Source organism: Hemicordylus capensis, chromosome 4, assembly GCF_027244095.1.
Source record: "Hemicordylus capensis ecotype Gifberg chromosome 4, rHemCap1.1.pri, whole genome shotgun sequence".
NCBI lineage: Eukaryota > Metazoa > Chordata > Lepidosauria > Squamata > Cordylidae > Hemicordylus > Hemicordylus capensis.
Window position 1 is genome coordinate 292,585,087 of NC_069660.1, and position 144,179 is coordinate 292,729,265.

The 144,179-nt window shown below is 44.7% G+C and overlaps 2 protein-coding genes across 8 annotated transcripts; both read right to left on the bottom strand.

The window, feature by feature from the left end:
• Positions 1 to 34,942: 34,942 nt before the first annotated feature.
• Positions 34,943 to 87,706, bottom strand: LOC128323897 (protein lifeguard 1-like). 7 transcript variants are annotated; one of them, XM_053247810.1, is made up of 8 exons: positions 57,777 to 57,902; positions 57,034 to 57,155; positions 48,089 to 48,213; positions 47,493 to 47,605; positions 45,514 to 45,714; positions 42,396 to 42,524; positions 36,663 to 36,806; positions 34,943 to 35,950 (listed from the first exon to the last, which is right to left on the bottom strand). In XM_053247810.1, the coding sequence occupies exons 3-8, from the start codon at positions 48,162 to 48,164 to the stop codon at positions 35,801 to 35,803; spliced, it is 813 nt and encodes a 270-aa protein (XP_053103785.1). In that variant the 5' UTR covers positions 48,165 to 48,213; positions 57,034 to 57,155; positions 57,777 to 57,902; the 3' UTR covers positions 34,943 to 35,800. The 7 variants fall into 7 exon arrangements, with proteins under 7 accessions (XP_053103785.1, XP_053103784.1, XP_053103788.1 ...); XM_053247809.1 differs by having other exon boundaries at positions 57,764 to 57,902; XM_053247813.1 differs by lacking the exons at positions 57,034 to 57,155; positions 57,777 to 57,902 and adding an exon at positions 87,669 to 87,706.
• On the bottom strand, positions 79,248 to 89,750 carry TMEM74 (transmembrane protein 74). The gene is made up of 2 exons (XM_053247807.1): positions 89,614 to 89,750; positions 79,248 to 88,556 (listed from the first exon to the last, which is right to left on the bottom strand). The coding sequence occupies exon 2, from the start codon at positions 88,364 to 88,366 to the stop codon at positions 87,443 to 87,445; it is 924 nt and encodes a 307-aa protein (XP_053103782.1). The 5' UTR covers positions 88,367 to 88,556; positions 89,614 to 89,750; the 3' UTR covers positions 79,248 to 87,442.
• Between the last annotated feature and the right edge of the window lie 54,429 nt (positions 89,751 to 144,179).

A 144,179-nucleotide genomic window follows, 5' to 3' on the forward strand; every position in this document is an offset into this window, starting at 1 on the left:
CTTAGGGATGTGCACGAACAGGTTCATGCACTCCCGGGAGGCTGGGGGGGGGGTTCCTTTAAGGGGCAGGGAGTGTGCCCTTACTTCTCCTGCCACCACCACCCCGCCAGCACTCTCCCCAAAACTGTTGCTGCGGGGCTGCAGTGTAGCTCCTGGCAGCCCCGTTCAGAGTCTTACCAGAAGTCGCCGATGTGCATGCACATGTGTACCATGTGCACATTCGTCAGCCACTTCTGGTACGATGCTGAATGGGGCCACAAGGAGGTACTCTGCAGCCTTGCAGCAACAGTTTTGGGGAGAGTGCTGGTGGGGGGTGGGGGAGTGGCAGGAGAAGTAAGGGCACCCTCCCTGCCCCTTAAAGGACCCCCCGCTCCGAACCGGCTGAAATGCCAGACTTGCAAACCGGTTCGGCATTCCGCAAATGGAGCTCCGAACTGGTTCATGCACATCCCTACTGCACTTTGCACTAGCTCCTTCCTGGTGGCAGGAAGAAAAGAGAAGAACAGAGAGTGCAAAGAAGAAGGGAGTGTCCTTCTTCTAGGAGTCCACAAATAAGAGGAGACTCAGAGCAGAGATTAAAGAGTAAACAGAACACAAGGGGGACGCCCTAGTCGCTCCACTACTATTGCTAATGTCTCTAGTGGCTGATAGGAATTATTGTGGTGCTGAGAGTCAATGTTTATGGAATCATATCTCCAGCAGTATGGACAGCAGTGTCATGGAAGAGGGAGGAGGAGCCAGGCATACCCCCTTGGGTGATGGGGCCGCTCTGGGAAGAGCTCCTGCATGCCGGCTTCCAAGTTCCCTCCCTGGCTTCTCCAGATAGGGCTGAGAGAGATTCCTGCCTGCAACCTTGGAGAAGCCACTGCCAGTCTGTGAAGACAATACTGAGCGAGATGAACCGATGATTTGACTCGATAGAAGGCAGCTTCCTGTGTTCCTAAGGAGGAAACACAACAGGGTCCAGTCCAGTGTTAACTGTGGGCTCCTTGCTGGATCTTGGCCGTGCCAAGCCCAGCACCGGCCCTCCCAATTCATGCCCTCTGGTGACAAGTTAGCACCGTGAGCAAGAAAATATAACACCTAATGTGTGACAATTATTTTCTGTTTAACAATTGCGTACTTTTCTTCTATACTGGGAGTTTCCAACCATGGGTCTCCAGATGTTATTGAACTACAACCTGCATCATCTCCAGCTACAATAGCCAAACTGGGGATGATGGGAATTGTTGTCCAATAAGATCTGGGAACCCCTGCTCTAGATCAATTTCTTTATTCTCACCAGTTTAGGAGAGACTTTGGGCACCTAATTAAGTGAACTCTCCATCTTGCAAAAGCCTATGCCAAATCAAACGTGTTAGTTCAAAATGTGTTTAAACTAAGGTCCACAGAACACAGTTGTGCTTGCGGTAACTTTGTCTTGGAATTTAAATCAACTGTTTAAATGCTGAACTTTCACTACAAGTCCACAAGAGGGAGCTTTTGCATTACAGTGCACATCTGATGCTTGTGGTTGAAAAGGAGTCTGTCACGTGCCTCTTTAACTGAGCCCTTTTTATCCCTTGTAAATCTCTAACAAGAATGAATCCAGAATGAAATTTAATTAAAGTTTGTGGGGAGGTGTATTCTGATGACGTTTGAAAGAAAGGAAATTACATTTTCAACTACAATATTTTTTCCAAAATGATATTGTTGATGACACTTTTATTATCCAAAAATGTTTCTATAATACTTGGAGGGCAGGGGAAATTGGAGCAACATTTGACAGGAACTCTACCGTGTTGCAGAGATTTTGTGAGGAAGTGCAACACAGGCTGAACTGAAACAAGTCCTGGTGCAGGAGTGCCAACCTTTGATGGGGGAAAATTATGATTTCCTCACTGAATTCACAGGGACGCTATCTTTTTTTGGTGTCTGTCAATGGAAGGTCTGTACTTTTAGCCACTGAATGAAAGCTAAACAAGTTGTTCTAGTAAGAACTAATCTGCCTACTTTCCTTTCATTATCCCTACAGCAGGACCAAATTTGGTCCAGATTGGTTAAGCAGTTCACAAGTTAGCCCACTTGTGCCTCAAACGTTTTTGTGTTTGCCATCTTGAATTAAGGTGGGTGACATCATCACAAACTACGTCCTTGGGGTGTCCCTATGTATCCCTACACCTGTACCAAATTTGGTCCAAATTGGATAGTTCACAAGTTAGCGCACTTGTGCCTCAAATGTTTATGCACCCATCATCTTTAAACGCGGTGGATGATATCATCACAAACTATGTCATGGTGTCCCTATGTGCCTCTACAACTGTGCCCAATTTGGTTTATATTGGTCCAGGCATTATGAAGTTGATCACACACACACACACACACACACACACACACACACACACACACCTGAGTGATCTCATACGCCTACTAGAAAGTAGGCTAAAAATCTGCTTCTCTCATCACTGCATCTTTGGGCCAGGAAAAATCACTACCAGTTGATTTATTGTGTTCTTAAAGATGTGTATTTATTGCAGAACACCTTTCAGCAAAAATATTCATAGGATGGCTGCCTGTTAGGTAGTTGTTAGTGCAATGGGCCCTCTTTATACCCATGGGAAGGGAGGCAAAGTGGTGTTTGTGTGATACCTCATCTGTTAACCAGGTACAGTACCAAGTACAATGCCTTCTCCCACTTCTACTGCGGTGACAAGTGGAATGGAATGGAATCTTTATTACAGTCATCGGCCAGACAAAAATCCCCAACACAATAAGTAATAACCTTCAGTCATCATGATTTAGTGGGGAAATGGCAATAGCCCGAGATGCAGACAAGTCCCTAGATTTTTTTTTGGGGGGGGCTATTTTATTGGACTTTCTTCTGTCAAAGGATGCAAGCTTTTAAGCAGCACAAAGTGCAGCTTCTTTCTTCTTACAAATGGTTTATGACGCTCCAGTGCCAAGAGTCCTGCCCACCCCACATAAGACCCTAAAAGGTCTCACATTGCCTACTTTCACATTTCTACCTTCCCCACTTCAGACACAGGCTTAATGCCTTCAGCAGCTGAGGGAAGAAATTCAGTAACTGAAGCTCATACTGCCAGGGAAATGCAGTAGAGGTGAAAACTGAACCTGCTGAATTTCTGTCTGTTTGAAGCCTTCCTGTTCAGTATGGCAACAGCCTACACATCTGATTCAGGAAGCCTGAGTGCAATGAACATTCCTAGTGATCTTGATTGAGGAAGAGAAAGCTATGCAGGGATGGGAATTTAGTTCTTTTCCCCTAAAGATGGTCTTGCTAGCTGTGTGTGTGTGTGTGTGTGTGTGTAATTTGAAGACCACCCCAAACTTCCATTTTGGGGCAGTTTACAACAACATAAAACAAATTAAAAATGAAAACCTTAAAACCATTTAAAACCACAGTCAATTTAAAAAGCTTGGGTGAACCCCCCCCCCGAGTCTTTAGGGACTTTTTAAAAGTTGTCAAAATTTTACTGGCAAACATTTAACCTCTCATGCTAATTATTGTGATGATGTGTGGCAAAATATTTTACCTATTTATTCACAGATTTAATTCTGCCTTTGCTGCCAACTACAGCCCAGGGCAGCGAAAACCATTTCCCAAAGCCTGGCTGGCAAAGCATCATGGTCTGTAAACTAAAATTAATCAGGTTGTAGGAAGCACCATTTTTATGAGCACGGGATTAAATAGCTCGTGAAAAGTAAGAGACGGCGTCTAACAGCCTGCAGGTGCTGCTTTGTAAATAACTGGGAGTGAGAGGAAATATTTGGCGTGATTCAGAGGGGTAAGCTAGGAATAATGAGGAGTAATGAGAGGAAGATAAATATGGATACAGAGCAAACTCAGTGTTAGGAGAGGTCCCTGAGGCTGCCTGGTTGCTAGGCGCTTCTCTGCAGAAACGGTTATAAGAGGATGGTTGGGTGTGGATGTGTCAAAACTTATAAAAATACTAAGACTATCTTGCAGTTGCAATAGCATCTGACGTCTGATCTGGTAAGGTTTGCTCTCTGTTTAAATCTCTCTGATTCCTTTATTAAGACTTCAGAGAACAACCAAAAGGCAGATTTTAGAAAGGTGTGAGGACATTTCTGTACCCTGCGTCAATAAATTAGGAAATGCTGCATCCTGCCCATTAAAGCATACTTCAGGGAAAATCACACACAGAGTTGTGAAAATTGACCAGGGGGAAAGTGCGGGGGGGGGGGGGGGTGGACGACAAGTTTATAAGTTACTTTGCACTGCTTTTCTGCTGTCCCTTCTGTTTTTCTCTCTGCTGCCTGAATCATGAACAAGGAAGAGATTCCCTCTTATTTTGAGAAGAAGGTCTCCCAACTTTGCTTTGGTTTTGGATTTCCCCCCCAAGCCACTTTGAGTGTTCAAAGTGTCAGACAGAAATTCGTTAGGAAGTTGGCTACTCGCTGCATGAGAAATAAGAAGAAAAGGCAAGTTGGTTGAGCATAGCGGTTAAAACAGGGTTCTCAAACTTGGCTCTGCAGATGTTGTTGGACTACAACTCCCATCATCCCCAGACTTTGTGGCTGAGGGTGATGGGGGTTGTAGTCCAACAGCATCTGCAGAGCCAAGTTTGAGAAGCCTCCAGTTAAAAGATGGAGCTATGAACTTCCAGTCACTGGTTCAAAACTCAGTGCATCCACTAGCTTAGGCCTTAGTAGAAATGTGCAAATCACAGAGAACTTGTGTTTTGGGCGGTATTAAAATATGCCACATAAATAAATAAATAAATAAATAAATATTTAAAATATTTGAAGTTGAACTGATTTGAGCTCAAAATGGGCCGTTTCGAGTGATTCGAACTTGAAACAAAACACTCCTAAAATAAAGGTACTGTTTCAAGTTCACATTTTAAAAAACAAAAAAACAAACCCCACTTCCCGCTTGAATCGATGCAAGTGTTTCAAGCTCAATTAGCTTCTGATTGGCTTGAGATGTCCTTGCTTCTTGGTTGACTTGTGGCTTGTTATCATACAGATCAAGTGTGGGGGGAGGGAGAGGGACCAAAAAAGGAGGGAATTTCAAGATGTTTTCAAAGGGCCTGGAAGGGGAGCAGAGAGAGCCCTTGATGTGCCATTGAAGAGGATACATGAGGAGAGAAGGAAGGAAGGAATCAAAGGAGGTTTGATTTTTTGGTTTTCTTTCCTCAGCTCTGAGTATAGTAAGCTGTGCTCTTGCTGCTATATTATTAACTATCTGGTTTTGTTGGATCTCATATTGACAAAAGCCGAACTTGAGTTCCTGCCTGCCTTCTTTGAGTTGTGGTTTGGTCTGTATGTGAGATGGTGTTGTGCCAAGAAATGGGCAGCATGGCAGCTCAGCTTTACGTGTATGTGTGTAATAGTGTATTGGTGATTGCTGTAAGATGAACTCCATGTCTGACCTCGAGACTGTCAGGGAACAGTGGTTGAGGGGCTGGAGAATGCGGAGGGACTTACCCCACCATCCCAACTTGGAAGGGATGGTGAGCTTGTTGTGGGTGATATCGGCCCAGGGTGGCCTCGACAGGGAAGAACACCCAGATCAGGGAATGGGGCTGTGTTCTTGTGCAGTCTGTGGGGACTCTTGCGTGATCTTGGGTGAGATCTTGATCTGGTCTGAGATCTCACAAGATTTGCCGAGATTGCAGAGACCTGTTTAAAGGAGGACTGGCCGAGGATAAGGGGCAGTTCCCGATGAAGGCATGTGCTGGCAAGTGCCCTATGAGACAGTTCAGGAGCACCACCAAGCACCACCAGTCCTGCTAAAGCTGGTGCACTATAAACCCTCTAAGGCTTGTCCAGACCTTGCTAAGGCTTTCCCTGCTACCTCAGCCTGGGTGCTCAAAGAACCGACAGAACTAACTTGTGCTTCACTCACTGTTCTGCAATCTGCGTTGAAAGGTGTATTCAGTCAAAATGAGGCGGAGGTTGCTCTAGTTAAGTTTTTCTTAATGTGGGGTCTGCCAGATGTTGCTGAACTACAACTGAGCTGTAGTTCAGTAACATCTGGCAGACCCCATGTTAAGAACCACTGCTCTTGTTTGTTTGTTTCATTGATTGATTGATTGATTGATTGATTGATTGATTCATTCAATTTATATACCACCCTTCTTAAAGTGGCTCAGGGCAGTTTACACAAAAATCAAAAACACATAATAAAACAATTAAAATTAAAAATAAATAAATAAAACCAGATTAAAATTAAAACTAGATATCATTAAAAGCCAGGCTAAAAAGATGGGCCTTTAAGGCTCCCCTGAAGGACTCCAAAGAAGATAGTTCTCTTATATCCATGGGGAACAGGTTCCATAACCCAGGGACTTCAATTGAGAAGGCCCCATCTCAGGTCAACATCAGATGAACCAATAGCACGGACTCCTCCTGATGATCTTAATGAACGGTGGGGATCTTGCAGAGAAAGGTGCTCTCTCAGGTAAGCCATTCAGGGCTTTAAAGGTAATAACCAGCACTTTGTACCTTGCTGGAAATATATCTGCAGCCAATGCAACTATTTAAGAACAGGAATAATGTGGTCTGTCCGGGATACCCCAGAGACCAATCTGGCTACCATGTATTAGACTAACTGAAGTTTCTGAACTACATACAAAGACAGCCCTTCACAGAGTGCATTGCAGTAGTCAAACCTGGAGGTTACCAGCTGGTGTACCACTGTTTTCAGGTCATTCTCCTCAAGGAATGGGCAGAATTGTTTACTCAATCACAGCTGATAAAAAGCACTCCTGGCCACAGCCTCAACTTGAGGCACCTGGGTGAGACCCAGGTCCAAGATCACTCCCAAGCTGTGAACCTGTTCTTTCTGGGGGGAGTGTAACCTCATCCAGAACAGGAAATTCTATCCCATCTTGCAGATTACTACCCTCAGCAATGAGCACCTTGGTCTTGCTTGGATTCAGCTTCAGTTACAAGCAGTAATGGGATGGATGAGGGATAATAGGCAGGCATTTAAGGCTCTAATGCCATTTCCTGATATTGATGACAAGGTGAAATAGATTTGGGGGTTATCAGCATATTGATAACATTCAGCATGAAATCCTCTGATGTCTTCACCCAGCAATTTCATGTAGATATTAAACAGCATTTGTGACAGAATGGAGCTCTGAGGGGCACCATATAGTAGCTCCCGTTTTGGTGGCCATAACTTGGGCCACCGCTCAGACTAGTAGCCATTAGAGCTGTCCTCCATGAATCTGTCTTGTCTAAGCCCCTTGTAAAGTCATCCAAGCTGGTGGCTATCACCACATCCCATGACAAAGAATTCCATAGATTAATTGTGCACTGTGTGAAAAAGTACCTCCTTTTGTTGGTCCTACATCTCCTGGCCTTCAATGCCACAGGATGACCCCGGGTTATAGTGTTGTGAGAGAGGGAGAAAAATTTATCTCCATCTACTCTCTCCACTCCATGCATAATTTTATACACTTTGATCATGTCTCCCCTTAGTCGCCTCTTTTTCAAGGTAAAGAGCTCCAGACGCTGTAGCCTAGCCTCATAAAGAAGGTGCTCCAGGCCCCTGATCATTTTGGTTGCCCTCTTCTGCACCTTTTCCAGTTCTATAATATCCTTCTTAAGATACGTTGACCAAAGCTGTACACAGTACTCCAGATGTGGCCGCACCATAGATTTGTATAAGGGCATTATAATATTAGCATTTTTATTTTCAATCCCCTTCCTAATGATTCCAAGCATGGAATTAGCTCTTTTTGCAGCTGCTGTGCACTGAGATGACACTTTCATTGAGCTGTCCACTAGACCCCAAGATCTCTCTCCTAGTCATAGGAACATAGGAACATAGGAAACTGCCATATACTGAGTCAGACCATTGGTCTATCAAGCTCAGTATTGTCTTCACAGACTGGCAGCTGCTTCTCCAAGGTTGCAGGCAGGAATCTGTCTCAGCCCTGTCTTGGAGATGCCAGGGAGGGAACTTGAAACTTTCTGCTCTTCCCAGAGTGGCTTCATCCCCTGAGGGGAATATCTTGCAGAGCTCACACATCAAGTCTCCCATTCATATGCAACCAGGGCAGACCCTGCTTAGCTATGGGGACAAGTCATGCTTGCTACCACAAGACCAGCTCTCCTCCCAGTCACCAACAGCTCAGATCCCATCAGTAAATATGTAAAGTTGGTGTTTTTTGCCCCAATGTGCATCACTTTACACTTTCTTACACTGAACATTTGCCATTTTGTCACCCAGTCCACCCATTTGAATAGATCTTTTTGGAGTTCCTAACAATCCATTGTGGCTTTCACTACCCGAAATTGTTTAGTGTCATCTGCAAATTTGGCCACTTTGCTGGTCACCCCACCTTCTAGATCGTTTATGAAAAAGTTAAAGAGCTCTGGTCCCAGTACCGATCTCTGGGGGACCCCACTTCCTACCTACCTCCATTGTGAAAACTGTTCATGTTATCCTACTCTCTGTTTCCTGACCTTCAACCAGTTACCGATCCACACATGAACCTGTTCCCTTATTCCATGACTACTAAGTTTACTCAAGAGCCTTTGGTAGGGAACTTTATCAAAAGCTTTTTGGAAGTCCAAGTATACTGTGTCAACCAGATCACCTTTATCCACATGCCTGTTGACACTCTCAAAGAACTCCAAAAGGTTAGTGAGGCAAGACTTTCCCTTGCAGAAGCCATGCTGGTTCTCCTTCAACAAGGCCTGTTCTTCTATATGCTTAACAATTTTGTCCTTAAGTATGCTTTCCTTCAACTTACCCGGCACCGAAGTTAAGCTGACAGGCCTGTAATTTCCCAGATCCCTCCTGGATCCCTTCTTGAAAATTGGAGTCACATTGGCTACTTTCCAGTCTTCTGGTACAGAGCCTGATTGTAGGGAGAAGTTATATATATTTGCTAGGAGATCGGCAATTTCACATTTGAGGTCCTTCAGAACTCTTGGGTGGGTGCCATCTGGTCCTGGCGATTTGTTAATTTTTAGCTTTTCAAGACAGTTTAGAACATCTTCCTTTGTCACCTCAAATTCACCCAGTTCCTCAGCCGCTAAACCTGAAAACTCAATTCTGGAGAGGGTATATGGTCAGTATCCTCCTCCGTGAAGACCGATGCAAAGAACTCATTCAGCTTCTCTGCAATCTCTTTATCCTCCTTAATAATCCCTTTCACACCCTCATCATCTAAGGGTCCAACTTCCTCCTTTGCAGGTTTTCTACTTCTGATATATTTAAAGAAGTTTTTGTTATTCTCCTTGACACTTCTAGCTATATGCTCCTCAAACCCTCTTTTTGCATCCCTTATTGTGTCCTTGCATTTCTTTTGCCAGAGTTTATGTTTCTTCCTGTTCTGCTCATTTGGGCAGGACTTCCATTTTCTGAAGGAAGTCTTCTTCCTTTTTATAGCTTCCCTGACTCTACTTGTTAGCCATGCTGGCATCCTCCTGAACTTGGTGGTTCCTTTCCTCCTTCTTGGTATACATTCCAACTGTGCTTCTAGTACTGTGGTTTTAAATAGGTTCCATGCTTTCTGGAGTGATTTTACCCTCTTGACTTTTCCTTTCAACTTCCTTCTTACCAGTCCCCTCATATTTGAGAAGTTTCCTCTTCTGAAGTCCAACACATCTGTGTTGGACTTCCTTGACAATTCTCCACTCACATATATGCTGAATTGGATCACACTATGGTCACTGCTACCCAATGGTTCTACAACTCTGACCTCTCGCACCAGGTCCTGGGCACCACACAGGATTAAATCCAAAATCACCATCTCTCTGGTTGGTTCCATGACTAACTGTTCTAAGGCACAGTCATTGAACACATCTAGAAATTTGGACTCTGTTATTACCTGAATGTGAATTTACCCAGTCCATGTGTGTTTAGTTGAAGTCACCCATTATTACTGCCCTGTCTCTCTTTGACGCCTCTCTTATTTGTTTCTCCAACTCCAGGTCACTTTCAGTGCTTTGATCCAGTGGGCAATAGCACGTCCCTAGTAACACATTTCCTTTCAGTCCTTGTAATGTTACCCATAATGATTCTGTGGAGGACTCTGGTCCACCTAGGTTTTCTAGCTTATTGGAATCTATCCCTGCTTTGATATACAGCGTCACTCCTCCCCAAACCCCCTCCCTTTCCCTTCTATAGAGTTTATATCCAGGAATAATTGTGTCCCACTGGTTCTCACCATTCCACCAGGTTTCTGTTACACCCACTATATTTATATTTTCATTAGTAACCAAGTGCTCCAGCTCACCCATCTTGGCTCAGAGGCTTCTGTCTTTGGTATACAGACACCTATATGCTGGGCCCCTCACCTGGTGTTGGTGTGTGCTATCCCCCGTACCATCATTTGACCTATTTGGCATGCTGTCCTGTGTTTCCTTCTGCTCAACTCCTGGCTCTACTCTGTCCCCTTCTGGTTTATCCAAAACATGTTCACCCTCACACCTTAGGGGATTTTGCCCGTTGAAATGGATACGACCCTGTTCCCGCTGGCCATCCCCCAGGCGTCATTTTAAAACTGCTCTGTGACCTGCTTGTTTTGTTCTTTATTTCGAGAAAACCTTTTATCACTTTGGCTAATGTACACACACACACACACACACACACACACACACCCACACACCCACACACCACTTTTCCATGGATAGGGAAGGCCTGGTGGCATGCAGCTGCATTCTTACTCTGGATTGGAATGTTCTTCCAAGGCCTGGCCAAGGTAGATATTCAAACGGTGTCCATGACAACCACCGAGTATTAAGCACTACTCCCCCTGCAAGCCAAAGATGTCTGATGGCTGTTATGTCTAATGCAACTTAGGACTGAGCACTGGATAATCCTTCCTATGCCTCAGGCTTTACATTTGCCATTTTCCACTCTAGAGACAGAAATATATAAGCCTGCCACAGTGTAGGGGCTCGTTCTCCACTCTGCTTGCTTTGGAAAATACCTCATTGCGGCAGGGGTTATTTTGGGAGCAGACAAAGCAGGCAAGTTTGTGCTGCAAGATGTGTGTGGGGGGGAAAGTGAGTGTGTGAGAGAGAGTGATCCAGCAGTTGGAGTTAGCAGAACAGGGCAATGAAGAGACATTCACTGCATGCAAGAACCTCTGTCCTCGCTGCTGTTGACCTACAACTGAGGTTGGTCTTATGGTAGCAAGCATTAATTGTCTCTTTTGCCAAGCAGAGTCCACCTTGGATTGCAGTTGGATGGGAGATTACATGTGAGCAGAGGTGCTCTAACCTCCGGACCTTGGGGTCCCGTTCCGAGGCCTCCAAATGTCTGCGGGGCCAACTACAGCCACCCTGCGCCTGCCCACTGAACTTACGTGTTTTGTTTATTTTTTAAATCAAAGCCATTGTGCGCCTGAGGGGTGGCTGCCGGGGTGGGTGGGTTAGCTGAGCAGTCGACCTTCTCCTCTCCCTCCCGCCCAGCGGTGACCGTGGTGGTAGGGATCAACCGCTGGGCATGCCCTCTTGGCCCAGTGGCTGTAGTGAACTGCGAGGTGCGCCTACACAGTTCAGAGGAAGATCGTCGCAAGCCTGTGACGCCACAGGCTTGATCGTTCAGACAATCTTCCTCTGAACTGTGCAGGTGAAACTTGCAGTCCACTATAGCTGCTGGGCTGAGAGAAAGAGCCCAGCCGTTGCTCCCCGCCCCACCGCTGAGGGGGGCGGGAAGAGGAGGAGGCAGCCAACCCTCAGCCGTGCGGCAGCTTTTATTTTTTTAAAAAACACTGTAGGTTTGCTGCAGGAGGCTCCCAAAAGGTTTTTGGGGTGGAGTGGTGGCAGGGGCCTTGTGGTGCTGGTGGGGCCTCAGAGAAGGGCTCGTGCAGGGGCAAAAATCACCGAGGGACACCCCTGCATGTGAGTGTTTTAAGTTATTCCACCCAGGAGATGGGGCCATAGCTCAGTGGAAGAGCATCCGAGGTCCCAGGTTCACTCCCTGGCATCGCCAGATAAGGCTGGGAGAGACTCCTGTCTGAAGCTTTGAAGAGTTGCTGCCAGCCAGATTAGACTATACTGAGCCAGATGGACCAATGGTCTAATTTGGCAGCTTCCTGTGTTCCTATATTTATGCCGGGAGGGTGAGGCAGCCTAGCAAGAAGGAAGAAGGCATCACTGGTGTGGAAGGTAGGACTGGCATCAGGGGTGAGCCAGTGCCAGCATCAGGGGTGGGGCAGGAAGTGAAAGACAATGAACTAGCACTGGATTAGACCCCATTCTCTCCTTGATGCTCTGTTCATTGCCGGCTGTATTAGCTTTTTGTTTTGTTTTTAGTGCACTTTGATTCATTTGTTGCGAGCACTCTGGATACCTCTGGGAGGGAGAAAGTGGGATATAAATGCTTAAAATAAAAATAAAAAATTCTAACTGAGTTCAATGGGATTTACTCCACAGTTAGTAAATTCAGAATTGCAGCCTTCGGACCAAACGAGATGTGGCATTAAACATGTCACCATCTATGTAAGAGCTTCAGCTTAGTGCAAAATAGCAGCTGCATGGAGGCCTGATTTGGATTGGGACCATGGTGCAGAAAGAAGGCAGTGTTTACCCTTTAACTCCAAGCCATTTTCCAACTGAAATTTTCCCCTTGAAATATCCCTTCCAGTCTGGAGTTGGCCCCTGAACTGCTGGTATTTTACAGTAAAATTAAGTCCCTTACTAGATATGAATATGACAAATATGTATATACCGCTTTTCAACAAAAAGTTCCTAAAGCGGTTTACATAGATATAAATAAATGAATGAATGGATAAAATGGCTCCCTGTCCCCAAAGGACTCACAATCTAAGCAAGAACAATAAGACAGACCCCAGCAACCACTGGAGGGATGCTGTGCTGGGGATGGATAGGGCCAGTTGCTCTCCCCCTGCTAAATAAAGAAAATCACCACTTTTAAAAGGTGCTTCTTTGCTCAGTTAGCAGGAGACAGTGATGATGATGCATAGCATTCGGTAATAGATGATGATGCATTAGACCTGTGATCAGGCATCTATTTCTTATAGAGGTGCATAGTCACAATAGCACAAAGCATGAATATGCCAGGGACTCCAGAGGCTGTTGGACTCCAACTCCCATCATCCCCAGCCACAATGGCCAGAAAAAGTTAGTATCTGCAGGGGTAATGCTGCAAATGATTTGTGCAATCGAGCCATTTTCTGCCAGTGTAACAGCTCGTGTGATCCCGCCATTTGTTCGAGAAAGTAGTTGATTGGATATGCAATATACAAAATAAATTTCTCATTGAAATCAGTGGCAAAATTCCCATTGCTTTGGATGAACTTAAACTGCACCCACAGTTGCTCAAGGATAATCGCCATGGAGACCTTGCTGTGTTTTGGCAAAGAGAGATTCGGCAATGCTAGATTGCGGCTACCTAAGTTTAGTTTATTGCCATGTGAGACTGTGCCAAGAAATAGAATTGCAGAGAGAATCAGGATTGTTACAGGGAAAGACAATATAAGGAGACGCAGTGACCTTCCTGCAAATCCCAATACTGTATATGCGGATGAAGGCAGGGGAGTCTGGGGGAGGGAACAGACATGGTTGGGCTACAGATCTGCTTACATCCCTACAGTGCATTATTCCTGAGTTTCTGAGCTGGAAAGTTGCTGACAACCATTGTCCCTAAGCAGAGATGTAAGCATTCAAAAGAGAAAAGAAAAATCTGCTCCACAGTAAGCTACATTCTATGATAGAATAGCTGAATTCTGCAACTGGTGTAAATTATGCAAATCAGTAACATTCTGTTAACATCAGTTAACACTGTTAGCATCAGTAACAGTGAACAGAAATAATTTTTGTTCTTTTTTGTTCCTTTTATAATTTTATTATGCTCTTTCTTGCTATGCAGGGAATAGATTGCTATACAGGGCACAGATGAGTCTCTCTCACCACCAGAAATTTCTTCCTTCCTTCTCCTCCTCTCTGAATTAGAGATCTATACATCACCGACTTGGCCTGTTTCATCCAAATTCGAACCAGCTTCGAACCAGGGTGGGTAAGTTCGGTTTTGGTTTTGCTCAACCCCCACCCCCCACCAGGTTCGGTTCAACTTTGAACCAGTTCTAAAAGGTTCTACATAGGGTATAATGGGGTATAGCGGATTACCAAGCCTTAGTCTTAGAGCAAGCCCACGGGAGGGGAAGCAATATGCTGAATCATCCCCTCCATGCTTTCCAGAACAAAGGCTGCTCCCCCAAAACTTTCCTGCACATCCAGTAGTTTATTTGATGCCACCTGACTGAAGTGTGTGTGTGTGTGTGTATGAAAAGTTCTTTGTAGGGATTCATTGAGAGATCTCATATAGCAACCAAGAATCCAATTTGTGTTTGGACTTGCTGCTGTATGAGTTCTCTCAATGAATCCCTGTGAACTTTACACCCCCCCCCCAAAAAAATCAACTAAACTGGATAGGGGAAAGAGCGGGGGGCCTAAATAAACACATGTAACAAATACATATATACACAAGTAAATACAAATCCATCTGTACAGCAGCTATACAGTATTATTTACACACTACTATCTACACAATCCAAAGCTTCCAAAAACACTATCTACACAAAAGAAACAAACCTCTACTACTGACACCCACACACAACAGAAACCTCCATGCACGCACACACTCACACACTTCTATTTACACAAGCACATATTAACACAGTTTGAAATATTTACAAATACACATTTTTACAGTCCCCGGCTCCACTGCCTCTGCCCCGCCCAAGTCAACTATGCACAACACATTCAAAAATTCACATACTTACAAATCTACATTTTCACAGATCCACATTTTTTTACAGTCCCTGGCCTGCTGCTGCCTCCCCGCCAAGTCACCTATGTACACATTCAAACATTTACATGCTTACAAATCTACATTTATACTTATCTACACATCATACACATCTACAGAGGCAGCACTGAAGGTCCCCTCACTCTGCAGACCCCACCAGTGAACAATCAGGGCCAGGAAAGCAGCATGCATTCCACTCATACTGTTCCAGAGATCAGTGGTGAAATGCATGCTGGTGCCAGCTGGTGCTGCACACAGCATGACTGACACAAGCTCCCTGCATCTTGCATACAAGGAGGGGACCACATTCCAGCTGAACATGGTCCTTGAGGGGATGGTGTAGTCAGGCGCTAGTGTCTGGAGTAGTTTGCGGAAGCTGGCATTCTCGACCAACTGAAACAGCTGGTCGTCAGTGGCCGTCATCTCCCCTATGAAGCAGGTGAGGAGATGTGGATCCACGTGACCGGGATGCTTCTTGCCCGATGACTGCATCCACCACTTGACTGGAAGTGTGCCCTGCTTAATGGAAGCCTTCACATGGCCTGTGTCAGTGCTAGTCGCAGGCACATTAGGTGCACTAGCGCTGCCAACAGAGTTAAAGAGATCTGGGTGATGCTGTCGCATGTGTCGCCACATGGAGATGGTCCCCAGATGCTTGGCATCCTTGCCTTAACTGACCTGTGCCCTGCAGTGGACACAGCGAGCTGCGGTTGGGGCATCTTGAGGGATCTCAAAATGCTGCCGCACATCACTGCTCTGGGTGGCCTCCGACATCCTGGTTGCCATCTTGGGCCTTTTGGGTGACAGTGGACTTAGGGGGTGCTCCCCAAAACTGGGCTAAATGATTGTGTGTCTGCTGTGGCTGCTTTCACTTGGAGAGGAGAGGGGCTCCCAGTAATGCACTGCACACAATCTCAGAGGATTTTGGGGGCTCCAGGGGCACTTCCCTGTGCCCAACCCCCAGAATGCCCAAGCAAGGTGCAGGAGCACCCGAACAAGGCATGGGAGTGCAGCAGAGAAGCCGTCACTTGTCTGGGCAGGCAATCCACCCGCACAGAGATCAATGGAGGATCATCTGCATGGAAGGTAAGGTTAATTCTCCTTCCCCGCAGTTAGCGCCAAAGCTCTTCTCACTGATTGTGAGAAGAGCTTCCCTGTTAGTGAAGTTGTCTTCTTCAAATGCTTAGGGACCTCCATATTTTTGGTTTTCTGTGGAGGGTATCAAACATTGCCACTTCTCTGCTGCTTTGGGGCAAGTAGTTGAGAAATTCTGTTAGATTGCTGTCTCGCTGCACTGGTGTATCCTTGCTCTGTATGCCAGCCCATGATCGGCAAGATCTTTAAAACCGTATCTGTTCACAATGACAGGACCACAGATGCCCATGGATAATTCAGACTTAAACGAGTTCACCTCTTTGGACTATCATTCAAACTAATTACGGCTGATTTTGTTTAATAATCCACATGAATTATATTGACACTTGAAAAAGAAAAAAGAAAACGTGCATTCAAGACAATGATGGCCATTAGGGGTGTGCAATTCGGGTTTTCGGGTGATTTGGCTCAGACCCGAGCCGAATCACCCCCGTTCTGTTTTGTGCCCGAATCTGGGTCACCCGAATCACCCTTGATTCGGTTCGGATTCGGATTTAATCCGAATCCGAATCCGAATCGATTCGGGGGGGTAAAAAGGGGCCCAGGGGCAAAATTTTGGGGTGGGGTGTGAGGTGTGAATTCTCATTCTATGAGATCGTTCTGTGCCCGAAATTTTTTGCACATCCCTAATGGCCATAGAATTATAGGGCAAAAAGTAGCAGAAAGATTATCTTGTCTTTTATTTGCCTAAGACAAATTTATTTGTCCGTGAGTGTCTGGTCCATGTTGGTTTTCTGACCTAAAGACAAGGAAGGAGTCAAATTAATTAAAAATACACATTCAAGAAAGCAATGCTAAGCACACTTAGAAAAAAATTAGAAACATAGGAAGCTGCCTTATACCCAGTCAGACCGATGGTCCCTCTAGTTCAGCATTGTCTACACAGACCGGCAGTGGCTTCTCCAAGGTTGCAGGCAGGAGTCTCTCTTAGCCATATCTTGGAGATGCCAGGGAGAGAACTTGGAACGTTCTGCATGCCAGATTTACTAGGGAGTAAATCCTGTTGAATTTAATGGCTTGCATCTGAGTACACAGAATTGTGTTGTAGGGCCTCGTGATGAAACTGCTGGAGTACTTCCAATAGAAGCAACTGACTTATTAAAATGAAAAACCATCAATTCAGAAAACAGCATGAACTGCAATGTGTGCATTAAGGGCCTTTCAAAACAAAAAAAGATGTTGCAATGTAACAAAACATCCTGTTCTCTACAGCCTGTGTTCTTCCTACCAGCTACAGGGTATGAAATTGTGCTTGTCTGTGGCTGCATTGGCATTTCAGACAAGGATATCGGCTTTCATGAGCAATCCCTAGCCATTGCTAGGATATACTGACAATCGGATAGATGGAGCTCCTGAGGACGCAGAAACTCAGTGTCCATTGCTTTGTGGTCTTTGTCAGATCCCTGAGGATCTTGCTGGAACTAAATTAAATATTCACAAGTTTGACTGATGTCTTACGAGAACTGGATTTCCTGGCAGTGATTGATGGGGTGGGCGGGCTTATAATACAAGTGCAAGGATAAGAATTATAGCAAGCATTAGAAAGAGCCGTCCATAAAAACAGAAGACTGGCCCTGATCATGAGCCAGCTGGGGTGATCGGTACCATCTGGAGGACAAATGTTCAGTGTGATTTTTGACAAGGTATACACCCCACTAGAGATGGAAAACAGGTGATAGCATTGGTGATAGTTTTCAGTGTTCTATGCTTTTGACATATTTTGGGGTCACACATAGGTTTGCCAGGTCCAGGTGGTGAAAATAGTCAAAATCTGTCACCAAAAAAATGTAAATAGTGCTGTTTACCAAAAAGTCTAAAAATATGCAATAAAATGTACATATTTCATTTAATTAATTAATTAATTAATTAATTAATTAATACATTTCTATACCGCCCAAAATGCAAGTTCTCTGGGCAGTTTACAAAACAATAAAAACAGCCAATAAAATATTAAAACATTTCAACAATTAAAATTACAAAGTTAAAACTATTAATTAAAACACAATTAAGACATGCTAATTTTTAAAACATGTAATATGGTAATTGGTATAGTATATGCATGTTTTGCTAAATACAGGATGATTTGAGAATAAATACAACTCACACACTCCTTTCCCCACATAGTTCAAACTCCAGCCTTCCTCTGGCTGGATCACAGAATCCTATGGGACAAATGGCGCATTATCTTTTCATTTTCAAGGCGGAGGGAGGCTACCACAGAACCCTTTCCAGACAGTTCAAACAGCAGTAACCTCTGGATCACAGACGCCCATGGGGCAAATGGGGCATTTTAATTTCATTGGTGGGGGGCGTACCCCTTCTCCACAGTTCAACACTAGCCTAGCCTCCCTCCACAGTGGTGCATCGAGGGGAAGCAGAAGTTTCCTGACCTGGAGGGAGGTTGCTGGCTGCACACTGCAGCTGTAGAGCAGCAGAGACACATGGCACAGTCAGAAGAAGAAGTCCTTCCTTGGGGCCACTGGGCCAGTCACAGTGAGTCACTGAGAGAACGAGGAGGCAGGCTGCTGCAAAAACTTGGCTGGGGAAATGGGATGGGAATTGCTAGCACAGCAACAGCATACAAATGAACTCCACCTGCCGCCGCACAGCAAACATTACACATGAGTAAGCCCATTGTTTCCAATGGGCCTATTCACGGGTAACAGTCACTGAGTGATTTAGGCCACTCAACACTTGCAGCAGGATTGCTGCAACTCTGGAAAGCCCCTCAGCACAGATATAGTCGCAGGGGGTTTAAAATACAGTAGTTGTAGATCTGGGATAAAAGTCCACACCTGGGAACCCTAGTTGTACAGAAGGTATCCTGGGCAAGGGAAGGCTGTCAAAATTTTCCACTTCCCACTGCACCAGTACAGGTAGCTGAGAAGTTCTGTTAGGCTGCCCTTTCACTGCCCCAGTGCATCCTTGCTCTGTATGCCAGCCGCTATTTTGAGCAGAGGATCCTGAAATAAAACTAGGGATGTGCAAATCGATTTGGGTACAAAATGATTTGTACCTGAATCTAGCTGATTTGGGGGATTTGTAGATAGAACAAATCGCCCCTGTGCGCAATTGCCCAGATTTGGGTACAGAACATATCGCCCAGATTTGGAACCCCCCAAATGAGGGGATTTGGAGCCCCATTTTGTGGCCAAAGTAGGTTGAGTGGAAGCTACCACCCAAATTTCAAGGCAACTGGGCAAAGGGGTGATTTAATTCTTTTTTTTGTGTGTGTGAAGTTCACGGGTCTTTTAGCTTTTTCCCATAGGAAATAATGGGGATTTCAGCAGACATATAACTTCACATGGGGCGCACCTGGGTGGCCCAGAGCGGGTTCTGGTGGGTGGTGGTGCCCAGTGGGTGGAAGGAAGTTACCACCCAGATTTCAAAGGAATTGGGCAAACAGGTGATTTTTTAACAATTTTTTGAATTTGGTGACTCTTTGTGGCAGATTTGTGGCAGAAAAGGGGATCTGGAGGGCAGAAGAGTGGGTAGGGTGATTTTTAAAATTTTTTGAAGTTGGTGCATCTTAAGCTTTCCCCCCATAGGGAATAATGGGGATTCCAGCAGCCCCATAACAGTGGGTTGTGGTATAGTGCACAGTGTGATGTAGGGTGCCATCCACCCACTCTTTTGCCCCCAGGAACCCCCCCTCCTTTTTTTTTTTTTTTTTTGCCCTGAATCTTTTTGGATTTGTATTTGGGAAATTGGGTACAAATCAAATCTGGGGTGCATTGGTGGGCAGATTTGGACCAAAAACAAATAGGGGGTGATTCGGTTTGGGTACAAATCAAATAAAAAAAATTGATTCGTGCATATCCCTAAATAAAACACCCTATCTGTCATTCTATGGGGGTTATGGCTGCTTCCACAGCAGAAGACAGTGAATGAGATGTCTACAGGAGCAAAATGATGTAGACTGGTGAGATGTTATCATGCAGCCCTGGGAAATCCATCAAAAATAAGTACATGTTTCTTAGGAAAGCAGCCTATGAGAGAAAAGACAGTACTAGAGTGCTGTCTGGCATCTCTGTAGACCTCTTTACCCACAGTTACCAGCAGCTTGGAGTCACAGCAGAGGCCTAAAAAGTTGTTAACAAAATGCAATCAGCATAATGAAATGTGTTTAATTAAATAAGATGCATCCATCAATCCAGTGCTTCATTCCCTGAAACGAAAGTGATAATCTGTAATGAGCTGTACTGTTAGGAAGAGTACTTTCTGGTGTGGCTTATAATGAACACATTTATCTTTAGATATGCAATGAGCCACACGGCCCAAATGCATGCAGGTTTCCTCAAAAACCAGTTACATCAAGTTCAGGAGGGCTTATTTGAAAGTAAGTGTGCATAGGATTGTAGACTGTATCACATTATAGTGCATCTCCTCTAATATTAATTGATGAAGTCAGTTGCCATCTTCAGCTGGTGAAGGCTTCGAAAATTTGGGGGAGTGGAAACTTATCCAGTAAGAATGAATATCTTGTTTGCTGATGCACAGCAGAGATGGGGAAATGGCAGCTCTTCCCATCAGAACATAAAGCTGGCAACCTGTCTCTGGGAGGTGTTTTCTCCCTTGCTGCCTTTACTTACTTACTCTTGGAACAGAAGCAATGTGCTTTTATGGGGCCACTCAAAGCACATAGAATCATCCTTTTGTAACCATGCTGAGTATTTCCCTATAAGCACGCTATACAGGCACATTTTGGTGCACATCTAACTAGACCAGATGGAACACTGCATCTCTCCCCCTGCCCCCCGCCCCGCTCTTACCTCTGACTAATCTCACACATGCCTACCAATGCGCTCAGGTCAACATCTGAGGCCCTGCATTCTGTTGTCTGCAGGACATGAGAGACAGGGCCTCTTTAATCTGCCCCCCCCCCAATTCTTTGCTTAGTCCCTGAGGACATTTGAGTGCCCCACCATTCTCAGAAGTAGAACTGACAATGATGTGTGACAAAGCCTTTTCTGTAGTAGTACCCAGCATGTGGAACTCCTTGCTTCATGAGGTCTGGCAAGCTCCATCTCTCCTTGTGTTTCAGCAGCCTGCTGAAGACTTTCCTCTTCCATCAGACTTTTAACTTAGTGGGTGGTTGATACTGATACTCCCATTCTGAGAGGTATTTTTATTTACAGCTCTGTCTTGCATATATCAGTGATCTTATACCTGAATTTACCTTTTTAATTATTGTTTATCATTAGCTGCTTTGGGCATCCTGCAAGGGGCAGGAAAGTGGGGTTAAATGTTTTAAATAATTACATAAATTACTTGTGTGCCAATTGAGAAACACCCTTCTGTGGAAATAACTGCACTGGTGCAGCAGGGAATTGCCCTCTCTTTCCCAGGAAACCCTCTGTGCCACCCAATAGTATGTCCCGGAGGACTGCACAACCCTCATGGGCATATTCTCAGGTGGCATAGAGGGCTTCCTGGGGAAGGGAGGGTGTCAAAAACTGCCACTTCTTCACCAGGAAATTGATTGCTAGGAAATTTAGGACCAAGAAACAGAGGTAATTTTTCACACAACGCATAATCAACATGTGGAATTCTCTGCCACAAGATGTGGTGACCAGCCAACAACCAGGATGGCTTTAAGAGGGGTTTGGAGGAGAGGTCTTCATGGAGGAGAGGTCTATCAGCGGCTACTAGTGGGAGGGCTATAGGCCACCACCAGCCTCAAAGGCAGGATGCCTCTGATTACCAGTTGCAGGGGAGTAACAGCAGGAGAGAGGGCGTGCCCTCAACTCCTGCCTGTGGCTTCCAGCAGCATCTGGTGGGCCACTGTGCAAAACAGGATGCTGGACTAGATGTGCCTGATCCAGCAGGGCTGTTCTTATGCATCAGTGCTGTTAGTTGAGAAGTTCTCTTGGACTGCTCGCTCACTGCACTGGTGCACCCTTGCTCAGCATGTCAGCCATGTAACAGCAGCCTGGCAAGTGTAATGTTCCTGCATTGAACAGGGGTTGGATTAGAAGATGTTCAGGGTCCTTCCAACTCCAAATCCTATGATTTTATTATAGATGTTTCTTTCTTGCAAAATGTTCTCTGGAAAGGGAGACGCTTACTTCCACTAGCTACTGCTTTCCCCCTGAAACTCTCACTTGCAGTTTCTTTCTCTCCTGCGGGATTCCAGATCTCCTTGCAGAATAGTCTGGGTTCCCGGAGGGAATAAAAGAAATTGGGAGAGATGTGAGTTATGGGTGGGTGGGTGGGGAGGCAGCAGGCAGACAAGATTTAAGCATCCTGGCCAACCCCCCCCCCCTTACTTGGTTGAAAATAACTCCTTCCCAATGACATTTTGCAGCAGATAAGCAAAAGTCAAGTTAACATTATATATGGCACATTGTAAGGATTGACCCTGAAATTGAGCCTAACCTGCAGAATTTCAAAACGTTGCAACTCATAAGGCTACAGAGTTAGATCCTCTGTAGTTCATTTTTTATATTTTATCTGGTTCATTTTTTATACCTTTGATGTGTTTTTGCAGACCAAGCAAAAGAATGAGAACATAGAGAACGTCACCTTACTTCTGCTACTGTAGCATTTGATCAAAGACACCTCTGGGTTAGAGCTAGTCTCATTTTATTTTAATTTGTACTTTCCTCTTGTCAGCAGTGAGGCGCACTTTATTGGGTAATTACTGTAGGCAATGTACGCCCTCATTTCTGTGCATGATTAATTAACAAGTCAAGTAACCTGCCAGAGGTGAGAAGAGCTTCCATGTGCAAATGACACCCACCCACCCCACTGTCATTGCATAACTGAGCATTAATGCAAAAATGACTTTCACATCGAAAGTTTACAGGGAACATGAAAAAAAGAGAGAGGAAAGTTTGAAAGAAAGCTGGAATAGCGCGAGGAATAAATTGCACGCACAGCCAAAATTTGTAAAAAGCAATATATTTTGATAATATTTGCAAAAAGCGTATAATAAGTACTGAACCAGAGGAAGGGTTCCCAAAGAAAGAGGTGGATCTCCCTACTTTAATACAGATAATACAGAGCATGATCATGGGGCCTGTTCAGATAATACCGTCCCCTGTACACAGGGCCGTCCCTAGTGGGGTGCGGGGCTGGGGGTTAATCAGCATATGCAGGGCCTCCTTAACATTGCATATCATTACAGAATCATACCGATTGATGACATGCAGTGTAAAGAGTGTGAGTGAGGTTTTTGGACATGTCCAACCAGCTTTTGGACATATCATACATTTCTAAAGCAATACAAATAAAAAACACAACACATGCTTCACAGTTCTCAGACCTTCTGGGTTGCAAATCAACTTGAGCATAGTGCATTAATAAATAAGTAAGTAAGTAAATAAGTAAGTAAATAAATATTATATATTGTTTGTTCTAGAACTTTCTGCCATGAAACAAACCACTTATAGGGCTTTTTGGATGGTTTAAAAAACACAAAACCAACCCAATAATTTGTCCAATCCACTTCAATTTAAATATACATATTCCTCCCACCCTGCCCTACATCTCTGCTCAATGCCAAAGCCCTATGCCAAGTCATTATTATTATTATTATTATTATTATTACATTTATATCCTACTCTTCAGAGCCCAACTACATACTTGAGTTTCTCTTTCACAACAACCCTGTGAAGTAGGTTAGGCTGAGAGAGAAGTGACTGGCCCAGAGTAACCCAGCTAGTTTCATGGCTGAATGGGGATTTGAACTCGGGTCTCCCCAGTCTTAGTCTAGCACTCTAACCACTACACCACATTCCAGGTGATCTAAAGGCTGGGGCTGAAAGGGGGGCGTTTTACCCTTTTTTATGAAGACAAAGGGCAGATTCTTCCATATGGGGGTGGAATGATGGTCTAAAGTGGGGAGTGCTTCAGTTCCAGACATTTTTGTAATTTTCTGCTATGAAACAAGCCACTTATAGGACTTTTTGGTTGGGGTTTTAAAAATTAAACATAATTAAAAACCTATGGCAAGCCAATCCCTAAATATTCAAGTGTGGGGGGGATAACCACAAAAAGGAAATCACATCATACCTCCATTACTAAGGCTGGGCAGGGCTGGGCAGAGAGTCTGCCGATTGCTCTGGTGCTGGACACTCTCTGCCTGCCTTGCCTGTGCTTCTTTCCTGAGCTTCAGGCTTCAGGAAGGCCTGCATAGAGGCCTCTCTGGAAGCCCCGCCCACCCACTGAACAGCTGAGAGGTGGGAGAGATGGAGCTCTAGCAGCTTGCCTGGGAGCCTTTCAAGCTGCACATCGAAGCAAAAGATCGGCTCTGGCTGGGCTGCAGGGAAAGGTAAGTGGCTGAGACTGGGGGAGAGAGGAGGACAGGCTGCACGGCACTGTGCCCAGAGCGGGGCCTGTGCCAGCGCAGGGCTCAGGGCAGTTGCCCCACTCGCCCTGCCCTAAGGACAGCCCTGCTGTACATGGAGGAGGGCGAGGAATGCAGAGAGTGTGCCCATCAGGACATCTTCCATGGGCATCCCGGCGGCCTCCGGGTGCTTCCCCTGATCACATATGGGGGCTGTTTGTCCGAATGGCCCCTACAACACATTCCAAATATTCTGTGTTTGAAGTGTATGTTTGAACAAACAGACCTCACATGCACTCAAGGGATGCACCCGGTGCATGGAGGACATCCTGGTGGACATCCAGTTTGCTTGGCCACAACCCCATACCTTCACAGGCCTGTCTCTATTCTCAATGGTGGCAAATTGGAAGGTATGTTAAAAATAAAATCTCGTGGAGCAGCTTATGGGCTAGTTCAGAACAATAGGTCCAGCTGGCTTCCACTATCTAATGTGGGATGTGCGTGCACATGTCCCGCTATCCCTCTGGGTGCATTGTTCTGCTCAGCATAATTGTGTGTGTACATGGGGGTTCAGATGAACCACCCAAATGCAATTATGTTTGGTGGAGCAGTGCGTGAGCGGGGGAGGGTTATGCACCCTCACGTCTCACTTCAGGTGGAAGCAGAGCTGGCAGAACATATATCACCTGAAGCAGCCCTATGCTTATTATCCTCCAAGCTGAAACCATGGATGCTAGAATTTTTGATCTGTAGAAGATCTCTTGCGTTGAAAACTCTCACCCATGGCCTTTATCATGAAGGAAAATTATATAAACTCCTCCATGTGTTTTAAATTCTAATTTATCCTCCCTTTCATGTACATTGGAAGCAATGTTACCTTCTGGGAATCCTCCCTCCCACTCCCCTCAGTGTTCTGTGAACTTCTAAGGGTCCAAATTATAATTATTGTTTTGATGATCAAGATTAATATAGCACCATCACAGTGCAGAGTGCTTTATGTAGTACAAAAGGGCAAGTCCCTGCCCCAAGGTGTTTACAGTGAGGAAGCAAAAGAGGGAAAGGTGTATTTATTCCAGTTACAGCTTTGTAACCAAAAAAGGAGAAAACAAAATGCTAAACTAAATAATTTTATGTGCATGTCTGTTATCTATAAAGAGTGTTTCTTTCTTTCACCGCAATGGCCAGTGAAGGCTACAGAAAAATGAAATGGATGATTGGAAGGTCACACCATGAAACTCATCATGTCATAAACTGCTCCTGTACCTTGGAAATGAGGTTAGGCTTGATTCATGAGCTCATTTATGAGCCAAGGAAGTGCATGACATCATTTATGAGCAACGCAAGCGTAGACTCAGTGGAATGCTGGAAAGTGCAAACTGGTTCTGTTAATCAGAAAGTGGGTTTCTCCACAGTCTGAAGGGAAGAGATAAGCGACACCCACCGTATCCCTAGGGCATATTGCATGCAGCATGGACCCTTGCTTTTGAGAGCTCATAATAAATCAGCCCCAAATAAAATGTCCAGATACGTGTCTGAAATAAGTTAGGGGTTCCGTCACATGAAGGTCACACTGAAGAAGTAATTAGAATGCTTTGTGGCCAAACAGGCAGAACATTTCCCCCCGGCATGCTTTACCGCCTCAAGTTTCCAAAGATCCTCTAGAAACTCCCATTTTCTATGTTCCGTATAAGGATTTGTTTCTAACTTACACCAGTTCCACTCATATATTAGCTGACATGGAAAGCAAGGATGCACTGGTGCAGTGAGATAACAGCCTAACAGGGGCTGCACAACCCTGAGGGACGCATTTTCAGGTGGCACAGGGGGCTTCCTGGGGAAGGGGAGGGCCTCAAAAATTGCCCCTTCCCTGGTGCACCAGTGCAGTTATTTGCAAAGTTCTGTTAGGCCGGGTTTTTTCTGCACTGGTGCATCCTTGTATGTCAGCCATTGTATATTTGCCACTACCTCTTACAATTTTTTTTTAAAAACCCATTTCCATTTCTCCAATTGACTTCTCTTTCATCCGCTGAAGAAGGTGCAATATACTAACAGCGGTTGGTATCAATATACATCACTTTGAATTTTAAATGTCGAGAGGGATCTCTTACATTTTAACTTTCTATACAAGTTAAGTGGTCACCAACTACACTTCTTCCATCCTGGTCTGGCTCATCCAATAGGCAAACTAGGCAGTGGCCTAAGGTGCCAACATGGCTCAAGTTACGTGTTGCCCATGCAGGTGGGAGTGAGCGAGCTGGCAGGGCGGCGGGCAACCAAGTAGGCACTCCCCATCCCAGTTGGCCATTGCTCCTGCGATGGCATGTTATAGTCACATTGCTGTGTCGCGGGGCAACGTCATTACAATGTGTCACAGCAGGAGAGCCGCAGGAGCAGCAAGGAGAGCAATTGGGCGAATGAGTCGGCAATAGGGCCCGCCTGCCCACCCACTCAATGGGAGGTGTGTGACCATGTGGGTGAAGGGGACAGAGAGGAGGGGGAGAGCTGGCTCTGTGGCAGCTGGTATGAATGGTCCCATTTGCTATGCAGGATTCACCCTGGTTTGTATTTGAAAGGGAGACTACATATGAGCACTGTAAGAAATTCCCCTTAGGGGATGGAGCCACTCTGGGAAGAGCATCTAGGTCTCAAGTTCCCTCCCTAGAATCTCCGAGATAGGGCTGAGAGAGACTCCTGCCTGAAACCTTGGAGAAGCCGCTGCCAGTCTGTGTAGACAATACTGAGCTAGATGGACCAATGGTCTGACTTGGTATATGGCAGCTTCCTATGTTCCCTTCTCCTGGGGCACTACCAACCCTTGGGCCAGCGCTGCTTCCATCATTTAGCCCTTTGACACCATCTTGATATTCCCCCTGCCCATGTGTATATATGGAGGGAGAAAATATATTGAAAAAATAATTATATTGTGAGCCGCCCAGGAACTTTTTTGTATGGGGCAGTATATAATGCATTTAAAAGTTATATATGGACCTTAGTCCAGGGTTGGCCAGCCAGAAGCTTTCCAGCTGGTTGTGGACTACAACTCCCATCATCCCCAGTTGTAATTTACTATGGCTGGGGATGATGAGAGTTGTAGTCTAACAACAGCTGGTGAGCCTCTGGTTGCCCTCCTCTGCTGTAGTCCATGAAAGTTTGAAAATGAAATCAATTTTAAGGTGCTAATCTTTGGGCAGAGCCACCAGTTCCTGCAGCGTATGCTTGAGCCCGACTTCTGGTGCTGGGAAGACTCTGCCAACATTGGGCATGTTCCTTGAACCTCCCAGTGTCAACATATCCTTACCCTATTTTCAGTCTGTCCCTTCGGAATGTTATATTTGCACCCAGCAAATCTATAGAAATAATTCAGATAGAGCCAGGATACAAAATAAGCTCTCTTTACGTAGTCGGTCAGTGGGCAGCTGGCTTTCATACACAGCTGCCTGCTTTTATACTGACTCAAGTGTTACAGCTGATGTACACATGAATACCATAGTCCTCAAACTTACACACGAGTAACAATCACTATGCCATGCTTCAAGATTGGAGATATCAGGTTCCAGACCATGAGTTGAATATGCCAACATTGGCAGGTTAGTACGACATGCCCAATATCAGCATCACCTTCCTGACACTGGAAGTCAGACCCACATGCACACTCCAAGAACCGGCAGCTCCGCCAAATCTCCAGTTTGTGTGATGTGTGGAGCCAACCACCCCCCAGCCCCCGCTTTTTTAAAGCTGAGTTAGCAGAGGCAAGGAAACCAAAGCTGTTAAAAACTCTTGATCTTTCGGACAAGTAAATGGGAACATAGGGAGCTGCCATATACTGAGTCAGACCCTTGGTCCAGCTAGCTCAGTATTGTCTTCACAGACTGGCAGAGTCTTCTCCAAGCCTTGAACTTGAAACCTTCTACATGCAAACATGCAGGTGCCTTGCCCAGAGCATCCCTATTCCTTAAGGGGAATATCTTACAGTGCTCACACATTTCTCCCACTCAAATGCAAACCAGGGCAGAACCTGCTTAGCAAAGAGCACAGTTCATGCTTGCTACCACAAGACCAGCTTTCCTCTCAAGACCACAAGACCAGCTCTTGTGGTCCATCTTATTATAGGACCATCTTGTGAGACTATCTTGTGGTCCACAAGACCAGTTACCACAAGACTGGCCCTCCTCCACAAGTCCACCTCTCCTGTCAAAGTAGCTTAGTCAAACAATATTTGGTTTGGCAAAAGCATAAGAAGTGCAAAAGTGTAAGAGGAAAACCATGACAAACAGCTGTAGGGTGAAGAAAGCATGGAGTCATTGTTCAAAAGCAAGGGTTTTGTGTGAGGATCAGAGCTGTCTCATTCCATACCCACAAAAGAGATTGCTGTCTTGACTGCCTCTTCTCATGTCTGTTTCCATCATCCAAAACCTACTTTTCAATGGAAACAGCCGCCTCTGACTAATGTTTGCCTCATCAATTCAGAGCAGTTGATGTCCTGCCTCTGTTTTGCACATTGCATGTCAAAGGGAATTTGAACAGAGAATGCATTCAGAGTGGGCAATTCTATTCTCATTCTTTGCTGGAAACTATCGAGGGCCCTGTTTAGAGAGTCATTTTTTGAGTATGTTCACATGTCCATGTGAACAGTAGGGCTTCTCATTGCTTTCTGCACCCTCTTTCCTTTGTTGCTCAAACAGGAGACCCACAATTCCACCCACACTGCATCACAAGAAATTAAAACACACACAAAACAACAACACCTCCTTCAGAAGGAAAAAGTGGACTCTGATGTCACATAGGAGTAAGGTCACCAACCCATCAGGGATGGTCTGGAGTCCCCAAGAACCTGCATCCATTTCTTGGTGACTCTCCAGATGACTATTAAAAGCAATCTGGAAGAGCTGAATGGCTTGATATTGTTTTTTTAAAAACAGTGTTGTCGAGGTGGGGGGAAATCTCCAGGGAGAGTTTCAGTCAGTTCCCAACTAGAGATGACCAAAGATGACCAAAGCATTTTGATGCCTAAGGTGAAAATCCAAATGTCTCCCTCCTCAGGTGGGAAATGCCCCCCCTCCACCAAATGGCCCCCATTTAAATACATAAGGTTTGCTGTCCAAGGGATTCACCGTGCAACTCTGAAAATTTTCGAAGCTTACTGGACTATTTCATTTTGGCTCAAGCGCCACAAAGCTGGGAAATTATGCTGTAACCTGCCTAGAGACTTTGGTAATGGGCGATATACACATTTCTTAAATAATGATAATAAATTGAAACCTAAGGCTTATGCCTTAAGAGACGTGCCATGTGATCCGTAATGAAGGTGTGTAATGTCATAAATTGTGCTCACGTACAATCTGCCCTCCTTACACTCACACTTCCTTGGTCTTTGAGACCCAAATCAAGATGGGGAGTGTCAGGCACCAGCAAAGATGCCCCAGAGGTAATCTCTGGGTCCATTGTGGTCCTGTACATTGTGGTCCTGTACAGAGGCGTATCTAGGGAAAATAGCGCCTAGGGCAAACACTGAAATTGCGCCCCCTGTCCAAGCATCTGACACCCATCTTTCAGATAACTTTACCATAATATCAGCTGAAAAATACAAGTCAAGCTCGTTAATCTTTTAATATTTCAAAAACTATTTAGCAGTGGACTTAGCCAGACCAAAAAATGCTGGAAAACTACAAATTTCAGTATGTGCGGGCTCATGAAATACCCAAATAATATGTGGAGGTGTACTTGGAAAACTAAACAGAAGTGCCTGTCTAATTCTCTACTATGCATTGTAGCATCACCATTACATAAGTTTTAAAAATAAATAGAGAATTTGACTTTTCCCAGATACTCTGTAAATAATTAAAGGATATGCAGAGTAAACTGTGTCACTGCTTGGGATATATTCTAGTCTTTCAGAAAGACAGTTAAAATGAGAGAAAGAGAGCAAGAAACTCCCAGTGGGCCTTAATATTAAGGGTTTCACACCGATTCAAAGACAAACTCACCATTAATAGCCATATTAGCAAGACATCACATTTAACTCACTTATCACAAGAAGCAAAGTAAGAGCAAATGAATACAATCCTAGCTCTTAAGCGTCAGCTTGGTATTCACAAGCCCTGATTCTCTGTACATAGTGCCAATCTGAATATGTGTACAGTGTCTTATATTATATTATTATTATTATTATTATTACCCGTAGCCCCTTTGGGGGGCTTCCTAAAGGCTGGGTGTTTTTTTTTTTGCAAAGATTCCCTCACCCCGCTGGCCTCTAGGGCCTCGCAGGGACCATTTGAGCATGTGCAGTGGCCGTTTTTAAAAATAATCTTTTTTTTTTAAAGGCCACTGAAAACAAAATGGCCACCGTGCATGCTCAAATGGCCTCTGCAAATTCTGACATGACCTAGAGCCTCACAGAGGCCATTTGAGCATGCACGGTGGCCATTTTGTTTTTGGCAGCCATTTTTTAAAATTAATTTTACAAAATGGTGCCCCCCTTCAAGTGGTGCCCGGGGCACGTGCCCTGCCTGCCCTACCCCTAGATATGTCCCTGGCCCTATACTACCTTATGAAGCATCTGAGCCTTACTATATTGCTACAGGAAAGTTCATTATGTTTTAGGCCCAGATCTAGAGTAAGAAATTTGGATTCTCACATCATTCAGAGGAGCTTCTAGGCCCAGGTGAAGTGGTCACCCCCCAGGGCACCAAGGCAAACCTCCCTGCTTGGAGGGAGGGTCACCGTGTGGCCCTTTTCACCCACATAGTGCCCTGCTTCTCCTCCTCTTACTGGTGCTCTGTGTGCTGACTGGAATTTAAAAAACAGAACCAGAAAGGACCATTTACCAGTGGTTCCCAACTTGGGGTGCCTCCAGATGTTTCTGAACTACAAATCTCATCACCTCCAGCTACAATTTATTGTGGCTGGGGATGATGGGAGTTGTAGTTCAGAAATGTCTGGAGGCCCTCGGCAGTGGTCCCTCTAATTTTTCTCGTCTCTGAGTGGATTGAGTTTTCTTCTGGGCAGTAGTATCAAGGCTGTGTGTGTGCACATGTGCATTGAGTGTGGGGCCTTCCTGATTCAACCTGAATGGGATCTCAAATTAACTGAGTGGATATAAAAAAAGTGTGTGTGTGTGTGTGTGTGTGTGTGTGTGTGTGCACGTGTGCATGCCTTAAAGAGAACACTGGCCCCCAGGTTGGGAATCACTACCATAGACTATAGAAGGCATTATTGACTCTAGCATCTTCTATAGTCTAGGGCAGAGTTTCTTAACCTTGGGTGCCCAGATGTTGTTGGACTACAACTCCCAGAATCCCCAGCCACAAAGGCCATGTCTGGAGATTCTGGGAGTTGTAGTCCAACAAAATCTGGGGGCCCAAGGTTAAGAAACCCTGGTCTAGGGCTGAGATTCTCAATGTTGGGTCCTCAGATGTTATTGGACTTCAATTCCCATAATCCCTAGCCCCAGTGACTTTTGGTTGGGGATTATGGGAGTTGAAGTACACAAATATCTGGGGACCCAACATTGAGAATCCCTGGTCTAGGGGACCATTGACTATAGAAAACACTACTTTTAGCATCTTCTGTGGTCTAATGGTGCAGCGGGAAATGACTTGCCAAGCATGCATCAGGTTGCCTGATCGAATCCCTGCTGGTACCTGTATTGAGCAGCAACGATATAGCAAGATGCTGAATAGCATAATCTCCTACTGTGAGGGAGGAGGTAATGGTAAACCCCTCCTGTATTCTACCAAAGACAACCACAGGGCTCTGTGGACGCCTGTTGTCGACACCGACTTGACGGCATACTTTACCTTTATGGTCCCCGGAGCCACCTAATGGTGCAATGGGGAAGTAATTTGCCTAGTGAGCAAGAGGTTGCCAGTTCGAATCCCTACTGGTATGTTTCCCAGATTATGGGAAACATCTATATTGGGCAGCAGCGATATAGGAAGATGCTGAAAGGCAGCATCTCACACTGCAGGGAGATGGCAATGGTAAACCCCTCCTGTATTCTGCCAAAGAAAACCATATGTGGTCACCAGGAGTAAATGTGGTCTGTGGTCACCAGGAGTAAATACCGACTCGACAGTGCAACTTTACTTTATGGTCCCTGACGGAAGAGAGGCAAGCCAGTTATAGGGAGGCATCAGAGAACCTTTTGCCCTGAGCTTGGGACACACCCAGAATCCTGGGTTGAGTCGGGATAAGGATGATGGATGATAGAAGAGGGCTCCCTCCCAGCTGTTGAACCTGTCTTGACGTAAGTTACAAACAACAGGCCCCTTTAAATAGGATGTGAGGATGCCCTCATGTCCAGAGCAATATCACTTGTAGAATTCAGATATAATTAATCACTGTCTGCAAAGATCAGGGCGGCACAACTTTGGCACATCGGCAGATGTTGGACTACAATTCCCATCATCCCAATTGACTGCTGTGGCTATGGATGATGGGATTTGTAGTTCAACAGCAGCTGGAGGGTCGAAGTTGTGCAGCCCTGGTATAGACCCTTGATTGGACACAAGACTACAGCTTTGGAAACTTCCCAGCAGCACTTCATGAGCAACTTGAGCTTTGGAGACTGAGAACAAAATCGGTCCTTCTCTCTCATTTCATTTGATTAAACTTAGGCCTAGAAAGTGATGACCTCATGTAACCTTTTTAGCTTTCATTCGTGCTTTTTAAAAAGAAGGCTTTAAGATAGAGTTAATTAATGTAGCTAATCTAAGTTCACTTTCTGCTTATAAGGATTCGTGAAGGAATTTATATATCATACTTTGGCAATGCTTTAAGTTCTACAGTGTGTGTGTGTGTGTGTGTGTGTGTCTGTGTGTGTGTGTGTGTGTGTATAGAGAGAGAGAGAAGCTATAGTATTAATAGAGTAGAGTATACTACTAAAAGTTAAACTAGAATTTTATAGCTTTCCCTCCCAAGTTCCTCTCTCTCTCTCTCTCTCTCTCTCTCTCTCTCTGATATGCTGCCTGATATGTGTATCTCTAGTTTACTATGAGATATTTAATATCCCATTTTTCTTAATTATTTATTTATTTGTTCGATTTCTAGACCGCCCTTACAGAATAGCTCAGGGTGGTTCACAAACATCACAAAACAGTTAAAATTGCCATATTTAATATTGATATAAATATGGATAATATTTATTGATAAATATAGATAATAATATTGATAATAAATATTGATAATATTTCTATCTCATACTTTGGCAATGTTTTAAGCTCTACAGTATAGATATTTTGCACTAGAAGCTATATAAGTAAACTAGTATTTTTTATAGCTTTTCCTCTCATTCATATTTATTTATTTATCATATTGATATACCACCTGATAAGTGTATCTCTAGTTTACTATGAGATATTTAATATCTCATTTTTCATATAGTCATATTTAATATTGATATCTGATACTATAGTGGCTGAAGGTGAACCCACATAGAGGTGTATTATGTAGATGGGGGATTTCATACTCCTTGGCTAGCTTGAAAAGCTCAAGGCTGGTCTAAATGCTAAGCATATGAAAAGCTCTTACTAAGGCAATAAATGACAACTCTCACTTGGCTCCTTAAATATTTCCCAGGGCCTGTCAGCACCAGTAGTGCAGGGTGCATGCACACTCAGGCACAAGCGAACAGAGAATTTCGCCACCTTGCTCCTGCTCCAGAAGTTTAGGAACCCAGACTCAAAATCTGAGAGCTTTTGCAGATTCAGCCTGCATGGAAGAGACAGACATTCTACGCCCACAGCCCTCTTTGCATCCCTCCTTACAATGGCTACATTCGCACGTAACATGGAACCTTGGGTCTGTCGGACGCACGATTCTGCTCCCCCTCCCCCTGTTCTCCTGTCCGCATTCGGATGACATGGAAAGCTCCCTCTCTGCAGTCAGCGAGACTGCCGAGAGGAGGGTGACCCGGCTGTGTGGACTTCCTTCTAGGGGTGTGCACAGAAACGCCACACTGCGGTCCGGCACTGGGGTGGGGGGTCGCTTTAAGAGCAGCGGGAGGGTTTATTTACCCCTTGCGCCGCTTTCCGCTGTGGCGCCGTAATTTGTAGAGTAATTGGGGCGGCAGGATACCTCCCTGCTGCCCCTTCCCCGCTGCGGCTCTGCAAAACTCCCAGTAATGCTTTGCGCGCACGTCATGCGCGCGCTTCACGTCACTGACATGCGCACGCGCAAAGCATTACTGGGAGCTTTGCAGAGCCGCAGCGGGGAAGGGGCGGCAGGGAGGTATCCTGCCGCCCCAATTACTCTACAAATTACGGCGCCACAGCAGAAAGCGGCGGGAGGGGTAAGTAAACCCTCCCACCACTCTTAAAGCGCCCCCACCCCCAATCCGAACCAACCAGGTCCGGACTGGTCCAGGCCCATCCCTACTTCCTTCTTCCATGAAGGACAGCCCACACAGCCAATCATGCCAGAGTGGAGGGAGGAACTTCCTCCCTCAGCTCTGGTTTCAGGGATGCAGCTTGAGGTTCCGAATTCGGATGACACACAGGCTGCAGCCAGACGGGTTGTGGCGACAAAACTCACTACAACCTGAGGGTTCAGATTGGAGTTCCAAATCTGAACCCTCGGTTTCTTTGCTGCGCCGAACTGTAATTCCCCGCATTCAGACTCGTGGGACTGCTGGCCCGTTCAACAAATATATTTGTTACATACAAATGTGGCCAATGTGTCTTGGGATACTAAGTAAGCACTCACGCAAAGAAAGGATCAATTTCCAGCTGGTTTTCAAGGCTTTATTTTACTTCCAAGGCATGCAGTTTCTCACATGGAAGCAAGAAATTCCAGACGGCTGTTCATTCAGAATGGAGATTGCAGAGTCATGGTAAATACATTATTAAAGGTCATAGATGCTGGCTGATACTTCCTCAGGTGAGAAATCTGTGCTTTCACTAGTGCCAGAAGCTGTTTGCAGAAAACGTCTATTTCCCCTCTTTTCCGTAAGGATAGGAATATAAACTAAACCAAGAAGCAGCACTGCCTACTCTGGACTGGCTGGGAGAGAAGCCGCCCTTGCTTCCGGGTAATCCTATAAAATATAGACTAAAAACTCCTGGCAGCTACACAGGCTTGTGGCTAGACCCACACAGCAATAAAGTGTGTCTTTCCTTCTTGCATGTATTCTAAACTCATGATGTTCTTGTGAGAGCACACAGTGTCCCTTCAGAGATTTGCTGGCCAGAGGATCCACCATGCAGCTCTGGAAAGCACCTTCTCTCTCTTTTCACAGAAAGACAAAATGAAGGCCTGCTGGTATCCCGTGCATTCTCACCTTTATTAGGAGGGGTGTGTGTGTGTGTGTGTGTGTGTGTACAGTTTGGGGTTGAGGCCAGCCCAGGAGCACAGTGGTCATAGCTTTGGATGCAGTAGTACAGAGCCCCACCGCAAAAGGAAGGGGAGAGAAAGGAAAACAGGAGGCAAGGCAGGGCGTGCAGAGGGTCCAGGGGCTCCAATGGCCAGGAATCCTTACGTTTCTGCACAAAAGACCTCTACAGAGGAGGAAAAACATAGCCAAAGCTGGGGCTTGTTAAGGAAGGCATTCAATGCTGGAGGGATGGGGGGCCAGGACAGAGAGGGAGTGCCTATTAATCCTTAAGGACGATGACAATATTTAGGATGTCAAAGTACATGAGAAGAGTGATGAAGAAAAAAGTGCCGGCTGCCAAGGTGTACTCAAAGTTGCTTAAAGTCTGCAACCTATTCTCCCAGATCAGCTGGGTGGTCAGGGCCAGGAGCTGCCAAAGAGAAAGGGAGGGAGAGTGTCAGCTGGGTTCACAGGACTGCTCCCTGCTTGAGGGGGAAGGGAGGAAGCCAGCTGGCCTGCCTAGCACACCTAGTACATGGGGGCAAACACAGGAGAAGCCAGCCCCTTGAAATGCTGGACGTTGCCTGAGTAACCGGTTCAGCAGGTAAAGTGGGCTGGGCCAGCCTGGCTGCTAACTGAGCAAAGAAGCACCTTTTCCAAGTGGCGATTCTCTTTACTGAGCAAGGGGAGAGCAACTGGCCCTATCCATCCCCAGCACAGCATCCCTCCAGCGGCTGTTGCTGGTATCGGCCTTTTTAAAGACGGTGAGCCCTTTGGGGACAGGGGGACGTCTTTATTTATTTTTTCTGTGTAAACCGCTTTGAGAACTTTGGTTGAAAAGCGGTATATTCATCACCGTCATCGTAATATTATCCCCCGTCCCTCGCTCTGCATCACCCAGCTATGACAGAGGGCACGCCTAGGCCTCTCCCAGCCCCCTTAGGATCCTGCATGCGGCAGTAAAGAAAATGAAGGGAAATACCATCGCCAGCACAGACAGGGGAGGGGACCCTGTACAAGGCGAAGAGCCCATCGGGAACGGCTAGGCAGGAGCTTTTCTGTTGGAAAGAGAGCAAGGCTCTCTTTACTCCTTTGGCAAAAGGTGGACCACGGCTTCCCACAGCCCGTGCAGTGACACTCACGCAGGTGAAGAGGAGGACTTCGAGGAAACTGAAGATAATATCCAGGATGTAGGTCTGAATGAAAGTGGAAAGGATCTCAGTGGTCAAGAGGGCCATCAGGAAAGCAAACAGCACCCAAAAGTATGAGGTGACGTTGCACTTGATCTGCAGGAGCAAGGCAGAGGTCAGTGTGCGTCCCAGAAACACCCAGGCCCTTTCCCCTTCCTGACCTGTTAGCCTAGTTCTCTTCAATCCCCTCCTCTCTTCAATCCACACCACCAGTGCCTCCTCACTATTGGGCTCGTCTCCTGCCTGGAGATGGAACGTTAGGACAGAGCGGCAACCTGGCTGGGAGCTGAAGGGCAAGCTGTGCATGGGTCACACTGGCGAGAAAGATGGCACAATCAAGTGTGCCCCGACCAGTGCAGCTTCTTTTCACTATCAGCTGACTGTGGTGGTGGGAGGAGGGAGAAGGAGGAGCATAGACACATAGGAAGCTGCCAGCTACTATCTAACTCAGTATTGTCCACACTGATTGGCACTCCAGGGTTTCAGGTAGGAGTCTCTCCCAACTCTAGCTGGAGATTCCAGGGAGTGAACTTGGGACCTTCTGCTTGCAAACATGCAGATGCTTTCCCGCTGAGCTATGGCCCCATCCCGTAAGGGGAATATCCTAGAGCAGGGTTTCTTAACCTTGGGCCCCCAGATGTTGTTGGACTACAACTCCCAGAATCCCCAGCCACAAAGGCCATGTCTGGGGATTCTGGGAGTTGTAGTCCAACAACATCTGGGGGCCCAAGGTTAAGAAACCCTGTCCTAGAGTGTTTACATGTGGTCACCCATCCAAATGCAAGCCTAGGCAGACCCTGCTTAGCAAAGAGGGCTGTTTGTGCTTGCTACCCCAAGGGCCAAGGAAAAAACCTGGGGTGCACGGAATAGGAGAGGGAAGAAAATGCAAGACCCATGAACAAAAAAACAAAGGTGAAAAATGGATGAAAAATAATAAATGATGAAAGAATGAATAACCAGCTCTCAACACATGTAAAAATAATCAAACACATCTGTATGAGACATATGAAAATACATGTAAAAATACATATAAAAGTACAACAACAAAATACCAAGTAGAATTACGGAATACAATAAGAAAATAAGAAAGCAGTATATGCAGGTGTCCACACACAGTCTGAGATGTCTTCAAAATGAGAAATTGAAGAGTACATACAGTAAGGAGTCCTCAAATCCAAAGAGAGGAAATGATGTACTCAGTGAGATGTGAAAATGCATGTGGATCAAATCATGAATCCTTCATGCGAAGAAAGCAAGCAACCTGCTCTGTATGGCTAATAATAATCGGTGCTGAGAGACAAGGTACACCAGGGAAAATCATGACAGCCACCCCGGGATATGGAGCTGTTTCTCCAGTAGCTTCATCAGGGGCTGGTTCCCATTAGAACAAGCTGGAACAATGAAATATAAAACATAAAACAATATCTATAACACTGTAAAGTAAGAAAAAACTGAACGCAAAACACTCACTAAATGTAAAGTAAAGATACAATGCAATTAAGCTTATCCAAGCTTGTTAAAAAGATTCAATATACACTTTACTAATGGAAAGTTCAACATGGGTATTGAACACAAGCAATAATCAAATAGGATATTGTTTGAGGTTTGCATTTATTATATATTATATATTTTAGGGAAGTTTGTTGTCCTGGGTACAGCTGAAAAATCTTTTGATTAATGATTGCTTTTATTGCTACCAATTATTATTAGCCATTACAGAGCAGGTTGCTTTCTTTCTTTGCATGAAGGATTCATAATTTGATCTACATGGATTTTCACATCTCACTGAGTACATCGTTTCCTGTCTTTGGATTTGAGGTCTCCTTACTTGTACTGTATGTACTCTTCAATTTCTCTCTTATTTATTTATTTATTTATTTATTTATTTATTTATTTATTTATTTAACATATTTTTATACCGCCCAAAACTTATGCCTCTGGGTGGTTTACAACCAGATAAAAACAAAGATAAAACATTAGTTAAAAACAACAACAACAACAAAAAATTTAAAACACAGCAATTTAAAAACAATTTTAAAAAATGATAATCTAAAAACATTAAAACAATTAAAACAATATCAGTTAAAAGCCTGGTTGAACAGATGTCTTTAAAGACTTTTTAAAAATTATCAGAGATGGGGGGGCTATTATTTCACTAGGGAGCGCATTCCAAAGCCTTGGGGCAGCAACAGAGAAGTCTTGTCCCTGAGTAGCCGCCAGACGAGCCGGTTGCAAAAGCAGACGGACTTCTCCTGATGATCTCAATGGGCGGTGGGGTTCATAACAAAGAAGACATTCTCTTAAACACACAGGGCCCAAGCTGTTTAGGGCTTTATAGATTATGACCAGCACCTTGTATTTTGCCCAGAAACATATCGGCAGCCAGTGTAACTCCTTCAATACGGGAGTAATATGGTCTCTCCTAGATGACCCAGAGACCAGCCTGGCTGCCATATTCTGAACCAACTGTAGTTTCCAGACTACATACAAGGGCAGCCCCACATAGAGTGCATTGCAGTAATCCAGTCTGGAGGTTACCAGCAGATGTACCAATGTTTTGAGGTCATTCACCTCAAGAAACAGACACAGCTGGCGTATCAGCCGAAACTGATAGAAGGCACTTCTGGCCACTGCCTCAACCAGGGACACCAGAGAGAGACTTGGATCCAGAAGCACCCCTAGACTGCGTACCTATTCCTTCTGGGGAAGTGTGACCCCATCTAGAACAGGCAGATCAAAATCGTCTCTCGGGTTTCGACCCCGCACAATGAGTACCTCGGTCTTATCTGGATTCAGTCTCAGTTTGTTATCCCTCATCCAGCCCATTACCGCCTCCAGGCAGGCATGTAGGGTGGTTATGTCTTCTCTCGATGATGCCGACATGGAGAAATAGATTTGGGTGTCATCAGCATACTGATAGCACTCAGCACCAAATCTCCTGATGATCTCTCCCAGTGGTTTCATGTAGATGTTAAACAATAACCGGAGACAATATGGAGCTCTGAGGGACACCATACAAAAGTTCAGATTTTGAAGAACCACAGTCTCCAAGGGACACCATCTGCAACCTGCCTGAGAGGTAGGAGCGGAACCACTGCAAAGCAGTGCCTCCCACCCCCAACCCCCTCAGACGCTCCAGAAGGATACTATGGTTGATAGTATTGAAAGCTGCTGAGAGGTCCAAAAGGACCAACAGAGTCACACTTCCTCTGTCAATTCCCAGTTGGAGATCATCCATCAGGCTGACCAAGGCAGTCTCCACCCCATAGCCAGTTTGGAATGGGTCTAGACAATCAGTTTCCTCCAAGACTGTCTGGAGCTGGGAGGCCACCAACCTCTCAATTACCTTGCCCAGCCACGGAAGGTTGGAGACAGGCCTGTAGTTACTCAGCTCTGCGGGATCCCAAGTAGGCTTCTTCAGAAGTAGTCTAATAATTGCCTCCTTAAGACTAGGAGGCATCCTACCTTCCCTCAGAGACGCATTTATGATCTCTACCAGGCCTTCTACAGCCTCCCTGCTAGATTGAACAGGCCATGTCGGGCAAGGGTCAAGAGAGAACAAGTTGTGGGCTGCACCATTCCAATCAGCTTGTCCACATCCTCAGGAGTCACAAACTGGAACTGATCGAACCTAACCACATAAGAGGAGTCGCTGGACACCTCCACATCAGACACTGAAGTAATTGTGGAGATGGAATCTAAGTTGGCCCGAATATGAGAGATTTTGTCCACAAAGAATGCATTACATCACAGCAGGTGGTAGATGGTTCTAGATTCTGATTCAAGGGAGAAGGGGCACATACTAGCCCTCTCACAACCCTGGACAACGCCGCTAGACATGAACTTGCAGATGCAATACAGGCAGAAAAGAATAGGTCTTCAATAAGCTCTATGTTGCAATCTGTCGGATTCAAGCCAAGTCTTTCTTCACCTGCGCTCCAGTCGTCTACCTCGCCGCTTCAGCCCCCGTAGTTCTTCTGTATACCAAGGGGCCAGTTTTGAAGCGGACTGGAGAGGACGCTTAGGAGCAATCATGTCTACCGCCCTGGTGAGTTTGCTGTTCCAATTTTCCACCAGGGCATCAACAGGATCGCCGACAAAGCCAACACTAAATCCCTCCAAGGCATCTTGAAATCCTTTAGGATCTAATAACCTTCTTGGGCGGACCATCCTAATAGGTCCCTCGCCCCTGCGAAGGTGTGGTGTACCTGTGAGTCCAACCTTAACCAGATGGTGGTCCATCCATGACAATGGGGAAATCACAGGATTCCCCAACCACGGAACACCACCCTGATCAGAGTGAAAGACCAAATCAAGCGTGTGACCTGCAATGTGTGTTGGTCCCGAGACCACTTGGGATAGGCCCATAGTCGTCATGGCCGCTATGAACTCCTGAGCTGCCCTGGACAAATTGGTCCTGAAATGAACATTGAAGTCCCCCAGCACAACAAGCCTAGGGGACTCCAGCACCAAACCCGAGACCAAGTCTGTCAGCTCAGTTAGGGACTCCGTTGAGCAGTGGGGCCATTGGTACACCAACAGAAGTCCCAGTCTGTCTCTGGTCCCCAAACTTAAGTACACACACTTGATATGGTCAGACACTCTAACAGGGATCCTGGTAAGGGAGATATTATTCTTCTAGACCATAGCCACTCCACCTCCCCGCCCGCGGTCCCTCACCTGCTCCTCTACAGAGTACCCTGGAGGGAGAAGCTGGGACCACACTGGGCCCCCAGCCTCTTGCAACCAGGTCTCTGTATTACATACCAGGTTGGCACCTTCATCCAGAATCAAATTATGGATAGTTTCTGATTTGTTCCGGACTGACCTGGCATTACAGAGGAGCAAGGTGAGGTTCCAAGGGTGGTTGGCACTGCTCCCCAAGGTCAAAGAGCTGGCAGGACAACCGGAAGGGGAAACAGCTATTAGATTTCTATGTCCCCTTCTATTGTAATGACCCATTGACTTGCCAACGTTACTTCTTCGGTTTCCCACCACCGCCGGGATGGCTGCCCTGCCATCAGTGGACACAACCCCTGTCTCCCCATCTCCAGGCAAGCCCAGACACATTCTAAAAAATCCTCAACCCGGACTAATTAAAACAGAAGTCCCATTATTAAATGCCCACCACATAAAAGATACCTGGGCCAAGATGCCTGGCCCTCGCTGTCCCCAAAAGGGGCAACCCCCTTTGGTGGTGACCCCGCCAGTGGCAGGCCCTCCACCACAGGCATTTTGAAGACATCTCAGACTGTGTGTGGACACCTGCATATACTGGTTTCTCATTTTCTTATCGTATTCCATAATTCTACTTGGTATTTCGTTATTGTATTTTTATATGTATTTTTACATGTATTTTCATATGTGTCATACAGATGTGTTTGATTATTTTTACATGTGTTGAGAGCTGGTTATTCAATCTTTCATTGTTTATTATTGTTCATCCATTTTTCACCTTTGCTTTTTTGTTCACGGGTCTTGCATTTTCTTCCCCTGCTACCCCAAGGGCAGCACCCCTCTCAGTCTACACTCCCAACTAAAGAGTGGCTTTCCATGTTTTGCAATGGGATACAGTGGCACAGCTTGCGGTCCGAAAGAGAACAAGCCCCGTTTCCATTGCTGCCCTTAAGGGGGTCCTATTAATCCATCTGGAGGAGGGAGAAGAGAGGAAGAGTACACACCCACCTTGATGGAGAAGATCAGAACAACAAGGAGTAAGGCAGCAGTGATGCCCAAAGGGATCAAGATATCCTCATTGCTGTAGGGGATCGGTATTATGTTGTGTATGTTCTTGAAGATGAGGATGAGAATGGGCTGTGGAGAGAGGCTGATGCAATCAGTGATGAGAACTCCAGGCTCTCCTTCCCAGTAGGACAGTGGTGGAGGAGAGGGTGTCCTTTTCTACCCTCCCCCTCCCCCTCCTTTCAGCTTTGTTTCCTGAAGGCCAGTGGTTCTTAACATGGGGTCCTCCAGATGTTGCTGAACTACAACTCCCAGCATCCCCAGCCACAATAAATTGTAGCTGGGGATGCTGGGAGTTGTAGTTCAGCAACATCTGGAGGACCTCAGGTTGGGAACTACTGCCCTAGATGCAAATGCTTTTCCTTGCCAGGTTGTAACAGTCTAGAGGCAAATCTCAGAAAAGACCTGAGAAATGAGGTCTTGGGAAACCTTTGTTACGATGTGGAAACTTTTTTTCTTTTAAGGAACCTTTACTTGACCAGAAAATCCATATTTCTATTGCAGGAAATAATGAGGAGCTGAATTACAGCAGTCTATCGCCCTGGACAGGCATTATTTTAAAGTTTGTGTACAGCTGTCAAAAGCAGTTGCAAAAGTCCCACCCCTCCCAGCACATCAATCACTCCTCTTCACTCTTCCTCCCATGCCATTCCCAGTTAGGGTGGTTGTCTGAAGATGCAACCACCGTAAGCATGATGGTGGGGCTTCCATGATTGGCTGCCTGGCGCGTCGCAGAATCACAGAAGCACCTGCCGAAACGCTTACAGTGGTTGCCACTTCAGTCCATGCATGGTGTGGGAGGGGCTGGGGCAGGACCTGTACACCTGCCTTCAACAGCTGTATGTGAGTGCAGTACAGATGTTCTTAAATATCGTCTGTTTAGGGCTTATGTATGGAGCCGATTTATAGCAGATTCCGACAGTAACAACGACTGTATGATGGCTAAACAATGTCACTAATGCAACATCTTTTATGTGAAATGACTGACATACCCTTAATAATGATCCGGAAGCCCTGAATTACATTTTCGCCTGGTGATTAGTCTCTCTCTCTCTCTCTCTCTCTCTCTCTCTCTCTCTCTCCCTCCCTCCCTGCACTGTAACAAGATTTTAATTTATGTTCTAACTTGCTTTTCATATTTGCAATGACAAAGATCATAATTCAATAAAAATTAATGATTAAAAAAAAGAATGTATTTATTTAAGAATCTCGCCCCCCGCCGCAATATACTCCATACAGAGATTGTGGTCTCCATATATAGACAGCTGTAATTCCACCCCATATTATTCCCTGCAATGGAAACAAGATTTTCTGGTCAAGCAAATGTTCTTTTAAAGTACAAGAATTTTCCATGTTGCAACAAAAAGCACAATTTTTACTTCTAACATTATAACAGAGCACAAACATCACTTTTGCACCCATGTCACTTTCCCAGTATTATTTATTATTATTATTATTATTTATTAGATTTCTATACCGCCCTTCCAAAAATGGCTCAGGGTGGTTTACACAGAGAAATAACAAACAGAATTTGCTTCAGATTATAATATAACTCAGTAACTAAAAACCCTCTTCAATCTACACTGAGATTAAATATGTTTTCAGTGTTCACTCATGCTCAAAAAAGCATGGCAATTGCATTGCAAGGTGCCCAGCTTAACTTTTACACCATGTAAGCTGTAAAGACTTTGCATACTAAACTACCGTGCCAATATAATACAGGAGACCCTTCACTTTTTGTGGTTTTGCCTTTTCACAGCCAACTTCCTTGTACACCAATCCAGTTATTGTGGAGGTAATTTCAGTCTCTCGTCAGAAATTCAGTGGAATTTAGGCAGCAGAAAACCCTTTAACTGTTAAATCCCTGACCAAAACTACCTGATTTTACAATGAGCAGCCTGCTCAACACTTCTCAGGTGATTTAAAAATACCTGAACCCCCTGCACCAGCTGAGAAGCAGCATGTGAGCTGCTCCAGTGTGTTTAAACTTCAAATTCCCAACCCTGCACACCAAATGAGAAGCAGCGCACTGGTGACTCCAGGTAGTTTAAAGTTGAAATCCCCAACTCCACATGCATGCTGAGAAAGAGCATGTGGGCTGCTGCAAGGCCTTTCAAGTCTACATTTCCACCAGCTGAGAAGTTTAAGCCCCCTGGAGCAGCCCACACTCCACTTCTCACTTGGCAGCACACAGAGTTGGATATTTAAACTTTCACACACACACACACGAACAGCCCTTCTCCGCTGGTGAGTGGAGCTGAGAAATTTAAATTTTAAACCACCTGGAGGAGCTTGCATGCCACTTCTCAGAAACATCAACTTTTTTTTCAGGTTAGGTTTAAGCTTTGAATACCACAGATCTAATATTTTCAGTCCTTTCCTGGAACGTCAGGCTCCACACCAGGAACATTGGCCTCTGCCTTATGGTGAGTCTGACCATTTATCCATCTAGGTCAGTGTTGTCTACACCAAGGATTCTCAACGTTGGGTCCCCAGATGTTATTGAACGTTAACTCCCATAATCCATAGCCCCAGTGCCTTTGGTTGGGGATTATGGAAGTTGAAGAGCTGGTCAGTGTAGACCAGGGATTCTCAACATTGGGTCCCCAGATGTCATTGGACTTCAACTCCCATAATCCCCAACCAAAGGCACTGGGGCTAGGGATTATGGGAGTTAACGTTCAATAACATCTGGGGACCCAACGTTGAGAATCCCTGGTCTACACTGACCAGCTCTTCAAGGTTCCAGGCAGGAATCTCTCCCAGCCCTACCTAGATATGCCAGAGGGTGAGCCTGGGACCTTCTGCATGCAAGCAGATGATCTGCCGCTGAGCTACGGGAATATTTTACAGCGTACAGTGCTGACAGGGTAGTCACCCATCCCAATGTGACCCAAGGTAACCCTGCTTAGCAAATGCATGCTCACTACCACAAGACTGGATCTCTACCAATATTCAAGGGTATCCTGCATCACATACAATTTAAGTTATATAATATACATTCCATGCAGCCCTTGTCAATTGCCTTCCCCTCCTCCCAGTGCCTGGACCTGGCACCTACCAGAGCAATGAGGTCCCACGGGTTCTTTATCCGGATCTTTCCAAACCAGATGAGGACCATGAGGGAGATGAAGAATACAGCAATAGGGGCACCGATGATCCAGGCATAAGTTGCCACATATGACTTAAATCGCCTCACAAAGCGAAGCATGTCCGTCATGATGAGAACCACAGGTAACTGGACAGTCAGCAGAACGAAAACCTGCAAGTGCAAAGGCAGCAGTGCAGCCTGGGTTACCAATCAAAGAGGCCACTCATCTGAGGCTGCCTGGATGTTCCAGAAGTGATCCATCAGGCAGAATTCAGCCAGCAGGGGCCTGGAGCAGAGCCTTTCGTTCTCTCAGAACCAGTGGTGTAGTTGCAAATTCAGAAGTGTATGCACTCTCCATTATAACCCCATAGCACCCACCATGACAGCCATGCCACATACTTGCATCCACGCCAATGGACACACTTCTAACTTAGGTTAGATGCCAGAATTTGGGAGGTTCTGCTCCAAGAACTCAAGGATAGTTTCCTAACCCTACAGAGCTAGGTTATTCACCTAGAGCAGGGATTCTCAATGTTGGGTCCCCAGATGTAATTGGACTTCAACTCCCATCATCCCCAACCAAAGGCCACTGCAGTTGGGGATTATGGGAGCTGAAGTCCAATAACATCGGGGGACCCCACATTGAGAATCCCTGACCTAGAGGAGCAGTATGGATTGTGCAGCATTCTCCACAAAGAGTGGAGGATACTCCTTGTAGCAGGACAGGAAGAATGGGAATAAAACCGATTACAGCCTGATACTCAATTAAGCAACAAATTGTTGGAATAGCAAGAACAGCATATTACTTTCATTTAGAAAGCAAAGGGCTCTGCATCCTAGCTGAGACCTGGCGGGCGGGGCGGGGGGATACCGGGCCTGAGTCCCCACCCATCCCTGCAGGAATACGCTCAGAATTGAGCCAAAGACATTAAGAGCTAGAAGGGTCTTTGGAGACCTTCTAGCCCAGAGCTGCTCAACTTCGGCCTTTCTGCAGATGTTGGCCTACAGCTACCATGATCTCTGACCATTGGCTACTGTGGTTGGGGATTATGGGAGCTGCAGTCCAAAAACAGCTGGAGGGCCAAAGTTGAGCAGCCCTGTAATCTAGCCCAACCCCATGCTAAAAGCAAGCATCTGCTACTGCATCCCTGACTGGTGGGTAGCCTCTCAGCCTCTGCTTGAAAACCTTCTGCGCAGGAGAGCTCACCACTGCACTCGGCAGTGTTCCACCATCCTCTAATGTCTAAGAAACTCCTCTGATGTCTCGCCGAGGGGCAGGGAACCTTAGCTCTCCAGCTGTTGTTGAGCTACAACTCCTATCATCCCCAACCCATCATCCCATCACCAATCAGCCCATCCCCAGCCATTTATTGTGGCTAGGGATGATGGGAGTTGTTGTTCAACAGCAGCTGGAGAGTCAAGTTTGACTACCCCCCGCACAAGCCTGAACCTGCTTCCTTGTAATTTCAGCCCATTCATTCTAGTCCTGTCCTTGGACTGAGCAACTGAGAACACTCCAACTTCAGAAAAGCGGGGAGAGCTGTTCCTTGAAATGCAGATTCCCGTTGCTCTTTCCTTTAGTGCTCAAGAGGTCCTACACAGTGCCAACATCTCATAACCTTCTTCTTAACCACTGAAACAATGGCAGCCTCATTCCACAGTCTCACCCAAGGCTTCCCCTTGCCTTGACATATCTTGATCTGGAGATGCCAGGAATCAGATCTGGGACCTTCAGCATGCAAGACAGATGCTCCTTCCCCCAGATATGGGGCACTGCTTCACCCAGCTCAGGGGAGGCTCAAATTTGAGCACTCAGCCCCAGAGTTGCAACTAGCCCTACTAAATCCTTGCACCACACCCGTAAGGTCCTTTCCACAGTGTACAGCCCCCCTCCCAATTAGTTCTTGTGGCAGACACACCACACTTCCCTCCAACACCAACACCATCACCTGGCGAATGAAGTCCTGCTTGATCTCCCTGTCACCGTATTTCATGATTCTGCAATAGCAGCATACATGCTCAGTGGGCAGCTGGTTCTCAGGGTTGTTGCTGTAAGGTGGTGCTGGGAAGAAGCAGCAGCAGGCATAGTCAAAACAGAGCTCCCCACCCCCAGCTATCCCTATGAACTCAAGAAGGAGCCATTTGGGCTCCCTGATGCCTTCATGCCAGGTGTTCACCAATCCTGGAGGTTGTAGGGCCTGCTCTACATATCACATGAATGGATGTCTCCACCTTGGGGACAGAATGTAGTGGGAGGGTAGGGGAGCATGAGTGGGGCCCCAGTGTAGTGGTTCGAGTGTTGGACTCAAGACTGGGGGAGACCCAAGTTTTAGAAAACCGAGAGATATTGTTGGAAGTGGATGGGAAATCCAAAATACTGAAACAACTCTTGATCCTGGGCTTAAGTTTTCTCTAATTCGTTTTACTGCCTTGGATGAAAAGGATCTGTCTGACCATTTCGAATACTAATCCATCCTTTGGAGTGCAGGTCCATGGGGTGGCCCACTTGCCCCCCTCCAAAAAAGGCCCTGGGGTGGCTACGTACCGCCTTGGTCCATGATGCCCAGTGGAGCACTGAGATCGTGAGAAGAGCCAGGCTGGACGAGCCCCAGGAAGGGCATCTTGAACGGACCTGGCTCTGGTGCTCACACATCTGCCACCTTCTCAGAGCTGCAGAGAGAACAAGAGAAAGGAGTTGGCTGGAAACGGCACCTCTGTGTACTCCAGGAAGGATGCTTTCACAGCAGGCCCTCCCATTTATGGAGGTTCCCAAATATGTCTTCCTTATTTATTATTTAACATATTTGTATACTGCCCAAAACCTATGTCTCTGGGCAGCTTACAATAAAGCAAAATAAATGACAACTGAAGAGGTGAAAACATTACAACAACTTAAAAGTTTAAAATAATATTTTAAAACAATGTTAAAACTATTAAAACAATTTTTAATTAAAAGCCTGGGTGAACAGATGCATCTTTAAAGACTTTTAAAAAGTTGTCAGAGATGGGGAGGCTCTTATTTCAGCAGGGAGTGTTGTGGCCCAGGTCACTCATCTTGGACCAGAATTCATTGCCCAGTGGGCCAGGCTGAGGCCTGTGTCTCTGCCAGTAACTCCATTGAAAGATTCCCTGTTGCAAGGAATCACTGAACTCCAAGTGAAATGATAACCTCCTAAGAGACCATCCAAATTGTCTGGGCTTTGTGCTCAAGTAACAGCTTTGGGAAAGCTGGAAGCTAATCCTGCATTTCCTCTGGCAGAATGTTTACAATGTTGATGTCACCTACATTGTTTTGCCTTAATCGGAAGCACTGATTACTAGTCTCACACATATATCCTTTTGCTGTTACTTTGGAATGTTTTTAGAACTACACACTAGGTAGATTTACACAGTCACCTTAAGTGGCCCAGCGGGGAAATGCTTCACTAACAAGCAGAAAGTTGCCGGTTTGAATCCCTGCTGGTACTATATTGGGCAGCAGTGATATAGGAAGATGCTGAAAGGCATCATCTCATACTGCATGGGAGGAGGCAATGGTAAACCCCTCCCGTATTCTACCAAAGACAACCACAGGGCTCTGTGGTTGCCAGGAGTCGAAATCGACTTGACGGGCACACTTTACATTTTTAGATTTACACAAGAAGTGATTTAATTGCTGTCTCACACACATAGTTTAGGCTCTTCCTTCTTAACACCTTTGACTTTTAGCACTCTTTGAGGCAGAGATGCCAGAAAGTCTGTGGACAGGAGAGAATGCCCATTTGCAAAGCTCAGAAGTGCAGATTATTTTGAGAGCACCAAGAAACAATTTCCTCAGACAAATAGACATTGCTATGACCCATTAACACTTTGAGATTCAGGAAGGATGCTGATATCTTGAGAAAACGATGTCTAGATCCAAGGATCCAACGACTATCAGAACCCAGCGCTCTGAGCATAGCTTCAGAAATCTTTGCCTAACAAGCAAGACTTGCTCATGTCTGTACCCCAAGTGCCTGCTGTCTAGCTGCAGAGCTAGCAGAGGCCTGGGACCTGCAAACAAGAGACTGCTCAGTGATTTCTTGCTGTGGGGCAAGGAGTTATTATTTATTGTTTACACAGTCAGACAGGTGTTATTGACTGGTTTGTTTTATACAGACATTGAGTCCTTCCCAAGGACCTGGGATGCCAGAATTTTATTGTCAATGTTGTTGCTGTTGTTATAGATATTGTTGCAGAATATAGGCTGTTCCCAGTAAAGTTGCTTTTTGTAATTGGCTGATGGTGATTTCTGTGGCCCCTATGGTGTTGAGGTGCTCTTCAAGGTCTTTTGGAATTGCACCCAGGGCGCCAATTACCACTGGGATTATTTTGGTCTTTTTCTGCCACAGCCTTTCAATTTCAATTTGTAGATCTTTGTATTTGGTGATTTTTTCTATTTCTTTTTCTTCTTATAATTCTTATTCTTATACTTATTCTTATATCAGGGGCTATCTCTGTCTGTGAACCCCAGCACCAGCTTTTCATCTGAAGCCTTGTCTGCAACGCTTCCTAGCAATGGACACTAGCCTCGCTCACATCCATTTGGCCATGATGAGATCTGGTAATATTCATCTCTCAAGAACCAAGCTTTGCCTCCAACTCCCCTCCCCTTTACTAAACCCTGGTGCTTTGCCATTCACCCTTCCAAGCAACTCCCTCCCCTTTCTCTTTTCCAGTTTCTCTATGTCATGCTGGTTAGATTAATTACTGAGAACACACACATGCAACACATGCAATAGTTAGGATTTTGTACACTACACTACGAATGGAAACATGATTGAATTGTTTTGATTGATTTGACCAGCATTCTTGCCTCTGTGAACAGTTTGTCTTAATAAAGCCCATTGAACTTTCTGAGATGGTGTCTTCTTTCTCCCTTCAAATCCAGATCATACATGGCTGCCTTAACAAAGAACTGAGCCAATGTTTGGCTGGAGTGAACAAGCCTTATTCTCATTTGCTAGCTCTGGAGCTGCATATGCAGGGTGTGAATCAGGCTTGCCTCACAATAAGAGCACATTCCAAAGCTTCAAGGCAGCAGCAGGGAAGGGCCGTCCCAAAGTAGCCAACAGATGAGCTGGTGGCAACTGCAGATGGACCTCTCCTAATTATCTCAATGGGAGGTGGGGTTCTTAAAGACCCAAGGCCCAACCTGGCTTCTGCATTCTGGACCAACTGTAGTTTCCAGACTACATACAAGGGCAGCCCGTTATAGAGTGCATTGCAATAATCCAGTCTGGAGGTTACCAGCATATGTACCACTGTTCTGAGGTCTATCTCAAGAAACGGAAGCAGCTGGCGTGTCAGCAGAAGCTGATATAAGGCACTTCTGGCCACTGCCTCAACCTGTGATGCCAGGGAAAGGCTTGGATCCAGAAGCACCCCTAGATTGCAGACTTGTTCCTTCTGGGGAAGTGTGACCCCACCCAGAACTGGCAGATCAAACTCATCTCCCGAGTTTTGACCCCACACAATGAGTACCTCTGTCTTATCTGGATTCAGTATCAGCTTGTTATCCCTCATCCAGCCCATCACCACCTCCAGGCAGGCATGTAGGGTGGTTATGTCTTCTCTCGATGATGTTGACATGGAGATACCATCTGGAACCTGCCTGAGAGGTAGGAGCAGAACCACTACAAAGCAGTGCTTCCCACTCCCAACCTCCTCAGATGCTCCAGAAGTTTAGGAAGGAGAAACTCTCCCTGGCCAGGCTGGTCACCAATACCACATCAGATTTGCAGTGGGGGAGAGAGAAAAGGCTAATCCTCGCCTCACTCAAGTTCTCGCTAACTTTCCCCCTTTCTGGCATGGGATGGGACGTGGCCTGCCATCAGTACTGGGCACCCTCAATCAAATACCAACCACCTGCCAGCATATAGGATGCCCTTCCCTCATCCAACCCACTCCCTGCCAGCATATAGGATGCCCCCCTCATGTTACAGGTGCGTAACAGCAGGGCATGCCTCAGCTCTTGACTGTGGGCTTCCCAGGAACATCTGCTGGGCCACTGTGTGAAGCAGGATGCTGGGCTGGATGGGCCTTGGGCCTGATCCAGCAGCGCTGTTCTTATGTCAAGAAAAACCTCCCGGCAAGAGATACCCTAATCAGATTTGCGGACACATGCACAGAACAAGAAAATAATGAGAGAAGATTAAGAGGCTCTCTTCCCTGTCATAATACCAGTATTCAGGTTTCACCAGACATTTCCCAAGAAACACTGAATAGAAGGAAACACAGAATGCTAGTCATGGACACATTTCAGTCAGATGGAGATTTTTGTCTAAACTGATTGTGAAACTCAAAGGAAACAGCCTTCCAGGATGGAATTCTGAAGAAGGCTGCACTTTGCTACAATCTATGGCAGGGCTGCTCATCTGCGGCCCTCCTGTAGATGTTGGCCTACAACTCCCATAATCCCTGGCTATTGGCCACTGTGACTGGGGTTTATGGGAGTTGTAGTCCAAAAACAGCCAGTGGGCCTAAGTTGAGCAGGCCTGCTCTATGGGGATAAGGTAAAGGTCAAGTGTGCCATCGAGTCGGTGTCGACTCCTGGCGCCCCCAGAGCCCTGTGGTTGTCTTTGGTAGAATACAGGAGGGGTTTACCATTGCCATCTCCTGTGCAGTATGAGATGCTGCCTTTCAGCACCTTCCTATATTGCTGCTGCCCGATATAGGTGTCCCCCATAGTCTGGGGATCATACCAGCAGGGATTCAAACTGGCAACTTTCTGCCTGATAGTCAAGCATTTCCCTGCTGTGCCACTTAAGGTGGCATAGACCCACTGAACCCGCACCTGAAAGGGAAACAGGAGCATAACACAAGAAAACAGAATAATTGGGAAATGAAAAATAAATCTATAATGAAGCATTTTAAAAAGAGGAAGACAATGACTAAGTCTCTCAGGCTGTTGGGAATAATACATATGGTGAGATCTTTAATAGAAAAAGATTTTTAAACGTAAATCTTATGCTTGTTCTTGGACAGCAATAGGTTTCCTCACACTTTAAAAGTTTCAGTAGTAACTGTTGGATATATTACTAGTTGGGTAAACAGGGTGGGTAGAATTGGGGAGTGGAGGGAGCGAAAAGATCCACTTTGAGAGTAAACATAATTGATGTTCAATGTACTATTTATTTCGTGGTTAAAGCTGAAATATGAAATTATTGACTACCTTACAATGTATGTTCTTACTATGGTCAACACTGTGTGTAATGCTTGACTTAATGTCTTGAAGTATCCATGAATAGTAAAAATAGGATTATGGTTTTAAATTGTAATGGGTTAGGCCAGGGTTTCTTAACCTTGGGCCCCCAGATGTTGTTGGACTACAACTCCCATCATCCTCAGCCACAAAGGCCATGTTTGGGGATGATGGGAGTTGTAGTCCAACCACATCTGAGGGCCAAAGGTTAAGAAACCCTGGATTAGGCAACCTGGTGAAAAGGTGCAGTTTTAGTATTATTTTTAAAAAAGCAAACAGATATTGTCTTTCTCAAGGAAAACCACCAAAAGGGTCATAATATTCTGCTTTTAAAGCACTCCTGGTGTGACAAATAATATGAAAGCAGTATGTACTTATAAAACCAGAGGGGTAGCTATCTTTGTAGAGAAAACATGTGTGACGAAATGTGAAATATTTCCCTTAGGACAGGGTTTCTTAACTTTGGGCCCCCAGATGTTGTTGGACTACAACTCCCATCATCCAAGATATGACCTTTGTGGCTGAGAATGATGGGAGTTGTAGTCCAAAAACATCTGGGGGCCCAAAGTTAAGAAACCCTGCCTTAGGGGATGGGTCCATAGCTCAGTGGCAGAGCATCTGCTTTCCATGCAAAAGGTCCCAGGTTCCATCCCTGGCATCTCCAGGTAGGGCTGGGAAAGACTGCTGCCTGAAACCTTGGAGAGCCACTGCCAGTCAACAAAGCTAGCTAATAGTCTGACTCGGTACAAGGCAGCTTCCTATGTACTTTTTCATTTGCGCTCTTGGAAACGAATTCAGAACCACATAGTAAACGTTTGATATTGAAAAGAAAGATTTACTGATCACCACTTATGCCTGCAGCATTATATGCTCCTAAGAAAGATCCATACCATATTATGCAGAAAGTACTCAGATCATGCAAGGGCTAGTATTTCCTAGGGTTTGATTTCTGGCTGGCTAGGGGTTTGTTTTTGACAGGGCCATTTCAGTTTCAGTTGTGCCTGACAGACAGTGGATGGGGATTAGCTGCAGGTGAGGGGGCTGCTTGAGGGAGTGGGTATATTCCTGAGGAGGCTCAGTTTGGAACCAGCTCTTGGGAAGACAAGAGTTTTCTTTCCTAAAGAAGGAGGCAAACAAGCAAATAAATAAATCAACAAGAAAGCAAGGGGGGAAAGGACAAGTAGATTAGCTGCAGGTGAGTCACACAGCATGAGTGGCCACATTCTTGAGAAGGTTCAGTTTGGAATCAACTCTTGAGAAGACAAGGCTGAATTCAGGAGGACTTTGCTACCTGAAGCTTTGCAAACAAGAGTTTGCTAACAGATATTGAAGTTGTTTTGCATGGAGATTAGCTGGGAAGTGGATGGGGAGGTACATAAGCAGTAGTGATGTGCAAACAGGTTTGACATAAAATGTGTTCGACATTGAACCAGTTCGATTCGACTGTTTGGGGTTGAACCGAACCACCCTCTTCGGTCCAACTTCAGACTGAAACCCACTAGGGGTTATCTATCTATCTATCTATCTATCTATCTATCTATCTATCTATCTATCTATCCACACACACATAAACCTACCCCCTCCAGGGGACTTCCTCTAGGTGGCAGGGTGGTTCGTAGGGGTTCCCCCTCCCCCCGCTGGCCTCCTTGCCACCCTCACTAGCCATTTTGGAGCCACCATGCTGGTGCAATGGGCCTCTGTGTGGCCTGGCAGAGACGCAGGCACGGCAACCTCCAAAATGGCGATTGCACTGGAGTGGGGAGGCCCAAATGGGCTGAAGAGCCAGCCGAATGGCTGCTTAGGATGGCAAGGAGGCTGGCAGGGAAGGGGGAACCTCTGTGGGAAACCCCCTCACACACACACACCTAGAAGAAGTCCCCTGGAGGGGGTAAGTGACAAAAAATATTTCTTTTTAAAAAAGAAATCTGCAACCGAACCAAACCAGAGGTGGGGGTGTTCGAGGGGGTGTCAGACTGAACTGGCCCAATCTAGTTTGGGTCCGGTTTGGAATTGAACTAAACCGGGCCAGCTGGTTCTGTGCACACCCCTAATAAGCAGTCCTTCTTTATCACAACAGTGATATCCAGCATGAGGAGGAGGTGAGTACTACCTCACTTTTGAAATTTTTCTTGGAACACAAAGCTTAAAACCTTTAATTAGCAACAACTGCAGCTAAGGCCTAGCTTTCAAGACAACAAACTCTATATATTCTAAATAGCCAATAAAACTAGTTATGAAGGTAGAATGCCTGTGTGTGTGTGTGTGTGTGTGTGTGTGTGTGTGTGTGTGTGTGCGCTTCCCAATGTGTTGCAGGGAGTGTTGCATGTATGACTATCTGCTCAATGGGCAGAAGTCATTAGAGAGCACTCCTTGCAAAGAGCTCCTGGCTCTCAGGGAACAAGTTCATTCTCTCAAAGCCAAGGCGGCTGACATGTAGAAGCTCAGAGAGGCAGAGAGGTATGTAGATGAGACCCTCAGGGATGTGTTAGAGGAATCCCACTCCCAGGCTGGCAGCTCCTCTGCTATCATGGGGAATGAAGGTCTCAGGGAAGGAGGACATCAGTCTGATGAAGAAGGAAATGCTCCCTTAGAAGAGACCCCCTCTTTGGGTTATGTGGCCATATCCTCTCACACAGAGGATACTCCTGGGGCTGGGGGCCTCCTAGTAGTGAGTGATTTGATTGTTAGGGATATAGAGAGATGGGTTTGTGACCCATGTTTAGACCGCACAGTGACTTCTCTGCTTGGTGTGAAGGTTACAGATGCCATACATTGTGTATTTGCATTTTAATTATACTGTAAACTGCCTTGGGATTATTTTAATGAAATGAGGTATATACATCAAACAATAAATAAATAAATCTATTTGACTCAAGACATGGTCTGATCATGCCTGGGTAGAAAGTACAATGATGCCTGGGCGGGGGGAAATGAGGGGGAAGGGATATGACTAGAAACTTCATCATAGACTCCTTCACAACCAAGTTATGGCAGAGAATATTGCCAAATTATAGGTGATTATTTTAACATCAATGAAAACTGTGGATTATCCTTAACCACAGCATGGAACGCTTTAAAATCTGTGTCAAGAGGGAAATGCATTACTGTGGCATCACATGTCAAGAAAATTAAGGCGGGGAACCAAATAAAGAACTCAGGAGGCATCACAAGAAAAATGTAGGTAAAAAACTGCATAGATGATTGATCAGAGAAATAAAGAAGATGGAACAGTTGGAAACATCCCAGATTCAAAAAAGCTTCTGATATACATATCAAAACAACTATGAAAAAGGAGATGGAGCCTGAAAACCCATTGCCAAGACCCTCTTGGACAAAATTGCATTAGGATCAATAAAGTCACCTAAATCATCCACTCATACACAAATAAGCAAGGTGGAACAAATTTCAGAAGAATTTGCAAAATATTACTCAAAACTGTATAACCCAGACTTGTCTGAAAAGGGCTATGTTTCTCAGCTTCTTGATAACATTATGCTCTGCTTGTTAGATGATCATGCTGCACTTTCAGTGGAAGAAACCACAGAACATGAAGTTTGTGATCCCATCAGTTGATAAAAATGGGAAAGTAACCTGGTAAAGATGGACTTCCCATAGAACTCTATAGGAAATTCCAGGTACAACTCAGCAGACAGCTACCAAAGGATGGAGAGATCCCAGAAATATGGAAAGAAACATGAATAGTAGTGATCCTAAAACCAGATAAAGACACTATGAAGGAAGAATTTTATAGACTGATTTCACTAATCAATTTCAGGATTATGAAAATATTTATGTCTCACCTAACAAGAAGGCGAAACAAAATCATAACTTCAGAATATACTTCTAGACCAGAATAGATTCATTCAAGAATGCTAGCTGTCAGACTTCAAATATTTGTCATAGAATATGGACCTTGAATATTATCAATTTGTGAAAAAGAATGGGTCATCACCCAATTGCTTTTAAAAAGACCCTCATCACGCACTTGTTTTCTCAAGTTTTTAGAAATTAATTTTAAACTGTTTAATGGTTTTTATTCCATGAAATTTTTACTCTGTTTTATATTTGTTGTGTTTTAAATTGTGTAAACCACCTAGAGATACACATATCAGATGGTATATAAATATGATAAATAAATAAATAAATAAATAAATATTCTGTCATTAGACGCTGAAAAAGCATTTGATCACTTGGAACATGTATGCCACTTTAGATAATTAGGGGAAAATGTGACCTGGTACAGCATCACAAACATCATATTTGCATACCTCAGCTCACATCAAAGCTATTAACTTCAGCTCAAAGATATTTCCAATTTTAAGAGGTACCAGAGAAAGGTGTCTGCTGTACCCACTACTATTTGCTCTGTCAATGGAGCCCTTGGCCAAATCTGTCAGAGAAAATATTAAGATAACAATGAAGTAAACATTGGACACATTTCACATAAAATAAGCCTATTTCCAGAACATATGGTGGTCTATATAACTAATCCTAAAGGAGGGATATGGTGGAAATTAAAGACCAATTGAAAGGCAGAGGAAAAAGATGAATATCAATGGAGGATTTTCCAGATTCCACCCCAAGGATTTGCAGATCACATCCTTTGCATTTTACAAGATAAGATGGGGGCGGCCGTGGCAACTACACAGCAGCTACAGTAAAATGCAGCCCCTGAAATACCTCTGGTGCAAAGACCCACCAAGGCCATCAATTCTTGCAATAGGATTCAGTTAGGGATTCTATGTAGGAGGATGGGAAGTGGGGTTGAAGGGAAATGCATCCCTTTGGGGGCACTGCATCAATGCATTTCTGTGGGAGTAGGACCCAACTAATACTTTTCCTCATTTCTAAATCTTCTGGGGACCAACAGTAAGAGCTCAGCAGAGCAAGCGGATCAAATAATGAACACTCCAGCCAAATCCCCTTGCTCTGCTTTGCTCTTCTGCTCTTCATCTCAAATGCCTCACACTTCACCCTGTAGAAATGTGAAGATTTTACCAGATTCCCGTACATCGGACCAGAGTGAGTGTTGTTGGGCAACCAGTTCCAGAAAAGAGGAGCCACTGCAAAGAAAGCAGGCAAGCTGTGCTTAGGGGACTCAGCTCATCTCCGTTCAAAACACACATCTGTATTCTGTGTGAAGGGTGAAGGAGAACAATTTTTTTAATTAAAAACCCAAATACCCTCATCTAAACACTGAAGCAGAAGCACTCATCTAAACACCAGAAGCAGAAAAACTGTATAGATAATGCAAGTAGAGCAGTTTTGATTTTTTTGCACAATTTGTTCAACTTCTCATGGAGCAGACTATGAAAAAGGTACAAAGGGCACTGAAGCCCCCCGCCCCTATAAATCATGACCAGCTTCAAGGGGAATTGCCCGCACTAGTTTTGCAGCTTTTTGAAGGCTAAATGTTGGATTTCCCCCTGAAGGATTACTGGGATGATGAATTCTGGACACTGCCCCAAATCTTGCACTTCAATAGTGAAACTGTGAAACTGCAGCAGGTGCACCATTCACCCACCTGTCTCATGTGCCTGGTTTACTATTTGGAGCCCTTCTGACTCATCATGTTGGGCACAGAATTGCTTTTTAATTTATTCATCAATGATCTAGAAATTGGGATAAGCAGTGAGCTCACCACTAAACTATTTAGGGTAGTGAAATCCAAACAGATTGCAAGGATCTCTCCAAACTGAGGGAGTGGGTGACAAAATGACAAATGCGGTTCAGTGTAAGCAAGTGTAAAGTGATGCATATTGGGGCAAAAAAACCCCAACTTCACATGTACACTGATGGGGTCTGAGCTGTCGGTGACTGACCAGGAGAGAGATTTTGGGGTTCTGGTGGACAGCATACTGAAAATGTCAACTCAGTGCACAGCAGCTGTGAAAAAGGCAAGTTCTGTGCTAGGGATCATTAGGAAGGGAATTGGAAAATATTTTAAAATCCATCCCTGCATGCTCAGGCGGTATAACAGCAGGAGAAGGGGAAGGTGGCATGAACAAGAGGTCGAGCTGGACTGGCTGACCCAGTCCCTTAATGTTGGTGTTTGCATCAAGGGTGTAGCCAGAATAAAGGCCAATGGCAGGATGGCCAATGACAGCATGGCCAGTGGCAGCATTGGCCATTGCCCATGCCAATGTTATCCTCAGGCACCAGTGCTTAAGCTGGTACTGCCAACTGCACTCTATGTGTCTGAATATACACATGGAAAGCACTTCACTGGTTAACATATCTTCACATAGCAAATGTCTTGATGTTGCCCATCAGCTTCAGCGCTATACAGCGGTGACTGAAATGTGCTCTTAAATATAACACCTCCATGCCGTGACTCAGCACAACTGACAGTAATTAGCCAAACCTGTTACAGTGTCAACCAATCCTGTTACAAAACTCCCAATATCTCATTAGCAGAGGGAGAGAGTAAAAATTCCCCACCCTCACATAATAGGAACGGAGAGTAATAATGGGAGGGAAAAGGAAAAAATTCACCCTCACTCCAAAGCCAATGCATTTCATAGCTTCCCTCAGTTCTTCTTTAAGGTTGCTGGAGAAGGAACAATGGGATCAGTGGGAGGACAGCATTGAGACGATTAAAATTTCCTAGGTAGGGGGGTGATTTTATAATCATGAGTCAACATATGGATTGGGATATTGATCAGTTGCACTTAGACAATAATACATATGGGGAGACATCTAAATCAAGGTTTCAGGCCAATTGTTGGGCAATTAAAACTGACTGAGAAAGTGGATGTAAAAGAAGGAATAGAAGTAAATGGTTGTTTCAGCAGTTAGACAATAATCATCCCAAATGCCCAGTATTATACTTATTGGTTAAAACACACAAGTTGGAAGGCAGCAAGATGGGAAATGTTCAGACATCTTCTCTTAAAGTGAGACCAATATATCTGGGTGAGAAGGTCCGGCTGACCATTTAAGCTGGTTAATTGTGACAATTTTGTCACATTTGTTGAAGTATGTTCCCTCTCATTTATGTAATACTAAACAGATGTTGGAAAAATATGGATAACAGTGATGGTGAATCATATATGGAAAGTTTTGATGTGGAAGCATTATACACTAATGTGGATAATGAGAGAGCGAGGAAAAGTATAATACAATTATTGCAGGAAAATAAGCAGGAAATTGAATGTTATGGCTTCACCATCAAGGATATTGAAGGTTTAATTGAAGTTTGTTTACAATACAGTGTGTTTAGGTTTAATGGCGAATATTATGAACAGAAATGTGGTTTGGCCATGCGAAATCACCTGCCCCCACCTTGTCTATAAGTTACATTTATTCTATTGAGAAGAAATGCATAAATAAAAATATTATCAAATATAAGAGATATATTGATGACATATTAATTATAACTAAATCTAAAAATAATATGGATCAGGTGTTTATGGATATGAATGAAATGGGAAGTAGAAAATTAACCAGGGGAAAAACCTGGTGCCCATGGGTGGTTACCTTTTCCGGACATGGAAACCAAATTAAAAGAGCAGACAAGGTGGTATAAAAACCAACTAAAAAGAAAATAATAATGAACAGCAGATCAGCATGCCCACAGGGGGTAAAAGTACAGACAGTGAAAAGTATGTTACAGAGAGCTGTGGGAGTATCATCAAAAGGATATGGAGAATCATCTAAGCGGAAAGCAGAGGAAATAGGGAAAATTAATGGCTATGAATTTCCAGTAAAAGAGCAGAGGAGTACCAAATTTAGAGAAGGGTAAGGTAAAGGTAAAGTGTGCCGTCAAGTCGGTGTTGACTCCTGGCAACCACAGAGCCCTGTGGTTGTCTTTGGTAGAAAACAGGAGGGGTTTATCATTGCCATCTCCCACACAGTATGAGATGATGCCTTTCAGCATCTTCCTATATTGCTGCTGCATGATATAGTCTGGGAAACATACCAGCAGGGAGTCAAACCGTCAACCTCTGGCTTGCTAGTCAAGTCATTTCCCCGCTGCGCCATTAGGGGGCTTACCAGAGAAGGGTACCCAGAACTTAAAATTTCATATGTGACAGAAAGTTTAATTGGGGGATACATAAACGCTAAAGAATCAAAATTTGGAAGTCAGTGTTATTTGTATGATAGCAAATGTGAAATGGAGGATTGCCAGATCTGTAAGAATAAGGAAAGGTTTCAGATAAAGGGAGTGGCATATAGAATGGTTTGCATGGAATGCATGTATTTTTATATTGGGGAGACAGGTAGACCCTTGATAAAAAAGATACAAGGAACATCTGGCAGGCATACAGCATAAAGATAGAATAAAACTGTGGGCAGTGCATGTTAAGGAATAACACCAAGGTAGAGCAGTTAATACAAAGATATTCATCTTGGCTGTGGAGGCAGATGTGAGGAAGCAGAAAATCAGGGAAGATATATATATATATATATATATATATATATATATATATATATATATATATATAAAAGACAGCTGCGCTCCACCATAAATATTAAAGAAGAAATGAGGGAAGCAATGAAATTCATTGGCTAATGAGTGAGGGTTAATTTTTACTCTTCCCCTCCCACTACTACTCTGCCTTCCTATTATGTGAGCATGGTAATTTTTACTCTCTCCTTCTGCTTATAAGATATTGGGAGTTTTGTAACAAGATTGGTTGATACTGTAACAGGATTAGCTAATTACTGTCAGTTTTGCTGAGTCATGACGTTGAGATATTGTATTTATAAGAGCACGTTTCAGTCACCACTGTATAATATTGAAGCTGATGGGTAACATCAAAACGGTTGCTATTTTAACATCTGTTTTGTGTTTTGTTTTATTTGCACATTAAAGAAGTCTTGGAAAAGTTTGCATTCTTTTGGAGAATGCATATTTCCTCGCGGTGATACCATCTTATGTTCACATTGGAAATAAGTGCATATTTGTCCTATTCCTCCTAATGCCAGTTCCCTCCCTTTCCTCCATATCTAAGTATAGATTGCACCCCCCTGCTCATATAAGTACTATATATAAGGTGATGGATTGACTCTGTTATCCATGGAGAAACCACCCTGCCAAGCCTAAGCCCTGCTCCCATCTCCAAAAAGCTCATAGCTGGGCAGAGCTCACTTTAGACCTGGGGGGATGGGTAGGGATGTGCAAGTTGGCTCAACCTCAAGCTGGCTTGGTTCAAGGGGCTCGACCTCGAACCAAACCTGGCCTGGTTCGACCCAAGGTCGAGCCAACCCCACTGGGCTGGTTTGGGCCTGGTTTGCGGGGACCAGACACATTAAAATTAGGTGTTTTTTTAAAAAAAAGGTGGACTTGCTGCTGAGGGCTTCAGGGGCCGGGGGGGTGCTGCTGCGGCTGCAGGGGGGTCTCTGGTCGTTCCTTTTCTCCCCCCACTGGCTTCCTAAGGTATCCTATGGGCTCCCCCACCCATGATTTGGCTCTCTGTGAGTGCTCAGTGGCCCTTTATGAGGCCACTGCGCATGTGCACAGGCCATTTGTGTGGCTGGGTCATGACTGGGCACACAAATGGCCCTCGTGCATGCAAGGCGGCCTCAAAAAGGGCTGCTGTGCACTCAGAACTGAAACAGCCCAGAAATGGGCCAGAATGTCCCATAGGAGACCGGAGGTGGCAGGGGAAGGAGAACCGCCAAAGACCCCAAGTCCCATGAAGTCCTCGGTGGTAGTAAGTTCACCTTTTAAAACACTATTTTTATGTGTGTTGTCCCTTAACCAGGCCCAAACTAGTTCAAATTCAAACCGAACTGGGCCCCAAGCTTGGAAGTGCCCAAACCGAACATGCCCAGTCTAGGTTGGACTTGAACTGAACTGGGCAAACTGGTTTTGTGCACATCCCTAGGCGGGGGAAACAACTTTGGGGTCATAGCCTGTGCTCTTAACCCCTATGCTGCAGTCTGGCAGAGAAGAAAATAAGAGTTCCTCCCAATCCCAGGGGCTCTACCATCATTTCTCCTCCACCCAGGTGTGTATCCCAGGCCAGCCTCCTTCCCTTGAGCCTTGCCTGTTGTGCTTTGGCAGCTGCAGCCAAGTCCACCTCCTGACCTGGCATGTACTGGGACGAAGGCCAGGCTACCTCCAGGAGACTTCCTGTTCCCCCTCCCGCCCCACCCTTCCCCAGCCCAGCCTTCCTGTGAGAGCATCTCTCAGCTGCTGCCCAGGAACACCAAGAGACAGGGTTCTATTGCAGCCTCTGTTTCTATAGTAACTCCCATTCTTCACTGGATGCAGGCTTCCTGGTGGTTCCAAGCTGACCCTGGGCCAGGGGCCACCACACAAATATTGGAAGTTCCTTGGTGTGGAAAGGTTGAGTGGAGGGCATAATGGAACCAATGGGGCTAGTAGTAAGATGAGTAAAATGTCATGACTTGGGATGGAGGGAAAAGGATCCCCCACCAGCACTGGCCAAAGTGCAGCACGGCATTATGGGAATTGTTGCCTCTGTGCAGTGCCGGGGGCATTATGCAAAGTATTCACCTTTAGCTGAAGCTTCTCATGTGCCTAATAAATAATTAAGGGAGCCACACTTAGGATTGCTGGGAGCTGCCAGTGGCTCATGGATCTTGCAGTGGCACAGAGGTGCATCGCACAGAGGTGAACCTAGGTAATTTTGGAGCCTGGACCTAAAGGCCTTTGGAGGCCCCCCTCCCCTGCAAATTAAGCACCATCATGTTCATACAGGTGACCACACCACCCAGGCCAGACTAAAAAGGATTTGGGGGGCCCCTGGGGCTGTGAAGCCACCTAATGGTGCACCGGGGAAATAACTTGCCTAGCGAGCAAGAGGCTGCAGGTTCAAATCAGTATGTCTCCCAGAGTATGTGAAACACCTATATCAGGCTGCAGGGATATAGGAAGGTGCTGAAAGGCATCATCTCACACTGCACGGGAGGAGGCAATGGTAAACCCCTCCTGCATTCTACCAAAGAAAACCACAGGGCTCTGTGGTTGCCAGGCAACGCCACTGACTCGAGGGCACATCTGTACTTTACTTTAGGGGGTGTGGAGGCCCTGGACTTTGGCCTGGAAGTCCAAGGGTAAGAGTGCCTCTGCCGTCCCAGTCCAAGGAAAGAGAGTGTGGGAAGTCTGGCGGCTGGACTGTTCTTAAAGGGACACTGCTGTTAATGCACTTCCTGTGCCTGAACAGCATACATCTCCATTTCTGTGCATGCAGGTCTATATTAAAGCGAGGCTGTCATTTAATAATGCATAGGACCAGAGATCATGTGAGTGCCTTTCAAACAAAGGAATTTCAGGACTATCCTGAGGATGTTAAAATGTGGTAGGGGAAATCTGAAGAGTTTGCTGGGATGAGCCCTGAGCTGCATACGAATGCTGTGCTAGAGAATGTACATATCATATCTTGATTAAATGAGGGCACTTTTGCTTACATGCTTTATTGGCTTAATTAAACTAATCAACAGTAGGTCTTCAAGTGACTCTTTACTTGCTTTCTTGTACAGCAGTATCCATTTGTTTTTGGTAGTAATGCCACTGAGATTAGGATTGGGTGTCTTGGAAATACAATTTTAAAAATAATTCATCTTTTTTTCATAATGCCTTTGTTCACCCCTGAACTGTTTGCACAATGCAATGCGAGGATGAGAAATACCAGCAGATATGATATAAACCTTTGCTCAATAGTTTATATTTGTATGAGGCTGGCCTATGTACTTCGTGACCTCACCCCAAGCTGAATTTATACACTTCTGTCCTACCTTTCTTCCATCCTGACCAGGGCCTTCCCTAATGGGGTGCAGGGCTGGGGGTTAATCAGCATGTGCAGGGCCTCTTTAACATTTCATATCATTACAGAATCATACTGATTGATGACATACAGTGTAAATAGTGTGAGTGAGGTTTTTGGACATGTCCAACCAGCTTGGACATATCATGCATGTCTAAAGAAATAAAAATAAAAAGCACAACACATGCTTCACAGTTCTCAGACCTTCTGGGTTGCAAATCAACATGACCATAGTGCAGTCATAAACAAACAAACAAACAAACAAACAAACAAACAAAAATGTTCCAGAAGTTTTTGTAATTTTCTGTCATGAAATAAACCACTTATAGGACTTTTTGGATGGGTTAAACAAACACAAACAAACAAACAAAAACCCACCAACAATTGGTTCATTAAAACTTCAATTTAAAGATACACATTCCTCCCACCCTGCCCTACATCTCTGCTCAATACCAAAGTCCTATGCCAAGTCATTCCGACAGGTGATCTAAAGGCTGGGGAAGAAAGGGGGGGGGCGTTTTACCCTTTCTTATAAAGGCAAAGGGCAGATTCTTCCATATGGGGGTGGAATGATGGTCTAAGGGGGGGCTTCAGTTGCAGACATTTTTGTAATCCTCTGCCATGGAGCAAGCCACTTATAGGACTTTTTGGATAGGTTTTTTTTTTAAATTAAAGAAAAATTTACAAACCAACTATTTGTCCAATCCACTTCCATTTAAAGATACATATTCCAAATCCCACCCTGTCCTACATCTCTGCTCAATACCAAAGCCCTATGGCAAGCCAATCCCTAAATATTCAAGGGGGGGGGTAATAACCACAACAAGGAAACCACATCATATCTCCATTACTAAGGCTGGGCTGGGCAGAGGTCTGCCGAGATCTCTGGTGCTGGATACTCTCTGCCTGCCTTGCCTGCCTGCCAGCTTGCTTCTTTCCTGAGCTTCAGGCTTCAGGGAGGCCTGCATGGCGGCTTCTCTGGAAGCCCTGCCCACCTGCCAAACAGCTGAGAGGTGGAGCTCTAGCAGTTTGCCTGGGAGTTTGCCTTTCAAGCTGCACACAAACACAAAAGATCAGCTCCAGCTGGGCTGCAGTGAAAGATAAGTGGCTGGGATTGGGGGAGAGAGGAGGGCAGGCTGCATGGCAGTGTGCCTTGAGCGGGACCTGTGCCAGCACAGAGCTCGGGGCAATTGCCCCGCTTGCCCCACCCGAAGGACGGCTCTGATCCTGATGCAATACCCTATCCATGAAGTGACCAAACCTAGACCTTCTTAGTTTCAGCCAGATGGCTATATCCTGCACTCTCAGCCATGCTCTGAGACCCTCCAGTTATGTGCATTGTAACCTGCCCTTTGGCTGAAAACTCTGTTTTGACCATACCAGTGTTCTGTGACCATATCACCAAAAAACAAAACAAAACAAAAACAGATCTATGGCTCAGCATTTACAGTATGGCTGATGAGTTTATTTATGTCAGTTTGGTGGGTCACAAGATTGGGAGGGTGGGAGGGTGACTTCCCACAATCATTAATTAGGTAGGACAAGTGTCCTACCCAAGTTCGGGAGTTGTGTGTGCTCCCATTTTGAGATCATGTGCAAGTAAAAAACAATGTAGGAGGCACAGTCAGTGATTGTCTGCTTAGCGTCAGCTGGATAGGTGGACTTTTCTTCCTACCCAGGTGGTGCTTAGCAGACGCTCACTGCCTGTGTCTCCTACTTCATTCAGTTCAGTTTAATTCAACTTGGTTTTTGATCAAATAGACACATTTCAATCCAGACACAGATAAAAATAACCTTAAGTGTATTAGTACAGATTTATGTGTATGTATGTGTGTGTGTGTTTATAAACATAAGCTGTTACATAAAAATAAAATTGAAATTAAATTAAATTAAATAAGAGTAAGATGAAACAAACAAAAAGACCCAAATTAACCATTTCTAGCACACCATGTGTGGATCTTAATTACAGCCGTACAAAACCTGGCTGCCAGATACAAGATATTGGTGTGTTCATCAGAGAGGAGTAAATTTATGTAAAACCCATCAGAATTGTTTGGGTAACTAGAAATAAGAGAAGTAATACACCTAAAGCATACATTCTGGTTAAAAGAAAAGAAAATCACATGGCCGATTGTCCATTCCCATTCCCATAAGGGCTCAGTCTCTCCGGATAGGGAACACTTTTGAACCTACCCTCCAACACCACGGGTACTTTGTTTTTTTACTCATAGAAATTCACAAAATGGGCCTGTTCACAGCTCCGGGACTTGGGTAGGACTCTTGTCCTACCCTATTAATGATTATGCGGAGTAGCTTTTTATGTTACTGCACTGAGCTGAAGGTGGCCCAGCTGAACACCAGTGCATTAGATTTCTGGCACTGATGTTCAATGGCCCAGGAAGTATTTTGAAGATCCTTGATGTCGTCTTCCATAGCTAACCAAATATTCTAGTACTCAGCACTACCTATGTTGAAAGATGCCTGGGGCATCCACAAGTCACTCATTTGCAAACAACCCATATCATTAAAATATACAGGCTCATTAACTGTTTCACTAAATTGCTTTCCTACTACAGATGGAAACAAGTCAGGTAGCAGCAAAAGTTCCATTAATTGCTTGCAGGCAGCTGGTTTTGGGTGTGCTAATTTTTCTCTCTGTTGGCACATCTCAACAGCCAAAAGCAAAACGGACTCAATTCAGTGCAGCACAAAATGTACACTTCTGCTCCCCAGTAAATTATTCATGGTTGCTATTTATACAATGTAATACCTATACTTACCTGGCAATATGCTGACAAATGTCTCATTTTAACCGATTTTTTTATTGGGCTCCTTCATAAAAGTGAACCAAGAAAACATTTTCTGCCTCTCTTTGTAAATGTAACTAGACTGAAGATCTACCCACCCACCCCATCCCCACCGCTTGCAAAGAATTAAAAAAAAGTATGGGCATAATTTACAATATAGTAGCATTTCCTTCTGTGTCCGTAGCAATTTTTTCTCAACAATTTTCTGAGGTGGAACAGACTGAGAACATAAATGAGCCCAGCTGTATCAGACAAAGATCCAGCATCTTGCTTCCAACAACCAACTGGATGTTTTTGAGAGTTCACAAGCAAAAACTATTAGTGGCATAATGCTTCATAGATGAGCTTTGAATCTGGGGTCACATGTAATGCAGAACTGTGGGTCCAATCAACCTGCAGTTCCGTACCTCCCCATGCTCTCCCACAGGGGCGTAGCAAGGTTGGAGTGGGCCCAGCAACAAGATTTTAAAATGCCCCCCCTTCACTGAAGCTAGCTATATATCTATATCTATATCTATATCTATATCTATATCTATATCTATATCTATATCTATATCTATATCTATATCTATCTATCTATCTATCTATCTATCTATCTATCTATCTATCTCCTATGTGTCCTCAATTATTTGGATGATGCACGTCATTTAATGGTACTAGAGAAAGACATGCTGTTCTGGTAGCTCCAGGTCTTAACACTCACATCAATTTCAGAGGATGAATACAACTGAAGGAAGCCCGGGCGGGTACACGGCTGGGGGAGTCAGTCATGTGACTTGCCTCTGCCCCCACCCCCAGGCAGTGGGCCCCCAGACAACTGTCTCCCCTTGTCCTATTATAGTTACGCCCTTGCTCTCCCATCCTAATTCGGACGTTCAGGAGAGCAGTCTTTCTGCAGTCAGTGACACTGCAGAAAGGCAGGGGAACTGGCTGTGCGGGCTTCCTTCTTCCATGAAGGACAGCTCACACAGCCAATCATGCTGGAGTTGAGGGAGGAGGCCTACAGGCCTATTCAACTGCAGTTCTATGTTACGTGCGAATGCGGCCTTTGTCTTCCATAGCCGAGCTTATATGGATCTTTCTATAGAATTAAAGGGTCCAATTCAGTGAGAATCAGCTTCATATAGACTCAGCTATGGCAGAGCCAGGTTCAGACCTAGTTCATGAAATATACTCATGAAACATGTCCATGAAAGACTCAGGTTCAGATCTCAACAATGAAACACGTCCAGTTAGCCCATTATTGTCTACATTTAGTGGTTCTTCTGGGTATCAGGCAGAAAACACTCCCAGCTCTTCTACCTGAGATTCTTTTAAAACTGGAGTGGCGAGGGATTCATGCTTATACCTAGAGCATCTCAACCAAAAATGTTATTATGCACCCTCCCCTGAGAGATGAGAAGCTCCAGGGGGAGCACTACTCAGTTTCTAGGGCTGTGCATCACATCAAACCGATAATTGGATCTGAAGCTATACAAATATACAGGTGGGAAATCAGGAGAAAGAAAGCAACATATAGACTACTGCAACTCAGCAAACATGATGAGAATCATTCAAGATTTTTTTACTGAGGCTGAAGGCAGGATGTAGAAAACTACTACTACTACTAATAGTAAAAGTTGGAGGAGGAGATCTATTTTGGGGGGTGCCTTAAAGACTTTTATTAGTCTGTAGACTAATGGATCCACCCCACCCCCTTGCCACTTTTGGGGGCTAGCACCCACTTCATCAGAAGCATCAGTTTGTGCATCTGACAAAGTTGATTGTAGACCACAAAAGCTGATGCCACAATAAATATGTTATAGCTCTTAAGACTCTTAAAAAAAAAAAATTCTCTACAGCAGGGATTCCCAGCCTTGGGTCCCCAAATGATGTTGGACTACAACTCCCATCATCCCTAATCACAATGGCTGTGGCTGGGGGTGATGGGAATTGTAGTCTAACAACTTCTGGGGGCCACAAATTGGTAAGCCCTTCTCTGCAGAGTCTCATGTCCTTCCTGGGGTGTTCTGGTTAGAGAGCTATTTTTAGTTATGCTCCCATTATGGGGGAAAGGAACCCCTTAATGTAACCCACAACCTCAACTCCTTGGTTCCTTCCTCACTAGTTTCAGCCAATTTGTTCCCCCTACCCGCCCCCTTGTCCTTCTAAAAATAGTAGCTAAGGAGATCACCATAAAAGGGCCTCTCTGAGTCCTGTATTTTGGCTGTTTCTAGAACAGCCTCATATAGCCACTTAATGGTGCAGCGGGGAAATGACTTGACTAGCAAGCCAGAGGTTGCTGGTTCGAATCCCCACTGGTATGTTTCTCAGACTATCGGAAACACTTATATCAGAAAGCAGTGATATACAGTAGGAAGATGCTGAAAGGCATCATCTCAAACTGCGTGGGAGATGGCAATGGTAAACCCCTCCTGTATTCTACCAAAGACAACCACAGGGCTCTGTGGTCGCCAGGAGTAGACACCAACTCAACAGCAAATTTTACTTTACTAGAACAACCTTGTGGTCTCAGCCTTGTCCTCATCCTTGAACAGAAACTTTTGTTGAAGATTTTCTGAGACTGCTCTTTTAGCTATGAAATCTCAGGTCAGCATTCTAGAAGTTGAGTCAGTTTATGCCATCTCTATCACTGCCCCCTCTGCTTTTTCAAAAGTCTCCTTATTTATTCTTGGATACTTAAACTTCCTTATCGACTCCAACCCTTTTCTGAAATGCACAGCTAAGCCCTGCTGAAACCAACACCGATATCCTAGGCAAGCTCTTTTATTTATATATCAGCACATTTACTTTCATCAGCTTGGCAGTCGTTTGTTTTTGCTGTCATTTGATTTGAACAGAACATATTTAGCAGCATAAAGAGAAAACCGCTCAATCTCTATTGTTAAATGGATAAGCTGCAAAGGGGGAATTGTAAATAAAGTACTTTATTTACATTCGAGCTGAACAGTACCTTTGTGAGAGACTTCAAAATAAGACAACTTGATTGCCTTCCTTACAGAGAAGACATCTCATTTTGCCTCTGGAAATATCTTATTCGACAATGGCAGAGTTTACTTGCATGTAAACCTGTCAGACCAAGAATGGTTAGCAAAAAGAGATGGGTCCCCAGCTGTATGAAGGCACAGCCTCTGATCCAGCAAAGGGATGGGTGGCTGGCATACTGAGCTACATTCTAGCCTCATTCTGAAATAATACAATCACCCATTGTAGCCATGTACAGCAGGGGAACATGGGGAGGAAGTCCCGCCCCCGCCACATCAATCAGCAGTGTGCCCCACTGCTCATGTTTACCGAGAGGCTTGTCTGAAGAAGACCAAAAAGTCTCTGACTGAGAGACTGTAACGATCCAGGCTTTCCCCCCTTCAGATGAGTCCCAGTGTAAGTGTGGATGGCGGGGAATGCTGCTGATTGATGAGGCAGGGGTGGGACTTCCTTCGCCTTCGGCCCTACAATGGGACGGCTTTATAACATCTGAATGAGGCTGCTGTCAGCCTTTTAATGGAAGATGTGTGCCTACAACATTTGGGACTGTTTAGTTTAGGAAAGGTGGCTGGGAATACATGATAGAAGGTCATAAAGTTACGCATGGTGTGGAGATAGGGAGAAGAGTATGTATGTATGTACGTATGTTTACATTTATATCGCACTCTTCCTCTAAGGAGATCAGAGCAGTGTACAGAGCAATGTTTAATCTCACAACAACCCTGTAAGGTAGGTTAGAAGAACTTCTTCTCTCTCTCTGAAAGCATTAGAACCAGGGGTCATCCCATGAAACTCATTGCCTGGAAATTTAGGACCAACAAAAATAAGTACTTTCCCCACACAACACATAATTAATCTATGAAATTCTCTGCCACGGGGTGTGGTGATGGTCACCATCTTGAATGGCTTTAAGTGGGACTTAGACAAATTCCTGAAGGACAGGCCTATCCATGGCTTCTAGTCCTGGTGGCTAGAGGCTATCTCAATGTTCAGAGGCAAGAGGCCTCCGAATACCAGTTGCAGAGAAACAGCAGCAGGAGAGGGGGCAGGCCTTCATCTCCTGGTTGTGTGGTTTCCCAAGGCATCTGGTGGAGCATTGTGTGAGACAGGATGCTGACTAGATGGGCTTTGGGCCTGATCCAGCAAAGTTCTTCATACGTTCTAAGAGTGCTCTTGAGCAAGATGCAAGAACTGCGCAAACACAGCTGTCCATCACACAATTGAATTTGTACAATTCTTGCATTCTGCCCAAGTGCAACTATCCACACATTTCATTAAAAGGCAGATGGAACATAGCACACGATGTCAGTCAGGATAAGTTCTGGCATCTGGGCTTGTGTGGTATTCCATCTCTGACACTGCTGGGCATCTTGTTGGTGGGTGGGATACAGGAGGTGGACCTGAAGTTCATACCTTCCAACATTTCATCAGTGAAAATGGGGACATGCCTGTGAATGTATAGAGGGTGTGGCCAAGCAACATGGGAGTCGTGGCATACAATCCTGACAACAAGCATGCCACAGATAGTAGCGAATAAATTGCACATGATTCCAGATTGCCAAAGCAGATGCACCAAGCCCATTCGCCCCAACATTTTGCCAATGAAAACCAGGATATGCATCTAACTATCACCATCTAGTCTGCAGGCTGCTTCAGCTGGGCTACTCTGCAAGTAATAATTACAAAATAAATTTTCTGGCAACTAATAAAAGGAGTTTGATTCCCGAATCTGCCTTAGGCATGGCTTTCCCAGTGCTTCTCTCCTCTGTCTTCCCTCCAACCCGCCACAGAATAGTGGAAGCTGATATAGCCACCAGTGAGCTACTTTGGCTTGTAGAACCTACGGAAAGAAGCAGACATCTTCAGTTTGACTGCTAATGCAATCAGAGAAGCTTCATCTCACTACATAATGCAGCATCCCTGACCTTGTAGACATCTGTGCACAGAAAAGAGGAGTTATATTTAACAGTGTATGTACATTGCCGAAGGAAGCCCTATAAATGGGGGCAGGGTTGTTGTTATTGAACACATGCAACATTTTTTTTTAACCTACCAAACTAATTACAACCCAGCAACCATATGTTGTAGTCTGCCAAGTGTTTAAGTCTCAGGCAAGTAGTAAACCCAGGAGATTTATCAAGCACCTGATGGGCTGATTCCATCTTGGCAAGCCACAAGTTATGCTTCCATAAATCCTGGAGTAGAGGAGGCTAAAATCAAAGGGGTTTGGGATTGGCCAGCGGGGGTATTATTCTCCCCCAGGGGATGATCAGGCAAATGTGCATATGTTATTGGCTAATTAAATAAATTGCTGGCCTCTGCCAGTGCTGGGCAAATTGTGCTGCCACCTGCAGATTGGAGGGAAGCAAGGTAGACCTAGAGCCTTATATACAATATACAACACAGCAGGGGCAGTGCTGGCATGGGGTGCAAGGTAGCATGTTGTGGGGCTTCTCTAAGCATGGAGGCAATCAACCCGATTTGCCATACTGTGCAGGGCCATCCCATTAGGGATGGCCCCGTACAGGACAATAGGAATCTGCATATTCTATTTCCAGCCGCATCCAAATGCAATCAAATCAAACCTCGCCCTTGATTGAGTGGCTCATCAAGCATCTCAGTTGCTTTTATTTCCTACTAAATAGACCTGTCTTGTCTATTCAGCCTCACACTCATTCATTTAGGAATCAGCAGCATATCCAACCCTTTCTTTTGTTGTCCAGGAAGGCCCTTTTCAGAAGCTTCTCCTGTCTTTCTTTTGATCACTACAATTGTTCCTTGCATCCTGAGTTCAGTAATTGCTGCTCACACACACATGTGGTTCCAGAGTCTCTCAAAGCTCCCAGAGGAGTGCTCCATCACTGTGCTCCAGCAGCAACTGCACAATCTGTGTCTTGTAACCTGGCTCTTTGGCACAAGCTTCACTCAAAAACATTGGCTTGGGTGCTCTGCAAGAAGCCTGGTTACCCTCGGAACCTGTTCGATTAGGTGTTAGCCATGCACCTCAGGATGCAAAAACAACTACGTGAAGGCTTGTGCTCCCTCTAATCTTTTTCATCAGTGTGTGTAATGACTTTTGTTCTGGGTGGCCATATCAAGGCTGTGTGTGCACATGTGCCTTCGGATTGGGGCCTTCCTGATTCAACCTGAGCGGGATCTAAAATTAACGGAGTGGACATAAAAAGAATGTGTGAGTGCATACACATGTGCATGCCTTAGAGGGAACACTAGAGCCAGCGTGGTGTAGTGACTAGAGTGCTGGACTAGGACCAGGGAGACCCGAGTTCAAATCCCTATTCAGCCATGAGACTTGCTGGGTGGCTCTGGGCCAGTCATTTCTCTCTCAGCCTAACCTACTTCACTGGGTTGTTGTGAGGAGAAACTTGAGTATGTAGTACACCGCTCTGGGCTCCTTGGAGGAAGAACGGGATATAAAATGTAAACTAATAATAACAACAACAGTAAAGGACTTACTGTGGTGTGAAATTCCTGAGCTCCTTCATTTTGTAATCACCTCTCCCTTTGTAGGCTTGCCTGGTCAGCAGAAATAGGAAAGGTAAAATCTCCCCCTCTTTGTCCCCTTTGTTTGGCTTTTCTTCATGCTTTACTCTCATTTTCTGCCCAGCTGCTTGGGTCCCAATATAGCCCCTTCACCCCTCTCTCCTTCCTCCTCCTAAACTTCCACCTCCTTCAAATGTGCTGTTCACTGCCTGATCATTGGAGTTGCTTTCCTTTAATAAAAACCCTCTTTCTTTGGATAAGTCCTACCCACTGACCCTGTTTTGTTTTGTTTTTAAAGATATCCTATTCTGACACTCCACTATCCAGATAATGTTCCTTAAGTGACATGCATTGCTCTTGGTAATTGGCTGTGGATGCTGGTAGTCTGAGCAGTCACCTAATGGTGCAGTGAGAAATGACTTGACTAGCAAGCCAGAGGTTGCCGGTTCGAATCCCCGCTGGTAAGTTTCCCAGGCTATGGGAAACACCTATATCGGGCAGCAGTGGTATAGGAAGATGCTGAAAGGCATCATCTCATACTGCATGGGAGATGGCAATGGTAAACCCCTCCTGTATTCTACCAAAGAAAAACCACATGGCTCTGTGATCACCAGGAGTCGACACTGACTCAATGGCACACTTTACCTAGTAGTCTGAGCAAGCCCTACTAGATGGACAGCAGCCTGTTTCACAGTTGGTAGCATCAGGCAGAGAGCAGTTCCAGGACCCAGGACAAAGGTGCCTATATGTGAATAATACATGGGTTTGAGCAAGCATAGTAACACAGATCTATGCTTACACTCTAATGACTACACTGTGCTGGCTCTCAGAACAGGAGAAGTTGAATGCTCTCTAGTGGAAAATCTTCACTTATTCTCATCTATGCACAAAGGGTCTGTGAAGGAACGATACCTAAACTACTTTTTTATATTTGGCATTTTGTTGCAATTGCCTTGCTATTCACTGTGTTAAGAAGGTTGTGCAGGGGTCAGAAGTTCATGGCTCCTGTTCAGCATTTTCATTTTTGAAGGTGATGAAATGCACTGGTTCTATTTGGGATGGAAGTGGAGGTTTGATTTCATTGGTTATGTTTTGAAAAATGGAGGAAACAAGTTATTATTGATTGGATGGTTTGGAAAAATGGGAGGGAAGTTTAAGGAGGTGCAGTACATGTTTGGTGCTGGAAAAAAGAGTCCATGTGCAGAACAAGTTGGAGTGCTGGAAAAAGAGTCCAAGAGAGTGAAGTTCAAGTTGGAAGAAGTGCAGCATTGAAGAGTTAAGTGAAGGAAGTGTTGGCACAGTACCAGAGAATCAGAGCTGGGCTAGAAAGAGCTGGGAAATCACAGGCAGAGAGTGGAAATTCTCCAGAGAGCTATATCACTCACCAGCAAGAAGAAACAGTCTGGGGCTGAAACCCCAGAACTGTGAAGCAGAGCAGGACCTGAGACAGAACAAGGGACAAGCTGGATTTGCTGGAAAAGCTGAGCTGACTCCAGATGACTCTGAGTTAGGGCCTAGTGTTAGATAGGTCAGTATGGATGCATTTTTATCTCATTTTATTTCTTCTTTATGCTCATTTGGTTGCTGTTTGGGTGCTGAACTTTCGAAAGAAACTATTGGTTTAAACTGAGCTATTTTCAAAGTAAAATTTCTTGTTTGCATCTGTAGCTTCTGTTTCCCCCACTCCATGCCTAACACCTTTACCACACTACTAAAGTTTTGTTGTTGACACAAGAGAGGTTTGGAAGGCTGTTGTCGTAGACTCAGCCAGAGAAAATCTAAACGTCTGCTTGGTGACAGTGCTTAAACTTGAAATTCATGTGGCTGGTTGAGACTGGACCGTGACAAGTGGTAGCATGGTGTGATCTGTGACAAGGTCATTTCAGCATCTCCTCTCTGGTGCCACCTTCCCATGGCTCCCTACAAATTCCCAGTAGGTAGAGCAAATTTAGAACTGGAGAGCTCAAGTTTAAAGGTGTTTGAGAAACACTGGATGATATTCAGAGCAAGGATGTGCTGGTGCAGTGAGAGAGCAACCTAACATGACTTCCCAACTAACTGCACTGGTGCGCCAGGGAAGGGGCCATTTTTGACACCCTCCCCTTCCCCAGAAAGCCCTCTGTGCCACCCAAAAATATGCACCTGAGGGTTGAGAAGCCCTTGGGGACATATTTTCAGGTAGCACAGAGGACTTCCTGGAGAAAGGGAGGGTGTCAAAAACTGCCTCTTCCTCAGTGCACCAGTGTTGTCATTAGCTGGGAAGTTTGCTTAGACTGCTTTCTCACTGCACCAGTGCATCCTTGCTCTGAATGAAGCCTGGTACTTTGTTAACCTTTTTTTAATCCTATGGGACGGAAATGGTCCATTTGCAATGCTCGGTCAGACAATTATGGTGTCAGGTCATGAGGACTTGACAGCATAATAGAGTGCACAAAATTACAATGCCATGGGCAGCTGGGGATTAGTACTCTGGATCTAACCTGAGGTCTGATTCGCACATTCATTTTTAATGTGGTAAAGCCTCCAGGATGCCCACAAGATCTGTATGATAAATAATTCCTCTGGACAGGTGCCACAGTTTCATAGTAGCTCACACTTCCCACCCATGAGGCCCTGGATTCAGTCCCAGCCATCTGAGATATAAAACTCTCAGGTAACACAACTAGGAAAGCCCTTTAGCCTCAGATCCTCGAAGGCTACCAACCAAGCCAAATAAAGCTCAGAAGACTTGTCTGGCAGCAAAGGTGGAGCTCAGTAAACAGCCCATTTCTTCTGCCTACCTAGGATTGCCGGAAAAAAAGATGCTTGTCAAGCATCTGGTAGGGGACAACATAATGCTTGGCGGGCCAGACAGCTACCTTTTTGGCTTGGCAGCAGGTCACAGACCTGGTGTAGATCATGTCCATCGCAACTAAAAGATGGATTTTAAAATTAAAGATAACAAGAATCCAAAACAATTGAAAGGATAAGAGCCCCTGGTGGTGCAGTGGTAAAACTGCCGCCCTGTAACCAGAAGGTTACAAGTTTGATCCTGACCAGGGGCTCAAGGTTGACTCAGCCTTCCATCCTTCCGAGGTCGGTGAAATGAGTACCCAGAATGTTGGGGGCAATATGCTAAATCATTGTAAACCGCTTAGAGAGCTCCGGCTATAGAGCGGTATATAAATGTAAGTGCTATTGCTATTGCTATAATAAAACGTGCCATCTTGTCCAGGGTTTCTTAACCTTGGGCCCGCAGATGTTGTTGGACTGCAACTCCCAGAATCTTCAGCTACAATGGCTTTTGCTTGGGGATATGGGAGTTGTAGTCCAACAACATCTGGGGGCCCAAGGTGAAGAAACCCTGATCTAGTCCAATATCCTGTGACCCATTACAGTAAAGGGCTGTAACTCAGCAGTAGAGCATCTGCTTTGCATGCAGAAGGTCCGAGTTCGATCCCTGACATCTAAAGGTAGGGCAGATAAAGGAAAGCTACTGCCAATCAGTGCAGACAATACTGAGCGAGATGCTCCAGTGGTCTCACACAATATAAGGCAGCTTGGCATGTTCCTTGAGAGCACCCTTCGTAAAGAGGTAGAGCGCCTGCTTTGCATGCAGAAGGACCCTCGCTCACTCCCAGCCTCTCCAGGTAGAGTTGGGAGAGACTCCTGCCTGAAACCACAGACAGCTGCTGCCAGCCCATAGAGACCCAGGCAGCACAACTTGTGGCCCACCAGCTGGTCTTGGACTACAACTCCCATCATCCTAAGCCACAGCGTCCAATAGTCAGGGATTATGTGAGCTGTAGTCCAACATCTGCAGGATGGTCAAAGTTGTGCAGCCCCGGTATAGACACTACTGAGCTACCCGGACCAAGAGGCTGACTTGAGGTCAAGCAATAGTAGTGGCACATTGCTGCGCTCCCAGGAAGCCCCCCCAGCATGGAGGCAGCAGCCCTCTCTGCATTTTGTCTCCCCACAACTGGAATATAGTGTCATGCTGCCTCTGAACATGGAGATTCCATTTAGTTGTCAAAGTCATTAGCTCTGGAGGGCATCTAAGCCCGGGGTTCCCAGCCTTGGTTCCCTAGATGTTGCTTGACTATATATGTATGCCATCATCCCCAGTGACAATGGTCTTCCGCTCTTGTGACTGGGGATGCTGGGAGTTGTCATCCAACAACATCTAGGGGCCCAAGGTTCAGAGCTCCCGATCTAAGCCAGCGGCCGTCAATACATCTGGTGGCAATGAATGTTATGCACATGAAGAAGAACCAGTGGGGACTGGTGTGGAGGCCGCCATGCGGGTGGGGGTGGCGGGAGGTACCTTTAAGTGTAAATTAGTAGGTGTTTGCCTCTCATACCGTCACACCTGAAAGCTCTTCCCAGCAGCGGCGCACTGCCCAGAATCTGCTGCAGCAGAGGATCAACTCCATCACTCAGCTGGCCTCCATACATGTGGGGAGGCCAGTTGCTGGCCACTCAAATGGCCTCCACCAGCTGAGAGGCACAGCGGGTGCTGGGAAGAACTTTCAGGTGTAGTGGGATGGGAGGTAAAGGTAAAGTGTGTCTTCGAGTCAGTGTCAACTCTTGGCGACCACAGAGCCCTGTGGTTGTCTTTAGTAGAATACAGGAGGGGTTTGCCATTGCCTCCTCCCGCGAAGTTTGAGATGGTGCCTTTCAGCACCTTCCTATATCGCTGCTGCCCGATATAGGGGTTTCCCATAGTCTGGGGAACGTAGCAGCAGGGATTCGAACCGGCAACCTCTGTCTTGCTAGTCAAGTCATCTCCCCATTGCGCCATTAGGTGGCTTCGTGTATGGGATGTAAGCACCCCTTAAAGGTGCCTCCTGCTATCCAACGGTGCATGCATCAGCCACCACTGAGAATAATTTTCTTTTGCCTATCCTGAAATAATTCTAGGGACACAAGATCATGCCGTAAATAGAACACACAAGAATGAGATGATGACCATTCCCATATGAACCAGGCCAAATTTTGAAATCTTCAGCTGGGTCATTCCAGGTCTCACTTCTCAGATACACACTTTGTGGTAAGCCAAGACAGAGCCTTTTCTGCAGTGGCCTCTTAGGCTGTAGGATGTCCTCTCTCTGGAAGTTTAATAGACTTCCTTGAACTCCCTGGAAGCTCAATAGCCCACAATTGTCCACTGAGTTAAAACATTCTCATTTATGCTGGCATTTTTCTGCTGTATTATGACCATGTGTTGCTATTAATCACTAATAAAGATCATTAAGAAGGCTCAATAGTGATCATGAGCTGCCAGCTGGTTTTACTGGTTTTATTGCACACTTTATTGTTGTACACCACTTTGAGCCTTATTGTAAAAGTGGTATAGGAATTCAATAAAACAATAAATAAATAAATATCTAGAAAGGCAGCATGGTCATTAAAATCCACATTATCATGCTGTCATCGAAGGTAAGAAGGAAAAGCACAGTGGCAACAAACTGATTTTTAAAATGTTTATTTGACACCTCTACAGAACACGATTAATCTTCTTGTTATAATAAGGCATCACACACACTACTGAGAAGCTCACAATAAAACTTCAGTCTTTGCCCTTGAATCAGTTCAGAACGGAGACGCTACAAAATCAAACTGGCTGATAACATTGGTTACTACAGAGATGCTTCTAAAGGAGAAATAGAAAGAAGACAAACTGTAAAAATGACTCGATAATGAGATGTTGCAGTTGATATTTTGTCTGGTGGCAAGAAAATTTAAGAGTGACAACAGGGAAGTCAAAAATTACTCATCCATGACCAGTGAAATGCTTTCACATAAAGCATCAGAAATCATGTGTAATAATGTACCGCCTATAACAGGGGTTCCCAATGCTGAGTGGCCAGATGTTGGACTACAACACCCATCATCAGTGATGAGAACTGTAGTCCCATTGTCACTTCTCTAGATGTGGTTGAACTACAACTCCGATCACCAATGGCATTTGGCCATTGAGGCTGGGGATAATGGGAATGATAGTCCAACAACATCTGGGGGCCAAAGGTTGGGAAACACAGTCCTTATAAGAAAGGCCTTTCTTTCTTAGCATTGCATTAGAATAAAATTCACTGTTAAGGCATGCTGCGATTACCCCCACCCCCACGATCACCTGATAATCTGAAATTTGGTTTGCATGATGTATTCCTGCCATTAGAATTCGCCCACTACATCTGAAAACAGCCTGTACATTGCTGAAGGAAACCAATGGAAACATACACCTTTAGTACAGACTGCACATCTTGTGGCCCACCACCACCCCACAGCAGTACGGCCGCTCTCCAGAAGCATGATCAAACTTCAGGGCTGCAAAACAGCAGGAAGGGGGCTGCTATTATTTATTTATTGTTTCATTAAGAATATTTCTATACTGCTTCTCGGCCAAAAGGAGTTCACTTAGTAGGTTCACTTAGTAGGTTGTACAAGCCTGCTGTAGAATGTAGCAGTCACAAATAGGGAACATATTATTGAGTTTATACAGCACAGTTTGGATATTCATAGCAAAAAAAGAAAAGAAAGGATATATTTGATCAGTATATAAAACCAGTGGGAATGAGTGTCCAAAGGAGTCAACGATGGTGAGCTCTATAGCCATTAGATTAAAATATAGTTTATCAGCTTGTTTGAGGAAAGATCTGACTATACCAGATCAGTCCCAGGAGCTGCAGCAGCTTGCAGGTCAACTTGCTTTCTGTCATTCTGACCAATTAGCGTTCAACTTTCTGCTTTCTTCACATGCAAGTTAGTTCCTCATTAAAGAGCAGCTTTCATGATTCGTTGAGACAAATATCTCATCATAATCCTATTGCTCCAACTGATCTCCAATAGTAAAGCCCATTTAAGGTGTTTTTGCACAGATCCATCCATTGGCCTAGAGCAGGTGTGGCCGGCTTTTGTTCAACTGAACTACAATACATTGCAACTGAGGATGATGGGTGTTGTAGTCCAACAGCTGGAGAACCTCCAGTTGGGCACCCCAGCTATAGACACCTGGCTAATTTCCTCTGCTAATTACTCTAGGATAGATGTGCATATGTGCGTATGCATGTGTGTACAATTCCAGATACTGAACTGCTCCAACTAACTTCATGATCCCAGAGAGATCTTCCTCCCTTCTGCTAAATGCATGGAAATGACTGAAGGGAGGGAAGGGATGCTCAGATGTAACCGCACGAGCAAAACATAATTTAGGAATTGAATATCAAACTGCACAATCCCAAGAGAAGGAAACTGACCCATAGCACACAAAAAGATGAGCACTTGGACAAACCAAGAGGAAACTCAGTAAGCATATGAGAAAAAGGAGCATGGGTGGTGGTATCCCCTGAGTTCTGATGGCAGAGCCTACTTTTAGAGAAAGGGACGACCTACTCATTCAGCAATATCATCTACTGAAGACCTCATGAGGAATGCCTACCTATAAGCATTCTCCATTACTTGCTTTCTTATGTGCAGATTTGATTTTTGTTTTTTGTTTTTAGTCCAGGAAAGTGTTCCAACATGTAATACGACATTCAGAAGTGGGACAGTGTTAAGAAGCTGTACCACACGATCCTTCTGAACGTGTTCCACTTACCTTCTCCCAATTGGCCTCTACATATATCGTTAATGCTATGTGGCATTAAAAGAACCTAGTTGGCTGAACCCAGCCTCCATAATGAGTATGCTTGAGACCCTAACTTTATCTCACACACCCGTATCTGAATTTCACACAGACTTAGGTATAAATCCATACAACTGACTTATGGGAATAACTTGCAAGAGTATGCCAATATTGGAAGCAATCCTGCATTGCAAAGGACTGGTCGCAGAATGAGGTGACACGTTCCGTGAGAATGTTCTCAAACTTGGAACCCCAGATGTTGTTAGACTATAAATCCCCTTATCCTTCAGCCATACGTGGCAAATAATGAAATACAAATGGGATAATGGGATAAAGGCCAATGTGGCTGGGGATAAAGGGAGTTGCAGTCCAACAAATCTGAGAACCCCTTGCCTACATAATGCCTGGTTGTGCTGATATTTGCATTAGCCTGTTGATAATTGACCAACCAACACGGTGAGCCACTGTGCATGACCTATTCATCACATTCAAACAGTGGCCACATTGAGTAATTTAAGTGCCTACAGTGTCGGAACAGTGTACAGTAAATTGGCCAAAAGAGCTTTCAAAATGGTTCGGAACCAGACATTTTAGTGCATGAACCAGCTGGGTTCTGTGGGTTGGTACCATCTGGGAAGATTAATACTCATTATGATTTGTGGCCAGGGCTACACCTCTAGAGGTGGAAAATAGCATAGCAGTACTTTCAACTTTCAATGTGTTATCATGCTTTTCTTGCCCTGACCATCAGGGCTGCAGTGGCCACATTGGCAATGGTGTTTTAAAATATTTTAGAACACAAAAACCATTATACAGTTTAATCGATGTTGTCAGAGAAGTGGAAATAAAAACTGGCAAGAATTTTCTCCAAAGATTACTCCATGGAGAGAGAACAGCAATTGTTTCACTTATACTCTAACCCTGACCCTACCTTACCTTACTCTAACCCTTTCCTCTGTGCAAAAATGACTGCAATTTTACCCTGATTGTTCGTGGGTAGGGATACAGAAGGGGTGATAAGAAACAGAAAGCTGTAAGTGCAACAAAGCTATCAGTGATTTTCCATCTCTGGGATGGAAAATCACTATGAACATTTGAGTCCTGAGACAGTAACAATGGCCAAAATTTGTGGGCCAGGTGTATAGTTAGAAAGGCTCCCTTGACATACTATTTATTTATTTTACATCCTGCTCTTCTTCTAAGGAACTCAGGGTGATGTATATGGCCTTACAATAACCCTATATGGTAAGTTGTGGGGGGCAGGGAGGGAGGGAGGGAGAGAGACACTACCCAATACAGGAACATAGGAAGCTGCCTTCTACTGAGTCAGACCACTGGTCCCTCTAGCTCAGTATTGTCTACACAGACTGGCAACAGCTTCTCCAAGGTTGCAGGCAGCTGTCTCTCTTAGCTCTATCTTGGAGATGCCAGGGAGGGAACTTGGAACCTTCTGCATGCAAGCATGTGGGTGCTCTTCCCAGAGTGGCCCCATCCCCTGAGGGGAATGTTTTATAGTGCTCACACATCTCCCATTCAAATGCAAATCAGAATGGACCCTGCTTAGCAATGAGGACAATTCACGCTTGCTACCACAAGACCAGCTCTCCTCTCCTAGACCAGCTCATCATCCACTGAGTTTCATGGCTGAGTTGGAATTTGAACCTGGATCTCCCAAGTCCTAGAGGCAATGTGGTGCTTCTGTCTCTATGATCCATCCTCCATTGTTCTCTGGAATATATTAAAGTTACACCTACAGAACTGGGCTTCCCTAGCGCTATTTAGATACTATGCTGGATATGCATACAGATGTCTGTACGTGTATACATGCTTTTGTGTGAGTGACTGTACGTATGTTCATTTTCAAAGTGAAGCTGGGTACAGGCCCCTTCAAAGGTAGGGTACAAATAGGAAGGGTATAACTGTATGTGCATATAGCCTGTGTGAATAACTGCACATGTGTACAGATCTCTAAATGCACACATGGTGTGCAGATTGTACATGCATGGACCGTAAGGTGTGAACGGGGTCTTTTGTGCTCCTATTACAGCAAAGGACCTCCAAAGAAGTCAGATATCACTTGGGTCATATGTAAAGAGGGAAGGAAGTCCAGCCGCATGAGGGGAAATTTTTTATACATTCCCAGCAATCACACGGAAGGGACCAGGGTGGCAACATCAAACCCATTGCCCCAGTGACATGAGCCTCTTATTCTCCACACTCATCTTTGGTCAAGCGAGAGGCAAGGATTCACCTCCACACACACCATATGCCTTCTGCTTCAGTCACAGCTAGCATTTGTAATGTGCACCCGCGCACCAGCTTGGTAGAGCCAAGCACTCTCCAGTCGTCTGGGGAAAAACGGTTACAAGAAAGAGCATATCAAAGACAGATTGTTCCCCAGGAGTATTCAGCTGCCATTTGGAAAAACCCATTAGCATGGCTCTTTTTTCAAATGAAAAGTGAGATGTTAGCTTTAATTGTTATTACTGCTTTGAGAACCTCTGCTAAGTCAGTGTTCCTAGGAGAGGCCTAGTATTCCTGTTAAGGGCTTATCCTGAGATACAACGGCCCTTACCATGCTTTTTAAATAGTCTGCACGCAGTAGCAAAAATCGACAGTGCCTACACTGCTTAGGAGCAAAATGTTTTGAGGGCTTTTGAACTTTTTATGGGTCGACTGTGGGCCACTTCGGACAACCGCCCACTGGCACACGTGATAAGGTCAGAGGTGCACCAAGAGTGTGCCCACCATGAGGTCACAGGAGGGCTCAAACCCAGGGATTTGGAGCATGTGTAGAGGGGTGATTCAGATGAACACCCACTCACACAATTAAGGGACATCCCAAGAGTGCATTAGGACATCCTCCTGTGATATCAGGGTGGGTGTGGCCAGCAGACACTTCCTCTGAACTGGCTCTGTGCCTAGGGCTTCGGTAGTAAAAGATGCTAGACTCCATGCCCCAGATCCCCAACCACAATAGAGAGAATGGCTGACACACAGTGCAACATGCTGTGTGGATTTCAATGGAATGTGCATGCAGCTGCGTGAGAATGCTCAGACACAAATGTGCAATATTACAGTTGCACAATGGCCATTGGAAATAATATAACCATTATATGGATGTGCACAAATCAAATTTTCAGATTCAATTTGAATTCTCATCAAAACTGGCCAATTCAATTCGAATTCAAATTGAATTGGCCCAAAACAGATTGATTCAATTCAAATTTGATTTGACCTATTTTGGTGCCTTTTTTGACCAACCAGGGCACCTGAGTGGTTTTTAAAAGGTGCCAAGGTGGCCCTAAACTGCCATTGAATCTATTCAATTTCCCCCCAAATTTGAATACGGCTGATTCAATTTGAATTGAATTACCCTTTTTAGGAGTGATTCAATTCAAATTCGAATAGTTGAAATTGGCCAGATTTGAGACAAATTGATTCAAATCAATTCACACATCCCTACAGCATTATTTGATATTATCAAATTGTGCAACTCCATCATCCCATCCTGCAGCTCCACTCACACAACTCCATGTGTTTGTTGTACAGCTGTGAGCAAAACCCACATGGAACACTGCACAATATGTCAGCTGGTGTCACTGAAGCTTGGGCTAACAATCTGCTATTCATGCCACCCTTCCCTCCAAGCAGCTCAGGGCAGTATACGTTGTCGTCAACCTTATGCTCAAAACAGCTCTGTGAGGTAGGTTATGCTGAGAGATAGTGACTAGCCCAGTAGGTTTTGTGCCTGAGCGGGGATCTGAACCTAGGTTTTGTTGATCTAAGGCCATCCTTCCAACCACTGTACCATCCTGGCTGTTGGCTTGGCAATTTTCCTATTGGGAGGTGGGAAGCATCAACCCAAGAACAAAAGGCAGCAGGAGGATGAGCTTGGTGCCCAACCTCCCTGACAACTCCTCATCCAGTGAGAAAATGCATATTGGCGAGTCCTTGGCACTAAGGGCATATTAAAGGACATTGCAGGAATGTCCAGCAACAGCTGTTTGACCTACTGCATTTTTTAAAAAAAAGGTTTCATGTGTTGCTTGTGTGATGTTTCAGTTTTCAGAAACCAGTTCGCCTCTCTTGTTCTCATGGCAGGAGAGCTGGTTCTGTGATAGCAAGCATGAATTGCCCCCCTTTGCCAAGCAGCATCCACCTTTGAATGAGAGACTACATGTGAGCACTGTAAGATATTCCCCTTAGGGCTGAGGCTGCTCTGGGAAGGGATTCAGAGATTTTGGCGGGTTCAGAGGTTCGATTTGCTCATTCTTCTTGGTGACTCTTGGCAATATTATAGGATTTTAAAAAGTTTTTTTTAAAAAATTCCCCTGTATTTGGGGGTCTTTTTGCAGTTGCGGTCCCTCTAACCCCCCGTTTCCCATAGACTTTAATGCCTCGCAAACCACAAATTTGCCAGCGGCAAGGTTTTGCTGGAATGGAACCCTAGCGGTTGGCAAGGGATGACTGAATATACAGAACAAGCAGAGTGGAAAATACTGTGATTTAGAATGGACTCTCCTGTCTTTAATTGCAGATACTGGATGGCAGTTTTGGAGCATGGGTGGCCTCAGTGGGGAAACAGGATGCTGGACTAGATAGGTCTTGATTTGATCCAGCAGACTGGCATCCCACAGAATATTGTCAGGTGGTCTGCTAATAACTTTCACTGTAGGCCAAGGTTTCCCATCTTGGATCCCCAGGTACAGCTGGACTGCAACTCCCATCATCCCCAGCCACAGAAGCATTTGGCTATTGTGGTTGGGGATCATGGGAGTTGTAGTCCAACAACACCGTGGGACTCAAGATTGGGAACCTTGATGTGGCTGCTACAGTTTTCAGAATGACAGAGTATTACGATTTATATGAGGAAGGTAAGGGAAGGCAAGAGTGATGAATAATTAGCTCAACAAAAATGCCACAGGGAATATTTTAGCACACAACAAGAAAGCTAGCAACATTCCGAATGCCAAAACATAATTGTGTCAACTTCCAGTGAGGAAATCCTAGTAGCTCTATTGAGACACAGACTATAATCCTAAGTAAGCACATTGACTTGGAAGTAATTGCTGACTGACACATAAATATTCACCACTTCTCTGCGTGAATCACAACAGAAATAACTTTTATATCACCTCACCTTTCAGGGAAGTCAACTCACACAGTTGGCTGGCAGTTACTTAGGCCTGGTTCACGTAGGCATATGATGATGCGCATTTGTGAATGGACAACAAAGTGACCATCCAAAAATGTCACACCCCAGAGGGAACTTTCTTTCATCTCAAACACAATACTTTTTGGTGGCATCTGTTCATACATTTGGCATCAGGGCTTGGTTCACTTATGCATGGCACCACATGAAATCAAAGATACCTTGACTACTGTCACTTCTCTCAGCCTAACCTACTTCACAGGGTTGTTGTGAGGAGAAACTCAAGTATGTAGCACACCGCTCTGGGCTCCCTGGAGGAAGAGCAGGATATAAATGTAAATAAATAAATAAATAAATAAATAAATAAATAAATAAGCAAGCAAGCAAGCAAACAAACAAACTAAATACTGTAAATTTAATGATTCCCAGCTGAATGTGTATATTAACTCTGTTGAAAGGTGTTCAATAGGTGGAAAGCAACAGCAATATGGAAGTTCTAGCTGCCCATTTCATCACTGGATGCTGTAACCACCAAATAATGCCCATGTGTGCATGAAGCAGATAAGTAACACAGATCTAGATTAAATTTACTTCCAAGTAAGTGTGCTTAGGATTTCAGCCCTGGAAGGTTTTCACAAACACTGAAATGGCCATTCTCAGTTAGCCTGAATTCAAACCAGAGAGTCCACATTATTTTGTGTATTATCTCTCTTTTTGTCCTTTTCACCGAAGAATGCTTGCCTGCGTAACACAGATATTTCATTTCAACATGTTAGGGAGGTGCTCTTTGCTGAGTGCTGCTAGTTACCTTCAAGTTTCATGGGTCTGGCTTTAATGAAAATCATTTTCTCCATTCTGTGCTGCCTTAGAGTCTTCATGGGTTAGCTAAGTATCGATGGCAAGAGCATCTTCCTCAACTAACGATAACTCCATATTATCATTGGCGGAGGATCTCATTCGGAAATTGAAGGAGCCATACAGCTTGGCTGATTCCTTGGAGGAGGCAAACCTGTTCCTCCTATAAAGCTCTCCTTTCCACATTGACATCATGAGGAGACTGGAGAGCACAACACCCCCCAGCGTTAAAAGGCAGAGCCCGGCAATCACGCACCTATCCAGGTGAGCCCCGACCTTTGCACTCTCATTCTCCAACCGCTCCATCTCCCGAGCCGCCACTGTGTTGGGGTCCACAGTCACATCCCTGGGAACCACGTAGGAGACAATCACCAACAAAATCCCAGTGACCAGGAACAAGATGGCGCTGATGAAGCCATAGTCTATAGACTTTCCACCTGCAGCTTCTGAGCCAGCATCATCGTCTTCCTCAGAAACCAACGAGGTGGGGTCATATGGCCATTCAGGAGGCATCTCACCGCAAGGGTCAGGATGGGGATCTTGGTCCTGACAACAACTCCTGTGTGCAAGGCTTCCCGCATGGTCGAGATTGTTGACATTTTCATCCACGTAACTGAAAGACGTCTCCGATTCACAGCAGCAGGCTCTCTTCTGGGCTTCCTCCTTTGAAAGGCCAGGGTGACAAATGACCCCACCTGATGTAGTACATTCGGGGGCCAGTGGTGATGCAGAGGTGAAGGAAAGAGGGGCCTGAAAAGGATCTGTGGTGGCTGCCCATTGCATGGCTTTGCAGTGGCTTTCACTGTACTCGGAAGCCAGGATGTGTGTCCTAGTCCTTCCCTTGCCTTCATCAGGCTGCCCCTCACAGGGGGGAGCATGCAAACCCCAGTCCATGTTGTGGCACCCATCAGACTGCCTCTCTTTGGCGAGGAAAAAGAGTTCCATGCAAGCCATTGGAGGGCCACCAGAACATGCTTCAGCAAACTCTGCCAATTCAAGCCTCCTCCTCAAGCAGTAGCCTCACGCGGCAGACGGAGGGGCTCTTGAGCAATGGAAGCTATTCTCCTGCCACTGTTTTGCCGGGATTCCATTTCAGCCACTACCCAATTAAACAAATTCCTTTGGACATGCATTTCTGTTCAGTCTGCAAATGCAAAAGAAGGTGGGGGGAGGGGGAAAAAACAGTTTCATCATCATGATAAATTATTAGGCAAAGGGAAATGTAGCAAAAACAATGCCGACTGTCGTCATTATTCTAATTTCCTCCAGTGCGTGCGTCTCTCTCTCTCTGTGTGTGTCTTTCTCTCTCAGTGTGTGTGTGTGTGTGTGTGTGTGTGTGTCAGGGTGAAGAGAACAAATGCGATTGTTTTAATCAAGCACTTAAAGCAGAAATCCTCTTGCTGATCTAAAATCTATTAGGAACTCTAATCAACCTTTGACACCACTATCCAATTATGGAAATAATCCATCAGAAGGAAAAGGGAGGCATAAATATCCACACAGCCCACCCCACCACCACCCATCCCCATCTCTAGGACTCAAGTGCAAAGACTGTGGAGTTTAAATGTGAAAGTGCAAAACTCTAAAGAACTAAAACTGAGAAGCCCAAATCCAAATGCAGAGTCTAATTAGGAAGAAGCAAGCCAATCCCTTGTAGCTCAATAATCCAGGATCTCTATTCTCTCGTGGAAATCTGATAATCCCAGGAGGAAGGGAAAGCAGCACTTTCCGAAAGCAGATCTCAAGCACTGATTAAAAACGCTTGCAATGAAATTATGTCTCGACGAGTGATGGATCAAAGAAACGGACACTCGTTTCCCTGGTGCAATTAATTACAAGAAAGAGAGAAACTTGGTAAGGGATGGGGCGGGATCCTGCCACCCTCAAGAGAAAACAAAATCGAGGGCAGACTTTTGGAAATATATTCACACGCACACAGCAGCTCTGTAAGTATTATCTCTGACAAGGTGGCACTTCGGATCCTAATGTTATGTGCTCAGCTGTAAAATGCAAAACACAGCATGCCAATGAATGTACGGCACTCATAAAGGAGCGCTTTCTCATAAAGGAGACTCTTCCAGTTCTCTGTTCCACCCTGGGATTTATCTGCAAAGTGCAGACAGCACGATAATTTATCCGGAGACTAAAGACAGACTCTGATCGCTCCGGCGCCTTATTCCTTGCCCGCTCTTCCCACGTACCTTTCCCCTCTGCCTGGGTCCATCGGGCAGAGTATCGCTGTCCATCCCAGGCGGGTCCCTCAAAGTCTCTTAAAGAAGCACTTGTAGCCCTCCACGCTTTTCGGTCTTCCTGCCTCCCTCGGGGCTAGCGGGGCGGGTGGTGGAGAGAGTGGGCGGGAACGAGCCGGGCTGGGAGGAGCCTTTTGCAAGTGCTTGCTGGGAGATGTAGTCCGGCCGTGTGTGCGACGGCGAGGCAGAACAACTGCCATTAAGGGGAAAACAGAGCGCATCAAACTGGACCCAAGGTGGAGAGAAGCTGTTTTCTGTGCAAAGGCTCAGCAGCTCCCATACCTGGGAAATTATTTTCAAGATAAGGGGTCCTTAGATCATGTGTAGAGAACGCGCTTTCCCCGCGGCGGTGCCAAATAACCAGGCGCCTCATATTGAGGATTATAGAAAGTGGAGTTTCAGGCAGGAGCGCCAGAAGTCAGGGAGGGGAGAGGTAGGACAGGGCGATTTCAACAGGGCAGAGACAAGAGTCAGCAAGATCCCAGACTGGCAGTTGGACACGTCTACAGTTAATTGTTCCCTGCTAACTGAGCAAAGGGGCACCTTTCAAAGGCGGTGATTCTCTTTATTTAGCAGGGGGAGAGCAACTGGCCCTATCCATCCCCAGCACAGCATTCCTGCAGTGCGTGTTGCTGGTGTCTATCATGTTTCCTTTTTAGAATGTGAGCATTTTGGGGACAGGGAGCCATTTAAAAAAAAACAACAACTACATAAACTGCTTTGGGAATTTATGTTGAAAAGCGGTATATAAATATTCATCATAAATTGTGAAAAAGCAGTTTTTTTTCACGGAGCTCCTCTTTTGAATATTTTTGTTCTTTTTAACCCTGTGAGTAAATGTTGTCAACACTGAATAAAAGGCAGTGGCAGTCAAAGCTAGAGCCACATCCTTGCAACACCCCCGCCCCCAGTCTCAGTAATCTGGAAGCACCTGTGATACTAACAAGGAGCGCCTCTGAGCATGTTCAGAGCACATTTCACTCACAATCACCTCTGAGCATGCACAGAATAGCTCACATTCAGGAGTGACGTATACGGGTATAAAAGTTCATAGTAAAGGTGAGGACTTTGAAATGGAACGGCTGTGGGTCATTTTGCATTTGGCAAAATCATGTTACTTTTCAAAATGAGGAAAGTATGAAATGCAAAGCAACAAAATGGGGTGTGCTCCCCCTATTTGCCTCTACTAACTGAGCAAATAGACACCATTTAAAGTATTGAATCTCTTATATTTAGCCGCGGAAAAGCAACCATGCCTATCCAACCCCAGCACAGCATCCCTGCAGTCGCTGTTGCTGGTGATTACCACCACCTCCTCCTCCTCTTCCTCCTCCTCCTCCTTCTTTAAGCCTAAATTGTTTTAGGACAGGGGACCCTTATTCCTTTTTTTATGTAAGTAAGCTTTAAGAATATTTCTTGCTCAAAAGCAATATATAAATTTTATCGTGGTGGCCAGCATCCTATCCTGAGGAGAGGAGAGCTGGTCTTGTGGTAGCAAGCATGACTTGTCCCCATAGCTAAGCTGGGTCTGCCCTGGTTGCATCTGAATGGGAGACGTGATGTGTGAGCACCGCAAGATATTCCCCTCAGGGGATGAAGCCGCTCTGGGAAGAGCAGAAGGTTTCAAGTTCCCTCCCTGGCATCTCCAAGATAGGGCTGAGAGAGATTCCTGCCTGCAACCTTGGAGAAGCTGCTGCCAGTCTGTGAAGACAATACTGAGCTAGATAGACCAATAGTCTGACTCAGTATATGGCAGCTTCCTATGTTCCTATGTCTGTGAAGCAAAAGGATGTCCAGCCATAGTGGTACCGTACCACACACACTTAAGAAGCATGGGGAGACAATTTTCACCATTTCCCCCTTTCTGTCAGATTGCAAAGAGTGTTTCCAGGGGAAGGGGAGAGAGGAGGAGGAGGAGGAGGAGGAGGGTTTGAGAGTTATTGAATATGGGAGAAAAGTGAGATCAATTAAGGAGATGAGGTCCATCATGGTTGGGTATCCTTTTGCTGCACAGAAGCAGTGTTAGGATGTTGCATAATACAAGAAGAAGAGGAGGAGGAGGAGGAGGAGGAGGAGGAGGAGGAGGAGGAGGAGGAGGAGGAGGAGGAGACCGCCCAGAGATGAAAGTTTGGGTGGTATATAAGTTTGATGAATAAAATAATAAATAAAGAAGAAGAAGAAGAACGCCCAGAGATGAAAGTTTGGGCAGTATATAAGTTTGATGAATTAAATAAATAAATAAACAAAAAGAAGAATGCCCAGAGATGAACGTTTGGGCAGTATATAAGTTTGATGAATAAAATAATAAATGAAGAAGAAGAAGAAGAAGAAGAAGAAGAAGAAGAAGAACAACAACGCCGAGAGACGAAAGTTTGGGCAGTATATAAGTTTGATGAATTGATTGATTAATTAATTAATTAAAGAAGAAGAACTCCCCGAGACGAAAGTTTGGGCAGTATATAAGTTTGATGAATTAAATAAATGAAGAAGGAGGAGGAGGAGGAGGAGGAGGAGGATAGTAACAGTAGTGGAGGAGGAGGACTGTAGAGTTATTGGATGTGGGAGGTCAAATAGTCAGATCCTAGGTAAGAAAAACAGGAGCATTGTCTTCAGTATTACTGCCCATCCCCTGGAAACTCAAGCTTCTCTAGGTCCCTTATACTGAGTCCATCTAGTCCATCTGGCCCTTTTGTTGAGTCTATCTTCATCTATGTAGCCCAACATTGTCTTCTGAGAAGTGGCAGCTCTCCAGTCTCAGCCTTTCCCATAACTTGCTCCCTGATCCTTTAACTGGAGACACCAACGTGGGACTTTCTGTACGGCAAGTAGTATCTGCTCTACCACTGAGCTAGAAGCCCTTCCCACACCCAGTTGTTACAAGTCAAGGTCTTCCTCATTCTTCTCACTGTTTTTCCAGGTTGTGAACAGTAAAATGTTCACAGACCATTTTGTGCTCTTTTATATAGGCATAGATTTGTTCTGCCAAAGATGTCAGGTGTGGAGGTGGTGAGAAAACTGCATAGCAACATGTAGCCTTCTGCAGCCACAAATAAAGCTGCTTAAAAGATGAACCAAGCAGCGTGGAAGGAACCAAAGCAGCAGATACAACACTATTAAAATTAAGGCCCTCCCCCCCACCCCATTTTTATTCTCTTTTTTGTTTTGTTTTGTTTTGTTTATTCTCTTTTTTGTTTTGTTTCAGACATGCACAGCTGCTCAAGTGATGACTTGCATGTGTGACATAGCCATCACACATCAAACGAGGTAGAGAGAACTTCCACATCAGCTCATAGCATTTCAGGTGTCATGTTTTCAAAAGGAGGCAGTTCACACATTCAGGTGACAGTCAAATAACATAAAGCATAAAGGATGTAGGGTGATCAGTGTTCAATTCTAGAACCTGGGCAGAGCCAGAAATAGAGCCATGAACAGTCTTGGGGAAAAGTTTGATCTCCTCTAGTGAATTACATTGCCAGCTCATTAGGAAGAGTTCTAAGCTGGATTTTTTTCTCTGATATGGAAATTGTCCTATAAGAAACATTAAACAAGTTGTTCTAGTAAGAACTAGTCTGCCTGCTTTCCTTTCACTATCCCTACAACTGGACTAAATTTGGTTCAAATCAGTTAGGTGGTCCACAAGTTAGGCCTCCTGCACCTCAAACGTCCACATGTCCACCATCTTGGATTGGGGTGGATGACATCATAACAAACTGCACCATTGAGGTGTCCCTATCCGTCACTCACCACAACTGTACCAAATTTGGTTGAAATTGGTTAGACAGTCCACAAGTTATCCCATATGCACCTCGAAAACTTACATGTCCACCATCTTGAATTGGGGTGAATGACATCATCACAAACTCTATGTGTCCCTACAGCTGTAACTGATTTGGTTCATATTGGTTCAGGTGTTGCAAAGCTGATTGGCGGAGCGGGGGACACACACAACCCACCAACACATGAAATGCCGGGTGATCTCATAACTCCACTTGAAAGTAGGCTAAAAAAGTGACTTCCCCCTCCCTCCAGTGTAAAATGGCGCAGTCCTGGAAGGAAAATGGGAAGCTTGTTTCTGATTCTGATGCTGAATAATCCAGTGACATCCCTCAATTATTTGCTAGCTGGTCCTTCATTTTCCCAATCAAGACTCTTGTTTTTGAAAACTGTTAGAAAGGGAAAACAACACATCTCAGAAATTGTCAAATATACACATAATGGCCCTGTAAAGAAACTCCTTGGGCCTGTAGCAGAGATCGGGGGTTTCTAAACTTAGGTCCCCAGATGTTGCTACTACAACCCATCTCATCCCCAGTCGCTATGACCTTGGGAGCTGTAGTCTAACAACATATGGAGACCCAAGGTGGGACATCCCTGGCATAAATGAACATCCACAAATGACATTTGAAATACATGATTTACTATTCTTCCTTGATTTAATAAACTGACAACATACCACCTTTCTTTAGAGTAGTACATCTGAAATGTCATTTATCTGCTCTGAATTTTCACTCTTGTGTCTGCTAACAGTTAGAAGGATATAAGCTCGGATGACCATATGGCGACTGTTATGTAACTAAGCTGTCATTGGTTCAACTTGTCAATCAGTCTGTTCATCCATCAATCACAGTTGCTCTTAATTCCATGATATTTGAATATCTCAGAAGGTTTGCATTTAGTAAACCTCACACTTACTCAGCTACTAACATCCTATGGAAACTACCAGATGGCTGTAACTGCAATGATGGAAATATTGTTTTAGTGTTTTAGTAGAGACATGCAATTCACAATGGTCCTTCCCAGCTAGTCCACACAGGGATCAGACCAGCTCAGACTGTGAAATTCACATAGGCGGCTTCCTAGGAACATCTTGGGGAAAGAGGTCCCCTCTCCCTTTCCTTGGTTGCACAGTCCCCCTCCACAAGAACTGGTGAGTGTTAGCATGTTACCTAGTGTTTGAAGACTTCAAATGGATTGTGAAGGCAGAATGTGTGAGCTGGCTCACTTCGAGATGGGCTTGACATTGAGCCAGTCCGATTTCGGTAGTCTGAGATTGAACTGGACCATACCTTGGTTCAAAGTACTGGCTTGCGGGCTGGGGGATATACTTGTAAAGGGGAATAGGGCAAGTAAAGCAGGATTCCCTAGCCTAAAGGTGTAGTCTACAAATCTGAAGACTTCAAATGGATTGTGAAGGCAGAAACACATATGAATACATGAAGCTGCTCGCACTGAGTCAGACCATTGGTCCATCTAAGCCAGTACTGTCTATTCTGACTAGTAGGCAGTCTCTAGGATCTCAGACAGCAGTCTTTCCCAGCATCCCATCCTTTAAATGGAAATGTCCAAGGCTGAACCTAAGATCTTCATCATGAAGAGCAAGAGCTCCATCACAGAGTTATTGCCCACCTAATGGCGCAGCAGGGAAATGACTTAACTAACAAGCCAGAGGCTGCCGATTCGAATCCCCACTGGTATGTTTCCCAGACTATGGGAAACACCTATATCAGGCAGCAGTGATATAGGAAGATGCTGAAAGGCATCATCTCACACTGAGTGGGAGATGAAAATGGTAAATTCCTGTATTCTGCCAAAGAGCAGACAATCAGAGAGCTCTGTGGTCACCAGAAGCTGACACTGACTCAACGGCACACTTTACTAAATAATGGTTAGCTGACATTAACTAAGAAAAATATGATGGTCTTCTTGAGCTCAGAGAGTGTCAGTGCATGCAGCACCAGGCAAATATTTGAACAACTTTCTTTACTAAAGAAGAGTCCAAATTGCTGGTTATTCAGAGTATATTAAAATGACAGCTCAAATGATTTGCAAATCGGAAAAAGAAAGAAAGGGAGTTCAATTAGATGCCTACTTAGTGCATACTTCCCTTTATCTCACATCTGTTAAGAAAACCTCACAATATGTGAATCTTTTTCTGGAGGGAAAATATGTGTGATATCTTGCAGTGGCACTTTGGAATGGGGCTGTAGCTCAGTAGTAGATCACATACTTTGCCAATGAAAGATTCCAGCTTCAGTTCCTGGCATCTGCAGGTAGAGCTGGGGAAGACCCATATCTGAACCCTGAAGAGCACTGCCAGTTAGTGTGGACAGTACTGACACAGAGGGACCGATAGTCTGACTCAATAAAAGAAAGCTTCATACGTTCAACTAGGTATATGTACAATCCATTGGAAAACTCTTTGTTTCCTGTCCCTTGACACAAGTAGGGTCACATGTCCAAATACTTAGGGTTTCTTTCTGGGCAGAAATGGGTCAGTGTCCTGTTTCAAATAACAGCAAACAGTTGGTTTTAGAAAACAGATATATCATAGAAAACAGATATATCTTTAGAAAACAGATATATCTTAAAGTGCTAATTTTTCAGTCAATTATTATTGATCAACTAATACTTGTGGAAGTAACATTATATTTCATTTGGAGCTGTCCATGGTACTGTTCATATTGTTGTTAACACTTCACAGACTTGGTTCAAGTAATGAATTTGCCATTTTCCAAATTTTCCAAACCCTTAGGAGTCATTGGCCTAAATCAGGGGTTCCCAAGCTGGGGTCCTCCAGATGTTGCTGAATTACAACTCCCATCATCCTGTGGCTGGGGATGATGGGAGTTATAGTTAAGCAATATAGAGAGGACCACAGCTTGGGAACCCCTGGCCTAAATAATCACTTTTAAGGGGAAATTATCTATAGTCAATAAGTTCAAAATAGACAGGTTCCAGCTATTCCTGCTTTGTGTTTCTAAGGTCTGCTATACTTTAGTTCTTGCTATATACAGTTGTGGTAAATAAATACATACTGTATTCATAAAAAGTCCTGTTGCTATTTTTGCAAGGCATGTGTGTGTGTTTGTGTGTGTGTGTGAGAGAGAGAGTGAGTGAGTGGGGAAACACAGTGTAGTTGCGTAGCAACTGCAGGATATGTTCTCCAGACACTTATGGGCTGACCACCTGCCCTTCCTTAGGCAACAGTATAATGGGTGGGGCTAGTAAGAGCCATCAAGGAAGGACTGAGCTTTTGATAACATGATGACAGGGTGCTGAATGGATTTAGTTTTTGGTTCTAGTTGGTAGTTGCTCATCTTGGTGCACCAGCACTTCCGTGCTCTGGATGTATATAACTAACACATAGCTAATATACTTCCCAGTCAGTGTTCCCTATAACAGGGATTCCCAGATGTTGTTGACTGATTGATTGATTAAGTGCCGTCAGTGTTGACTCTTAGTGACCACATAGATAGATTCTCTCCAGGATGATCTGTCTTCAACTTGGCCTTTAAGTTGTTGAGTACAACTCCCATAATCCCCAACTGCAAGGGCCAGAGACAGATGTTTGACTGCAACTCAATGTCGTTGACTGCAACAACACTGTAGTTGTTGGCCTTTGGCCATTGCAACTGGGGATTATGGGAATTGTAGTCAACAATATCTGGGAATCCCTGTTACAGGGAATACCGTTCCTAACACATGCACAGGTAGCCACCCATCAAGGAGTAAGATGGTTGCTCTTTTGTTGTGTCTTTATTGAGCAGGGGGAGAGCAACTGGCCCTATCCATCCCCAGCACAGTATCGCTTCAGTGGCTGTTCCTGGTGTCTACCTTATGTTTCTTTTTGAGATTGTGAGCCCTTTGGGGACAGGGAACCATTTTATTTATGTATTTATGTCTATGTAAACTGCTTTGGGAACTTTGGTTGAAAAGCAGTATATAAATATTTGTCGTATCTGTATGGGGCATCTCAATCAGAGCACACTGCACAATTAAGCATATTGTGTGGGGGGAGGGGTGTCACACATCGGAATGAAGAAACAGATGTCACATTTGTTGTGCCTCTGCTGCAGTTCCGCACTATAGCATGGGAGAAGCCAGTGCAAGTAGCTTTCTATACTGAGTCATAAAGAATGCATGCCCCCTCCCATTTCTCCTGCAGTTATTCCTATCTGCAGTACAGACGGTTGCGGGGGGTGGGGGGGTGGGGGACCAACTCATCCTGCAGACCTGCAATGTGGGGCAATGGGGCTTTGTTTGCCTGGCATTAACTTTCACACCAGTTCAAAAGATGGCGACATTCCAGCATTCAGTCTCACCTTTGAGAATTCTGGATGCTTTCATACTTCTGAAATTCAGCTTTGAGAGATACTTAAATAAATAAATAAATAAGAATCAGAGCACATGTGCAGCCATTTCTACCGGGACAGCCCCCTCCCCACCATATGCTGCCAGTCCAACCAGGCATTATCATTACATTTTAAACCCCCACCCCACCCGGGTGCTCAGGGTTTCTTCCTTTTTGCCCTTACAAGAACCCTGTGAGGTAGGTTAGGCTGAGAAATAGTAACTAGGGCAAAGTCACCCAGACAGCTTCACTGAAATTTGAATTTCACTTTCGTTCTAGTCTGACACAATAAGAACTACACTTCACACCTATAAGCACACCTGAAAACTTCTAGGGCTCAAAAAGACTTTTTTCTTAGAGGAACGAAGGAAGGCAGGCAGGCAGGAAGGAAAAGCTAGTTGACAGTCTCCAAATACTGCATTCTCTTGACAGAGTACACGTTAAGAGGCTTAGCGCAGCCTACACAGCCCTAGTAGTAAGGAAACAGTCAGCAGTGTAGCGGAGTGTAACATAGTGGAAACTGAGACTTGTTGTGTTTCTTGAACAAAGTTGGTACTTAGCTGTTACCAAATCATAAACAATAGTTTTACTCTAAGTGAAAGATCATCCTAACAGAAAAATAACAGTCTTAAGTGTCCAGTAAGACCAATCAATCTACAGAACTGACAATTGACATGAATATTCTAAACTCTATCCCAAGCCTATTCACAGATAAACACACAATACATCACTGGCAAGAACAAAGACAGTGTATATACATATAAATCCCAACGTTCTCCTTCACATTGTCTTGATCCTTACTTTATAAGCCCAATTGCTGTTCACAAATTTTGAAACTGTTCTCTGGTTAATGGTTTTGTCAGTATGTCTGCAACCATTTCTTCTGAAGCACAATATTTTATATGAATAATATTTTTCTCTTGTAAGTCTTTTACAAAATGATATTTCACATCGTTATGGTTACTCCTCTCTGTAACCTTCTCAATTTGTGACCGAATAATACAACTCTGATGGTCTTTATTCATTATATTCATTATATTAGGCTTCAATGCAACTACTCTAAAATCTTCTGGAAGTTTATGCAACCAAATAACCTCTTGACAAGCTTGTGCTACATCTATATACTCGGCTTTGGTTGAAGATAAAGCTATAATAGATAGTTTCTTGCTTAACCATGAGATTGCTCCTCCTCCATAGAAAAATGCATTGCCACTAGTTTTTTATTTTTTGTTTTTTACATTTATATCCCGCTCTTCCTCCGAGGACCTCAGAATGATGTACTTGGTTATTTTTATCCTCACAACAACCCTGTGAGGTAGGTTAGGGACTTTCTGCCATCTTGGGTTGCTCACATGCTGGAAGTACTAATTCCAGATCTGCTGTGCCCTTCAAATACTGTGCAATTCTTTTAAGTGCAATCCAGTCCTTCTTTGTCAGTGAATTCATTTCTCTACACAATATTCCAACTGCTGCTGCAATATCAGGACACAATACAGTTGTAATGAACAGTAATTTTCCAATTCCTATTCTGTAGTTCTCATTGTTTTCCAGAGACTCATCAGATTCCTTTTCCTTTAAGAAACCCACTTCCATTGGAGTACTCATTTCATTTGCCTCTGTTAAACCAAGCCACTCAATTAAGTCTATTATCTTTTGTCTCTGATTGAGTGTAAAACTTCCATCATTTCACCTTTTTATTAGCCTACTTTCCAGTAGGCTTATGAGATCACCCGGCAATCTGTGTGTCCATCCGTGTGTCCTCCCCATCAACTTCACAACACCTGGACCAATATGAACCAAATCGGGTACAGTTGTAGAGACACACAGGGACACCTCAATAGTATAGTTTTTGATGATGTTCTCAACCCCGATCCAATATGGCGGACGCACAAACTTTTGAGGCACAAGTGGGCTAACTCGTGAACCGCCTAACCAGTTTGAACCAAATTTGCTACAGCTGTAGAGACACATAAGGATGCCCCAATGGTGTAGTTTATGATTATGTCACCCACCCTGATCCAAGATGATGGATTTATAAACTTTTGAGGTGCAAGTGCACTAACTTGAGTACTGTCTAACTGATTTGAACCAAATTTGGAACAGCTGTAGTGAGTGATACACAGAGATACTTCAATGGTGCAGTCTGTAATGATGACATCCACCCCGATCCAAGATGGCGGACACATCAATTTGCACCAAATTTAATCCAGAGGTAGAGACAGTGAAAGGAAAGTTGGTTGATTAGTTCTAGTTTTAGTAAGAACAACTTGTTTGTATCCTGAGATAATAAGATATTTTGCCCAAATCTTTAAGTTCTACTTATTTATTAAATTCTTCACTATCTTATCCAGATGACAAACAATCAGATCACCTACATATATAAGAATGTATGTCTATCTTCTATCTCTATATCTAGTGTATAGATAAGGATCAGCTTTCCCCTGATATTTCCCAATTTCTTTGGCCGAAATTGACAATTTGCTAAGAATGATTCAACTTTTTGGTTCATATCAGTGTCTGAGAAATTTTGTAGATTGTTAAAGAAATGTGAAGTTGCTCCACTGTTTACAAATATCTTGTTTTTACTCTAGTTTGTATTAATTCTGCAAATAATTTATCTTGCAGTACATACCTTTTTGTAATTCACAGCTTTCTTTCCTTTTGCACATAACATGAACCCGCAGTTAAATGGGACAGAGATTAGGATTTGTGAAAGTCCAAATGCGTGCAACTGCAGTTTTGCGGCAAAAGCGACCTGTGGTATGCCTCACCAAACTCCAGTTTGAACCTTCGGTTTGTAGTGAGTTTCACCTGAGGTTTTGCGGTGGCAGCATTATGTCCAAATGTGGACGCCACGCCACCATAACCATGGCTTTGTGCAATTTCTGGAACCGTAATCATAGAGGTGGCGGCCCAGATCTACCCAGGATCATGTTTTTAATGTTGGTTTTAAATGATTTTAATGTGGATTATTTTAATGTTTCAATGATTTTAATTGTTTAATTGATGTAATGTTTTAAATTATTTTAATTGTAAACCACCCAGAGAGGCAAATTTGCCAAACAAACAAACAAACCAACAAACCCTGCTTGGTTGCTCTATACAAGCAAGCTGCAGAGACGAGTACCCTGGCAACAGCACTCCTTGTCTTGGTGACTGCTGTGAAGAAGCAGTTAAAATGTGGCCTCTGCCAGCCCATCCACCCATTTGAACATGTCCATCTTTATTTGTGCCCAGAATGGTGACCCCTTCTACTGGGGTCGCAGATAACCAGGGCTCCCCTTTCCCAAAATTCCTTGTGGTGGCATACCTAGGAAAGCCAATCTGAAACTGAGAAATTTGAATGAGAGTAAATATATGTCCCCAGTCCCAGTGTTTCTCCAGTCTGCCCACCCGGCTACACCCGGATACATGGAGCATCAAAATCTCCTTTGGGTGCATGAAAGGTTTCCCTGGAGAGGAGGGGGTCACTGTGCAAACATTCTATCATTAACCAGAAAGAAAGGGAGCCCCACACAAGGAGGGCTCCCTTTTTTTGATAGCTCAACTCATGAGCATGCAGTCCAATGGAAGACTGAAGGTTGGCACACCTAAGGTCCTCCCCAGTAGACTGGCCCTCTCAGGAGAATGCTAGTCCCCTGGCAACAAGCTGCCACAGAGGAAGTTTTATCTGAATCCTTTGCACCCTCGCATTTTAAAGGATGGCTTTTGTCAAATGGAATACTGCCCAGCTCCTGACGGCTGTTCCCCAGGTGTCATTTTAAAAGCTGCTCTGAAACCTTTTTGATTTTAAGTGCCAGCAGTCTCGTTCCATCTTGGTTCAAGTGCAGCCCATCCCTTTTGTACAGGCCTTGCTTTCCCCAAAATGTATCCCAGTGCCTAACAAATCTAAACTCCTCCTCCTGGCACCAAAGTCTCATCCATGCATTGAAACCCCTCAGCTCTGCCTGTCTCACTGTACCTGAGCACGGAACAGGTAGCATTTCTGAGAATGCTACCTTGCGGGTCCTGGACTTCAATACACTACCTATCAGCCTAAATTTGGCTTCTAGGACCTCCCGACTACATATCCCCACATGGTTGGTGCCGACATGCACCACGACAGCTGTCTCCTCCCCAGCACTGCCTAAGAGCCTATCTAGACACTGTGTGATGTCCGCAACCTTCGCACCAGGCAGGCAAGTCACCCTGTGGTCACACATCTACAGAACTGATCTACAGAACTGATGATAGAAACAAACAATCTAAACTCTACCCCAGACAGACAGACAGACACACACACACACACTACCATCAGTGGCAAGAACAAAGACAATGTATATACACATAAATCTCAATAAGCAGAGAGTTTAGTACATCATAAAGTTATGCTTTAAAAATACCCCTGCTGATATTATATTGCTTGATCTGGGAAATACAAACTAGGGGTGTGAAAACAGGTTCGAGATCCTCAAACCTGTTTGGTTTGATGGTCTAGCACCGGACTGAACACACACACACACACACACACCCCGGTTTGGTTTAGCACCAGACCAAATACCCCCGGCTTTTTGGGGGCGTTTGTGAATAATTTTTTAAAAAACATTATTTTTTAGTTACTTATGCCCTCTGGGGGTTGCTAGCCTGGCTGCAGGCGGGGGGGGGGGCCCCTCCGGAGGCAACTCCAGAGGCCCCCTGCAGCTGTGCTAGCAACTCCCAGAGAAGAATAGCTTAATTTAAAGAAAAATATTTGTGAACTCACCGAATGGACCCAAATGGGGGGTTTGAGGGAGTACTAGACCAAACTGACCCAGCCTGGTTCGGGTCACGTTCAGACTCGAAGCGAACCAGGCCAGCCAGTTTTGTGCACACTTCTAGCACAAACTACTTATGGATGCTTCAGCTCCGTAAGCTTCAAGTTAAGCTTCACACACACAAAACTATGGGTGAGAGAAGAAAGTGAAGATTGTAGAATATGACAAGGCAAGGATGCACAGCTTTCAGCAAAATATGCATTCCAGGTTTTAGAAGACTTAACAATAATTACTTTTACCACACCTAAAAAGAGGTTGTGAATGTTCAATGTATCTTGAGTTTGTGTCTCATTATTTGAGATGACCCATGCTGAACATTTACTCTCTTATTTATTTACTTATTTACTTATTCAGTTTATACATCACCCTTCCCGAAGTAGCTCAGGGTGTTTAACATTAAAACAAAAAACTTATAATAAAACTATTTTAAAAAACCCACCACATTTAAATCAGATTAAAATTAAAACTAGATATCATTAAAAGCCAGGCTAAAGAGATGGGTCTTTAGGCTCTCCTGAAGGCCTCCAAGGAAGATAATCCTCTCATATCCACGGGGAGCACTTTTCACAACCCAGGGGTGACAACTGAGAAGGCCCGGTACCAGTTCGCCAACAGATGAACTGGTGGCACCCGAAGATGGACTCCTCCTGATGATCTCAATGAATGGTGGGGATCTTGTAGAGAAAGGCACGCTCTCAGGTAACCTGGACCTAAGCCTCAGGGCTTTGAAGGTAATAACCAGCACTTTGGACCTTGCCCGGAAACATATCAGCAGGCAGTGCAATTTTTTAAGAACAGGCATAATGTGGTCTGTCCAGGATACCACAGAAACCAATCTGGGCTGTCGAATTTTGAACTAACTGAAGTTTCTGAACTGCACACAAAGGCAGCACTACATAGAATGCATTGCAGTAGTCCAGCCTATTACCAGCTAGTATACCACTAGTAGTGCTAGGTAATATACCTAGGATATTACCAGCTAACATACCACTGTTTTTAGGTCATTCTCTTCAAGGAAGACTTGTCAAATCAATTACAGCTGGTAAAAAACACTCCTGGCCACAGCCTCAACCTGAGGCACTAAGGTGAGACCCGGGTCCAAGTTCCCACCATGGAACACCTCCCAGATCCAAGCAAAAGACCAAATCCAGCATGTGACCAGCAACATGTGTAGGTCCTAGGACTAATTGGAACAGGCCCATAGTTGTCATGGCCGCTATGAACTCCTGAGCAGCACCAGACAAAGCAGTCCCAAAGTGGACATGGAAATCACCCAGCACCAAAAGCCTGGGCAACTCCAACACCAACTTAGCGACCAGCTCCATCAGCTCAGTTAGGGAGTCTGGTAGGCAGTGGGTTGGGCGGCACACAAACAGACTCCACAATTGATCCTGATTCCCTAACCTAAGGTACACACACTCAATATAATTCTCTCACAGGGATCCTGGAAAGGGAGATGACATTCTTATGGACCATGGCCACTACACTCGCCCCACTTCCCACTTCCCCTAACCTGCTCAGCAACAGACTACCATGGGGAAAGAAGTTTGGCTCATACAGAACCACTAGCTTCCCCCAACCAGGTTCCCCGTTATATAAGCCAGCCCAGGTCAGCTTCTTCATCCATGATCAAATCATGGATTATTTTGATCTTATTTTGAACCAACCTGGCATTACAAAGAAGCATGGTTAGGTTCAGTGGGGAGCTAGAACTACTCCCCAGGGCCTGAGAACTGACAAGGCAGCCAGAAGGGAATACAGTAATTATTTTACTGGACTCCTTCCCCTGTAATGGCATTTTGGCCTGCCAATGCCCAATCCTCTATTCTTCACCACTACTGAAATAGCCATCCCAATCTCATCAAACATGCTCCCTGCTCCATTCTTAACAAGAGAGCCCAGACACATCCCTGTAAGTAGCCTGGCACAAACCACTAAAACTAAAACAAACAAACAAACAAACAAACACAAAAACAAAAACTGGAGGACCTTGAGCATAACTTCCCCTCAGACCTCAGTCCCACACCAAAGGCCCAGCACCAAAGGCCGACATCCTTTGGTGCCTACCGGCACCCATGCCACTTGCTATGCCAGTGGCTGTGCCTCTGGCTTGCCTCAGTCCTTTTAAGCCAAACTTCACAGACCCCACCTCTCATGTGGACTCTGTAGCCCAGCTGATGAAACTGGCCCTCACAGCTGCAGTTCTTCAGGGCAATCAGGACAGTGGGTCAAGCTGGAAGAAAGAATTCCAGTGGCTGGTCATCTCTGCTGGTTAAGGCCAGGAGGAGCCAGGGCCAGCTTGGCACATCTCTTGGCTAAGGCCAAGGAAGTGGAAAATGAGACTCCAGCCCCTCAGCTAGCCCTCCCAGTCTTCCCCAGTTAAGATACATGTATGTATTTATGTATGTATTTGAAGCATTTAATATATGCCCCCTTTTCCATCACAATAATGTCCACTACTCTCTTTGTATGCCAGATGCAGAACCAAATGAAAGACCAAAGTAGAGAAATAAGATTAACTAGCTGACCCTGCACAGAGCATCTGTGCTGTCGTGCACTGAGCCTGTGGCATCCCCCCCCCCCCAACTCTCTCGCTTGCTTTCGCCACCCCCACAACTCTCTCGCTGCACCCCACAAGTCTCACCCCCCACAATGCTCTGCCCCCCAACAAAGCTCTTGCTCGCTCTCGCCCCCTCAAATCTCTCGCTTGCTCTCACCCCCAAATCTCTCACTCGCTCTTGCCCCCCAAATCTCTCGCTTACTCTCGCCCCCGCAACTCTCTCGCTCGCTCCAACTCTGTCACTCGCTCTCCCAACAGCCTCCCCCCACTCTCTCTCTCTCTCTCTCTCTCTCTCTCTCTGTCCTCCGTCTTTCTACCTCTGTCTTGCATTCCTTGCTTCCCCCTTCCACTGCCAGGGACTGTCACCCACTCGCCTGACAGCCTCTGAGCTCCCTGCTCCCTGCCACTTCACGGTGCAGCTTAGCCAGTCATCTGCCGCCCTGAGCCAACTGTCCAACTCCCAAAGCCGTATTATAGTACATCATGGGAAAGTCAGGAGAATGTAGTGGACAGGAAAGATGGACTTGGATTAGAGAGCCATTTCACATATGATGCAGCCACAAAGCAAGGTTTGCCATCAATCACATAGTCTGAATGACAGCCAGTCCCAGGTTCCTGAGAAGTGTACTTAGGTGATCCACATCTTTGATATGCTTGACATTTTTAGATGTACATTTCAAAATAAAGTGGCTGACAGCCAGACTAAATCACACATGAGTAGTCCTATTAAAATTAATAGGACATGTTAGTCCTGATGATTAACCTGTCCAATTAATTGCAATGGGGCATGAGCAATTTAGTCCGGATGGCAGCCAGTGTGCGGAGTGGCCATGAAAGACTGGGATTCAAGACCTTGTGTTCTTGGCAAGGTCTCGGAATCATAAATCTGACTTACAGACTGTGCAATGTCCAGCTTGAAGTTAGTCCAAACCATGTTCACGCTACTAGCAAGCAGCGGAGAGGCTTCATGGTTCCTAAAGACTGTGTCAGACCTGGCTTCTCCCTCTCTCCCAATGTGAAAATGGGCACTACAGCTCTGACACAATTCTTAAGAGCCATGGAGGCCGTCCCTACTTGCTAGCAGCATTGAATGGTGTTGCAGCAGCACAGGGCCAGTGAATTATTTATTTATTTATTTATTTATTTATTTATTTATTAGAAGCATTCAATATACTGCCCACTCCAAAGACTCCGGGCAGTGTACCATAACATGTAAAGAAGGTAACATTAAAAATGACAACCAAAAATTACATTAAAAATTGCAAACTAAAATAGATAATGGAAAGGAAACAGAGTAAACTACAGGGCAAATGCCCAGCAGAAAAGAAAGGTCTTCAGTAAGGATTTAAAGACCAGTAAAGAGGGGCTAGACGAATCTGAAGGGGGAGAGAATTCCAAAGAAGTGGGAATATGTGGGCATATAAGTGGGCATATTCTTCTTCTTCCAAAGAAGAAGAATATGCCCCACTCTTCCATCAGTATGTAAATCAATAAGGTTGTACACACGACCAGCCCTACCTGGGCATGCACTGGTTGTTTGGAGCACCCAGATCAGTCCCGATCCTGGCACTCTGCACCAGGGTAGTCTGAGTTTTGTATCTGGACTTACAGAGAGGTAGAAGGGCATGAGCGTGCCCTGCTACTCCACTCTCCAGCTTTGTGAATGCTTGGGCTGCCTGTAGCCCAAGCATCCATAGAGCCAGGTGGCAAGAGCGCCTGGCAGTGGGGAAATCCCCCAATTGATCGCACTCCTCGCACTGTGGGATGTGGGAGGCCACAGCCGGCTTTCCCCCCGCTCCTTTGCTGCTCATGATCCGCTCATGTGCTGGTTGTGTGGGCATGCGGCAGAATGAATCCCAGAGCAGCGAGTATCATGTGGGGGAAGGTAGGTTGTGTCCTGCTTCCCCACCTCACCCTCCCCACCCTTCCAGAAATGGGAATGGGAATGGCCTTACTATCTCTCAGCCTCAGTCCCTCTTCTGTAAAATGGGAATAATAGCAATATGCATACACAGGAGGAGGCTGCACTCCCTTTTGAAAATTAAAAGGGCTCTTTCAGTGAGTTAATGCAAATGGCTATTTACCAGGTGGCACCTTACCCCTGTATACATGTAACCACCAAGTAAACCATTTGTACCTTTGTAACACCCCCACTTTTGCCTCTTTAGACAGGAGCACAAGATATGCGCCCCATAGATTAGTCAGAATCAGCAATGGAAAGATCCACAGGTTCAAAAGCACCACTGGGAGAAGCCTCTAACCCACTGACGCTCAAACAAACTTTCTAGCTTCAAGGGAGTATTTCCACATCAACATGTCTGCCAAGGAAGTCCTGCACACCTGCCATGGAAGGAACATGAAGAGGATTCTGGGAAATGTTCTAGTGCATGCAGTCTGTTCTTGCAGAGTGCTGACCACTTGGCTTTCGATCTGCTTCAATATCCTTCTTCAGAGTCTGACATGCAGTTTCTCCACAGTGTTGTGCTGTGCACAGCTTTAATGGTTCTCAAGCCCCTGGGACTATTAATGTTTGCAAAGTACTTGGAATCTTTGGGCAAACAATATGGAAGAGCAAGGTAGCAGAAATTATGCATCTTACTCTTCTTAGGACAAAACAAGCAGGTTGATGAGTGAATGACCATCAGACAAAAGTGAGGCCTAAGGAAGAGACAAAACAGTGCCAGTGCCAAGAAGGATATATATATATCAAGCAACGACTGTCAGTAAAAGATGCCAGTGATGCTGTTTGATTCAAGATCTGTGTGTATTCCTGTCTGGGCTTATTCACTGCAGAAAACATGTCAGACATGACTCAAACAAAGAGCTTTTAAGTTATAACCCTGTTATAAAGCTTATTATGAATTAGCTTATGTACGCCATGGCTAGCCAACCTCAGGGAATCATTAGCTAAGTAGTTTCATAAGTAGAATAACTACTGCTGAATCTAAATTTAGTTATGCATTAGCTGGATCTATGGCAGGCCCAGGGTGCATCAAACAGACCATATATCACTCAGAGTTTTATGGTTTTATTTAACAAATTCAATCCCATTAGTCATGTTTCATTGACGCTTGGAAGCTTTTCCCGTGACCTCTATGACTTCCACACTTTCCACAGCCAAGATCTTGCCATTAAGTCTTAGGAGATTCCTTCTTGAAATTTGTCTTAGAGATGACCCAAGTGATCAATCCTTACAGTGGTGAGAGCTGACATGGGGTCAGTCACTAAGGTGGTGAGATTTGACGTGAAATTTGACATGGGGAAACTTGACCAAGGAACTGAGGTTCCAGATAGGGACTGGTAACTACTGGTTAATGAACTGAACCATATATTTACTTGGAAGGGCTTGAAATATAGACCAGCACAGCAGGAGTTCTCCTAGGCTAGGGCTGCAGAAATTAAGCTCTCCTGCAGAAGCTAGACCACAGCTTCCATCATCTCTGGCTGTTGGCCACTGTGGTTTATTTTATTATTTATTGATTAATTTGATTTATATACTGCCCTTCCAAAAATGGCTCAGGGTGGTTTGACATTAAATTTGACATGGGGAAACTTGACCAGATAGGAACCTCAGCCCTGGTCTGCAACCAGCCATGATCTGGTTCAGGGCTGCTCAACTTTGGCCCTCCTGCAGATGTTGGCCTACAACTCCCATAATCCCTGACTATTGGCCACTGTGGCTGGGGATTATGGGAGCTGTAGTCCAAAAACTGCTGGAGGGCCAAAGTTGAGCAACCCTGTTGTAGATGATCAGAGAGTTGTAGACAAAAACAGCTGGCAGGCTGAAGTTGTGCCTCTCTGTCCTAGGCCCAAGGAAGAGACAAAAGGAGGGAGTCTTGCTTTAAGGTGCAGTGGACAGTTACTTCATTATGAATACACATAGAGGGTACAGTTTTCCCAGGATAGGATGCTAATGCTGGGAATCTTCCCTTGTGAAAATGAAGGTAGGGCAGTCACGTGAGAGAATGCTAGCACCTCATTGACTGTATCAGCCTGTATTCGTCCCACATCAAATGTAACCTCATGAAACAGAGTATTCTAAAAAGCCAAAGAGGCACACCCACTGGTTATGGATCTACTCAAGGCCTATATGCCATGTTTTGGAAGCTTCATCTACACTAAAGAGTAGGCAGGTCCTCAGTGAGGGGACTGAGAACTTGCAAGCAAGAGGGTTTAATTATTGTACCACATATGCTAAAGTAGTTGCATTCAGTGAAACAGGCTCTGTGTAAGTGGTTTAAATATCACATTTGTCTCCCTGTGCACTGGCTCCCAGGCCAATTCCGTGCCCAATTCAAAGTGCTGGTTTTAACCTTTAAAGCCCTAAATGGCTTGGGACTGGGTTATAGGGGTGTGCAAACTGGCTCAATGTCAAGCCAGTCCAGACTCGAACCAAACGGGGCCAGCCTGTTCCATGCACATCCCTACTGGGTTACCTGAGAGAGTGCCTTGACCCATATGTCCCAACCTGGACCTTAAGATCTTCTTTGGAGGCCCACCTCTGAGTGCCCCTGCCAAATGAGGTGAGCTGATTGGTTAGGAACATAGGAACACAGGAAGCTGCCATATACTGAGTCAGAACATTTGTCTATCTAGCTCAATATTGTCTACACAGACTGGCAGCGGCTTCTCCAAGGTTGCAGGCAGGAGTATCTCTCAGACTTTTCTTGGAGAAACCAGGGAGGGAACTTGAAACCTTCTGGTCTTTCCAGAGCAGCTCCATCCCCTGAGGTGAATATCTTACAGTGCTCACATGTGGTCTCCCATTCAAATGAAACTAGGGTGGACCCTGCTTAGCTAAGGGGACAAGTCATGCTTGCTACCACAAGATCAGCTCTTCTCTTGAATCTACTACTGGCTACTAAGGAGAGGGCCTTTTCGGTGGTTGCACCCCATTTATGGAATAGCCTCCTCAGTGAGGTTCACTTGGCTTCATCACTTTGTTCTTTTAGATGCCTGGTAAAGACCTTTTTGTTAGGCCTTTTAAATGTTTAAAGAGTTTTAAAACGGCTTTGTATTGTATTTTGTATCCCCCCCCACTTTTTTTGGTCTGTTATGATGTAATTAAAACAAACAAACAATGTTTTTGTTATGGGGCAGCTAACAAAGTTGTATTATTGTTGTTGTTGTTTACACAGTCAGACAGGTGTTATAGACTGGTTTGTTTTATCCAGACATCAAGTCCTTCCCAAGGACCTGGGATGGCTGAATTTTATTATCAATGTTGTTGCTGTTATTATTATAGATATCGTCGCAGGATGTGTTTTTACCTCAGTCTGTGAAAGCAAACTGAGACAATCCTCTCCATTATTTTTATTTTATGGCAGGTATATTAAATACTGTTTTTTAGTGTTCAGAATTAATGTTTTAGAAGTCAGGAAATTATTTAGGAAAATATGTTTCTCACATGTTACTGAAACAAAAAGCATGAGCTTTTCAAAATTAAGCACATACAGAATCCATTTATTTCAGCTAATTGTTAAAGGCTTACTTTAACTTATGTTGAAATTGATATGTAAATGTGCTTAACATTGGCTGGATCATGCACCAATACATTTTAATTTTTTTCTTGAATTTTGAATAAGTTTAAAAAAAATCTGTAAAATTAAGAACTAAAACCCACATTCTAGACATCCTACTAAGGCTGGAAGACCCCAACCCTCTTAAATACTTTTAAGTCTAGTATTGATTCCAGGACCACGATGGTGATTTATCTGATTATTATTCATTGATTCTGTTGCATTAGTTGGTTCTGCTATTATTTACACCTTGTAACTAGTTGGGATAGTTAGCAGAGACATCGGGCCAGGTGAAGGAGAGGAAGGCAGTGAGGGACCCATTTTAAAAATCTCATCTCTGGGCCCACTCCAACCTTGGTACGCCCCTGCATAAATCAGGCTAATCTCCAATGCACAATGAAAAACCCAAAGCGTGTATGGCTGGCCTGGTCAGCTTAGGCCCCCCCCCATCTGTTTTTGGACTACAACTGCCACAATCCCCAGCCACAGCAGCCAATAGCTAGGGATTATGGGAGTTGTAGGCCAACATCTACAGGAGGGTTGAAGCTGATCAGCCCTGGTGTATGGAGTGCATCCCAATAGCTTGCAGGGACTTGGATGAAAAGCTGGCCGATATGTGAATGCACACCTGCCCGTTCCAAAACAAAATTGTCGTCTGACTGTTCATCAGCCAGGGCTGGAAAAGATCTGTCTGAAATCTTGGAGAGGTGCTGTCAGTCGATAGACAATTCTGACCTAGGTGGGCCAGTGTTCTGACTCACTATACGGCAGCTTCCTATGTTTATGGTTCTCAGTGTTCTCCTCTGCAGGGAGCTTAAAGGGTCAAACCTATTAGCTTCTGCAGAAGAGCTGTACAATGTGCTTTCAGGCCACTGGCTTGCATATCACTGATTCCAAGGTTTTAATGAAGGCAGATTCAGTACTAATGCTGGGGTGGGGGGGCCACTGACATAAGGAACAATATTTATTATCAGAGCACTAGTCTTCTGCAGTTCGCCTCTGCTCAGCGGAAGCAATAAAATGTTTAAAAGTATTATTGCAATTTATTAATTATGCATTCCATTTGTAGTATCCTGCACAATGACAGACCAAGTGCTGTCCAGATTCAAAGAGCAGGCAACAATTTTGTGTGCAGAGGAAATGCATCTTACAGGTATCTAAGGAGGACTAATGCAAAGGGGTGGAATGTACAATACAGTCATTTGCGACTCGAGACAAATTGATCCCCTAATGGTGGTGGCGGTGGCAGTGGTGACAAGGAAATAGTTTTTGGCGAAACTGCTTTTAAATACATTTGATTTCATTATGCAACATACTTGGCATCATCTCCTTTAACAGAAAAACAATAATTTTCACAATTTTGTTCAACTTGGCTAAAGGATCTTAATTAAACAATAGATTTGGGCTGCCACCAGGCTATCTTGGTCATTTCAAGAACTTTAATGGTTTAATTACTTGATTAAATTTGCAGACATTTGCATATTAATAAAAACAATCACTGAAGCAAAAAGTATACTTCTTTTAGGTGACGCATGTGTGTAGCAGTAGGCACTACTTGAGAAGATATACTTCCTCCAGTGTCTAAGAGAAGTAGGAATACCTCATTTAAGTTGGTTCCTGCCAAGTGCAGTTTTTCATAAGTACATGTTTGTATAACTATCTATATATGTATATGTGTTTGTTTGTTTGTTTGTTTGTTTGTTTGTTTGTTTGTTTGTTTATAGTGGCTCATATCCAGATTAAAGCTGCACTAGTAAACTTTGTTTAGCTGCACTAAACAAAGATGCACACAAATACAAGAATGCCACATAGCTGAGCAGATGCTCACAACAAGAGATGTGCAATCTCTTGTGGTCTCGGTCAAGGTGCACAAGTTTTTTGCTTGTGCAATACAGATAGGGAATAGCTTTGCATCGTTCCCTGCCACCTATGTGAACCGAAGAAGAAGGACACACAGGACACACAAGGACACCCTGTTGCATGCTAGTCGGGAATGCAAATCCACATCTTAGCAGAAATAGCTAGCACAATATTCGTGCTTGTGCAAGGATGCTGTGCTAGCTAGTTCTGCCAACTCAGGAACTTGCATTCCAGGCTAGTGTCTGAACATGTTTGCAGAGTTAGTGTGGAGTTAGTCTGGATGTCAGCCAATTTAACCTGATAATTATTTCTGATCACTAATAAGGACAGGGCATTTAATTTTCACTCTTCAGGCCAACGAATGAGACTCAAGACTAGCCAATGAAAGACCAATATCCAATAGCAATACAGACCGACAAAGTCAAGTTTGTGGTTACTTCACAAAGCCAAAACCTAGTAGGAGCAGTCGACACACTAGGTAGAGTACATTTTAAAATGAAGCCAGAATAGAAAATTTGATTTAACAGGAGTTAAGGTGAAATGAAGAGATGCTGCTGTTATGACATCCTGTTGATTTAAGATTGTTTTCTACTTCTGAAGTGAGCTACTCACAAGGGATAGAATGGGACTTCAGCTCTTGGATATAACAAAATTCTGGAGCCAAATTGTCCAAAGACCAATAGCATCTTTTAGTAAGCAAGTGTCAAAATAATTATCATCTTAGGATATGGCTGAGTGGAATTTTGAGACAATGAAAGCAACAGGCTCTTTTAATCAATGATGCATGAGATCAAGTTTTGCCAGACACCTAGAGAGCTTTCAACTCAGGAACATCAATGAGTTCATTCCCTGATCACACAGGAACACTAACTTCTTCCTTCTAGAATCAGGTCTTGCTCTGTTTATTTATTTATTATTTTATTTTATTTTATTTTATTTTTACATTTCTATACCGCCTTTCGTTAAAAGAAAACCCAATCAATATCTAATCTATTGAATGCACCTGGAACTTCTAGTTGGATGAGCACATCCCATTATAGGGTGAACAACTCATGGGGGCATGTTGAAAATGGGGGCATGTTCTAGATGGGGTCACACTTCCCCAAAAGGAACAGGCTCGCAGTCTGGGAGTACTTCTGGATCCACACCTCTCCCTGGTTTCTCAGGTTGAGGCGGTGGCCAGGGGTGCTTTCTATCAGATCCGGCTGATACGCCAGCTGTGCCCGTTTCTCAAGATCAATAACCTCAAAACAGTGGTACATCTGTTGGTGACCTCCAGACTTGACTTTTGTAATGCGCTCTACGTGGGGCTGCCTTTGTACGTAGTCTGGAAACTTTAGTTGGTTCAGAATGAGGCAACCAGGTTGGTCTCCGGGTTATCTCAGAGAGACCACATTACTCCTTTACTGATGGAGTTACACTGGCTGCCAATAGGTTCCTGGACAAAATACAAAATGCTAGTTATAACTTACAAAGCCCTAAACGGCTCAGGCCCTGGGTATCTAAGAGAGCGTCTTCTTCACTATGAGCCACACCACCCATAGAGGTCATCTGAGGAGGTCATCTGAGAGACGGGCCTTCTCAGTTGCTGCCCCGAGGTTGTGGAATGCGCTCCCTGCTGAGATACGATCCTCCCCATCTCTGGCAATTTTCAAAAAACACCTGAAAACCCATCTTTTAACCCAAGCTTTCTCAGTTTCCTAAATTTTGAGGGGTTTTAATATCTGGTTAATTTTAAAATTAAAAACCCGATTTTGGGATTTTAATCACTGTAATTGTTTAATTGTTGTTTTAAAATGTTTTTAAATTGTTAATGTTATATTGTTTTTAATTAGTTCTAGCTCCTTACTGTTTTAGTGGTTTGTTTTAATTGTAAACCGCCCTGAGCCTAAAACATCAAGTAAAATAAACCATCTGCTCTACATGGATGATCTGAAGTTGTATGGAAAGTCCCAGTCAGAAATTGAATCACTGCTAAACACTGTCCGTATACAGGTATTCAGTAGCGATATAGCAATGGAGTTTGGACTAGACAAGTGTGCTGCATTAATAATGAACAGAGGAAAAATAACAAAAACAGAAGGAATAGAACTGCCCAATGGAAGCAAGATCAAGAACCTGGAAGAGAAAGAACATTACAAATACCTGGGCATTCTCCAGGCTGATAACATTGCACACACTGAAGTTAAAAGAAAAATTGGAAATGGACATTAGGAGAGTTAGAAAAATCCTCAAGTCCAAACTCAATGGTGGGAACACCATACAAGCCATAAACACCTGGGCTATACCTCTTAGCAGGAATAATAGACTGGACCCAGGCAGAGCTAGAGACGCTAGATTGTAAGACCAGGAAAATCATGACCATCAATCATGCTCTGCACTCCCACAGTGATATAGATAGGCTATACCTCCTTCGCAGCTCAGGTGGAAGAGGAATGCTGCAATTCCATCAAACAGTAGAGGAGGAGAAAAGAGGCCTTGCAGAATATATAAAGGACAGTGAAGAAGATGCACTTACAATGGTCAATAACGAGAAACTATTCAACACCAACGAAACAAAGTGGGCCTACAAGAAAGAACAAGTCAAGAACCGAACAGAAAAATGGAAAATAAGCCACTGCATGGTCAATATTTGCACAATATAAGTGGAAAATCAGACATCACCAAGACCTGGCAATGGCTTAAGAATGGCAACTTGAAGAAAGAAACTGAGGGTTTAATACTGGCTGCACAAGAACAGGCACTAAGAACAAATGCAATAAGAGCAAAAGTAGAAAAATCCAGAACAAACAGCAAGTGCCGCCTTTGTAAAGAAGCAGATGAAACCGTGGACCACCTAATCAGCGGTTTTAAAAAGATCGCACAGACTGACTACAAACAAAGGCATGACAAGGTAGCAAGGATGATACACTGGAACATCTGCAAAAAATACAAGCTACCTGTAGCCAAAAATTGGTGGGGCCATAAAATTGAAAAAGTTGAAGAAAATGAAGATGTAAAAATATTATGGGACTTCCGACTACAAACAGACAAACATCTGCCACACAATACACCAGATATAACTGTAGTTGAGAAGAAAGAAAAACAAGTCAAAATAATTGACATATCAATACCAGGGGATAGCAGAATAGAAGGAAAAGAAATAGAAAAAATCACAAAATACAAAGACCTACAAATTGAAATTGAAAGGCTGTGGCAGAAAAAGACCAAAATCATCCCAGTGGTAATTGGCACCCTGGGTGCAGTTCCAAAAGACCTTGAAGAGCACCTCAACACCATAGGGGCCACAGAAATCACCATCAGCCAATTACAAAAAGCAGCTTTACTGGGAACAGCCTATATTCTGCGACAATATCTATAACAGCAACAACACTGACAATAAAATTCTGGCATCCCAGGTCCTTGGGAAGGACTCAATGTCTGGATAAAACAAACCAGTCAATAACACCTGTCTGACTGTGTAAATAAATAATAATAAAATGCTCATGGTTATCTTTATCATCAGCCCTGATCCAGCAAGAAGGTATTTCATATGTAAGCAGCCTTCCCCATGCATTGTGTGAACACAGATGCACATCTGGATGCCTATCCTCATCACCAACACTTCACGTCGCTTATCCAAGCCCTATTGAATTGCTTGGAGGCATCTTTTCATGCGAGTTGGGATGTGCTTGGGGGAAGAAATCATTAAGTGTGACAAGCTGCTATAATTTGCAGACGGAGGTATGACCTCCAATACTGGTTATATACTGGTTATAATACTGGTTAACCATACATAATGGTTAAAATGTTGGACCGACACCTGGTGACCCAGGTTCAAATCACTGCTCATGCATAAATGCCACTTTGCTGCCTTAGGCCAGTTATTGGAGTCATCCACACGACCTACCTTCGAAAATATTGCCTTCCCCCAGATGATCATGCTGTGCTTGGTGGGAGCACAGAGCATGCTCCTACACAATCTGTGCTGCTCCATGCAGTGCAGAGCCAGGTGGATCACTCTGAGGCTGGGACTCATTGTCCCACTTCTTGGTATCCCACAGTGCACCATGCACTGAATGCAGTGTACAGCAGGATTCTCACAGGGGATGAGCACTCTAGGCCACCATCTTTGTGTCAGTGCGAGCTTCAAACCACCTGTGCTGACACACGATCCTGTTACCAGCCACGCTTATTCTACCAGGTTCCCAGGAGCCTCCCTGTTTGCAGTTACATCTCCAGGCTTGGAGATTGCACTTTGGATATGCTCAAGAGCTGCACAGCAATGTGAGCTCTCAGTTTAGAGTACACATAAGGACAGATCACTTAGTTGGCAGTGGGCTAGTCGCCCCTAGATTTGGCTACAGACAAAGCAAATTGGAATGGGGATCAGATCCACGCCCCTCCTTATGTGGGGGTTCCAGCTAAGTAGACTCCAGAGTTAACTATAGTGAGTTAACTGGCATCCAAGACCACTCTAAACTTAGAGTGAACCACCTCACTCCCCTCACTCCTTTCACAGGAGATAACAACAGATTAATGAGCTGATTATGCCAATTAGGAAGAAATGTAGATAAGACAGTGAAGTAATGTTCTCCCCATCACAAAGGAGATGAGTCAGTGATGTAGACCTAGAGGTGCGTGTACCCATTGAAACTATTGATAGGCTTACTGTCTGGAGAGCCCGTCTCGACACAGATATTATTTCACACACCTGCACACTCTGATTTTCATCACAAACAGCCTTACTTGCAAAAGGCACACCCCCATTTTTACACCAGGAAAAGATCGATCAGACACAATGCATTATTTGCAGGTCCACCGGGACAATTCTAGACAGCAAAGCATGACCGTAAGAATGTGCCCCCAAGGAACCTTTGGAGATATAAGTATCCCCAGTTCCATGATCTAGTGTGCTCCCTTGTGTCTTATACTTGGAGCTCCAACAGATGCTGCCCACAATCTTCATGTTCCCTTGTGGCTTGTACTTGGGACTCCATGGCAACAAGCACTCTCTTGTGCTCCACTCAGGATTCCATCCAGCCACCTTCATGCTCCCTCGTATGCTGTACTTGTTTGGGACCTCACTGAGCATTCCATATGCTCTCTTGCAACCCACAAAGAGCTTGAAATCACTATCTGGATCAGTCCTTGTGCCAATCCAGCCAGCTTGCCTTGCCTGTATAGGAAGCTGGACCCACGGAGAAGCCACCCCTCATGGGCATCCCTCCTTATACTAATCCCTGCACCCCTCCTGCTTTCCACCGTGCTGAGGAGCGATATTCTGCAGCCCAGAAATCTTGTTGTCCAGATCAGGTGAATATGAGCCTTGGCCACTCCTTGGGCTCCAAAACTATCTCTGCTTCCCTTTCTTAAATCTGACCTCATATCTCTCCCTCTCCCTCTCCCTCTCCCTCTCATCTCTTTCTCTTGTCTGCCGGGGAAACTTACATAATTAGACGTTAAGCTAAAATGCCTCATTGCAGTTGGTTTATTTAGAAATCTACTTTCTTCTTTAAGTTAGAAACGCCTCATTGTCGTTAATTTGCTTAGTAACATATTTTTATTGCTTTAACCACACAATTCTTTTCCTATATCCCTTCAAATACATTCTTCTTTTAATTTTGAAACTAAATGCTGCCTCATTCCAGTCATTTCTTGAGTCCAAATGTTTGCACAAATTAAAACTGGTGGAGCTGACCCCTTTAACCCCTTAGGCACCTTTTAACGTGGTGGTTCTCTTTATTTAGCAGGGGGAGAGTAACTGGCCCTCTCCATCCCCAGCACAGCATCCCTCCCGTGACTGTTGCTGGTGTCATCTTATGTTTCTTTTAGATTGTGAGCCCTTTGGGGACAGGGATCCGTCTTATTTATTTATTATTTCTCTGTGTAAACCACCCTGAGCCATTTTTGGAAGGGCGGTATAGAAATTGAATGAATGAATGAATGAATGAATGACAGCTAGTTCCCCACACAGTCCTAACGCTAGGGGTGCTGACCAATCACCGCTGGGCCAGTTCCATTAGCAACTCTGGCAGCCAGGTTAAGGTCACGCTCTTGCCCTTAACCTGGCCTAAGAGGCAGGCTTCAGCACTGGGTTTGGATCCTGGCAGTTCTCATGGGCAGCCAAGACCAGGCTGTCTAAGTCCAAGACCAGGCTGTTCATGAGAATTGCCTCCTTATCTCTCAACCTAACTTACCTCACAAGGTTGTTATGTATATAAAAATAGTCATATCCATGTGTTACGTCCAATACTCGTACTGTCTAGCCCTCTTCAGACATTTCTCAAATGTCTGAAGTAAAATGTGGCTGGAGGTCCCACTCTGTCCTGTCATTCACTCCACAGCTGTCTCCTCAGGGCTAGAGTGGTATTCATCTAAAGAGGCAAACCCTGCATCTGTGTTGGCAGGCACTTCCATGATAGGGAGGTGGGGGTTTTGATCATGGAAGCACCCACCATCATGGACGTGGTGTTTGCCTCTTGAGATGAATGCTGCTTTATCCATGAGCAGCTGGCTGCCGGGGTGAGCGATGGGACCAAGGTGGGACTTACAGCCCTGTTTTACATGCGGTACTTGAGTCTGAGAAATAATGTCTGAAGTACAGTGTACAGTGTACTGCAGTACTTCTGTGTACAGTGTACACAGGTACAGTGATTCACATGATATGTTGAATGGAGATGCGATAGTACACATCCTATCGGTATCCTGCATTTCAAGGGGTCTGTACTCAAGTTCATTTTTAAAGTGAGCACAGGTACAAGTCATTCACACAAAGCTTGTTTGTGTGTTCAGACATCTGAACACATTAGTTTTATTCAGACATAATTCTGAATACGACTAAGGAGGAAAGAGTAACAGCGTGTAGTGTGGTGTGGTGTGGTGTGGTGTGGTGTAGTGTAGTGTGGTGTGTAGTGGGTGGGCCAGAGTTTCATTCCTGTACTCCATTCATTTTCCTTAATAAAGCTCCCATTCATTTAATTATTCTTTCATTTGTACTGACATTTGTTTATTCTTTCGTTAGTCTGTCCTTCATTTCCTTACTCTCCATCTGTCTTTGTGAGGGTGTTTATTTTACTATTTTTTCTTGCACATTTTCTGCCATCTGTTGTGGTGTCGGCAGCAGAAGCTCTCTCGGCAGCCACTTCCTGGTAGCCTCCATTTTATTTTCCCATAGTGCCCCAGACTCATGGTCATCTTTTTTGTGGTGGCCGCCATGTTTTCCCACCGAAACCTGGAATGATGTTGCATCCAGGGCATTGTTGGAAAACAAAACTGCCAGGAGGTGACAGTGCAGAGAGCTGATGTCACTGAGGGACACACCCCTCATCCATACCTATTTGTTATATGCTATGATATATATTTTTAAAAAATCAAACTGAATGGACTTGGTTTGTTTCAGTTTTTAATTCATTCCAATGCTAAAACACCCCTCTAACATATGCTCTCCTAGGCTCCTTGTGGGGAAGGTACTTTAAGCAGTGGTGACACCAGAAAAAACTGAGAAGGGACACGGGGAGGGAGGGAAAGTGCATTTATGAGTGAACAAGCTGTATCCACATATTAGATTTCTGAAATAGAAATGGGGGGCAGGTGGGGGGACAAACTAATCTGTGGGGGGCGCTTGCCCCCCTCGCCCCCCTCTGGAGCCACCCTTGTCCTCAAATGAAGCAAATGCAACAGGATTGGGGTAAATGATAATTTTTTAAAAATGTAATCCCATCCCTTCCTAATCAGAGTGAGAACTGGTTGTAATACAGTCATCCCTCACCAATGGCAGTTTTCCCAGTCGCAGTTTTGAGTATCCATCACTGGGAAATTGTGACTAGTCTCACCAACTGCAACCTGAGTATCTGTGGTTTGGTGATTTTTTTTAGTGATGGGTGTGTGTGTTTCTGCAATGGGGGGGGGGCAGAATCAGAGGTTCAATCCACTCATTCCTCTTGCTGACCCTGCCAACTCCTCATGATTTAAAGTGATTTTGAGTGGTTTTGGGATTATGTATTATATTACTGCTGGCATATTTTGCTTTTAATCTTGTTTTAATCTTTGTATGTTCTCTGTATGGCCTATGGCTGTAATAAATTGATTGATTGATTGAGTGGTTTGGGGGGGTTCAAAAGTACCTTCAGGGGGTGGGGTTCAACATTTTCCAGAGGTTCAATTTGCTCACTCCTCTTGTTTATTCTTGGTGATTTAAAGGGGTTCTGGGTGATTTTTGGCAAAACTTTTGTATTCTTTCTTTGGGGTTGTTTTTTTTTTTTTTTTTTTTTGGTCTTTTTCTGACCACAGTTCTCCTAATCCCGATTCCCATTGATTTCAATTGCTCGCTGCAGTTCCATGGGTCCCAGAATGGACCTGCTTTCCTGACAATGGACCTGCGGTACTGTGCCCCCCTCCCCAGCTCTCACATCCACATTCAGACGTTCAGGAGAGCATCCTCTCTGCAGTCCGCGAGAATGTAGAGAGGCTGTGTGGACTTCCTTCATACCTGAAGGACAGCCTACACAGCCAATGAGCCCAGGGTAGGAAAAGAGGAGTTTCCTCCCTCAACTCAATTTCGGCCGAATGCACCCTCCAGTGCTGCATTTGAAAAGGAGGCTCACTGTGTTGGAAGTTAAAGGACTTTGCGCTGTCTCTTTGCCTCAGACAGTGGAGGACAGACTAGTAATTCAGAGGGCTAGAGAGTCAAGACATTGGTCATCCCTTCTCCACTGCTCTGATGCTATCCCTTTGAAATGTAGATAGCTACTCTTAGGGATTCAACTTCCTTCCCCTCTCTCTCTTCCCTACCTGGCCTCCTACCTTGCAACATGGCAAGCCTCTCTCCCTGCACCATATGTGCAGAGAAGATGCAGAATCCATCTGCATCCAGCTAGATAGATAGATTAGAAATCCTAACTCCTCACTTTCCTATCTAGAATGGAGTTCCTTAATAAATGCCTTTTATATTGATTTGAAACTATGAATTGGCTCCAAGTTACTTTACTCTCAGTATACACGCATGCCTAACTAAACTACCGCTGTGTTGTGCCTCTGTGCACTCTGCTATAATGAGAAAAGGATTCTCTCCCCACAGAGAATTTCCAACACACTGGACCCTCCGTTTGGAGCAGTGAAACTCACTACAAACCAAGGGTTCAAACTGGTATCTTGTCAGTGTGACCTCAGGTCATACTACGGATGGGATCAGAGTTGGCTGGGTTAGGACGTGACGGTAAGGAAACCACACGTCCCTCCAACTCTGGTCCCCTTTTAGGTGTGAATGTGGCCCTTGTATATGTTCCAGAGAATGTCTTCCACTAGCAGTTGTGCCTACACAACTATGTGGCGCTCTGCTTCTTGTGCGTGCTACTTTGTTCATGGTGTAAGCACACGGTCAGGATACAATGCATCCACACTTAAAACAACTCAATTTAAAACAAAACTATAATAAATCTCGACAACAGCCTAGACCTCCTAAGCCACGTGTTCCCGCCCCCACCCCAAAAAGTGGTTTGCATTTATCCCCTAGATATCTCTTATATCAGCCCATATGAGCTTCTCACGGGGGGGGGGGGGGAGGCTATAGTTAGTGCTTTCCTTCCCTCTCCTCCTTAGCATTTGAAATGTCTCCATTTTATACCACTGCTCTTGAAACATGATCCATATTCATATGGGCAGAGGATTTTGATTGATTGGCCTTTTAGAAGTCATGTCAAGGTTGCGCAGAACAGAACATTAAATGAATGTTCCTTTGCAACTGATTTTTTTTTTAAAAAAATCTAATTAAGACTACATGTCCTTGTACTAGGAAACAACATTCTTTCTCCCCACCCCACCCCCACCACTTATTTAGAAAAACAAGAGTGAACTAGGAATGGAAATGGCATAGCATGTAGGAATCTCAGAAGGAGGAAAAAAGCTGTTTCCTGCACGGCATTTAACTGAAATATCGCTGACTTACTTTGAGCTGCATCAGTAAGTGATGAGGGAACAGAACCACATATGTGGAGGAAAGCCCAGCTGCAGAACACAACAGAAGGCCCTACGAAGCAGTGGCTTAGAAGTCAGAAATAGAGACTCTCCCTAGATGTGGTAGCACATATGGGGCCAGATTCATGGAAGCCACATAGCGTACCTCCACAGCCGCCTGCCCACCCTTCTTCCTCTGCCCATTGGCAAAGAGCCAACAGGAGTGCTAATGATGTAAATGCCTGGTGTGTGTCACCGGGTGGTGATGTCATTAGCCTCTATGTGAGAGTGGAGGGGTGAGACAGGCAGGCATGTAGGTGACTCTCATGCATGCCAATTCTGGCCCCATGCATGCCAATTCTTTGCCAGCACCAACAAGGGAGGGAGGTGGGAGGGTGACTGAAGAGACAGGCAATTTGCGGCCAAAGCCTCATGTTCATGGAACACAGTCGTCCCCTCATCCAAAGGAAACCAAACATGAGATATTACCTGTGGAACTCCTAGAACTCCTCACTGCTCAGGTAAGTGGGGAGCATGCAAAAATATGCATATTTTAAAAATTATGTAATTCAGTTTCCCACCTATTGCAATTGTCGAAAAATTTATAGCTGAACATTATATCACCGACATCATTTGCCTTCACCATCTTAAATAAGACTTACACTGAAATTAATAAGGTATGCAGTGTAAAAAATATCTCACTAGGTTTTATTATGCAATATCAGCACTTAAGGTGATTATACTTTCAAAATCAAAATCTGGGACATCTGAAGCATTTTTCTTCCCAGGTTCATGCATACCAAAGAAATGCATAATGGGAAAGATGTGCTGTTTTTGCCACTGGCAGTTTCTGATTCAAGAGTGAGATGGATGTGCATGCATCTTTCTCAAAGTCGAGAATCATTTTCTGAGTTGCTTATACTTAAATGCTAAATGTGCCAATCCAGGCATGAAGGAGCAGAAAGATAGACAATACAGAAAGAGAATATTGGAGGTGGGTCCCAGATATAATCCAAATGCTCACGAGGAAGGGGGTGTGGTACAGTCCTAAAGTAAAGTGTGCCGTCAAGTCAATTTCAACTCCTGGCGCCTAGGGGTGTATCTAGGGTAGGGCGCCATTTTCTAAAATTAAAAAAATGGCCACAGAAAACACAATGGCCACGACACGTGCTCAAATGGCCTCTGTGAGAGGCCATTTGAGCATGCGAGGTGGCCATTTTGTTTTCAGTGGCCATTTTTAAATAAAATATATATTTTTTAAATGGCCACGACACATGCTCAAATGGTCCCTGCGAGGCCCTAGAGGCCAGCTGGGTCAGGGGAAACCTTTGCAGGACCCCCCCCCCATGGCCTTTAGGAAGCCCCCCAAAGGGGCTACAAGTTAAAAAAAATTAATATAATATAAGTCACTGTACACATATTTAGTTTGGCACTAAGTACAGAGAATCAGGGCTTGTGAATACTGAGCTGAAGCTTATGAGCTAGGATTGTATTCATTTGCTCTTACTTTGCTTCTTGTGATAAGTGAGTTAAATGTGATGTCTTAATAATATGGCTATTAATGGTGAGTTTGTCTTTGAATCAGTGTGAAATCCTTAGTATTAAGGCCCACTGGAAGTTTCTTGCTCTCTTTCTTTCATTTTAACTGTCTTTCTGAAATACTAGAATATATTCTAAGCAGTGACACAGTTTACTCTGCATATCCTTTAATTATTTTCAGAGTGTCTGGGAAAAGTCAAATTCTCCATAGTAGAGAATCAGACAGGCACTTCTGTTTAGTTTTCCAAGTATACCTCCACATAGTATTTGGGTATTTCATGAGCCACAGCATACTGAAATTTGAAGTTTTCCAACATTTTTTGGTCTGGCTATGTCCACTGCTAAATAATTTCCAAAATATTAAAAGATTAACGAGCTTGACTTGTATTTTTGAGCTGATATTATGGTAAAGTTATCTGAAAGATGGGTGTCAGATGTTTGGACAGGGGGCGCAATTTCAAATAGCCCTAGGCACTATTTTCCCTAGATACGCCTCTGCTGGCGCCCACAGTGCCTGTGGTTTTCCTTGCCTGTGGTTTTCTCTGGTAAATGGGGTTTACCATTGCCTCCTCCTGTGCAGTATGAGATGATGCCTTTTAGCATCTTCCTATATCACTGCTGCCCAATATAGTAGCAGTAGGGATTTGAACTGGCAACCTTCTGCTTGTTAGTCAAACATTAGTCAAGCATTTCCCTCCTGCAACCTACATGAGACTATATCAACTCCAAATGCTCATGAAAGATAAGAAATGCTCAGGAAGGAGGAGTTTGAAAACTCCTCTATGTCAATATTTCTGTGCCCACAGTGGCCGTTCTTGTGGCCACAGTTTATTAAAAGGCAAACAGCTTCTCTTATTTAGTGGAGCACCACTCCTTGTAGAACGAAGGGAGAAGGTTGGATGCCACTACATTGCCTTGCCTGTGGTGATGGAGGTAAGGGGATTATGTTCATCACACCTTAGTTTTGGAGCTGACTCACTTGCTTATGCACCAGGAGGAGTATAGCCTTCCTGTTGGATATGGCATGAGTGCACTTCAAGTTCACTCTTGGAAAGGACTCAGAGCAAGTCAGTCTTCAGGGCCAGCACTAGGGCTTTTGGTCACTCTAGTTTACAGCCACCTAATGGTGCAGAGGGGAAATGACTTGATTAGCAAGCCAGAGGTTGCTGGTTTGAATCCCTGCTTGTATGTTCCCCAGACTATGGGAAGATGCTGAAAGGCATCATCTCATACTGCATGGGAGATGGCAATGGTAAGAGGTCTATTGACGGCTACTAGTCGGAGGGCTCTAGGCCACCTCCAACTCAGGGGCGGGGTGCCCCTGGGTACCAGTTGCGGGGGAATAACAGCAGGAGAGAGGGCATGCCCTCAACTCCTGCCTATGGTTTCCAGCATCATCTGGTGGGCCACTGTGCGAAACGGGATGCTGGACTAGATGGGCCTTGGGCCTGATCCAGCAGGGCTGTTCTTATGTTCTTATGTAAACAACTTCTATATTCTACCAAAGATAACCATAGGGCTCTGTGGTCGCCAGCTAGAAGTCGACACCGACTCGACGACACACTTTTACTTTACTTTACTTTAGGAGAAGTTTGATTTTGCCCCCACCCCAGCCAAGAAATGTGGAATCCCAAATTTAACTTGAGCCCTGGAAGCTGCTCATTCACAAGGCTGAAAGATCAGCCCAGATGGATGACAAGCGAATGACTAGCCCACACTGGTTTGAGGATACAGTGGGAGAGAGTGCCCAGTCTACAATGAGAGCAAAACTCTGACACTTCAGAGAGAAAAAGATGCTGCTGTTGATTTGGAAATCCAGTCTGAGACCATCTCTTTTCAGATATGAATGCTGCAGCAGGCAATTCATATTCCGGAGAGGGGGTGCAGCTTAGGAGACTAGCTGTTTATTGGGGGCTGATGTGCAATGCGCAAAGAAGACTGTATATTTCAGGGTGCAGAATGTGCAGGCCCTTTGGGGAGCAGGGTGCAACATTACACATTACATTATTACACTAATGTGCAGGACTTTAGGGGTACAATATAAGAGTGAGAGAAATAACAATTGTCAGTGCTGTATTGTGGCACTGTTCATGCAACCCCACCCCCACCCTGGAATTGGTGCCCAAGTGACCACAGTGGACAGGCTGGCCCTGTCAGTGGGGCATACAAGCCAGTGTCCCACAGCACAGTAGTGTGTGTTGGAAGTGAAGAACTCTGCACTGCCTCATGCCTCAATGACAGAGGGGGACAGATTAGTGAGTCAGAGGGCTAGAGGGGTCAAGACATTGGTCATCCCTTCTCTCTACTGCTCTGACACTATCCCTTTGATATGTAGATTGCTCCTCTCAGGGACTTCCTTCCTTCCTGGCTCTCTCTTTCTCTTCCTTCCCTCTATCACACATACTCACCTCTCTCTCTGCACCATGTGTGCAGAGATGCAGACAGCATCTCTCTGCATCCAGCTAGCTAGCTAGATTAGAAATTCTATCTCTCCACTTTCCTATCTAGAATGGAGTTCTCCAATAAAGACTCCTCATATTGATTTGAAACTATGAACTGGCTCCAAATTTCTTTTGCTCTCAGCAAACACACATGCCTGGGCAGATTCCACTGTGTTTTGCCTCTGTGCACTCTGCTGTAATAGAAGGGTATCTCTTACCAGAGAGAATTCCCAACAGTGTGCAGTGGGACACTAATTGGGAAGTGCGGTGTTTTTGGTTAACCCACTCCTTGATCCAGGTCAGCTTTTGAATGGGGCTTTAGTTACTTGTGTTCCAGTCCTGGAGTAGAAGCAGGGCTAATAAACAGCCAACAGCAAGAACACTAAAAAAGCAGCCTGCACTTGCTTCTCTGTATATCTATATATTTAATTCTCTTATGGCTGACTGAGTAGGGAACTGCGTGGGGATGCATCTGGATGCCTGCTGGAACTCTCCGAGGTCCTGCAGGAGTTCCAACCATTGCCTTGGGAGGGAACGGCAGCCAGGGAGACAGGCGGGAGAGAGGAGGAAGAGGCAGAATTGAAGGGGAATCAGCAGAGTCAGGGGAAAGGAGAAAGAAAGGAGGAAACCAGACCCATTGCCTTGGGAGGGAACAGCATTGAAAGCAGCGAGACACCAGGCATCCGCCCTCAAGGCGCCCGTTGGGAAGTAGGGCTGCTTTGGGAGTTGCACGGGGTGGGAGATAAATAATGGTGGTGGCAAGAAAGCAGAGGAGAATGGTCCAGATAGGGGCGGGGGCGAGGAGACTGGTGCAGAAGGGGGCAGTGGGGAGAGGAGCGGGCAGCTGACAAATAATGGTGGCCGAGGAGACTGTAGCAGAAGGGGGTGGGGGAGAGAGGAGACTGGGGCAGAAGGGGAAAGGGGAGAGGAGACTGTGGCAGAAGGGGGAGGGTGAGATGGGCAGAAGGTGGGGGGAGTGTACTGCCACACAGATGCTCTGTGCAGGTTCAGCTAGTAATATCTATTTCATTAAACTATTAATATTCCTGATTCCACTCCACTGCCTTGTCCTTGCATACCGCAACTCTTTCCCTTAGATTCTACAGGAAGCACTGCTCTAAGCTACCATTGTTCTTGCCTGCTCTTAGAGAGCTAATAAATCAAGTGGTGATGCTTGAACACTGCACTACGCCACAAGAATCTCTATATATAATTCTCTAAGGCGTATCCATGGCTAATCCTGCGCATGGTAGCTCTTGTGAGAGTTTGCGAGCAGAAGCACTGTGGTGATTGGGCAGTGAGGATTCCATATGCAGATAGGGAAGACGAGCCTGTGATGGTTAAGGTCAGATGGAATGCAACTGCTACTGGTCGGAAGATGTTCTTGATTGTAGAGGAGAGGAATCTATATATATATAAGGATAGTGGGCAGGGGTCTGCGAAGGGAGGGGTCGTGAGGGAGGAAGGAGCCCCTTCAGGAGAAGGAGCAAGCCATTGTGTGAATTAGATGAGGAAACAAGATGAACAAAATCTGTTAACTCAGGGAGGGAGGGAGGGAGGGAGAGAAAAAACATGAAGGGAGGGGGAAGAAAGAGTGGGGAAGAGCGAGTGGAGGAGAGAGAAAGAGATACGAAGAAGGGAGGGGAAGAGAGAAAGAAGGAAGGGTGAGGGATGGACCTGAGCCTGTCGGCGGCTTGAGGGAAACAAGTGGCTATGGTGGCGGCAGCAAGGAAGAGCCCAATCAACCACTGCAGCTATTGGGGGCTACTGAGGCCATTGGAAGAGGGAGGCAGGCATGCAGGCAAGGGATGGGCCTGGGCCTGAGCTTACTGAGGGGAACAAGTGGCCATGGTGGTGGTGGCATCAAGGAAGGGCCTAGTCAACCACTGCTGCTGCTGCTCCTGTGGGGAGCAGTAGAATGGGGCTTGGGTGAGAGTGGGGAGGTTTCTGGGGTTAGGGAGCTGCAACTTGGCCAATAGGTGCCACAAAGCCTAAGCCGCAACCAAGAGTGGTGAGGGGGATGGAGTAAAGGGATGGAGGAGTGACCACGAGGGGTGAGGGGGAGGGTAGCAATGGGATGGAGGAGTAGGAGCAGGAGTGTGGCTCAGGTGAGGGTGGATAGATCTCTAATGTGAGGGGATCCCTGAAGTGAGGCAGGGGGTGAGGGGAGCAATCAAGTACTAGTGTGCAGATGCTCTGCATGGGTTAAGCTAGTAGCATAGCATAGCATAGCATAGCATAGCATAGCATAGCATAGCATAGCATAGCATAGCATTTTATTGATGTCCAATGACCATATCAAACAATTGCAGATCCAAAAACAGAGCAAATATAAAACAGTAAAATAAACCTAAAAGAACCATATAACACTACTGCAGGTCTAAAAACAGTGCAGGAATGAAACATTTTAATAATTAAACCTGAATTGTTTGAATTAAAATTAACATTATTATAATTAATTTTAAAATTGAAACCTTTAAAACAGATTTAAACCTATTTAGACCATATCATGGAATTACAGAGTTAAAAACAAGACAGAAGCAGGACATATAATTTAAACCTACAACAGACCATAATCACATAAAAAAGACCATAGGTATTAAATAATAAGGCAGACATAAGACTAGAATATTATACCATGACACAAATATTTATATGCCACTTTTCAACAAAAGTTCTCAAAGCAGTTTACATACATACATACATACATACATACATACATACATACATACATATGGCGTTCTGTCCCAAAAGAGCTCACAATCTAAAAAGAAACTCAAGGTAGACACCAGCAGCATCCACTGGAGAGAAGCTATGCTGGGGTTGGAGACAGCCAGTTGTTCTCCCCCTGCTAAACATAAGAGAATCATCACTTTTTAAAGGTGCCTCTTTGCTCAGTTAGTAGGAGTCAAGGCAAGGAGATACCCAAGCAATCATTTCACTCTCCAGATTCTAACCCCCTTCCTGTGGCTTTCACCCACATTTAGGGCCAAGTGAACCCAGTAGCCACACCTCAAGGAGAGTGTCCAGCAAAAGGTGGTTTGCTCACCCCCCACCCACCCCCCATCCCCAGTAGGGCTGAAATCCCAGACATGTTCTCCATGTGCTCTCACTGTGTGCCAAGACTTGAATGCAAGATAAGACATGAATATGCCAACTATTATGTTTCTAATGCCCAACATTGTTCCCTACCATTTCTCAAAGCCTCTCTCATGCATTTAAATGCATTTCTTGATAGCCCTCCTCTGTATAGATGTATAAATAAGTATTCCATGGGATGATGTCATGAGGCAAAATTAGATAAAGGTGATGTTCTGAGGGAAGAAGTTGAAGCACATTTAGTTAATGGCACTTGCGGGGAATATCTTTCCATTAGCAAGGTGAAACATAATTAATGATGACACCAAGTGAATTTGTTTCATGTCTTTCTCGAAAGAAGTTTGGTTTGGCAATGCCATGCCCAAATATAATGGAGTTTCCACCTCACCAAAGTACATTAACTCAGGAATTGTTCACAAGATGGTGTAATATAGAATAATAATTTTTAAGATTGTTTCACTGGCTGAGTGCCAGACTAAATTACTCATGAGTAGTCCCACTGAAATTAATGTGGCAAGTTAGCCATAACTAACTTGTCCCATTAATGTTAATGGGATTACTCCTGAGCAATTTAGTCTAATTATTAGCCACTGCCTTTTTTCACATAATCTTTTCGCAACCCTTTAATTATTTGAAAGACAATTTTAATCTGAACTAGTGCCTTGGAAAACAGATTCACTCATATCCAGGACACCTTTGTGATTTGAAATAGTTCAGGGCATGAAACTTCCCCACTCACAGGAAAGGTGGTGCAGTGGTTAAATGTGTGTGTGACTAGGACCAAGAAGACCCGAGTTCAAATCACTGACCATGAAACTCACTAGGTGATTCTGGGCCAGTCACTTATCTCTTAAGCCTAACCTACCTCACCGGGTTGTTGTAAGGATAAATATAACCATGTACTGGGTTTCTTGGAGGAAGAGTGGAATATAGATGTAAAAAAAAAATAAATACAATAGGAAAAAATAGAATAGAATAAATACATTATTCAGACAACCACAACAGGGGTCATTCAGTAACTTGCATGTCTAACCCCACCTTAATACTTTCAAGAACAGAAGTAGAGCATCTGATTTGAGCATCTTAATTAATTTCAATGAAAAATTAAAAGATTATTTGATTTAGATTATTTTAATGAAAAGCGGTATATAAATTGAATGATAAACAAGTAAAATAAACTTAGAATGAGTGATCTGCAGAGTGCACCCATAGAAAACTCTAAAATCTTTCCAACTCTCGAATTCTGTTATTCTAAAGAATGACAGAACTTGCAGGATGTCTGTGTCTTCAGTCTGCTTCTCCTTTGATTAAGATCCCACTGAAATCTGTCAGAGTGACAACTTTTGGTCTCTTTCCTACATCTTGTTGGTTTCTATCCAGCAGCCAACTTATTTTTATAGTAATATATGGGACTAGGTTTTCTGAAAAACTGTTCAACACATTTCTCTTTCTTTGGCTCCTTTACAAAACAGCAAGTCCAATGTGTCAGAATGGCAAATAACATTCCATTTGTTGTTAAGGTTTTAACTAATCACAGCTTGCATTCCCAAGTGTTGAGCACACCAGACCATAGATTGTCTATGGCAGGGCTGCACAGCTCCATCCCCTCTGCAGATGTTGGACTACAACTCCCACCATCCCTGACTATTGGCCACTGTAGCTGGGGATGATGGGAGTTGTAGTCCAAAACCAGCTTGGGTGGGGGGCTGAAGTTGTGCAGCCCTGGTATACAGGGAAACGAGTTATCCAGTCATGCGCTAATAGAAAAGCCATTTAGTTTTTAAAGGACATCGATGTAATCTGGGTCTTTGGGGTTTGGGAAATGCAGGAAGGGTAACTGATAAATCGCTTTCCCAGTAAATATATACATTTGGCAGATCTCCAGAAGCCAGGGTGAAATAGTACATCTTTAATTCAATTCAATTAAAGATGTGCTCTTTCACTCTGCCTTGGATCTGCCAAATTTTGGACTAAGTTTTGGACAAAGACGAATGGAACAATTCTGGACAACATAGCAGGTGCAGAGTGGCGGAAGGACATGATGACGGAAATGGCCAGCACGAGGGGTGTGCACAGAACCGATTTGGCTGTTTGGGTTTGAATCTGAACCAGATCCAAACTGACCCAGCCTGGTCTGGCTCCGTGTCCGCATGAACTGGGTCTGGTCTCTTATGACCATCAAAACCAGTCCGGACATGTTCAGGGGATATGCTTGTAAAGAAGATTCCCCTTTACAAGTCCAGGGGGTGGGAGACCCTTGCAAGGGTAAGGGGGTGGCCGGGTGGGGGCAGCGAGTGAGTACGCCAGCTGCTTACCTGGTCCGGAGCCAGCTCCCCACAAATGGGGGCTTCCTTCTGCCACCCAGGCCAGAACTGGCTGCAAATGAAGAGAGGGGAAAAGAAGAATGAGCAAGCAGCTGGGAGCAGGAGTGGGTAGCTGGCCAGTAGAGGGAGGAGGAGGCGAGGGGCAGCTGCTGGATGCTGGGTGGCTTGTGTCCTTTGAACACGTCCGCCCAATTATAGCCCCGCCCCTGATGGAACCTTTAAGGACCAGCAGTTAAAGTAGCAAGGGTGGCTGATATACTGCACAGAGATCTGCCAGTCTAGGAATGAGGTGTCTGCACAGTTGCTTTTCTGCAAGACCTGACTATTGCACAACACTGTTGAGGGCTGTTGGAAATAATGGCCCTCCAAGCACACTCCTGGGCAAATGGGCAAACATTCTGTTCCTAGGTTGACAGAGTCTGGCACAGTACTGTGTGTCAGCCCCTAACACTTAAGGCCTGTGTGTGTGTGTGTGTGTGTGTGTGTGTGTGTACATCTTATGCCATCCCCCCTTCGTAGCCGAACAGCGGCGTAGCAGCATCAGCATCTATTTCCTGTGTTCCTGCTCTTTCATTGCATTGATTTCAGGTTGATCTTCTTATACTGAACTGCATTTTTGTTCTGATTGTCAGCTAGCTTGGGTACTCTCTGAGTAGAAAGGCAGGCTAACCAATCCGGGTATAAATCAAGAAGTCAATGAAATGAAAATTCGGAAGCCCTGTTCTTTCCAGTGGAATTGCTGCTAGCGAGTCAAGGCACTGCATGTGTCTTTAAATGAATATGTGCTGATTACTTAAACTCAGTGCACAATCTGGTTTGCTGGCATGCTTTTACTCACACCCATCTGTTAGGGTGGCAGTGTGCCTGGTCACATCCTGGATTGATGTACAAGTGACAACTGTTGCAGCTGAACATAAGGGCCAAGCCCAGCTCAGTATGTATATTTAGTAGGCAAGCGTGTTAAAGACACATGGCTGCCTCCGCCTCCTCTTCCTCTTCCTCTTAATGCCAACGTTTGGCCCCTGCTCCTTGGAAAGGGCTACATTGTTGGGTGTTTGGCACAAAGAAAACCTTTTTATTCTCAACTACTCTACATTGCATGCCCTCCAGTAGGACTGTGTAGTTGCATCAGTCTGTCAGACCTGATACGCCCTCTTTTGGCAAGGTCAGAAGGGCTTCCCACTAGAACAGAAATGACCCCCGACAGTTGGAATTATGACTCTAACCCTTCATCATGGCAAAACTCTGTCAGAGTTCCAACATTCATGTCAGACCACGTTAAATGGCCAGTGAACCACCTCTCAGCTGAGAAGTGGTGCACTGGGCAATGGCATTTAACTTCAAATGGCTTGGGTCCGGGGAACCTGAGAGAGTGCCTTTCTGTACAAGATCCCCACCAATCACTGAGGTCAGCAGTAGGGGTCCATCTTTGGGTGCCACCAGTTCATCTGGGGGCAACTTGGGACAGGGCCTCCTTAGTTGTCACCCCCAGGTTGTGGAATGCATTCCCCATGGATATAAGAGGATTGCCTTCCCTGGAGGCCTTCAAGACAGCCTTAAAGACCCATCCTTTTAGTCTGGCTTTTAATGATATTTAGTTGTAATTTTAATTTTAATCTGCTTTTAATTGGTTCCTCATTTTAATTGTTATGCATTTTTTTGTTTTACTGTAAACCGCCCTGGGCCATTTTGGGAAGAGAGAAACATAAAATAAATAAATAAATAAATAAATAAATAAATAAATAAATAAATAAATGGCCCTAGTGGCACCTCTCAACTAAGAGGTAGCTTGCTAGCCATTTAACTCAGTCTGATAGGAATATTGGGAAATATCAGTTTCTTGACCTGACCCAACTCAACCCAACAATTTAGGGGCCATGACGTCCCTCCCAACAATTGTTCTGTTGGGTTGGATTGGATTGAACATTTTTAGGCTGCACAGGCCTACCCACCAGCATCTCACTGATCATTATCTATCTAGCTAGCTATCTAGCTATCTGAAATATTTATACCTCACTTCTCCCGCACACTACTGCTTGGGATGGCCCACAACACTGATAAAATAGTTGCAGTTTAAAACTGCCCTGAGCCATTTTTGGAAGGGCAATATAGAAATCAAATAAATAAGTAAGCACCAGGAAGAGCCCCTGGTGGCGCAGTGGTAAAAAAACTGCCGCCCTGTAACCAGAAGGTTACAAGTTTGATCCTGACCAGGGGCTCAAGGTTGACTCAGCCTTCCATCCTTCCGAGGTCGGTAAAATGAGTACCCAGAATGTTGGGGGCAATATGCTAAATCATTGTAAACCACTTAGAGAGCTCCGGCTATAGAGCGGTATATAAATGTAAGTGCTATTGCTATTGCTATTGCTAAATAAGTAAGTAAGTAAATAAATAGAACAATAATAAAATTAACAGGTAAAAATATCAAGTGAAGACCACATTTTAAAGTTGCAGTTTTTAGAAGTTTCATATTAAAAATTATAAGTGAAAAACTAAAAACAAAGCACTAAGAAATCTGCAAGATATAAGCAGTGGATATGACATTTAAATGCCCCTCTAAAAAGATGTCTTTAATAATAATTTAATAATAAGGCTGTGCCTGTGGATGTGTTGGGGGAATAGCCAAACAACTTTGGAGGTGTGGCGGGCAATGTGTGGAGGGAATGGCCAAGCCACTAGGTGTGTGTGTGTGTTCTGCCACATTATCACAGATAGGGTCTTACTTCAGCACCTTTGGAGTAAACAGCAACAATGAAGTGAGGCCAGCCTGTGGGACTACCTGAAGTTGTAAATAGCAAGGAGGGCGGAGCACACTTAAGTTGAGGCCAGGGCAGGGAGAGGAGGTGCATCTGCGCTGGTTAAAGAGTTTGTGTAAAACCATTTCTTCAGGGCACATTTTCAAACTGCTGTATCTCAGTCATTTCTCAACGTATTTGCAGCAAATCTGGATCAGATTGGTGCTTGTTCCCTAGTTGCTCCTTTAGGTGTGCTGGACAGATGATGTGAATTTTCTTCCCAAAAAATATTCAGGGCTTATAATGGTGGAATAATGTTTCCACATCTCAACTAAAACCAATCAATCTCTCCCTCCCCCTCCCTCCCTCTCTCCTCGTCTTTCTCTCCCCCTCTCCCTCTTTCCTTCTCTTCCTTCTCTTCCCCTCTCCCTTCCCCTCTCTTTCACACACACACACACACACACACGTACATATATACATGTATGTGTATAGTGTGCATGTTTCCCTTTTCTTAATAGAAGCATTATCTATGTAGAAAGAAGGTTGAAAATGTGAACTTCTTTCCCACTGAAACTAAGGTGAAAGGAACCAACCATTTCAGGAGGATTGACCTGATATCTGCACTGGAACTGCACTGGAATAAAGCACTGGAACCACAATATTCAGATGCTGCTGCTTTTAGAAAAAGTAGAGGGATTTTAAAGTGGGGCAGTTTTAGACCCATGTTGATCCCTAGACTTTGAACCATTCCTTCCCAGGGACAACCTCAAACTATGAATTATTGTAATGAATAATATGTATTGTAATTTTTGGCAAGGTTTACTTCTCAAGAGATGGGAAATAAGTAGTAGGGATGTGCACGGAACCATGGCGGGGTGGTTCGAAGGTGGCGGGGGTCTCCCTTTAGGAGCGGGGGGAGGGTGCACCGCTTTTCCCTTGCCGGCATCAGTTTTTTTAAAAAACCCATCAGGGCGGCAGTGTACCCCCCTGCCGCCCCTTTGCCCTCGTCTTCCAGATATGACTGGACGTCGCCGATGCGCCTGGGCATCCCAGCATGGGTGTACGTGCATGTGTGATGTGTGCATGCCCGTGCCGGGGCGTGCAGGCACGTTGGCAACTTGCAGTCATATCTGGAAGATGAGGGCAATGGGGCGGCAGGGAGGTATGCTGCTGCCCTGATGGGCTTTTAAAAAAACTGATGCTGGTGGGGGGAAAGCGGCAGGAGGGGTAAGTGCACCCTCCCACAACTCTTAAAGGGAGACCTCTGCTGCCTTCGAAGTGGTGGAACCGCCGGTTTTTGGAACTGGTTTGGAGGCCCATAAAGGGTTCCATGCACATCCCTAATAAGTAGTAGACTTTCAGCATTCACAGGTTTGGTGTGTAAATGAATTGGAAAAATTCATTTGTTTCCCATTGTTTTCAGTAGAGACCCTTCTCAGCTTTTGATTCTTGCAACCAGATAGTGTGGAAATTTTCAGGCATTGTACGACCCTCTTATGGCATCACATCTGCCCAACTTCAGAGACATTGAATACATGAAACCCATTTTATAGGCTATTTTTTGAAAAGGTGTGCTGTTATACTACAGCACACCTTTTTAAACAATTGCCTATAAAATGGGTTTCTTATATTCAGTGTCTCTGAATTTGAGCAGATGTGATGCCATAAGAGGGCAGTACAATGCCTTTCCATTTATTACTCTGAGACACCAGCAGCTTCTAATGCTTGTTATGTCTTTCTTTTCCATCCAATTAGCATGACATTTTCAGTTGTTTGACTATTCCCGTAAGGAATCATGTCTGAAAAGAAATCTCAGGTAGGTAGGTAGGTAGGTAGATAGAGCAGAAGTTTCTCATTTTGTAGGCCATCTTAAAAACCACTTAACTAGAACAAGTTTTATTTGATTTCAAAGAGAGTTTTTCCTGCTGATTCTAACTTCTGGTGGTGTTGTTTTTCATGCGATTGACATTCAATTTCTAGGCACTCTGCAACCCCTCTAAAGGATCTAACTTTACATATTTCAAACACAGAGGACAAAAGTTTCTCATTTAACAGGCAATTTAAAAAGCCAGCCAACTAGTGGAAACTTTATGTTGATTTTGGCGGAACAGTGAGCACTCGGCAGACAGTGAGGCAGGTCTCACGATCCGTGGGACCGGCTTTCTCCAAAACTGTGGGGAGAGTGGGCTAAGCCCGCTCTCCCCACAGACGATTGGGCAGGGAGCCCGGGGCGGCCGGATTGGCCACCCACACGATTGCCGGCTCCGTGACAGAGCCGGTGGGGGCTGGGGAGCTCGGGGGCCACGCGGCCCACAGAAACCCCAGTATGCCCTGCGCGAGCATGCAGGGCATACTGGGGTGACCCCCGGAGCCGGGAGGTGGCTTTTTGCCTCCCCTCCAGGGGGCTACTCATGACCAGATAGCCCGGTTTTGTGGAGCACTCGCTCCGCAAACCCAGGCTAAGGGCAGGGGTACTTAGGCGGGTTACCTGCCTAGAAGCCACCGGGCTTGCAGCCGAGCCCGGTGGTTCACACGATGGGGCAAAATCGGGCTAGCCTCCGCTAGCCCGATTTTGCCCCATCGTGTGAATAGCCTCAGTGTGTAAGTAGATGTGGAGGAGGAGCAGCAAGGCAAGGGGTGGGGGTGGGGCAAAGGGGCAGGGAAGTCCAGCCGGGCGATGGAGGGTGTCATGCCAATCATTTACACAGGAGAAGGAGCAGCACAGTGGTTAGCAGTGGTACTGATCAAACTGCTCTGCTTTTGGACAGGTAGAAGACTCATTATTTTGGAGTTGGCTAAAGCACCTCTTTCCTCCACCTGTCTGAAACAAATAAACAATACACTAGAAGTCAAATGGAAGGTATACTATTGTGATAGAGGTGTTTTTTTTAAAGCTGTACTTACCTGCCTAACAAGAAATACAGGCTGCTATACAGAGCAAGGCTGCACCAGTGCAGTGAGAGAGTAGCCTAATAGAACTTCCCAACTAACTGCAGTGGTGTGGTGGGGAAGTGGCCATTTTTAACAAGCTCCACTTCTCCAAGGGCTGCACAACCCTCAGGGACATATTTTCAGAAGGCACAGAGGGCTTCCTGGGGAAGGGGAGGGCATGGGAAATTGCCACTTCCCTGCTGCAATTGTGAAGTTTTATTAGGTAGGCTGCTCTCTTGCTACACTAGTGCATTTTTGCTCTGTATGGCAGCCACTGGGGCTATTCACATGTGCAGGCAAAACCAGGCTAGGAAAGCCCAGCCTGGTTTTGCCAGTGTGTGTGAACTGCTGGAAGCCACGCGACTCCCAGCAGCAGCATGGCAGCAAACCCTGTTAGGTGCCTCAGATATTAGCCAGGGTTTAGGGTGCAAGCACAAGCCCGAAACGTGGATTAACAGATCATGTGTCGGTGCCGTGCGGCTCGGTGAGGCACCTACACACATGTAGCCTCCCGACCAGCATTAGGAGGTTCCCCATAATGCACCATGTGCTCGTGCAATGCATTATGGAAGTTCCGGGGACCTCCCAGCCCCAGAAACCCCCTTCTGCTGGCAGGAGCCAGCCATCATCTGGGCGAACAATCCACCTGAGGATCTCAAGGGAGAGTGGATCATCTGCAGGGGAGGTAAGCATTTCAAGGCTTCCTCCCCTTGCCCCTGTTGAGCCCTTTCTCTGATTGTGAAAAAGGGCTCGAAGAGTAATGTTTTAATTGCAAACTGCCCTGAGCCACTTTGGAAGGGCGGTATAAAATCAATCAAACAAACAAACAAACAAATAATGGAAACTCTGTTTCTCACAGAAGTGAATACAAGAGCCCCATGTGTGCCCAAGAGTACAGATAAGACTCATATTAACCAAGGCAATGGCTGTGCTCAACTTCACTGGGAGGTCTTGGGAAGTCAATGTTGGCCTAAGAGGTTTGATGTGAGGATAAAAAGGGATTATCCCATGGACAGTCTCTTGATATCCTTGGAGGGAAAGCATGGTGTGAGTTAGACAAATTAAGGAGGTAAATAAAACATGCTTCTATATTGATGATGAAAAATGATTTTTCCTTGCTTTTCCATCTGTACAGAACCTTCTGGGTACTAAGAATCAATCAATTATTTTTTAAAAATAAAATAAAATAGTATATTGTTTTACTTCCTGCAAATTAGCCACCTAATGGTGCAGCGGGGAAATGCTTGACTAACAAGCTGAAGGCTGCTGGTTCAAATCCCCACTGCTACTATATTGGGCAGCAGCGATATAGGAAGATGCTGAAAGGCATAATCTCATACAGCGTGGGCGGAGGCAATGGTAACCCCCTCCTGTATTCTACCAAAAGAAAACCACAGGGCTCTGTGGGTGCCAGGAGTCGAAATTGACTTGATGGTGCACTTTACATTTATTGTTACCTATAACAATATGTAACAATAGCAATATGCAAAACTTTATTTTGGTTCCAGCTGTTGTTACATATTAAACACCAATCTGTGAAATTTAGCACAATTCGGCAGGAAAGGCAGCAGAAGGGAACAAGATTATAGAAAAGAATAATCAGTTTCCACTCATGTGAGAAATCATGGCATTGAAATCATGGTCTCTTGACCTGGTAGTTTACATACTGCACAGTGGCCCACGGACGTTGTGGATGGGCACCATGGGAATTGCTGCATGCTCATAACAGAGTGTCCATGCAGTTGTACAAAAGTGCTCTTGTGTAAATGTAGGAAATTGCACAATGCAAATTGGAAATAATGTCCATCTACATGCAACTGTTATACTGGTGGCCCTCAATATCTGCGGTTTCAGCACCCGCAGTTTCGTGTACCCACAGGGAGGTCCTAGAGCCCCAGTTTCCTTATTCTTGGGTGCAAAAATAGATGATTTCCCCCTATCTGTGGTTTCAAGGACACTGGAAATGACTTCCAGAGTGATTTCTGGTGGCGTTTCCAGTCTGGGGGCAGCATGGAGCCATTTTGTTGCCTGATTTTTGTGGCCCGCAAAAAAATTGGAGGAATTTGGGGTGGGGGCATTGCTGGAGAGCTGGAGAATAAGGAACAGTACTTTAGTTTTCTTATTTCTGCCTCCCCAACTTTTTCACTATCCCCCCTTTTGTTGTGTGTAGGAACCTAATCCCTGGATTCCCATTAGGGTAAGGTTTCTTTATTTTCGGTTTCCATATTTTCACCTATAGGCAAAAATGGAACCCCCATGAGGGCATCCTGTATTTGTTGTAAACCTCCCAGCCATGTGAGTTTGGGGGGATTAGGGTTCATGGTTTCCCCCCCCCCAAATATATATATTTAAGATTTTAGCCTGTTTGACAGAAAGTTAATGCATTGAATAGGAAGCCCTTCGCCATTCAGAAAAAGAACAGTATGTTACCTTAACTGCTGTGAACAGAGTTCACAGGGAGGAGAGCTGGTCTTGTGGTAGCAAGTATTACCTGTCCCCTTAGCTAAGCGGGGTCTGCCCTGGTTGAATATGAATGGGAGACAAGAAGTGTGAGCACTGTAAGATATTCCCCTTAGAGCAGGCCTGCTCAACTTAGCGCCCCCCCCCCCCCCGGCAGCTATTTTTGGACTATAACTGCCACAATCCCCAGCCACAGTGACCAATAGCCAGGGATTATGGGAGTTGTAGGCCAACATCTGCAGGAGGGCCAAAGTTGAGCAGTCCTGCCTTAGGGGATGGTGCTGCTCTTGGAAAGAGCATCTAGGTTCCAAGTTCCCTCTCTGGCATCTCCAAGATAGGGCTGAGAGAGGTTCTTGCCTGCAACCTTGGAGAAGCTGCTGCCTGTCGGTGTAGACAATACTGACCTAGATAGACCAATGGTCTGACTCAATATATGGCAGCTTCCTATGTTCCTATTCTGTCAATCAGGCTAAAATCTTCGAACATTTATTTTTTAAAAACCGCGAACCCCACCGAGGTTCCTTTCCCAGATCCTTTGCACATCCCTAGCTATCCTTCAAGCAAGTCCTTCAAGCAAGAAAGAAGCTCACACAGCCAGTCCCCTTCCTCCTCTCTGCAGTCTCCCTAACTACAGAAAGCCCACTATCTGTTTCATCCAAATGAGGACAGGAGAGTGGTAGCAGGGCGTAACCGTGGGTCCAGAGCTCCCACAGTACCTCATTACATGTGAATGTGGCCATTTCTCTGCAGCATCTCTCCTTGGGCAAATCACACCATCTTATTTATGTATTATTTATCTATTTAAACTGCTTTTGAAACTTTTGTTGAAAAGCGGTATATAAATATTAGTTGTTGTTCTGGATCAGGTGCCATTTGCCCAAGGAGAGATGCTGTTGAGGAAATGAATGTGGCCATTGCTGGATCCCTCTTGACAATCTAAGCCAGAAAAGGGGTGGAAGTAGTCCTTGAGATAACTAGCACTCAAAACATTTAAGGCTTTCAAGTTTAACACCAGCACTTGACCTAGGCTCAGAAATAGACCTGCACTCAGTGAAGATGGTATGATATTGCTGTAATGTGATCAAATCAGCAGGCCTTGGTTTGTGCAAAGCTGCTGCATTCTGTAGCAACGGAAGCTTTCCAATGCTCTTCTTCACTTTCCTTGGATTATTTCAGAATGATTGTGTTCTAGATCTCAAAACGTAAAATAGATCTGGTTATCTGAATCTGAGCTCATTCTCAGTTTCATCTCGTATCGAATGAAATGCTTAGAGGTCAGTCTGGATTCTCTGCTACCTTGCTCTGCCCTAGCTCAGGGGTTCCCAACCTTGGGTCGCCAGATGTTGTTGGCCAACCCCCCATCATCCCCAGCCACAATGGCCAAAGACCATTGCCGTGGTCCTGATCTGGATTGTCCCCCTGCATTTGCACAAGAAAAAGCAAAAATGCCAAGGCTAATGACTTGACTAATATCACATCTCGTCTGGCCATCAGACTACATGGTGCTTAATGGCTTTCCCATCTATGCAGCTATCTTCTTAATGCTGTTTGTGTATATGAATTTGTTCCTAGCTTTCTCGGCTAATTTCTTAATTTGTAGCTGTTTTTCACCTCCCACATTATTTAGACAACCAAAACTCCTACACAACTGAGACTGATTTCAGCTTTTGAAATCCTTTTCATTTTGTCACTCTGTTAATTATATATTAAGCCCCCGGTGGCATTTAGAATCTGAATATCTTGTGCATCAATAGCTGTGGTATTTCTTTGTGTTTGCCAGAAACTATAATCTTGAAAGTTGCCTTATTATGCTATATATTTGTTAACCCTTTTTCTGGCTTAGATTAACAGGGATCATTTTTGTGTCCCAGTTGGAAGGGGTTGACTAAAGAGGTGAGATGTAACAAGAAGAAAAAATAGTGGCCTTTTTCACACAATCACTCAATCTAGGTTTAATGTGGGTTACCAACATTGGCATGATTGTGGAACGCATGCAAAGGTGGCTTATAACCTGAGATGAATCTGAGATTCCCACTTTGGCATGGGTTCACACAATCATGCTAATGTTGATAACCCACACTAAACCTAGATTTCAATGACTATGTGTCATATTCCTCCAACTATGGGCAATAGAAAAACAATGGTATATCTGACAGGAACAGTTCTCTTTGGAAATGAATGACCACTGGAGAGATATGTGCCTATGCAATGATCTGAAAAAGTACTCTGTGTGTGTACTGAATAAAAATAATTATTTTTGTTCCTGTCACCTGAGTGATAGGAGAGGTCAGTTTCCTATCACTATATCCTATAAGATAGGATATCGCTATATCCTAAGAGATAGGAAAGATAGAAAATAACTGAGATATTTGACCTGTGATGTCTCATTCATACCTGCAAGGTACTCCTTATTGCTGCAATCATCAGCTGATGAAAATTAATGTGTGAAACAGTCCTAATCATACTAGATATGGATTTAATTAAATTGTTTATTATTTCAATTTCCTTGAGCTTCAGCCATCAACATTTTATCTCGACTTAACTTTGCACATAATGATTTTGACTACATTTTAACCCCACTCATTTGCCATGGAACTCAAGGCAGCATACATGGTCTTCTCTCCATTTTATCTTTACAACAACCCTGTAAGATAGGTTAGGTTGAGAAAGACTGACTGGACCAAGGCCACCCAATGAGTTTCATGGCTGAGAGGAGATTCGAACCTGGGTCTCCCATTTTCTAGTCTGACATACTAACCACTACACCATGCAGTTCCACAGTTTTTAATTGACTGTTGAATATATTTCTATTTTCAGAACATTTCAGAACTAGCAAAGTAGGGTGATAGAAGATTTATAAAGTCAATGCTGCAGTTTTGCAAAAGCGCCACAAGATGCCAGGAGCTACATTCTGTGTTTTTAGCTCAGTGGCAAGGACTAGTGGCAAAGACTGAAGTCTACTGTAACATAAGTAGGGAATTGTGATGTTTGTTTGTTTGAAAAACCCTAAAATTCAGGATTATCACACACCACTCCTGCCTGAGGGCAAAAAAATTCATCAGGACTGGCTTAAACTGGGAACTTCTTGGAAATCAAAATTCTCTGTCTAGTACCTCATCCTGTGCTTTGTTGGCATTTGTACAGAATTGTAGCATGCTCAGATTCTGATCACACCCTAGAATAGTCATTCCCAGATGGTGTGCCAATGCACCTTGGCATGCTGTTAGAAAACAATTCTTGTGCTGTGAAAAATAGCCATGTACAGCATGCCTGCTTTCATAATGCCTAAACAGGGCAGAGATCTCGTAAGCTTCCAAGATCCCAAACGGAATTGTTTATCATGCTCTTGAGCAGGCCTGCTCAACTTGGGCCCTCCTGCAGATGTTGGCCTACAATTCCCATCATCCCCGGCTATTGGCTGCTGTAGTTGAGAATTATGGGAGTTGTAGTCCAAAAACAGCTGGGGGTCCTAAGTTGAGCAGGCCTGCTCTTGAGAGGTATATCTATCTACACACCTACACCAACTGAGGATAGAAACATAGGAAGCTGCCATATTCCGAGTCAGACCATTGGTCCATCAATACTGCTGAGTACTGTCTATACTGACTGGCAGTGGTTTTTCCAAAGTTGCAGGCAGGAGTCTCTCTCAGCACTTAGTGTACCTCACGCAACAGTATTTAAGGTCTCTTCTCAAACCCACACAACATATACCCACACAAATACTGAACACATGTGCCTTATTCACACAATGGCCGCATGCACATGTAACGTGGAACTGGAGTTAAAGAGGCCTGTGGTTCCGCAGACATTATGTCCGAATGCCAGGAACTGTAGTTCAGCACGGTGATGAAACTTAGGGTTCAGGATTGGAACTCCAATCGAACCCTTGGTTTGTTGTGAGGTTCAGTGCTGCAACCCAAGGTTCCAGGAAACATGTGGCACACCCAAATTTGGAACTGTAGGCTGCTGGCCCAGGAACTGGAATTGAAGGAGGAAGCTTTGCCCTCAACTCCGGCATGATTGGCTGTGCAGGCTGTCCTTCATGGAAGAAGGAAGCCTGCAAGCTGGCTCCCCCACCTTTCTGCAGTCTCGCTGACTGCAGAGAGACAGCTGTCCAGAACACCCAAATTTGGATGGGAGAGCGGGGGGAAGGGAGTGCAGAACTGTGGGTCCATCAGTTACATGCAAATGTG

Bases quoted from the DNA above. Each gene is read 5' to 3' on its own strand.
- LOC128323897 (XM_053247813.1), bottom strand. From the start codon at position 48,164: ATGCCCTTCCTGGGGCTCGTCCAGCCTGGCTCTTCTCACGATCTCAGT. The intron at 45,715-47,492 runs GTGATGGTGTTG...TTGCACTTGCAG, and splicing joins AGCAGGACTTCATTCGCCAG to GTTTTCGTTCTGCTGACTGT. The intron at 36,807-42,395 runs GTGGGTGTGTAC...TTGCTCCTGCAG, and splicing joins TTCTGATCTTCTCCATCAAG to ATCAAGTGCAACGTCACCTC.
- TMEM74 (XM_053247807.1), bottom strand. From the start codon at position 88,366: ATGGCTTGCATGGAACTCTTTTTCCTCGCCAAAGAGAGGCAGTCTGAT.